Source organism: Manacus candei, unplaced genomic scaffold (genome assembly GCF_025592945.1).
Source record: "Manacus candei isolate 608988 ecotype Guabito, Panama unplaced genomic scaffold, ASM2559294v1 h1tg000013l, whole genome shotgun sequence".
Taxonomy (NCBI): domain Eukaryota; kingdom Metazoa; phylum Chordata; class Aves; order Passeriformes; family Pipridae; genus Manacus; species Manacus candei.
This window is the reverse complement of record NW_026138061.1, coordinates 2,061,484-2,175,552: the sequence shown is the minus strand read 5'-3', so window position 1 is coordinate 2,175,552 and position 114,069 is coordinate 2,061,484. Positions and strand designations below refer to the sequence as shown.

At 38.5% G+C, this 114,069-nt stretch overlaps 3 protein-coding genes across 5 annotated transcripts; 2 read left to right on the top strand and 1 right to left on the bottom strand.

The window, feature by feature from the left end:
• The first annotated feature begins 12,943 nt into the window (after positions 1-12,943).
• Positions 12,944-26,148, top strand: DSCC1 (DNA replication and sister chromatid cohesion 1). Of its 2 annotated transcripts, none has more exons than XM_051778493.1 (9): positions 12,944-13,396; positions 15,466-15,634; positions 16,180-16,314; positions 19,084-19,174; positions 19,977-20,115; positions 21,662-21,714; positions 22,892-23,046; positions 23,609-23,757; positions 24,190-26,148. In XM_051778493.1, the coding sequence occupies exons 1-9, from the start codon at positions 13,179-13,181 to the stop codon at positions 24,296-24,298; spliced, it is 1,218 nt and encodes a 405-aa protein (XP_051634453.1). In that variant the 5' UTR covers positions 12,944-13,178; the 3' UTR covers positions 24,299-26,148. The 2 variants fall into 2 exon arrangements, with proteins under 2 accessions (XP_051634453.1, XP_051634452.1); XM_051778492.1 differs by having other exon boundaries at positions 13,016-13,396; positions 22,889-23,046; positions 24,190-26,146.
• Positions 26,149-26,263: 115 nt separating this feature from the next.
• Positions 26,264-93,434, top strand: TAF2 (TATA-box binding protein associated factor 2). 2 transcript variants are annotated; one of them, XM_051778459.1, is made up of 26 exons: positions 26,264-27,041; positions 29,173-29,226; positions 30,030-30,190; positions 43,194-43,312; positions 44,663-44,804; positions 45,175-45,406; positions 45,724-45,908; positions 46,486-46,599; positions 47,801-47,900; positions 49,523-49,608; positions 54,255-54,390; positions 55,350-55,504; positions 57,681-57,795; positions 57,896-58,005; positions 58,724-58,789; positions 60,684-60,936; positions 64,371-64,511; positions 65,818-65,928; positions 67,486-67,679; positions 68,219-68,358; positions 73,988-74,057; positions 75,610-75,719; positions 78,096-78,325; positions 80,976-81,128; positions 81,543-81,648; positions 91,803-93,434. In XM_051778459.1, exons 1-26 carry the CDS (start codon positions 26,988-26,990, stop codon positions 92,066-92,068), a joined length of 3,603 nt encoding a protein of 1,200 aa, XP_051634419.1. In that variant the 5' UTR covers positions 26,264-26,987; the 3' UTR covers positions 92,069-93,434. The 2 variants fall into 2 exon arrangements, with proteins under 2 accessions (XP_051634419.1, XP_051634420.1); XM_051778460.1 differs by lacking the exon at positions 80,976-81,128 and having other exon boundaries at positions 26,267-27,041.
• Positions 40,664-43,186, bottom strand: LOC127467021 (uncharacterized). Its single transcript, XM_051778502.1, has 2 exons — positions 41,630-43,186; positions 40,664-41,590 (listed from the first exon to the last, which is right to left on the bottom strand). Exons 1-2 carry the CDS (start codon positions 42,051-42,053, stop codon positions 41,100-41,102), a joined length of 915 nt encoding a protein of 304 aa, XP_051634462.1. The 5' UTR covers positions 42,054-43,186; the 3' UTR covers positions 40,664-41,099.
• Positions 93,435-114,069: the final 20,635 nt, after the last annotated feature.

The following is a 114,069-nucleotide window of genomic DNA, read 5'->3' as shown; positions in this document are numbered from 1 at the left end:
GGCCAGGGAGAGAGAACACCTTAGGACTGTAAGCACTATACCTTGAGATTACTTTCTGTGAATTTGGAGGACATGCATTTAATCTGAATACTTGCAAACAGCCTCTAATTCCACTCATATTACAAATATACAAAGTACAGATTCACAGAACTGGAAGCAAAAAGGGAATTGAAACAACCATCTCATCTGACCTTATCTTTAGCACAATGAATGTACAGAGTAATTTTTACCAAGCACTTTATCACATGACTGAAAGAAAGACAATTTCTTGTGAATGTACATGGCAAACCATATCTGGGTAAGTCATTGTCTCTATCACCTGGGTTTGGCTAATTTCAGCCATTCACTGCCGCTAAAGGAGATACACTGTTCTTCCAGGCTCTGGCAGCACAATCTGCAATGCGTCTTATGCTAGTTTTCCCAGGTTTAGGACCCCTGCTTGCTGCAATTCAATTCACTAAATAGGCAGAAGCATACCAGAAAGTGGAGAATTTCTTCTGAGCCAGTGAACAGAGCTGTGCAGATGGTCATAGGGTGCAACAAGCACCAGAGCTGACACCAAGGTGGAGTAGACCTTGGCAGCTTGAAACATGAACAAAAGAGGTGGAAGAGGGAGAAGAAGCTGTCTTTGTGCAGTGACAAGGTATCATGACAGGGTGTTTGTGGAACTGCCTAAAATCTGTATCTTTCCTTGCAGTCTTGCAACTTGGAAAATGTAGGCCAGGGCAATTTCCTGTACTGAATTATTTAATGATTATAGACAACCATGTTGGCCTTTGCACACTGATATCCCATTTTTAATTTGTTCCATATGTTCTCAATGAAATTTCTTACAGTTATCCTGAGAGGAGGGAATGGGGTATCAGTCATTCCAAGCCTGGTGTCACACAAAAAAATGGTTAATTAACATAACCTTGAAGGATCATGTTTCAGTCAAGAGCCAGTAAAAAGCTACACAAAATAACTTGGTTAGATGTTTATATCTTGTTTTTAATGTACAGACTGCTAGAGGACATCGAGTCTAGCAAAAGATTAGGCTGTCTTGACCCTCCCTCCCAAGGGAGATTGGTCATGAAGACTAAGTGGCTTCTCTAAGAGGTGAGACAGCATGTGCAGACTTTGAAATCCTGACAGCAAGGAGGAAAGACATCCCTCTAAGGTAACCCCCAGGAAGTAGGTTAATTTCTTCTTTCAGATATAGGATCAATTTTAGAAGTTGGTGCCTATTTTAGATATGAATACGTCAGTTTTACCTTAGCATGGCTGAAGTTAAGTGAGATGAAGGTAGCTAGCCAACAGTTGGCATTCCTCAGCCAAAAACATGACAGATCTTTGAGCTGGAGTCCTGGGACACTTCAAAACTCATCCTCTGCAACTTCAAGAGAGTAACAAAAGCTACACAGGTCTGAAGAGTTGGCACCACAGGTATGAGGGGAAGCTCAAGTGTCTTCCAATGACTTTTGACGATGCTAGAAGCTCTCTGGCATGTAGTAAGGTATAAAGCACACTCGAACCACCAAGGACAAAATGCCATGTGGAACATCATGCATGAATAGGCACGTTGTACCAGAGTACTGAGTTTAGAAAACATGTTAGCAAATTGTACAAACTTTCTTATCTCATTTAGTAAATACCCAAGTGGTGAAACACTAGATGCTTACATTGAGAAATAAGAATATTGCTTTCACTACTTTAAAGACTATTGCATCTGTAGCCAACATTTTGACTCGATAAATTAACCTGAGATTTGCTAAATCAATTCTTTAGTCTCACAAATTTTCTGTGAGCTTACTTTAACACGAGACATCCATATGAAAGAATTACCAATATTCATGTGTATACTTCTCATTTCTCCTACAGCCTTGTTCTTAACTCCCATATAAGGTTGTTTGTCTTTTCCTTGCTGGGATGACTAGGGCTTTTTAAACAGGAAAAGGACACACATGCAAAAGATGGTGAAGCACTTCAGGGACAAAAGGCATTAGCAGGTGAGCTGTCCAATGGGTTAACAGCTTTGTTTTCCCTAACATCCTTTGTATAAGAGACAGCATTATGTAAACATCAAATTTTAAAATACCTGGTCCTCCTCTTTACTGAGGAAGACAAATACCAAATGGTTTTTGGCTCTTAAGTTGACCTTTCATTTAAGTAGCTCTTGCAACACTCATGGAAAATTAGTGTGGAGGGTTTTTTCTATATTCCCATGCTTACTTGCAAAGAGAACTCACTTGTCTTTGTGTTTCAATTGGCTGACTTCCTTAGCACTAGAGGCCTGGCAAGGGGAACCATAGGAACTACCAGGTATTGTCCAGTCTCCCCTCCTCTTTTCAGGCTATGGACAATAGCGTTTCCCATTCATGGCAATGCACAGATTACATTCATTTCTGCTCTTAAGTTTGAACAATTTAAGTTATCTGCTAGGAACTGCTCAGAAGAATCAGTGCTTGTGTGATTCAAAAGACTGAATGCATCTGGCCAAGCTAATTTTAGTCTTGTGATAAACCACAGGAAAAGTTAGTAAGTTTTCAAAAAAAAAAAGGCATGTTTTAAACTTCTCTTTTTCTGTTATAGCATCCAAGTTCCTGCAAAAGCCACCATGGTGAGATAACAGGAAGAATTTTTCACAGTCTGTCCAACTTTTCAGCAGACTCATATCTGTTTAGATTCTTACATTTCATGTGTCACTGGCCTGGTAGTTGTTATAATAGTGAGCTGAAGTGCAGAGAAAAAGGCATTTTGATCCTGAGATATGTAGAGACAATCTGAAAGGGGCTTTCTAAGCCTGTCCTTATGTAGCTTTTCCATTTTGCATTAAATGTTCAGACACTCACTAGGCCAGATAGAGATAGCGAGATTCCTGTGCAGACTGACAGCTAAAGCACAGCTAGGAGATGGGTACGTTTTAGTGCTTGCTCCTGTGAACAGATAAGTATTTTATAGAAACAAGCAGCTTCAATAAGATAAAAGATCAGAAATTCACATCAGATCAGTAACCCAAATAGTTCCAGTTGACATGCTCTGTTAAACCAGCATCTTGCACTACCCAATGCATGATGCCAAGTCCCCCTACTTAATTACACCTGGAATGTTTTCTAATTCCTCTTACTTCATATATTCATTTGTTTTGCAATAATTTCTAATTTTGAGCATCATAAAAATATTTATATGTCAAAAAGCACCTGTAAACCTGTCTGAAGCCTCAGACTTATATTTGAGCATTTTATGTGTATTTCTAGTAGTTCTTTTATTTGTTTGTTTTCTCTTTATTTCATCCTGCAATCAACCAATAGCAGTTATGAACTCATTCAGCCAAAGTTACTTCTACATCCTATGCTTTGTATGTTTAATCCTATATTGGTGTAGTATCCAGCTTCGTGCATGGACTGGGAGCTGTGAGTCAGCTGGGAAGCGTGAATAAGACCTGAAAAGGAACTGCTTTCTAAAACACTTCTCAAGTGTGAAGACAACATATTCTAGCTGTGGCAAAAGCCAGTTTCTTAAGCTGTTCCCCAGCCATATCTGTGTTAATGCACTCTGATGTCTGGTTGCAAGATCTAAAATGTTTGCTTAAACCACTGTGGCTTGAACTGATGGTTTGACACTGAGTTGTGATCAGCCCTGAACACTTAGGTTTGGGGTATTTTTCTCCTTTGGGAGGCAACACCTAAGAGCTGAGATTCAGTCTAAGATACCTCATTGTCTTACTTGTCCTTCGCTATCTATTCCTGCTTCTCAGCCCAAGTTTCTGTTGACTATTGCTCTTTCCACGCTGCCCACAATGGAGTGCACATTGCCTTAGGGGATCTGGCTCTTCCGATTCCTGGGGTGAGCACCGCAACCAGGGTTTGGGGTAGGTGGTGGGTGCAAAAACGCAGCGCGCATGAGTCTGGCGATGTGTGGTTCTGGTGGCAGGAACACATGCAGTTTGACAGATGCCAAACAGCTGCTTTTATGAGACACAGAATCATACTACTGACATAGACTGATGAGGCTTTTAACAAAAGAAAAATAGTCTTTGTCAAACAGTACGCTCCAAAGCAGAGGTTTCAGTCTCTCTCCTTAACCACGTCCCATCCTGTCGTTAGGGGAGGTTGTGCAGCGCACAGAGACATCCCACGGCTGAGAAACACCCGCTGCTCCTCCAGCTGACAGACCTGTCTGGAGCACATTGCCGTTGTGCCACCATTGCTGTGAGACATTGGAAACACTACAAACCAATGGCATCACTCAGCTCCACTGGGATAATCACCATGAGCAGCTACTCTGGCTCGCCCAGCTCTTGTCTGCTCATGTCTGCATAAAGAACTGCTCCCAGTAGATATGTGTTTAATTGCTCTGCCACCCTGTGGTCCTTTCAAGAATTTAAGTATGAAAATGCCTATTAGAAAATTGTTGTGAACTGACGCAAGAAAGCAAAAAACTGTTAAATTAAGCTAATGGTAATTTTATAAGGGAATAATCTTTACACAATACAGTTTTTGCACACAATTAATAACACAAATATACTTGACTCCATCATTATTTTCCCTCCACAATGAACACCAAAAATAACTACCCAATCTAGCAAAATGAAAAATTAAAGTCGGTAAAACACTGGATAATTCAATATTCTCTTCTACATTGAACTGTTTGTCTGGAACCCCCTGGGTTCCAAAAATATTTCTAGGTCTCTTAGAGTGCTGAAGTATGGAGATAAACTTGGTAGAACATGATTCAGAAGAACACATAATCAGAATCTGCATTGTGCTGAGATATAGCAAAATGATTGGCTATGACCAGTCCATTTATTGAACCAAAGAGAAGGTATTTTTAGTGCTATTGAGAACCAGAATTCTTCATGGAGAAAGAGTTCTGCTGCAGCTCTGCATCAGGGAAACTGGATGCTGAAGGAACTGCTGGAAGGAGGCACCAACAGACAGAACTGGGATGAAGCAGAAACATATCAAGGTTTTCTCATAAGAACAAATTTGGGTTTCTTGAAATAGAGAATCTGGTAACTGTTGGCAAGGGATGAACTGTAGTGGGAACACTGTTCTGCTCTCAACACCTCAGCAGAAAAAAAGCATCAGAAAATCAGTCTGTAGTTGTTGTGCCCAAGAAGAAAATTTCACAAAGGTGTATTTGCCCAGGGAAGAGGGTTGAAATGAGGATAAAAAGGTACAGGAAAGACCAGTAAAGAGAAAAGGATCAGAGACAAAAGCATCCCACTAAGAACAGAAGTAGGACTTGAGCTGAAGGAAACAGAGGGAAAGAAGCTGGAACAGCAGCAACAAAGCCAGGCTGAGGTAGGAGGCAGAAAGAATAAATTGTCTTTGTGATGTCTCTCAGAGCTTTTCCCCTCTGTATTACACTGGCTTCACAGTGAGACGCTGCCTGTCTCCACAGCAACTGTCAGAGAGACAAGACCTTCCCTCCCTCTCTGCAGACTCCTCTCTCTGCAGAGGAGCCCTCCAAATTGCCACTCTCCTATGACATCAATGCAAAAAACTCATCTGGAAGCATCTCAGAAGACCCACTTACTGCACATGGGGGATGCACATGACCACCATGGAGTAGGATCAGCTACATCTGTGTTTTTTCTATAACCCAATTGGGCAGACCCAAGCACCCACTCCTCCAGGAACAGAACTTGCATAGAATTTTTAATTAAAGCTTTCTAAGATTTTTCATTGCCTTTGATGTTTCTCTCATTCAAATTATTAAATTTGGGAGGAAAATTCATTTAGCTCACCAAAGAGAGGCCTTAAAGGCAGCATGTCCCCTTGTGCCTCACACAGCATCTCTTCTGAAGCAGTTCATGATGAGAGCAGCCTCATCACCCACTTACCGAACAATTTCCCAAGGAAAGGCAATTCTGTTAGGTAAGGTCCATGCCAAAACTGAAGACCCAATCTCCAACACTTAGATGGGAGAAGATGAGAGGACAAGGATCTCACCTAATTGTACAGGCAGTGAATTTGTTTTTCTGAGTCAAGAGTGATTGCAGATCTGAGAGGCCAAAACATCCAGTGAATGGAAATTTACTTCTGTTGTCCCATTTATAACTCACCACATGATGTCTAATTGTTCAGCATCTCAAGACATTGATAGCCCTTGTGATATACTCACTACTACTCATTGCTCACAGAGGTGTAAGAAAAAAATTCCAGTTACTCATTGACACAGTGATTATAATGGAAAAATGTTTGTCCTCATGACAAACTCTAGTATTTAGCAGCAGGAGAAAAAAATACAGATGGTTAGGATCTTCACAGTAAAATATCAAAAATATAATAGATGTGGAATCATTAATGCTTTAGGCATAGGCCCTAGTAATACCTGATGAAGGGGGTAGATGGAAATCTTCAGAACAAAATGTTTCCTGTGGAGATGCCTGCAGAGTTTTTTCCACTTTCGCGTCAGGTTGATAGTTTGGGGCTAAAAAGGGCATGGGACTAGAAGGGCTCCTAGTTATATTGGGGAGCAGGATGAGAAGGCTACAGTCTGCTCATCGTTTCAGCACCGGGAGGAAAGTTGAGAATGACAAAATCGAGATGAAGGGGCAATCCTTGGATAGTTACAACCTGGGATCTCATTCATCATGACTGAGAGTGCGACGAGAAGGCCCTACAAGCAGAAACAAGAGAAACAACTGGAATTTAACAGAATCAGATATTTGTTCTGCAGTTTATAGTTCATTCTAACAGTAGGTTTATTGGACAGAATTTTTATTATGTGTTCATTTGTATTGTTGGGTTTTTTTCCCTATGTAAGACTTCTGCTCTTTTTGTTACATAAGTTTTTCCTATATTGGCTCCTTCCCTTTGAGTTTTCACCCTGCTTTTTTCACTGTGATGGTCCTGCATCAATCTACTCCTTCACTGTATTCTCACAAATAGAATACTTGATGCATCTTCCTGTTTGTTTTGGGGGTTTTTTTTTATATTTTGCATAATGTGGCTATGGTTCTCATATTAATTTGACAAATCTATTTTTTTTTTAGATTCATACAGAATGTATAAGTATTTAGTTTGCTGGGATATATTTGTAATTCATATCCCTAGCAATGCCTCAAAAAATAATAATAATAATGTAACTAAAAAAACCTCAGTTTCTGAAGTTACTACTGTGCAGATTAATAGCTGATCGATAACTGAAATGATGTGATAACTTGTCAGACGACACATATTGATATTTAGGATGTCACTATTAATAAGATGTCCAGATTGAGCCTTGAAAATAGCCACAAAACACTCCACACAATATTTAAAAAACTACATTTAATTGCATTTATCTCATGTAACTCCTACATATTAATGGTAGCACTGTTTAAAATAATTTTAGCAGTCGGTGTTTTATGTGATTAAAGTTTAGAGCCCACAGTAAAATATTACTGTTAATTCTGCCAACTAACAAAATCAGTTGAGTCTGAATCACAGGTTTTGTTGTGGTAGAAGCACTCTGGAGATCTATCCAGAAAATGATGTACAGGGAGCAAAAGATTTTCATGATGTACTCATGCATGAAATAACATGACTGCCTGACATAGACACAGAATCTAAAAGGGACCATGTCACTGTAATTAATACATTCTTGAAAAAAATGTCCTGCTCTTTCATGACAAAGAGAAGAGACATCATAGCACCTTTCCACCCACTGCACCAGTGTTTACACTGTGAGGACATGCTGTTTAGCCACGAATGTCCTGTCTGACTAGCTGAGAATGGGAGAAGCCATAACTGCAGACTGGGTACCTGCTTGTTCAGCTTTACCCCACCTGTCATGAAATCAGTGTGGTATGACTGATCCTCTGGCTTTGTTTGCAATTACACCTGTGGTCCTTGCAGAGAAATAACATAACAATGTTATTTAGGTATCTAAACACTAGTTATTTCATAAGCATTGGGCATCTGGGTTCTTGCTTGTCACGACTGCGTACAGTGAAATTCTCAAAGTTATTTTTGAACTCTGTTGATTGTGTTTATGCTCTGGCTATTTTGGTGTATGCTTTCCAGCTTTGTGGTTGAGTGTTCTCCAGTATTTCCAGGCCAGCACCAATTTTAGGTTACTGAGGTAATCCAAGCTGTTGTATAGTTTACACAAATATTTAGGTTTTGTTACAGCTATTTATTTTCTCCTAATTTGAATATAATTGTTTTGCATACCCCTGTTGGCCTGTTAAGACTGACAAGACAGCCTTATTGGAGGTAGCAATGAGCTATCTGGTTATTCTACTAATTGGCTGAAATCCTCCATGTTTGAGTCTTGGACTCATAAGTTCCTGTTATGTGGTGCTTTTCTGGCTGATATCATCAAGTATGACAGTTTTACTGGTGTATGGAAATACAAGGCCTGGAACATAGAACATGCAAGCCACTGCTTTGCTATTTTGCCTTTTACTAAAAAAACCCCAAAAGTTAAAAAAAAAAGTATGTCTGACTTAATAACCAACTACAAGGAAGGCAGAAGAGTCTGTGCTTTGGTGACTTAGGGTGTCTGAATTTATTTAGGGTCCTTAGCTATGACTAAAACCTGAGCATTGTGATTATCAGAGACAAGCTCATCTAAACTTCATGAATTTGGCTAATTCTTTTGTGGATCACACTCATTTTGACTTTCATCACATCTCACAAGTTCCACAGTGTGTTCCATAGAAAGGTCTTCTCTCCTGTTATCCATTACTTTCTGTTCATTTCAGCACTATTCCTCAGTTCTTACATTTGAGACAGACTAGACAATCATTATTCAAGATAGCTGTGAACCATCGATTTATACAATGGCATAATGATATTTTCTGTTTTGTTTTCTTTTCTGTTTCTTGTTTTACTAGGAAGGAAATGCAACACATTCATTGTAGACAGTTATTCTCCCACTGTCTCACAGGAATCTGTGATGTGCTGAAACAGCATTCGGAGCTTTAACCTCAGTCACACCTACAGCTCCAGCAGTCACCTTCTGTATTGAAACACAAGGAGCACATCCAGCGGCACATCCATTGTCTAGGTATTCCTAGACAATGAGAAACAATCATTTAATGAGTGAAAATGTGACACACATGCTAATTTTAAATATTGCAGATGGCATTCCAGCTGAAAAAAGAAATGCTTGAACTAAGGTTTGTGAAGCTTTAATAAAAATGAGCCTCTCTTGTGGAATAATCTCCTAGAACTGTAACTGTGAATTGTGTAATTATCACCAGGCTGATAATGTGTTTGGGTATTCAACTTTGGCACTGTGCCAGTATTTCCAGTGCTGGCTTTATCATTGCTTTTATTTTCCCAGTTACTTCTGTTGTGCTTTGAAGGACATCTTTAAGTTTCTAGGGTGTACATCTTTGTCATTTAAATGCCCCATTTCATGTAGCCCATTTTTCTTGCTACATTTTACTGCAGTGCTCCCAAGCACTTGAATTGCAATGATACCTGGGAAGTCATCCTCCTAACACTCCTAGTGACCACAGCCTGACAGTGGTAACATGCAGTGTTACATGTTATGTTATCTCCTGGTTCATTGTTTTATGTTTTAGTTGTGGAGCTTTGGAGTTATTTGAACTTCCTTTCTTTGATTTGTCACAGCTGCCCTTCATTTATTTAGCTGTTCACATCCTTGATGTTTGAGTCCTGGGAAACATTATACAGGGCCAAGAACTTCAAAGGCAAGACTATAATAATCTTCAACAATCCTTTTTTTTGTTTCTCTAACTTCACTCAACATTAGTCAACTACATTCCACTAACACTAATTTCCATTAACATTTATCAATTGAAAAACTACACCAAATCTTATCTTGGTCAAGACTTGATTTCATTCCTGCCTCCCACCCCCAGCCCAGCTGAGGATCCAGGCTATTTAGTGGTTCAGTCTATTCTCCCTTGTACTGAGAGGTGCACACCTCTCAGCTGTACACTCACTGCAGCTTCTTAAAGCCTCAAATATGCACCTGGGCAGACTGACTGCAGCTGGTGATTAGTTAAGTTGGGATGGCTGAATTAACTGCTTTTTGAACTCTTGCTTCCATTCTCCTACAGGTGAGTTCCCCCCCTACTTGTACCATGATGTTACAGGCTCCTGAACCCTGAAAATTTCAGCCCACCAGAGCAGCTCAAAGTGAAAACAGAACTCATTTATGCTACAGCAACTCCAGAATAAATAAAAATCCCAAAGCATCAGTATAAAACAATTTCAGGATTCTACCAAACTTCCTTGACATAGCATGCACTTCCTTATAAATTGGCAGCAACATTGATGGTTCAGCATCTCTTCATTTTCTCTTCAATTCAAATTCATTAAATGATTCATCCATGTTTCATGAAACCATCTTCAAGTTCCTAGAGAAACCAGGTTTTGTCAGTTAGATCATTGCTCTAAAACATTTTCAGTGAAACCAGAAGCATATACCAGCAATAACAGTAGTTTCCTGAAAAATGAGACATATCTATAGATTTATGTTCATGTTTTTGCTGGTAAGCCAGTTGGCTTCTGCCTCTCAGAATGGATTAGAGCTTCATTCCTCTAAGTAGGGGCTTCAGTATATCATCCAGATGCTGATCTTCACCAAACTTCTAGGAAATTTACCTGCCAATTTGGCATGAACTTGAACAGCAACTTCCAGAGTGGTAAGCAAGGGACAGGCAAAGATGGCAGGCAGTACAAGCAGAACAAGCCTATACATTTCAGTTCCTAAGAAAATAATATAAAAAGCATCTTCAACCAGAACTACTAGAATAAACAAAACTGATTGGGAAAATTAATAACTATGACAAATGTTCCTGAGCACAGATAATGCCAACTCCTGGATAACATCCCGTGATTTAATTCCTACTGGGTTTCTGTTAAATAGTAGAACTCTTAAGTTACCATCTCCATTAACTCATGCCTTGGATGACGTTCCTTGACTATATCAGAATCTCCTTTTTTATTTTGCAGAATGAAAAGAGGAAAGGAGAAGCAGGCATGCAAGGTCATTGGAAAATGGCACAAATTAAGGTATCATTTAAACCAGCATAATTAAGCTGCTATTTAAATAGTTAGTAATTGAGTGAGCATTTACTTGATAAAAAGTGATTTTCTGGTTTACTTTAGAGGTGTGCAGGAAGAGATTTACATTTAAGCAAAACATAAATCTTGAATGAGGCTGTACACATATCAGTTTGTGCCTACACATTAGTAAAAACTAGCCAGTGTTGGAGCGCCTTTGGTTTCCTGTGTACACAATGACTGTATTTCCACTTTCTAATGACTGAAATAAAACATGAAAACATGATAGATAGCTGAGTCTTTGAACAAGCCCCGGCACATGTGACAGAGGTAACCGCCTAATAACTTCAAAATTTTCTCCAAGGCCAATTGCCTTGCTGGCACCACTCAGGCAAAGGATGTTCTGAAGGCAGAGGATGCCTGACTCAGTCATGTATAGTAACAGCTGGTCTCTGCCGATACAGAACCAAGCCAGCTCCATCCCACCGGCTCCTGCTTCTGGTTGCCATAGAAAAGAGGTACGCCCTCCTTGCCTTGGTCATTTGGTACAGGCTTATACCAAGCACAGAGGGACTCTGCAAGCAGATACACACAACTTAGGAGTGCAGAGTAACTATTTGTTAGCTAATGCACACAACAGACAGCTGAGACTAACACACTGCTAGGCTGAGTGTTAATATGCCCTGCAGCAAAAATCAGTGCGTGTTGGGGGAGCCAGTTCCTGACAAAGCAGGGAAGAGGCATCCTGTGCTGCTCCTTGCAGAAGACTGACTCCCAGTGCTGCTGAGCCGTTGTCTTCTGAGTCTCTGCTTTTGTTTTTTTATGGTTTAAGGACGTCAATAGACTTCCCCTTGAATCTCTGAGCTGCAGACTATTCCCATTGCAATAACCGTGCACGCCTGTGGTTTCCACTCATCTTTGTCATGGCTTTAGCCAAGCACTTCTTCATAGCTTCCTCCGGCAGAAGGAGCCCAGATCAGGCCACAGCTGAGCCCTGAGTCACAGGGAGACAAACCTCTCTGTGGAAGCCTTTTCCTAAAGGATCATGTGTGGATGAGAGCCTGCAGATACTTGCCCCCAGTCAGACTGTCCCCACATCTGTCAGGACAGAGCTGGAATTGGTGACGCTGATGGGTGGCAGCTGCCTCACCCAGTACCTTCCCACCTACAGCCAAGACCAATCAGTGTAGCTCAAGCACTGTCTCCCTCTCTCCACACTTGCTGTCATGCTCTGGTGTGGAGTTAAAACTTAGAGGGTGCCACAGGAACAGTTCAGGCATGGGGCAGAGTGGCTGGAAGCTTGCTGAGTGGAAAAGGGTCAACAGTCACTGAACATGAACCAGCTCAGGAGGCCGAGAAGGCCAGTGGCATCCTGGCTTGTACCAGAAATAGTGAGGTCAGCAGGACCAGGGCAGGGACGATCCCCTTGTACTTGGCACTGGTGAGGCCACACCTCAAATTCTGTGCCCAGTTCTGGGGTTCTCACTACAAGAAAGACATTGAGGGGCTGAAGCATGTCCAGAGAAGGGGAATAGAGTTGGTGAAGGGTCTGGAGCACAAGTCTGATGAGGAACAGCTGAGGGAGCTGGGGCTGTTTATTCTGAAGAAAAGGAGGCTGAGGGGAGACCTCATCACTCTTCAACTGCCTGAAAGGAGGCTGTAGCAAAGTGCGGGGTCTGTCTCTTCTCCCAAGTAACAAGTGACAGACAAGAGGAAATGGCCTTAAGTTGCACCAGGGTAGGTTTAGATTGGATATTGGGAAAAATGTCTTCACAAAAAGGGTGGACAAGCATTGGAACAGGCTACTCAGGGAAGTGGTCAAGTTGCCACCACTGCAGGTATTTTAAAGATGTGTAATGTGGCACTTAGGAACATGGTTTAGTGGGGGACTTGGCAGCGCTGGGTTAAGGGTTGGACTTCATGATCTTAGAGGTCTTTGCTGTATTTTGTGTTTTTATTTTATTTAGTGTACTTTGTAGATTATTTTTTTTCTTTGCATCTTATTGGCGTATCGAGAGACTTTATTGCAGCACGGTCTGGCTCCCGTGCAGCCGGACCGGAATCGGGGGGTTTGTCCCGGGTCAGAGCCGGTGGAGGAGGAGGAGAACGATTCCCCTCAGCGCCGCCCCGAGCCGCTCCCGCCCGCCCCGCCGGCCGCCAACCGCCAACCGCAGGATCAACGAGCGTGCGCGCGCCGCCGGCGCCCGCCTGCGCGGGGCGGGGATGGCGGGAATGACGGCCCTGGCGCGGCCCGGCCCGGCCGCCATGTCCGAGCGGAGCCGCGCCGAGGTGGACGCCACCCTGCAGACGGCCAAGCTGAACCCGGCGGAGCTGCTGCCGGCTGTGCACTGCCTCAGCTTCGGCCCACAGGCCAGCGCCGGCGAGTGCTGCCTGCTGCAGCTGGAGCCGGGGCTCTGCGCCGAGCTGGAGGCGGGGCGCAGGTACGGCGGGGCGGGGGGCGGTGCTTGGCTCGGGCCGCGGGGACACCCCTCAAGTGTGGTTTGGTCCGGACTTCTGCTCTTCTCATGCCGTTTGCGTAACTGTCCCTTAAATCTGTCTCAGTTGCAGTGGAAACTAAAGCTATTAACATCTACAAGACGTTTTGGTGGGGTTTTTTTGTTTTTTTTTTTGTTTTTTTTTTTTTTTAATGGTAAAATAGCTGCTGTGGAGCTTTCAAGCCAAAACTCAAGAGGCTGGAACAGGCTCCCCCGGGAAGTGGTCACGGCATCAAGTTCAAGAAAAATATGGACAACGCTCTCAGGCACATGGTGTGATTCTTGGGGCTGTCCTGTGCAGGGCCAGGAGTTGGACTTGATCCTTGTGGGTGCCATCCAACTCGGGATATTCTATGATTAGGCATCTGAATATAGGAGATGAAAAACTCGAGTTTTTAAAAAAGAGATTATGTCTCTAGAAGAATTCTGCTTGCTTTAAGATTTTCGTAGTGGAGGTCCCGAGGTCTGATGGATGGCACGGTGCCTGCAAGATAGACAAACTGGCAGGGAAGGATGTACAGTATTAACACAGGCATGTGGTAGGATGGTCATAGGACATCAAACTCTGGACCAAGAACAGATAATAGACAAGTTTTTTATACTGTTTTAAATTTCTTCCTTTGCTGCAATACCAGTGACATAAGAAAAATGTTTATAATGATACAATATGAGAACTCCCTCTAAAGAAGGTAGTTCTCTGAGATTAATGTTAGCAAGCCTATTACTATTTAGTGTAATATTAATAAAGTGTCATTGGTAAGATGCCTGAAATACACAGAGGATCCCTTGGGGCACAGCTGATCTTTGTTCAGGCATGCAAGCTTAGGGAAGCGAGAGGAGCAGTTTGATTAAATTGAATCTGAGCACTTAATTTAGTGTAGCCTGTGAGGAACTGAATGTTCCTCTCTTGTGGTCCTGCTTTGGTATTTTTACGTCCTCACGAAGAATCTCTACTTAATTGAGTACATGAGCTGAAGAGGGGGGTTTGCATTGTCTCTTTGTCCTGAAATGTTCTAGAAGATGATTTTCTTTCCTACTTGGAATTATTTGCAAGAAAATATATATGTTTTTGAGAGGAAATTATCTGAAGGGCACCGCACCATAGACAGTTTCTGTTTGCTTTCTTTTTTCACAATGGACCAGTTTCATAGAATCATAGAATCAGCTGGGTTGGAAGGGACCTCCAAGATCATCAAGTGCAACCCTTGATCCACTACCACTGTGGTTATTAGACCATGGCACTAAGTGCCACATCCGGTCTCATCTTAAAAACCTCCAGGGACGGAGAATCCACCACTTCCCTGGGCAGCGCATTCCGATGCCTGATTACCCTCTCTGTAAAGAATTTCTTCCTAATATCTGACCTAAACCTCCCCTGGCACAGCTTAAGACCATATTCTCTTGTCTTGGTGATAGTTGCCTGGGAGAAGAGACCAACCCCCACCTGGCTACAACCTCCTTTCAGGGAGTTGTAGAGAGTGATGAGGTCTCCCCTGAGCCTCCTCTTCTCCAGGCTGAACAACCCCAGCTCTCCCACCCTCTCCTCATAGGACTTGTGCTTGAGTCCCTTCACCAGCCTTGTTGCTCTTCTCTGGACCTGCTCCAGCACCTCAATATCAGTCCTCATTAAAGAACAACTCCGTTTGTAATCTAATTCCTAAGATTAGTGAACTAGTTTGGGCATTAAGCATCACTTAATCAGTGTTTTATGGGGGTTGTGTGAATAGGCATGTGGGGAGGTTTGACTGTGATCTGCATAAAAACGTGTAATGCTTGTCTTTTTGAGTTTTCTCACACTGAAATGAGAGGAAAAAACACAGTCAATTAGATTTACTTGACAGTTGCATCTTTATATTTTGGTGTACTGTGACTGCTGCCACCAACCAGAACTTCAGTTTATAACTTCTTTACAAATGTATAAATATGAAAAAATATCAGTCAAGTTTAATAGGTGTTCCTCCTGAAATAGAGTTAAAAATACATCTTTATTTTTGTGCTGTGTTTTTTTTTCCCAGCCTAGTAATCCGTGGTGAAAAGGATGAACAAGCAGTGTTGTGCAGCAAAGATAAAACTTACGACATGAAAATAGCAGATACCTCAAATATGCTGCTGTTTGTTCCTGGTTGCAAAACTCCAGAGCAGCTGAATGCAGATCTAGCATCTTGTAATATTATTCATTCACAAGTATGTCTTTCTGGGATTTTCTTTGTTTGCTTTAATTCTCTGTTTTCTTAATCTCTGTAATTTCTTGCCAAGATGCTTACGTGAAACTCAGCTGGGATTCACTTGCCTTAACACAGGCTTGTAATGCCATTTTAAATGCCTTGTGATATTGCTATAGCTGCAGGCTGACACTGCAGGAGGACGTGAGTCTCCTGTAGGTTCTTTGTATATTGAACAGCTCCAGGAGGATGTCTTTATAAATATGCTTTATACACAGGGGCATGATTTCCTGTGGTTTGCATGCAGAGATGAATTGTTACCTTTGTCTTATGCACTATGAACATACTTTTATCAATCACCAGTGGATTTTTATATTTCATTGCCTGTGGTAATTTTTTTTTATTGAAAACATTATAGTGATTGTTTTGTCTTCAAACTAATTACCCTATCAATAGATTCTTGTTTCCAGTAATTAGATTAACACTTTCTGCTGAAAATTTTTGGTAAGCAGCTTTGAATCCAGATGTATATTAAAGAGTTTTAAGAGTCTCTGTTTTTTCTTGTAGATTGCTGGTTTCTCCAATAACTACTGGGAATTAAGGAGATGTCGACCAAAACTGAAGAAACTAAGGAAGCTTTTAATGGAAGATCCATATGAAGGGCCTAACAGTCAGGAAGATCAGACTTCAACATTTTCAAAGGTAAATTTCAAAAGTAAATTGCTTTCTTGTAATTGTAGTGAGCAAATTCAGGTGAAGATACATTCTTAACTAGAAAAAGCTTTTCCTCACATGATTCACAGTGCAACTTTGAGTTAATTTTTTAAGCCTAAACAAGCTGGTAATTGTTAGCACTTCCACTGAGTACAGGTAAGCAGCCTTTTTATTAGTAAAAAGAGAAGAAAAGGAAGGACACAGAAAGAGACTGGGCATTTCCCTCTTCATATGGGAAGCTTCTTGGAAGACAGTCTTCAGTACCTGTTCTAAATTTCTTGAGAGTTATATGACTGCTAAAGTCATAATGCAGCCTTTCCTTCTGTGGCACATATATGGTATGTTATGTGTGAGATCAGAGCACACCCGTGTGCAAGTCACTTGCCAATCAGTAATTTATGATGACAAGGAGAAGCAGGGAGTTGAAGAGAATGACAGGGATGATATAAAGCAGAGAATGGGACTGATGCTACAAGAAGGGAAAACACAAATAAAATCCTGTTTTGCTGCCCTTTTTTGTTTCCAGGCAATTTAATTTAGGGTCTAAGGAGTAAAGGAGGAGACATCTGCACTGTGTGGCGTATGATCTCAGATAAAAGGCTGATAAAAGCTGTGGGGTTTTGTTAGTTTGGTTAGTTTTCCTTTTGACTTTAAAAACAGAAACGGTTGCTCCAAAGTATTTTATGCTGAGGCTTGATTGAGGCTGACCGAACAAGCCATCTGTGTGTGATTGGATGTGCAAATATAGATGTTACTTTTCTCCCTTGGAGAGAAAGGCTGCCTCTCTCTTCCTGGGTGATTAACAGACTGATTTCTGATCAATGGCATGATCTCGCCCCAAGAATTGCCTTTGCCACCTACTCTGATCTAGACATAGAGGGACATACAGCAAAATAGGGATGGCAGAGGTAGAAAGGCTTAAGTTGTCCAGAAATTATAAGCATTGACATAGGCTAGCAACACAACAAAATGTCATATGCAATAATATTTATTCATAATGTTAAATGAATGTTATAAAAACATGTCAATGTCTCCCAAACATTAGTGCCTACTTTGAGAACTGATCACCATTTATTTTGAAGGAGAATGTATTTCCTCTATGAGCTTGCTGGAGAACAACTAGATGTATCAGACACAAGAAGACAAATCTCACCTTGCCACTGATGGAACTCTAAATGAATCTGAAAGCTCTCCAGGGGAAAGGTCTTTCCTATGGGACTAATTGTCACTGGAATCCCAAACAATATGTGTGCAGTAAAGATTTCCACTGTGTTGTTTGCTTACACTTAATATTTTTCATGTAATGGCAACTAATAAGCCACTTTTAATCTGTTTGAAAACGAATTATTCTATTTTGGTGGCTTACTGTAAGCTTCTCATGGTTTTCAGGACTGTATCATACACAGAGAACCCCAGCAAAAGAGCCATTAGGAACTATGAGCCTGTTGCATAGTGATGTGATCAGCAAACTACAGGAAAACTTATAAATAATCTAGTACTGAATGTTACCGTGAAATGACAAGGCATACTCAGGTGATCACAGTCTGATAAGAATAAGAAACGTACTAAATACATTATCTGGAAATTCCTGGTGTGGACATGATGCAAGTCAGTCCATTCTATTTTATATTTGTGAGGATGATGGAGCTGATAAAAGCATCAGAGCTGAGAGCAGTGATATCTTCAAAAAAGCTGTTAGGAGTGCTAGCCAGACCCCAAAGCAGGGACAAATGCCAAGGACTTCTGTGCAAGGTATCTGAATGGCAGCATCTAACTTAAAAACACACATATTGACTTGGGGATGTTTTTGATCTCAATTGCTAGCAGTGTTTCTTTAAGTATTATATAATAAGGTTGTCCCTTGTTGACATACTGATGGGAGATTGGCCTGATGATATTTCGACAAACTGTCTAATAAGAATGTCATGGCAGGAAGAGGAGACCTTTTTATATTTATTAAATGCTTTTTTAATATGTGGATGTGCCAAACTTAGTGTAGGTTTGTTCTGTTTGTGTTCCCATAGTCCAATAGATCTCAAGTACTTAATACAATACTTTTCCTTATGATAGGAAATAAGCTGTAATCAACAGAATTTTAATATTAGAGTGGATTAAATAGGCTGTAAGGTGAATAAAGGAATTGATCAAGCCCTATTTCGGAAGGGTTGAAGTCTGGTATTTCCTCCATTTACTTCACTCTTCATGGTACCTTCTGTTCCTACCATGTCTTTACTACAGTATCCACAGCACCTTCCCATCTCACCTCATAACTGTTCTGCAAGGAGCTGTGTGTATTGTGGCTGGGTCTGTGCTTCGTGTCTGCTAATTGGATAGCAGACACCAAAAGTGATAAGTGATTTTTGTTTTGCCTTTTCTTTGAATCTCACAGATTAATATATGTGATTTTAGGAAAGCCAGAATAACATTGACTTTTCATTCTTGCTGGGATACTTTACTTACGATGTCTGCGTGTGCTAATTTGACATCCTGGGAATACAGGTGTATTACTTAGCCTGGCACAAAAACTTTCCTGTAGTTGGACTGACTTATATTCAATAACCCTTTGAGAAAATGTTGTAAGTTACAGTAAAAGTTTCAGAGAATGTGGTAAACCTTAGAAAATTCAGGGTCTGAGGAAAAACATCTATCTTAAGTCTTTCCTTCATTATAGCTTACAATGCATTTAGCATGCTTGCTGAAGCAAAGAAGGACTAAGGATAACCTGGTTTATTTCCTTCTTTTTTTCCCTTCTTGCAGTATACAACAGAAGATTTGTTAAGTCTGATTCAAGCAAGTGAAGAAGAAATACTCCATCAATTGCAGATTATAAATGCCTGCAAAATTGAAGGTAGTCATCTCTGAATAATATTATTGCTTATGAGGAAATAACCCTGCTACTGTCCCCAAAATATGTGTCTCCTTTTTCTAAGGCTCATTCCACATCCTTGTCTTTCAAGGTGCAAGTTACTTCAAAATTCTAAGATCTGCTTCCATAGTTCTATGTCCTCCACTGCTATGAAGCTGATCGAAAGAATAAAGCCGAGCAGGCACTGCCAGTCTGTCTCTTCCCAGGGTAATTCCTTCTTTGCTGCTACAAACACTGGCATCAGAGTATCCCACCCATTGCATGAATATTTTTTTGGCTGGTTGCCCTCTTCATGAATGAGTAGGTACTGCTTTTTGCAGTTCTAGAGGCAAAAATAGCTGATCCTTACCTAACTCCAGCCTTTTCCTAGTCCTTTCTTCCTCCCAGACTGGGTTTATCTCAGTGTCTTCCTACCATGTGAGGCAAAACTTGAGCAAGTGCCTCACCTTGGGACACGTCCTGCTCAGTCGTGTTCATGCCTGAACTAATTACTAGTTTCTCCAGGTCTGATTCAGCTTGGGATGGGATTTGTAGTGTCTGTGGCAGTTAATCTACATGAAGAGTTATGAATAATTGAGATGATTAAATGTCATTCTCCTTTACATTTGTTCTTATTATTTATTTCTGTTTCTCACTTTTAATCCCTAAAAAGACAGAATGCTGCTGCCGTACTTTGTAAAGGTGTGACCTAAATGTCCATACTCTGTAATGTATCTTAATGGGAATAGAATTAAGGTGTTAATGTTTTCCTTCTAACAGTGTTTTGTGATGTTCTGTTTGGCAGGATATTGGAGAATTCTAGAATTCAACTATGAAATGAAACTCTTGGATCATGTTACTCAGCTAATAGACTCAGAGTCCTGGTCTTTAAATAAGGTTCCTTTACATACCTGCCTGGAAGAACTTGGATCTCTAGAACCCAGGTAAGCAATTGTTTTTAGTACTTAAAATTGCCTACATTCATTATTAACTATTACTAATCACAATAATTATTAACTGTTTTTTATAATTATAGTCTTCCAAACCTAGATTCCAGTTACCGTGGTGTTAATGATACATTTTCTTTGCCTCTAAAAGTATACAAGAGCATTAGTAGTTTAGACAGATAGGTTAGTAAACTGATTCTAGTGTCTATTGGTAATATTTCCAATTCATTCAATAGTAGAAACATTACTACTGAATTGTAAATGATGGAAGTAGCATGTACTTAAGCTGTAAATGGCTGAGCATCTTGAAACACCTATTCTGAACTACAGCTAGCCAAAAATGTTTAGTTTACCTCTTGCATACTGTCTGAGATGCGGGTATGTTTTCTGATGTAATACTGATTTGAGAATATAAGAGTTGAAGTCATGAAGTAATTCAAGATTACCATTCAAACAAAGTCTTAAGTTTACAATATGTAGCATTTTCCATTCATTTGGCATTTGGCTCAAAAAGAGATCTTGCTTTTGTGTCTGCAGTTAGGCTATAATTTTATGCCAGAGTTCTAGAAAAATGCCAACTATTCAGTGAGGGGTAATTAACTGCCAAATTTTTGACTTGCATCCTAGAATCATTTAGGTTGGTAAAAGATATTAGGATCATTGAGTCCAACTGTTAACCCAGCACTGCCAAATCTACCCCTTAACCATATCCCTAAGTGCCACATCCTACACAGCTTTTAAATATGTCCAAGGATAGTGACTCCAGCACTTCACTGGGCAGCCAGTTCCAGTGCTTGACAACCCTTTCCATGAAGAAATTTTTCTTACATCCAATCTAAACCTCCCTTGATACAACCTGAGGCCTTTTCCTCTTGTCCTGTCACTTGTTACTTGGGAGAAGACACCGACCCCCACCTGGCTACAGCCTCCTGTCAGGGAGTTGTAGAGAGCGATAAGGTCTCCCCTGAACCTCCTATTTTCCAGGCTGAACAACCTCAGCTTCCTCATCTGCTCCTGCAAGACTTGTGTTCCAGACCCTTCCCCAGGCCCGTTGCCCTTCTCTGGACATGCTCCAACCCTTCAATGTCCTTCTTGTAGTGAGGAGCCCAGAACTGCACACAGGATTCATGGTGTGGCCTCACCAATGCTGAACACAGGGGGATGATGACTGCCCTGGTCCTGCTGACCACACTGTTTCTGATACAATTCTTTCTCATTGGAAAGAAGTAATATTGCAAGAGTCTCTTTTCCATATTCTCCTTATGCATTCTAGTCTTTGTGAGTTATAACTAGAAAGTGAAAGAGACCTTTGGGGTTGACAGGCTGAATTAACTCCCATCTGTTATTTCTGTCCCCTTTTGTTCGCTTTTACTTCTAAGTTTTTACCAGTTTCTTCATTTCACCCATGAAGAAGTCTCATCCTCTGTTCTCTCAGATTTCTTTTTTCCCCTATACCTGTTCCTCCATCATCTTCTTGGTAACTGTTTCTGTGACATCCTAATGAACAGCATTAAACTTGATTTCTGATTTTATTTTTTTCCAGAGAGATGATAGAACACATTCTTTTAAGCTATGGGAGGAAATACATTGATGATGGTAAGTTTGTGAAAGCTTGCGTGGTTTAACTTTGGATAAAGGAAATAGTTATTAAAGAGGAAATGCAGATTTTGTGAGGATGGCCCAAACAAATGAGTTTACTACAGTGCCAGTAAAAGGAGGGAGAAAATTGAGCTAAAAATCAGTAAAATTGTTAAAGGAAGTTTCATATGAAAAAGGACTATTAAACTGTACAAGATAATAGTGAAAAACTGGGAAATAACAGATGTACTGGAAGTGACTTATTAGGTGTCTACAAGCCTTAATTTTGTGACTAAAGACAGAACACTAGTAAAACTTAGATGGCATGTCTCTTTGAATACCCTAGGAGGTCTCAGATATTTAAGCAACTAATTGTGCTGTTGTGAATAGTCAATGGCATGAATTCAGCTTGCCTCAAGTAGAATTCTGCCTTTGGTCCCTTGAACTGCACCACAAGATCCGCTTATTGTATTGATTAAATTTCCACTGCCCATCTCACACACAGACATAATATTGCAGTGCCTTAATCTCAGTCTCAGTTCTTCCCCACAGTGGCTTTTGTCTCACCATTGGCTGAAGTAGGAGTTGCACTCAACCTTAAAGAACATAGGAAAGTAGTTGGAGTGCCAACAGACTGTCATCTTAATATATTTAAAAAGGTTGCACAAGTTGCATGAGGAACAAGTCTGAATGACAGGAGGTCTGTGTGACTGAAAAAATGGAAGGAAGTGTTTATACATGATTTTGTTCAGAGAATTATAGTTAAGTCAGTATGAGAGAAAATGAAGTCTCTTTATTCCCTTCATCATCTCAAAGAAGTGAAAATTTTGTTAATTGTTCAACCACAAACAGCAAATGCTTTAATAGAAGTCATTCAGAAATAGAAATGAAAGCTGTAGGAGAAACAGAGTACTGTGAAAGGGGAAAAGATGGAGGGCAAATACATTTATTGATATGAATTAATACTGGAGCTGGGACAGTGCTGCTCTATTCTGCATAATTTGTTCTCGAGAATGAGAAGATACCATCATTTATCCAAAGTAGTACCAAGTCAGATTACTTACCAAGAAAAAGAAAGAAGAGGATACTTGGTTTACAGCAGACTGTAGAACAGAATGGAAGTACAAGACTGTTTTCTGTTCTTTTATCAAAAAGTGGGAACACAAGATATAACCTGTTTTTTGTTTCTCAGCAGGGGAGGTTTACTTTGAAATGCATGAAGATAAAATATGTAGAGCTATAGCACAAATGCTTTTGCAAAATGCAGTTAAATTCAATCTGTCAGAGTTTCAAGAAGTCTGGCAACAAAGTGTCCCTGAAGGGATGACAACAAGGCTTGATCAGCTTAAGGTAAACACATAAAGAAGTACGATTCTTTCATGAGTAGGCTGTAACTGACTTGTGTCATACATAGATTTTATCCATTACTGGGTATTGATTGTGTTGTTTCTGTCAGCTTTTGAATTAAAGTACATTTTATGATATCCTCTATGAGCACCAGTAGTCTGGAATCATGATAATTCATGTTTCTGTAACTCCAGCATGTTTCACTGTTTGAAGAAAAGTTGCAGCTGTGCAGTTACTACTTGCACATGTAACTAGAACAGAGGCTGAAGCTGTTGTTGAGCAGACTGTAGTAACAGCCAGTAGCATAGGAAGCACTATGGGAATCCTTTTGCTCAAAGGAGACAGAGAAAGGCTGGAACTCAGTGAATTCCCCCTTCCTTCTTGTCATAAAGGAAATTATAAATATTGCCTGTAAAACAGCCCCTTTATGATATTTCTTCACTTTGCCTCTGGTAGTGCAGTTCTAGGAGGCTTTGGATGTGCAAAGAGCAACTTGTATGCAACATTGTCAGAAAGAAGGAAGTTTCTTTTGGCTTTACATTTTTTCTCTGATGCTGATCTACAGGGCTTGGCTCTTGTGGATAAAAGCTCAAGGCCAGAGACCATCTTTCTGCTAAAAGTAGAAGACTTACCTGAAGACAATCAGGAAAGATTCAACAGCTTATTCAGCATACGGGAAAAGTGGACAGAAGTGGATATTACCCCTTATATACAGTAAGGATATATTTCCTTTTATTAAAATATAACTAGCATTATATTCTTCCCTTTTTGCACTCCTGGCTTCTGATGAGCTATCATTGACTCAAATACTGAACTTTGCATTTAAATGAATACGAATTCTATATGAATAGAATACTCACCTCTGGGATTGGTAGCTCTATTTGTTGGGTTTAAATGTGTGTAAAAAGCTGATCCTACTGGATTTAAATGGGTGATAATGTGTACTTTTGCCTATTGCTTAAATGTCAAGCAAAGTTCTAAAATTTAGGTAATTTAAAGCATTATGTGACAGTTTCAGTAGTTCATTTTTCTTTTCTCCTAATATCCTAATCCAGGATAACTTGCTATGGTTACAAGTATTTCTTGGGTTCATTTTGTTTGAGAATACCTCTAATGCCAGTGTCATCTGCTTTATTTTCTCTATAGAGACTTGTGTGCAGAGAAGCAGACTGTTGGTGCTCTCCTGACAAAATATGCTCGCTCCTCAATGCTGAATGGTGTTAAAGTTTATAATTCCAGAAGACCCATCTCATAACAAGTATTGTTTTATGAGCTGAGGATACTGAACAGACTAACAGTGAACATTGCTTGTTGCTGCTTCCTGAGGAAAGGAGTTGCCAACCAATGTTATACAGTGTACTGGAGTTTAAGCAGCTGAGCTTCTTGAAGGAGTACTGTTCTCTGCTCAGCTAAGTAGAATGTGAGGGCACTCGTCTTCGTAGGAACTACAGTTCAGCTCACCTTCCTTTGCCCACCAGCTTTTTTTTCCTTTGTGTCTAGTTAAGCCAGGAGTCAAGCTACACTTTCATCTGTCTATCCAGAAGCTAAAATCTGACATAAATATTTAAAACCTTGATAATAATTCAGTCAATTGAATTGATTTAAACAGGAAAAGGGAATGTTTAGCCTTTTGCCTGTTAGTGACCATTTTTAAAGATTTCATTGAATGTTAGTGAATAGTGCAGACCTTGAGAAGCTCATGAAAAAATCATTCCTGATTGAGACTACACTAGTATTTATTTTGAAAAGTGGTTCTTTTTATGGTCACATCTGTGAATACCATTAGCACAAGCTCTTGACATTTTAACAATTGGCAGAATGGCTTTTTAAATATTACAAAAACCCCAAATTGTGCTGAAGTGTGAATATAAGAAAGAGCAGCTGGACATTATGTTATGAGCATCCTACAAGCTATCATTAAAACGTAGCTCAGGTAAAACTAGTGCTTTACAGAAGACTACCTGTGGTTTTAAAAGAGAACTTATAAAACTTTGTGCAATTATTTTTTATTTTTTTAAAAAAAATTGTTATGGCAAATACCTGCACAAAGAAATTGTGCCTTGAAAACTTACAGTGGAACATTATTCTGTATAGAGCAATGAAACAGGAGTTTTTTGATATTATCATGAAGTCACGTGCCTGAGATTGAAATTTTGTAATCATTAAAAAGGATTGTTTGTGTGTCAGTGAACTGGAGCTTAATGTTAGACAGTTTTCAGATTTATTATTTAAACTTAACAGTTGTAGGTTATTTGATACAAAAAGCATTTGCTGCATCAAACTCAGAAGTGAGGTATGAAAAACCTTGGAACTGCCAACATTCCAGCTGTAGGGTGAGTAGGGAGGGGAAAGAAACTGTAAATCAGATGTAACTCTTAGGATGGCTATGTGCATACATGGAATTTTGTTACAGATAAAATGCTGAATAAAAACTATTTCCTAAGCTCTGTTTATTGCTGCCCAGCGATACAAGGTCAGTTCCCTGTGCTCCTCAGTGCTGGTGCAGAGGTGTGGTGTTTGACTTACGATTGCTCCCTGCCGGCAAGAACCGCCTTGTTCCCTGTCTGGTTCCAACAGCTGTGGGCTTCCAAAAGCACCAGAAGGTTCCCTCTTGGAGATCAATAATATCAATGTAAAAGCCTCGAAAATTCTTTCCATTGCATCACAGAAGGTTCCGTAGTTGAAATACACGACACAACTGATAATTTTGTAGTCTGTGGTCCCAGTGTATATTTGTATAGAAACCCCGGCATCAATAGGGGTTGGTTTGTGAAACAAGTAAGAAATGAAATATTTAATGAAAAGTACCATATTACAACACATCACAGTGCTCCTGATTTGTTTTGTTGGACATTCAGCATGAAATGACGCTTTCAAAAACTCCATCAGCTTCTTTGATGCAAGCATTTACTTGAACATAAAACAGATGAACTGACAGAAAAAATCTTGAACTTATCTCGTGTCCTCCTGACACTAAAAGTAGAGACCCAGGCGGGCTGTGAATGAACGGCCGTTTTGTGGCGGTGTGCCGTGATTGCAGGCGCGTTCCCGAATTAAATCGGTTACATTCCCAAGCGGATGCCGATCCCTCCGATCCCGCCGATCCCGCGGCACCACCGCCCCTCCCCCCCTTCCCGCCGCACCGAGGCCCCGCCCCAGGGGGCGCGCGCGTGCGCGCCGCGGCCTCTGCGCGCCTGCGCACGGGGACACGGCCCGGCGCCTTACGCGGCTTTCGGATCATTTTGGGGGGTTATTTCCTTTTTTTTTTTTCTCTTTTCCTCTGGCCGTCATTGCTCTGCCCTTCTGTAAAAAGCAACACTCCAAAAGACTTTTCCAGCCTTAAAACAGTAAAGCTCCGTGAATCGGGCCGTGACCCCTGACCCGCCGAGGTCGGAGGTGACCGCCAAAATGGCGGCGGCTGTTGAGGGGCAGCGCGCGGCGGGGACGCGGCGGCCGCACTGCTGAGGGAGAGACCCGCGGGGCCGACCCTGCCCCGAGCCCGGCCCGGCCCCACCCGGCCCGCCCGACCTCTGCAGCGCTCCTCCTGCTCTCCGTGGGCGGCGCTGCCCCAGCCGGCGCTCCCGGGAGCGCGGACCCCGGTGCCATCCTAATTCCGTAGCTCCCGCCTCCACTGCCCGCCGAGCCGATCGGTTTCCGCAGTTCCTGCGGAGAGGAAGCGGCTCTGGACTGGTACGGGCCGCCCTGCAGCAGAGGGGCTGCGTGTGCACTGACAGAAGGTTATGTGCAGACACTGATTGCTGTTGGTGTAACGATGGTGCTCAGCCGAGCTGAAGATTCCTGACTGCTGGGGGTCACGGGTCCGCTGAGGAGATGAGTGATCAGATACGGCGTGACTCGGGGAAGAGTCGAAGGACCCATTGAACGAGGATGGTGTTGGTGCCAGTCTGACGGTCAGCAGTGTGTGTTGAGTGCTGCGGTTCAGAATGAATAGGAAGAAAGGAGACAAAGGATTTGAGAGCCCAAGACCATATAAATTATAAGTATCCATTTTTTTTTAAGTTGCTGTACTTGAAACCAGTGCACACTGAAACAGGCCGATCAGTAATGATTTACCTGAGAAGGTTGGAGCTATTGTTTGTGTTCTTGCATTCAGAAAATGTGTGTTGCAGGTTTATGTTTTACTGTGTAAATGGATTTACCCATGGAGTGAGTCTGTCAACCATGCAGTCTTATCTTTTGAAGATATTTACATTATACTCTTCAGACCTTGGAGATTTTCCACACAGTGTCAGTACTACAGATCATACTATCATGTTAAATTCTTACGGCTGTGTCAAATCCTTTTCACTTAAGGGCTTTTTTATGTATAAAAAATATTTGCCTTTGCAGCAAGCAGCTTTGTTAAGCAAATTGTCATTTTTACACATTCACTATTTTGGTTGTAACCAAGCTGCAAAGCAATTGTTGGTGGATTCCAGTTGATCTTTATATATTTCTCTCTATACCCCCTTGAATCCCTTATAAATGTGTAACACAAATGTATTTCTAAGTAGAATCATTATATACAATTATATCATCATCATCATCATCATGGCTGGGCTTTGCGAATGAAGATTTGGGAAGGGCTCTACCCACATTTGTTACAAGCACACTGGTGGCTAAAAAGGCCAATGCGAGATAGGCATGTCCAATTGCAAAAGGCACAGCAGAAAGACTCCTTAGGTGGTATATTCTGCAGGGTACGATTCTTTCTGCGTTGTCTTTTCTCCTCAAGAGTGATCCTGCGGGCGTTCTCAAAAGCATCAGCAGCGTTGAAGATAGTGTGTCTCCAGACCTCCCGACTGGAGGCCGGAGTGGACCAGTTATGTTGATCAATATGGCCAAGGCTGAGATGTTGTTTCAGGGAGTCCTTGTATCTTTTCTTCGGGGCTCCTCTCTTGCAGCAGCCAGTTCAGAGCAAGATCTTAGGGAGGCGGTGGTCCTTCATCCTGGAGATGTGCCCTGCCCAACGCAGCTGTGTTCTCAGCAACATGGCCTCAATACTTGTGACTGCTGCTTGTTCTAGAACAGATGTATTGGTCACAAAATCTGACCAGTGGATGTTTAGGATTGTGCGGAGGCAGCGTTGATGGAAGCGTTCTAGGAGACGCAGGTGGTGGCGGTAGATGACCCATGATTCGGAACCATATAAGAGAGTAGACAGCACTATGGCTCTGTAAACACTGATCTTTGTACTTTAATACAATTAAATATAGGTAATGTCTGAGTAGTCGTTTTTTAGGTGTTATTCTCTTGTAGGAATTTTTGTCATACTTGATCTCAACTGAAGCAATATCACTTTTTAAGGTACAGGGTACGTGAGTATGTGCATATAATGTATGGTATGTCATAAAAGTTGAATTATTGCGAGGTTGTATCTTGAGTCATGAATTACACTACTTTAATACCAGTCTTGATTAATATATAACCATTATTTTAAATAATAAGTTCTTATGGCATCATCATGGCTAGGCTTCACGAACAAAGATTTAGGAAGGCTCTATCCACGTTTGTTACAGGCACACTGGTGGCTAATGAGGCCAATGTGAGATAGACACATCTGATTGCAAAAGGCACAGCAGAAAGACTCCTTAGGTGGTATATTCAGCAAGACACGATTCTTATGGCATGTTTATTGTAAAAGCACATACTATATCTTTTAATGTATAATACCTGCTTACATAAATTGTGTGTGAGAGTCAACTCATCAGATAAATTTTTCACAGGTCTCTGATTGCAATGGCTACATACCATTCTTGATACTGTATATCACTGCAATGTTAGGCCTTGACACTATACCATTGGTACTGCTTTACTTTTACGTATAGATAAGTGATGTTCAAAACCCATGTTGCTATCTTCTGTAATCTTCCTAGTAATACTCATAATGGTATGATACTATGTTTGATTTTATTACAACTTTCTTGACCTTGTGTGCAACTTCTATTCATTATTTGGTTTAGACCATGTAAGCAATTTAGACAACCATTAATTCTTCTTATATATTTTATATGCAATATTTATCTACATATACTTATATCCTGTATAGCTCTGGGTTAAAGTATTACTTTAAATGCTGGCATTTATGCAAAACTTACTTATTTTAAATTTTTCTTTTCTTCCAGTACAACTCATCAGGTGGTTTGTATCAACAACATAAATTTTCAGAGAAAGTCTGTTGTAGTAAGTATTTCTTAATAAAATGTGAAAGTAGAAATTAAACATCTGGGTTTTATTCATGCTTTTAGAGGAAACAACTGCACACACAAGCTAATTATGTTGTTCAGACTCTTCATATGTTATATTTTCTAATGTGATGCCTCTCATAAGTCTGTCATTCCTTGACATGCATCAAATAAAATACCTTCTAATTGTGAACGCTTTAATCTCTGTACAAAAAAGGTGTCTAAATGAAGGCCACTGCATTGCAAGTAGTATTACAGAGCAATTTACAGTTCAAAATTGATGTTCATGCAGTGTTAGCTGATGTTAGAGATAGGTGTGTAGAGTTTTTTAGCCTATATGTGAGTTCATTGGGCCTTTGAAGAGACTGATGATTTCAGGCCTGAAGTCACGGAGGGTCTTTGTGAATTTAGACATCTGCTTAAATAGATTCTGCTTAGATTTTAGAAATTGTCTAGAGCTCAGATACCAAAACCTAAATCATAGTGATGATAAATATAGTGATGCTAACAACTTGAAATCTAGTCAATAGAGGCAGATTATCTCCGGTAAAAGAAACATGATTGTCAGTCATGTTCAGTTGTTTTGTTTTGTTTTGTTTTATTTCACATGTGGGAAAATTCACCTGTTAAATAGCGTGGAAGACAATCTACATGTCTAAAAGGGCAAACCAGTTTCCTTTTAAAATAAATATCTTTATACCGATGATCTTCTTTGAATTGTACTAATAAGAATTCTTTTATATCTCCCTATTTTATGAGTTGATAAAGATTTTACAGAAGGTTTGTTTTGTGTTTTCATAGGGTTATGTGGAACTGACAATATTTCCCACGGTTGCAAACCTGAACAGAATCAAACTGAACAGCAAACAGTGCCGGATTTACAGGGTGAGAGTCAACGATTTAGAAGCAGCTTTCATCTATAATGATCCAACGCTGGAGGTTTGTCACCATGAGTCAAAGCAGTAAGTGGTGTGTTTAAAACTCTGCAGATTTAGTGTTTTCTGTTGCTCTTAAGCATGACCTATTTTATTTTACTCTCAAGTTTTACCTGGTAATTTCCTAATGGTGACTTTTGATATGGTGACCTAATTTTGGGGAAGTATTCTGGCAATAATTTTTCTTCTTTAGAATTTCTTTCACTAACATACCTTTGTATTGTTTTGAAAAAGAATCAAACACTTTTTTAAAAAGTACTTTATGGGGAAAAAGTCATTGCATTTAAACTATTTGTTTGTGACAGACACTGTATTCCTTTATTCATCACTTATACAAGAGCTTCAATAATTCAGTTTGCAAATACAGTGTTCATTTACATGGGACACTGAGTTGGTTATCAGAGCCATGAAATTTTCTTTTGAGTCCTGACAGTGAACCACTCGAGTCTATTAATTCTGTAATTGTACTTGTTTTGTGACTTGATATTTTTGTTGTTGCTATTGCTTGGTATGTCAAAAATTCAGAATCCTCATTGCAGGGCTTCTAAATTGTTATGAAGTGCTAGAAGTAAAGCTTTTGGTCTTTCCTATGGAATCAAACTTCCATTGTTTCTTGTGGTAGATAAGAGTATAAGTCCTAGCACCTGAACTCACTTTGAAATTTGAAAGAAAAGTTTCAAATTTATTTACCAGCTGATATCGAAGAGCAAATTTAAAAACATGAATTGTCCCACAAGTTCTGGGGAACACATATGGGAAGGGACTTCAGTAAAAAATCTCATCTCTGTTTGATTTTTTTGTAAGAGGGGGTGGAATCCCTGCAGTCTCTCCAGGCAACCTGCTCCAGTATTGGTGACCCTCACAGTAAAACGCATTTTCCTGTTTTCTGATAGAATTTCATGTATTTTAACTTGTGTCCACTGACAGGACCAGAGGTAGTGGGCACAAACTGAAATACAGAAGGTTCCCTCTGAACATCAGAAAACACTTCTTCACTGTGAGGGTGACTGAGCACTACAACCCCAGAGAGATTGTGGGGGCTCCATCTTTGGAAATACTCACAAGTCATCTGGACATGCTTCTGAGCAACGGGCTGTTGGTGGCCCTGCTTGAGCTGAGGGACTGGACCAGAGAACTCCAGACATTCCAACCTCAGCCATTCTGTGATTCAGTAATAACTGGAATCCTGCATAACTTCTGGCAGATGTGAGAAAGAAGCATAATTTAAAATTATCAGAGTGAACAATCCATTATGTTAAGAAAGGGATCAGGAGAGATAATTCTATAATTTTGTGCAGAGTTTTTCTGTTCAAACTATTCAAACTTAATAGAAAATCTCTGTATTTCATACCTCCTGTGTTATTCATAGTTATGAAAGACAGAGGTCACCAAATATTCATAACAAAAAATTTGTATGCGTCTTTCTGTATCTCAGAAGTCAAAGGCAACATAGGTTACAAAGTATTAGGTGAAACATGCATTTTTCAATTGAAATACCTGGTCAAAATTGGGTAATTAAATATAGCATCTCTACTCTTAAGGCAGGATTGCAAACAGAAGTGCTAGAAATCTAAAAACTCTCAAGAATTAGGATCTCAAAAAAATCATCAGTGGATTTCCTCTGCCATTCATTACAAAGAACTGCTTCTAGAAACAGCAGTGGTTTGTAGTAGTTTTTAATCATCTGGTCAGCTCTTCCAAGTTCTCGTTTGTTACGGCAAGTTTAGTGATGATGGCCTTTGTGCCCTTGCAGCTGAACTAGGCTGCAGCAGTTATTTTGAACGGGACACAGATTAGACATGATGTTTTGCCTCTAATGTTACAGAGACAGTTACCTTTTGCATAGTTTTCCTCAGTAGTCTGTTGAATTAGTAAACATGGAGTTAAGAGGGTTCTTGGCAACCTGTTTATTTAAAATAATTTGTTTTCAATCTTTACTCTTTCCTGTTGTGTGTAGCAAGTATGAAATAAGTTCAAGTTTTGTATACAAGTATTTTCTCTTTTTTTTTGGATAATGGTTTTAGTTTTGTAGATGTTGTTTTCTAAAAGAATGCATAAAATCTTAAAAGTGTTAAAGTTGGATAAGAGCTGTAAGATCATCAAGTCCAACTGTCAACCCAGCACACCATCATGTTCACCATTAAACCATGTGCCATGTCCACATGTTTTTTTAACACTTCCAGGAATGATGACTCCACCACTTCCCTGGACAGTCTGTTCCAATGCTTTACAACCCTTTCTGTGAAGAAATTTTTTCCTAATATCTAATCTGGGGCATAAGTATGTAGAAGAGTTAATTTAATGTACCCTTTCCTACTTTTTTATCAAAGTTAAGATAATTTAAAGACTTCTTACTCCCTTATTTAGAATCAGAATTCCATTAAAAATGGAAAATTCTGTATGGAGTAAAGATTAGAAGACTTGCTACAGCATCTCTGACTTGAATGATTATGTTTGCTGATAGGAGATGAAAGTTAAGAGAAATGGTTTGTTGTTTATGTTGTGCAAATTTTGGCATGCAAAAAACAGTTTAAAAAGGGTTGAGAAATTGGAGATTAAAAGAGCTTTATCTATGCAATTGTGTCTGCCTCACCATGACATTCTTTGCTACTTCTTGGGTGAGATGTCGATCATCTGTGTGTTCTGAATTTAAATATTCATCTTGTTTTCAGTTCAAATAATACTTCCAGGTTTTATCATCTATTGCTGCAAAAATCATTGACACACAGTCTCTGTTGTTTCACATATTCAGTGTAGCAGGAGGTGAAACAATTTTTTTCAATCTTGTATATTGTCACTTTTGAATATCCTTTCCTAAAAAGGTAATTAAAAATCGCTAAAATTTGTAGGAAACGTTAGAAACTGTTAATTAGTGCGTTAGATATATTTTCAGCTTTAATGCCATTGCCAGTTTATCTGTCAGTCCCAAACCATAGTTTCAGGTAACAAGTGAATGAACTTTTAGAGGCTTATCTAGAAATAAAGTCAGACTTCGATCTTGTAATTTCTTTTGGGGGCTTCAGGACAATGTGGCTTTTTCATATCAGAATAGATGGATGAACTTGGGTAACGCAGTCACTTTCTCCCTGACTGAGCAAACACCTGAGTAGTGCTGTGAGGTATGAAACTATTCACACTGCTTTCCCATGTATACACAAGGTGGCAGAGAATCCCGTCTTTGCTTGTGCTTTTCAGGAAGAGTTTGAAGTCTTGCAAAGACTGAAAACAGTGTTGAAGAACATCTCTTCAGGTCATGTTTTAGGGCTGCTGTTGTTTAGTGTTACAGCTGTCTCTGTCCTACTTATCTTCTTTCTTCTCCTTGTAAATTGTTGCTTTCTTGATTCTGTTAATATAAAGGAAGTGGATTTGTTTTTTCTGGGCTATAAGATGTAGAAATCCCACAGTGTGTATTTTTAATACTGAGACAACTGCTTGTATCTCAGCCCTATTTATTTAAATCTGTTTTTTCTTAATCTTATGGGTGAGATTGTAAACTATTAAATAGGTGCAGCAAAAATTCAGAGTTTTGATGCAGTGGTTTGATCTGTGGTAAGCGAGGTTTGTGATGATCCTGCTGGTGCCTGGTTATGTGCTTCACGTGTTTGTGGCATAAACTAGGATGCCAGGCTGAGAAGCTATTGCGTTTTGTTGTTACTTCTGTGTAAAGGAAGCTATGTTTTTGCATAGCTAGCTAATGTGCACATAATGCTTTCCTGTTGCATTGCATGTTCATTTGCCTTTTTTGCAGCTGGAAGCCTGTAGTTTTTAAAGATTAAAAATATGAAGATGTTTTGATATTCTTGGTCTTCACTGTTGCTCTAGTTACAAGCAGCAGTAAGCTGTGAGAGAGTGCAGTGTGGTAGCCTTCAGGACATGTCTATCTTGCAATATTTGTTCTTCTGAGAAGTCAGTGATCAAGCCTTTAGCCTTTGCACAAAATAGAAAAATTTCCGTTTTTCATGGACTGAGCATGTGTTGCTTTGCTGCCGTAAGTAGCCTTCATTTCCACTGTTTGGATGCTTGTCTAATTGTAAATTTATGATAGACTTCGTTAGAAATAAATGAAGTGTCCTGGTTCCAGCCAGGACAGGGTTAATTTTTGCAGTAGCCAGGAGGGGTTGTGTCTAGGACCAGGAGGTTATTCTATACCACCTCACATCATTTTCCAGGGATGGGTGAAGGACTTCCTGCGGGGTCAGTGCGGTGTAGCAAGGGTATTGTCTGTTGTTGGGGGGGTTTCTGTGTGAATCGTTTGCCTCTTTCTTGTACCTTCTGTCCTTAGTATTGTTGCTTTTACTGTTTGTTTTCTTATCTTGCTATTTTCAGTATATTGCTCTTCCATTGAAGGGAGAGGGGGGAGTGATCCGTGTGGTTTGGAGTATTTCCGTGGGAACACTAAATAGGGGAATGCCATTCCTAAACATCAACAGCCTTATTTGGTCCCTAATGTTGGGCAGGTACCTAACCCTGTATATGTTTCCATATGTGCACTATGTGCCCATCATGGTGCTCTTTTTCAGAGCGGGAGAGGGATCAGGATTGCTCTGTTGATGTACTGTGTGATATCAGCTTATGACATGATAACATCAAGGGCAGTGAGGGTCATTTCGGATGTGTATGCAGTGTTGCTCTCCTACCCTCAGGTAGGAGAGCACCCTCAGGTGCTGCCTTTGGGAGTCCATTAATAACTGTAACCAGTCTGTGGGGAGAACAGGGGAGGAGGATTTTCCCCCAGCTTTTCACCCCCTTTTTCTCCTTCAGGCCTGTTACAACAGCTTTTGAGAATTTTGATTTCCTCTGGATATTAAGGACGTTAAGGAAAGCAGACCAACAGGCACTGTGGCCACTCAAACTGCAGCTGAGCCAGAGGAACAACCAATGCTGCTAGCAGTCACCCCTATACAGAAGAAGGAATCCAAGACAAAATCAGTTTGCTTAGTGAGGGATGAAGAGGAAGTAGGGCCCTCAGAACAGGAGGAAGAGGCAGGGCCAGAGATAATCATCTGATCCCTATTGCCAGATGAGCTGTGAGCTCTGAGAAACGATTTTAGCTGCCAGTTGGCTGACCCTCTGGGGACCTGGCTGGTCCAATGCTGGAATATCGCGGCCCACAATATGAAACTGGATGGTAGTGAAGCCAAGCAACTGAGATCCTTGTCCTGGGATGTGGGCATTGACAAGGAGATTGGGAAGAGGACAGAAACTCAGCCTCTGGAGGCGACTCCTGTCAAGCATGAGGGAAAGGCATTCTCTCAAGGAGGATCTAGTAGAGCACATCAGACCCACAAGAGTATAAGGCTTTAGTTGACACCAGCACACGATGCACTCTGATGCCATGAAGATATGTAGGGGCAGAATCCATCTCTACTTTTGGGGTGACAGGGGGATCCCAACAGCTGACTGTATTGGAAGCTGAAGTGAACCTGACTGGGAATGAATGACAAAAACACCACATTTGACTGGCCCAGAGGCCCTGTGCATCCTTGGCATAGATTACCTCAGGGCAGAGGAAATTAGAGAGCTGAATACCTTGCCTGGTCTCTAGAGGACCCTTCTACTGTGGGACTGTTGAGGGTCGAAGAACAACAGGTACTGATTGGTACCACAGTAGTGCACTGTCAACAGCACTGCACCAACCAGGACTCTGTGACCCCCATGCATGACATGATTTGTGAACTGGAGAGCCAGGGAGTGGTCAGCAAGACTCTCCCGCCCTTTAACAGTTGTATATGGCCAGTGTGTAAGCCCAGTGGAGAGTGGAGACTGACAGGAGACTATTGTGGCCTGAACAAAGTCACACCACCATGGAATGCTGCTGTGCTGGACATGCTGGAACTTCGGTATGAACTGGAGTCCAGGGCAGCAAAGTTGTGCCACCATCAATATTGCCAACGCATTCTCCATTCCTTTAGCAGCAGAGCACAGGCCACAGTTTGCCTTTACCTGGAGGGGAGTGCAGTACACCTGGAACCGACTGCCCCACTATTTGTCATGTACTGATTCAGGCTGCACTGGAAAAGCGTGAGGCTCCAGAACACTTGCAGTACTTTGATGACATCCTTGAATGGGGCAACACAGCAGAGAAGTTTTTGAGAAAGGGGAGAAGAGAATCCAGATCCTCCTAAAAGCTGGTTTTGCCACAAAACAAAGTAAGGTCAAGGGACCTGCCCAGGAAATTCAGATTTTAGGAGTAAAATGGCAAGATGGATGTTGTCAGGTTCTAATGGACATGGTTAACAAAGTGATATCTGTGTCCCTACTGACTGGTAAGAACGAAACACAGGCTTTCCTGGGTGCTGTGGGATTTTGGAGAATGCGTATTCCAGATTATGGTGAGGTTGTAAACCCTCTCTATCAAGTGACCTGGAAGAAGAATGATTTAAGTGGGGCCCTGAACAACAACAAGCTTTTGAACAAATTAAACAGGAGATTGTTCATGTAGTAGCCCTTGGGCCAGTCAGGACAGGACAGAAGAAGAACATGCTCTGCACTGCAGCCGGGGAGACTTGAGCATAACCGCCGGGGTTCTGGAGTTGGGGGTATGATGGATCTGAGACCTGTTACACCCCAACTGAAAAAGAAATCCTGGTAGCTTAGAAAGGGGTTCGAGCTGCTTCAGAAGCGACTGGCACTGAAGCACAGTTCCTCCTGGCACCTTGACTGCAAGTGCTGGGCTGGATGTTCAAAGGGAAAGTCCTTTCCACACATCATGCCGCTGGTGCTATGTGGAGTAAGATCGCTCTGGTCACACAGTGAGCTGGAATAGGAAATCTCAGTCTCCCCAGGATCTTGGAAGTCATCACAAACTGGCCTGGTCTGAAGGTGAAAAGTTTGGACTACTATCAGAGGAGGAGGAAAAGGTGGCACATGCTGAGGAGGCCCCACCATATAATCAGCTACCAGAAAATGAAAAGTGACATGCTCCTTACTCATGTTTCTTGCTGTATTGTAGCTCTACATCAAAAATGGAAAGCTGCCCTATGGAGTCCTACATGGTAGGTCACAGAAGCTATTGGGAGACAAGGCAGATCAAGTCAGATTGCAGAGCTGAAAGCTGTCCAGCTGGCTTTAGATATTGCTGAAAAAGCAAAATGGCCAGTGCTCTACCTCTACAGTGACCCATGGACGGTAGCAAATGCTCTGTGAGTGTGGCTGGACTGATGGAAAAAGGCCAATTGGCATTGCAGAGGGAAACCCATCTGGGCTGCTGAATTGTGGCAGGACATCGCTGCCCAGGTAGAGAAGTTGGCTGTAAAAGTACATCATGTAGGTGCACACGTACCCAAGAGTTGGGCTGCAGTCTGTAATGCTGAATTGGTTGTTCAGTGACATTGCCACTGTATGCCAGAACTACCATGGACAATGAGTATCTGCTCCACATACACCAGTCACGAGCTGCTGGTGCACCTTGCAACCAGCCGACGGCACACCAGCCCCCCTGCCCTGGAAGACATCTAGGACGGATAGAACCCACAGTCATGGACTATATGAGCTCAACAGACATCTTGGAGGGATGGCCATTGACTATGGAAATGATACCTGTGCTTGTGTATGTATACATATGTATGTGTGTGTATATACATATACACATGCATGTGTATAGTAGGCAGGTGTAGGATTTGGGGATGACATAGATGGTATAAAATAAGGGGTGGATAATGTCCTAGTTCTGGCCAGGACAGGGTTAAGTTTTGCAGTAGCTGTGAGGGGACATGGCCAGGACCTGGCCAGGACCTGGAGGTTGTTCTGTACCACCTCAGTCTTTTTCCAGGGATCAGGGAAGAGCTCACTTCTGCCTTGGGTAACAGGGCAGAGGGAGCAGTTGGGTATTTTCGGAGGTTTTCTGTGGGGTGAGCATTAATATGTGAATTGTTTGTCTCTTTCCCTGTACTCTCTGTTGTTTGTATTGTTGCTGTTACTGTTCTTGTCTTACTTCATTGCTGTTTCCAATAAATTGTTTTTATCTCAACCTGAGTTCTTTACTTTTTGTGCCTCCGGTTCTCCTCTCCAGCCCACCCTGGGGGAAGGGGAAGAGAAGGGGAAGTGATTGAGTGGTGCATGGTTTGGAGCGTTTCAGTAGGAACAGTAAATTGGGGAATACTGTTCCTAAACCATGATACAAAGGTGTAGAGAACTTTTGAAAAAAGAGAGGACAAAGTCCTTAAGCTTGGGCAGGAATGAAAATTAGGTTTTTCAGTGTGCTAAAGATTCAAATAATTGCCTTATTAATAAATTACATATATGTGTACAAATTATCTATTTAAAATATGCTGTATATAATATGTGCTATGTCATATACATACTCCAATACCAAGTGCTAATTCTATCTCGGAAGCAAAGTAAAATAGTAAATGAATTACAGGTAATGAAGAGTAATTAATTGCTTGTAGATCGAAGAACTTATTTTGCCAAGTTGATGTTAAGTACTGTAAGAAGACAGTGCTTTGTAGACTATGTATTTAGCACATATATTTGTAGCACTGGTGCAGCTAATAGTGAGAAAGGCTATGGAAAGTTGACATGGAGCTATTTGGAATCAGTTAGTAGCTTTAAAAAGTAAGCCTCTGCAGGATCTCTTCTTTATGAGCTGCATGCACTTGGGGTGTAATTAACAGTGTTTGGGGTGAATTCTGATAATAAGATGTATCTCTACCAGAAAGAAAACATGAATGCATATTTTTTTTCATTGTCAGTCTATGCTTAGCATCAGGACAATTTATCATTGTTCCTTGGGCTGTCACTTTTGGCTTGTGCTCTGTTTTTGTTTAAATGGCCATATCCAGTTTATGGAGAATAGTTCAGCCTATGAAAAAATTAATCTGTGGTACTAAACTTTTAATGGATTCTTTTACAATGAATCACCCATTTGAATTAGAACACTTCACAAAAATAGAAATATCGGAATAGACTGTTTTCCATAAAATGTTAAACTCTGTGGAGTCTACCTTTTTTGCTGTAAAATCATAACCTTTTCCTGTCTGTGAACTCACTGATGTTTGAAGTGTAGCCACAAGCTCATCACAATCCTCAAATCTGGAGAAAATTCTCACTGATGTATTGGAAAGGAATCCCCTATCAAAAATAGTCAATTTTCAGAACCAATTTAGATTAAAATTAAAAACTTTCAGACTTTACAGTCTAACAGAATGTTACTGTTGTTTGCTGTTGCTAGTTTTTTTAATTACTAATATAGTTCTTAGTCATGCTCATGTTCATGGCTAGGCTTCATCCAGTCTTTTTTTAAATAGAGTTTTTCTGATGGTATTTGTTTACCTTTCTAGGATGCCATTTGAAGAGAGTTTAAAACAACATTGGCTAGGGTATTTCTTTGACCCCTCAGTATGACAGGTCAGGGAGGTAAACCAGCTGAAAGCTGTCTGAAAAAAAGACTTTTTTTCCATTTGGCACTTTGAGCTGGATCCCTACAAAGTCAGGTGAACAGTAGTCTCCTTAGTGAGTGAGGGAGTAGGAATGAGTGACTGAGACTAGGAGACAGCACATCAGCTGAAGTTTAAGTGATTTTGAATTATTCTGGAGCCATAGCTGAAGTTATGGTATATTCCAGTATACAAATTCAAACTTTTGCATTTAAAACTTGTTGGTGTTAGATCCTATCTATAGGTACACTTTCAGCTGTGAAAAAGGAAAAAAACTGTATTAAAACTTGAGTGTTTAAAATTTGGGTGTTTCTATGCTCAAATGGTCCCATTTACTATTCATGTCTGATTTTCAGGAGCTTCCAAGCAAAGTAGACAAGTTTACTGCTCCTGACATTCTCAGTCCTGGTAGTGGTGCCAGGGAATTTGTGCACTATAATTGCCAAAGATGAAGAACTACATGAAAATATGTTCTCATATTTCCGTGTTCTAGCAAAGTTTTTTATACGTGGAAGACTAAGAATATTAAGCATGGTGTTTTACATATCTAGACTTAAAGAATGATGCTGGAATGGTTAATTACACTTCATTCTTCCAAATAAGGTACTGTAATTTGGGTTGTTTTCTCTGTGGGTGGTGAATAGAGAATGGTTAGATGAAAGCAAAATCCTGAAATGAGGTCATGTCTGCTTTGTGTGACTTCAGATTCCATGGAAGGTGGAGTCCCCAGCCAAAAGTTAATTTACTCCATTGTGGTATAGCAATCTTGCATCTGGGTCAGGGCAACCCCCAGTATCAATACAGGCTGGGGGATGAAGGGATTGCAAGCAGCCCTGTGGAGAAAGACTTTGGGGTGCTGGGATATAAGAGGCTCAACATGAGCCGTCAAGGTGTGCTCGCAGCCCAAAAAGGCAACCTTGTCCTGAGCTGCCTCACTTGCACATGGGCAGCAGGGTGAGGAGAGGTGATTCTGCTCCTCCCCTCGGCTCTGGTGAGACCCCACTCTGGTGAGTGCTGTATCCAACTCTGGGGTCCTCAGCACAGGAAGGACAGGGACCTGTTAGAGCAAGCCCAGAGGAGGGCTGTGGAGATGATCAGAGGGATGGAGCACCTATCTGTGGTGAAAGGCTGAGAGAGCTGGGGCTGTTCAACCTCAAGAAGACATGGCTCTGGGAAGATCTTACTGCAACCTTCCAGTACTTAAAGGGGGCTTATAAGAAGGACAGGGACAGACTTTTTGGTAGGGCCTGTTGTGATAGGACAAAGGGTAATGGTTTTAAACTAAAGAAGGGTAGATTTAGACTAGATATAAAGAACTCTTTTACTGTGAGCACCGTGAAACCTTGGAACTAGTTTCCCAGGGAGGTGGTAAATGCCCCATCCCTGGAAACACTGAAGGTGTAGTTGGACAGCACTCTGAGCAACTTCATGTAGTGCAAGATGTCTCTATCTATTGCAGGGGGGCTGAAATAAATGACCTTTAAAGGTCCCTTCCAACCCAAACTCTTCTGTGGTTCTGTGATTATATAGTGGCTTTATGCTTGGTTGTGTTTCTGCCTCTAGTGTTTGGGTTCATCAGTGGTACCCAAATTATGGGGAAAAGGTGATAAGTAATTCTTTTCATGTATAGAGTTGTGCAGGCTTTTGAAGAACTTCGTGTACTGGAGGATTAGAATTAAGAAAGATTTTGCTCCCATGTGTAGTGGGTTGGGTTTTGGTAGCAGGGAGGGGCTACAGGGGTGGCTTCTGTTAGAAGCTGCTAGGAGCTTCCCCTGTCCTGTGGAGCCAATGCCAGTGGGCTCTAGGATGGACTTCCTGCCACTGACCAAGGCCAACCCAATTAGAAGTAATAGTATCGCCTCTGTGATAATATGTTTAAGAACAGAAGGTTGTTGCACAGAAAAAATTCCAGCCAGGGAAGAGCAGAGTGAGAACATGGGAACAAGGCAGACACCAAGGTCAGTGCAGAAGGAGGGGCAGGAGGTGCTCCAGGCACCGGAGCTGAGGCCCTGCAGCCCGTGGTGCAGCCCATGGTGGAGCAGCGGTGCCCCTGCAGCCCATGGAGGACCATCGGAGTGCAGAGACCCACCTGCAGCCCATGGAGGAGCCCATGCTGGAGCAGGTGGATGCATGAAGGAGGCTGTAACCCTGTGGGAGGCCCAAGATGGGGCAGGGTCCTGCTGGGGAACTGCAGCCCGAGGAGGGGGAAGACAACGGTGGAGCAGGGTTTTCCTGGGTAGGACTTGTGGCCCCTGTGGGGGACCCACGTTGGTACAGCTCATTGGTGAAGGACTGCACTCCATGGAGGAGTGACCCACAGGACAGCAGTTTGGGAAGAACTGCTGCCCGAGGGATGGACTCACAACAGAGAGGTCCATCAAGGACTGTCTCCCGGGGGAGGGACCCCATGGGAGCAGGGGAAGGACTCCTCTCTCTGAGCAGCGGCAGTAACAACTGACCATAACCCCCATTCCCTGTCCCCTTGCACCACTGGGGGGGAGGAGGGAGAACATGGAAAAAGGGGGTGGGGGGAAGGTGTTTTTAAGACTGTTTTATTTCTCACTCTTTGGCTCTTATCCTATTAGTAATAAATTTAAGTACTCTCCCCACTTTGAGTCTGTTTTGCCCGCGAAGGTAATCAGTAAGTGACCTCTCCCAGCTGTTATCTCAGCTCATGAGTCCTTAGCTGGTTTTTTTTCTCTCCTCTGTCCAGTTGCAGAGGGGAGTGAGAGAATGACCTTAGTGAGTCTCTGGCATCTGGCCAGGGTCAACCTGCTACACCATGCTTTTATTTTTGAATGTGACTGGTCATCCTCTAGTATCTCAACTTAAGCGCATTAAATAATAAGATAACATCCTGCTCATAAGCATTTTAATAGCAGACATATGCATGTTCCTGCTCATTTCAGTAGAAAACAGTTAATCTAAGTCATAACTGAAGTAATGGTATGACTTTGGAATGAAATGAGCAGTTAATTAGCAGCTGATATATAGTAGCTAACCTGATTACAAAAATTTGGGTCTGCAATTTAAATAAATTATGGTAACACTATGTTTCTAGGGACTGAAAAGTATAACATGTATTTCTGTGTTTGTATATTAAGGCCAAAACTCTGACCTGTAGTATTTTATGTGATATTTACAAGTGCATAAAAAAACCCTCTTCCTATCCATCAAGCTAAGGGAGGAAAAATACCATTGCCGAGCTAAAATCTTACTACATTTAGAAAAGCAACATAAGAGCAAAACTGAATATGAAGAAGCAGATCTTCAAGACAGATCTTTAGAAAAAAGATGCAAATTTAACTCAACATTAAAAAAACCCAGAATTTTAAATTTCTAGCCCAATTAATGTAAATATTGCTCTTATTGGCAAGAAAAGAACACTGAGCATTTCTCACTTAATTTATTGGGCGTTATTGCTGCTTAAGTCTTTTTGATCATATATCACTTCTGCAAGAGCCACGTTTTAAGTTCTGGTTGTTGAAATCTAAGCTTTACTCCTTTTCTCTTCCACTCCTTTAAAAGCAAAACAAAACATGTGGTTGAAGATGGGCCTTGAAATTCAGTATAGAAACTGTATAACTGCCAAAATTAGTTTTTTGTGGTTCAGCACAACTGCAGTTTAAGAATTAACTGGGTATTTCTGACAGGAGGAATCTCAACTATTTTTCCAATGCCTATGCTGCTGCAGTCAGTGCTGTGGACCCAGATGCTGGAAATGGAGAACTCTGCATTAAGGTTCCCTCGGAGCTGTGGAAACATGTTGATGGTAAAGAGAGCGTACTGCAAGCTTAATTTAAGATGCCGTAGAGTTGTTGGCTACAAATTTGCATAGGAAGATAGTAGATTTAAATAAGTAGAGATAGTATTACATTATTTTATGAAATAATGGTTACTGTTTCCTTATCACCTGTATCTTTCCACTGGAAGTCTGAAAAAATACCTTTACACTTCTTGGTAATATGGAGAAATGGTAGCAAGGTTTCTTACCACTCTTTACAAGCATACTCTTGGGTGGTCATGACCCCAAAAGACTATTTGAGGAAGTGGGAATAATGGAGTATATTGGGTGCTAAATTTTAATTTTGAGGTTACTTACAACGTATATGATCCAACAGAGAAAATAATTTACAAGGATATAGCTATATCCATAATCATACAAAGCTATATCAATTTTATCCCATCTCACTTTGAAGAATGGTTATTTTAAAATTGATTTGGTAGTGGAAGTAGACTGCTTTATAAACTGGCATACTAGATCCTGGGGTAAGTAGCTGTTTGAATAAATTACCCTCCGGTGTTGATTATTTTCTTACATGGATCTTATTGGTTTCTTTATGATTTTCTTACATGGTTTAATCAGTTTTTCCCATGGATTTATGAGAACTGTGAGAGAATAATAACAACTGGATCATGAAGCTGACTCACACAGTGTTGTCAGATGCACCTTAATGGGAAAGACATTTTTGTTTCTTTTAATTTTTGTATAAGTTCCTGTTGCCTTACTTGCAAGACTAGAAAGGAAAATATTCAGGCATGTATAATTTCACTTTTCAAAGTTTGAATGCCAAAATATGGTGAGACCTGTGGGATAAATTTCAGTGTGTGCTTGAACTTCTTTTCTTGCAAGTCTATTCATAGGTAAAATTTCTGTGAAACTAAACCAAAGCAAAGACACTTAAGTTACAGGAAAAGCATTAACTATAATAAGAGGTTTTAAGCAACTGCACATGAAAATATTATGTCTTTTAAGAATGTGCCTGCTACATGCAGTTTTTGTAGAACATTATTTCAGCAATGTACGAAGAGATTATGCTTAGGGTACAATCAGTGTATAAATATACTTTACTACTGGGAAATTGGAAGATGAAATGTAGCTCCAATTGCAGCTTTTATTAATTAATAAAGATTCCTATAAATTCATATCCTGTAAGTTATGCTTAGGACGTCTCAGGTTTTAAGGTTTTGAGTTATACGTTTTAAATGGACCTGGAAGTCCATGAAAATGAAGTAAACAAGTAATCTTGAAAGACTAAGAGTCCAAAGCTGAATTATTATTCTGAAATAACTTTTATGTAAGTTGTATATATTTACTCCAATTTTGGTCTTTGTGCTGCAGAGTTAAAAGTCCTGAAGGTGCATATAAACTTTTCTCTGGACCAGCCGAAAGGAGGCCTTCATTTTGTGGTACCCAACATGGAGGGCAATATGGCAGAAAGAGGGGCTCATGTCTTTTCGTGTGGTTATCAGAATTCTACAAGGTAAGAAAACTGTCTTTGAATGTTACACTGTATTTCCTACTTAGTGTTGGAAATACAAATAATTTCTTTGAATTCTTTTAAGTTTGAAAAATTCTAGGACTTAAGTTGTACCTGAAAGGAGCTTACTGATGTGAAGTAGCATCTAATGACTAGTAATTAGGATGTCTTGTCTTTATAGCTCAGCAGGAGGTAATGGCAAAAAAACTTGTAAAGCTTTATAAAGTTAATATATTGTAGGAGTCAGTATGTCAACATTCATATATTCTTAAAGTATTTAGGAATATCATTTGGAACTTGAGAGAAAAATCACCTGTGAAAAAGAGTTAAGTATAATTATTAACCATTTTCACCCCAATTTTAATTTTCCTAGATTTTGGTTTCCTTGTGTTGATTCATATTCTGAGTTGTGTACCTGGAAGCTTGAGTATACTGTAGATGCTGCAATGGTGGCTGTTTCAAACGGAGATTTGGTGGAAACTGTGTACACCCATGATATGAGAAAGAAGACTTTTCATTACATGCTGACTATTCCAACTGCAGCTTCTAACATCTCCTTGGCAATAGGACCTTTTGAAATTCTTGTTGATCCATACATGCATGAGGTAATAATCTTCATCATAGAGGCCTGCTTTTTTATTTTTTTAAAAAAGAATTACTGACTTATGTTACAACTCGTATATATTGGTCAAATGTGGATATGTCTAGATCATCGTCCATTAGTACAGTTATATGATAAAGCTTGTCTAGTAATGCCTGTATTTAAATTTATCTCCAAAATAATGCCTTTGAATGAGCAATAATTCTGTTTCTGTCTGAATTTAGTTGGAGTTGGGTTTTCTCGCAGTTATGTAATATGCTTGATCTTTATGTATTTGAATATATTTGTAGGCCTTCTAACAAATTTTCCTGTGTTTTGTAGGTGACTCACTTTTGCTTACCACAACTTCTCCCGTTGCTCAAACATACCACGTCATACCTTCATGAGGTGTTTGAATTTTATGAGGAGATTCTTACCTGCCGCTATCCATACTCCTGTTTCAAGACTGTTTTCATAGATGAAGCTTATGTTGAAGTAGCTGCTTATGCATCCATGAGTATTTTCAGGTTAGTATTTGAGAAAATTACACCACAGACCTAGAAGCTCTAGATCTAACACTGTTGAGAAATATCTGTAAATCTAGTTATTTTTGTAACCTGAGTTTTGGACTCTCTAGTTTGAAAAGGCTCATTTTTGTTGGCATTATACACTTTTAACACCATTGCCATTTTTATCTGTTATAAAGATGATGGATTTGTATTTACTTTAAGAAAAAACTGTCAGTGATTTTCCTTCTGAATTAGAAATGCCATGCATGAAGTGCAATTTAATCTCAAATTAAGTTGCAGAAGTTTGATTGTGTTTTACTTTTCTTCAACTGGAATAGGGTATCAGGAATCCAAGAGAGTTTCACCAGTTACAATACTTAGCCTGTACACAAAGAGTTGTATATAAGTATACTGATCTTCTGTATAGCAGGAGATCTGCCTGATTTATAAGATTATTTAAAAAAAAGGTTTTATTGTCTCAGTGGAAAAACAGTGAATGAATTATTTTATTTATTTTGGCTTTTAAAGCAAGGTCTCTTGTGTTTCTTTGGAGCTGGTGCTCATGTTGTGTTATTTTCTTTTTATGGGGGTCCAGCACAAATCTCTTGCACAGTGCAATGATTATAGATGAAACTCCACTGACAAGGAGGTGCTTAGCACAGGCCCTGGCCCAGCAGTTCTTTGGATGTTTCATATCCAGAATGTCCTGGTAAGTATTTTACCATAGTATTCTCTAGAAAATGGGAAGAATCTAGAAAGCTAAAATTTTAATTTGCATATCGCGTTTTATCAGCTAAATAAGCGAAACACCAATTGTAGAAGAAAGGAAGAAAAAAGAAAAAATAATAAAACCAGCTCAATAAATGAAAATCCATTAGTATTTTTTGTTGTTGTTTGAAAGGAGAATGTGAGAGATAAAAGTTCCAAAGCCTGTAGAGATTGAATATGTCTTCCTGAATATTGTAGTGTGCTTTGGCACCTGGAAATTTTAGAGGGGAGACTCTTCTACATCATCAGTAAATTTCTGTCAGATATTCTGGATGAAGAAGTGTAGCCTGCATAGGAAGTACTTATAGAGCACAGAACTAATAAATTAAGAAGTTGTTCAGGGAGGGCAATGCAGAAATTAGTGTCAAACAGGAAAATTCCTGCTAAGGTGACTGTAACTTCATCGCTCAGAAAATCTCCCCAGCTGGCTCTTGCAGTTATGATGAATATTTATTTTAAATCCTTTTGCGTACACTTTATATACTGGGGACAATTAGCCCATTACTTTTTTTTCATTACAAAAGTATATGTCCCAGAGTATCCTTATTTTAAAAAAAGGAAATCAACATGTTCTTTAATTGGTGTTCATTCTATAATAATTTCTTTTGCTCTTCCTTATTCACTTCATTGTACCCTTTGTGTCATTCTTCTGTTTATGATTCTAGTTTCTGTTCCGTTATAGTTTTTGTCCCTATTTTTCTCTCTTAGAACATAACTCACAGAAGATGTGTTTAAATAGGTGTTCACCAAATTGTGAGATAGATATTTTGTTGGCTTGCTGTCCAAATCTTCTGCATTGAGATTTTTATCAAGAACTTAAGATCATATAGATTGGCAGTTGCTTTAGCTTTAGTGTCCATTTCCACCCATTTATTGTTATTATTTCGGCTAAAGTAGTTTGGGTTTATATTTTAATCTGGATTTCTGTGGTAGAAGTTCAGTTTTCACTGACTTTTCAGTTTCATTGGTCCCATCCAGGTGCCAAGATCCATAAATTGGTTCACAGCTCATCAGACTCCTATTGACTTAGAGAAGTTATATAACCTGTTGAAATTTGTGGCTATTTTTGAACTGGTCAAAAATACCATTCCCTACAAAATGTCTTCTAAAGTGATATAATTCATGGTTCTTTATTATTATAGGTCAGATGAATGGGTGCTAAAGGGAATCTCTGGTTACATTTATGGCCTTTGGATGAAAAAAACCTTTGGTGTTAATGAGTATCGCCACTGGATTAAACAGGTAACATCATAATAGTAGCATTTTCTATACCTTTTAGATATTTTGTGTCAAAGATACAGTATAAAACCGGAATATAAAATAGCTTTGCATTGCAATCTAAAGACATGTTTAGTAGTGACAAAACTTAGAGCTAAAATATTTTTACCACTTTCTGCAAGGAAAAACACCAAACATAGGAACCAAAATGCATTTTTCTGACTGCCATATGAATAATGAATAATAGTTTTCATTGTCTCTCTGTGCAATTAGTTTTCCTCTTTTTGTTTGGACTTTTGCACCAAAAAATAAAGGTCAAAAAAGGTGTTACTTTTTGAATACATAGAATATAGGATTCACATGGATATGTATTTGGTGGATTCATTATACTGTGATGGCCATCCATATAGCTCCGAAAGGCTCCAGTATTAGCTTGGATCAATAGAGGATCAGGTATCTTTTAATGTCATTGAAGTGCTAAATGAAATAATGAAACAGTAAAAAATCCCCGTCGAAGGGATTTCTTTTCCTGGAAATTTCTGTCTATAGCTTACATTTTTAAATGTAATACTCTGAGACAGATACTTTCTAGTGATAGCAGCAGTGACTCCTCATTCTTTGCCAGTAACATTTGTTCACAGGAAGATGTGTATCTTCTTCCTCTCCTTACATTCTCTCGCTCTCCCTATTCCATGAAATTAAATTCCTAACCCCATGGGCTCCGTTAAAACCCCTTACTAACACGGGGACCCAATACCATATCGTTATCTGCCTGATGTTCACTCAGCTCACCATTTGTGTGCTGTCTGTGCTAAAGGCGTGGGTGCCACAGAGAACAGCAGAACTGGGTGAAGATCTGTTGCAGAGTTCACTGCTGGGTTGTTCCCCATGGGTTGCTAAGGGCGTCCATATAGAAGTGAGAGGTGCTACTGTCACAGCCTCCGGTTCTGCCCTTCCTTCTTTGAATGTGTTACTAGTGTATGAAAGTGTGTAAGTTTATATGAATCAATAAATATCAATACATATCAACATTTGAAAATTCTTTAACTAACATTGGGTTGCAGACAGACATCAGTTTACACTGATTTGGTTCATGGTGATTGTTGAGTGACAGTGAGCCCATGCAAACATCTGGCCTTAAAGTGTGCTTGTTAACATGGGCACAGTATCACACAAATTCAGATTCATGTTCCTGTGCAGAGCTTGGGCCAGATGTATATATATATATTCATATTTTAAATATTTATTTAATTTTATTTATGTATATTATATACATACGTACATGTATGTATGTATGTGTGTGTGTGTGTAGTTGCTTTCTACTGCAAGGAAATGCTGATTACCCTTATTTCTTTTGGTCAGAGACAACTTATTTGTTGAATAATAATACTCTTTAGCTGTAATGTAGTTCAGTATTATTGTGGGTTGACCCACTGTCCAGACCCAAAACAAGTATTAACTGCTAATTTCTACTGTTTTATTTTTGTTTGTCATGCAAGGAACATCCCCAATTTTAAAATATTCTCTGTCTCTGTAAATATGGTTAATTAGGAGGTGTGGCTTGAACAATGATATTAAAAGCTTTCTTGTCTTCTTTAAATAATTGCTCTTGAAATATGCTTGCTTATGTATGTTGTTCTTCTTAGGAGTTAGATCAAATAGTGGCATACGAACTGAAGACTGGTGGAGTTTTACTGCATCCAATATTCGGAGGAGGAAAAGAGAAAGACAAGTATGTTTATTTAAGCTGAGAGTCATTGAAGGGTATGTTTTTATGGGGCCATTAATATATGCCTTGGGTGTGTTGTCTAGCACAAGGCCAAAGGCTGAAGATCTTGAGCTGCCCAAGGCATGTATTACCAGTCTCATAAAGTACATCTTGAGAATATTGTAATAAGTGTGGTTTTATTTGTCTTTCACTTTAAATCTCAAAGGGAATTAAGTATAATGAATGTTTTTAATGCTGTTACGAAACTGCTTTTTAGTAAGAGGATAAGAGAAGCATATGATGCCAAAATTTTGACCTGAGCTATTTCTGGAGTGGTTAGTAGTTTTCAGGCTTTTTACACTATCCTCAGCTTTTTCTTTCTTTACTCTGTTTTCTTAACCACTCTCAGATATCACCCTTTAATTTTATGCTGAGATTTCTTAATATATTTTGGGGGAAAAGTATTAGATAAGTGTACTGTAAAGAACTATTGGTTTCCAGTGGATTTGTATTTTCTCAATAACTGTAGCTTTGGTATTTTTAGTTTAAAATTATTCCCCTTACCTGTATTGTAATACTACTACCCACTGAGTAATTTGAACCACTGGAGGTAGAAAAATATTGCTAGATGTCAGATCAGTAAAGTTTATCTGTGTTTCAGTGACAAGCTTTTGCTGGATTTTACTTTTGTTACATAAATTGATGTAGTTATGACGCAGCCTCACAAGGAGTTGCTCTTTGTAAACTCACAAGCAGCATATGCAAAACTGTGAGGTTGAGCCTGTGCAGGTGGAGTGAGAGAATATGTGACTTTCTTGTCTTTACTGCAGCAGAAGCCCCTGTTTTGCGAATATACAAGCAAAAAGTATCTAACAGTGGTTCTCTTGCATTTGATTGTGTGTAAATCCAGATTTTGTTAATTTAGAATTAAAACTCTGGATTTAGAACTGAATGAATTATGAAAATCACCCATTTAAAATTTGAATGGTGGTTTGTTGTTTTTTTTTGAGACATGAAGAAAGTGTTTTCTGAAGTCAGAAATAGGACATGTTGGCTTGTTTCACAGCCAGGTGAACCCTCAGCAATGACCATGTTCTCTGGCTGTTGACAATGACAGATGCAGCTTGTATGTGCATGCCAAGCTGTTACTCGGTTTTGTTTGTCTGCTCATGATGGATTTTGATTTAGTTTACTGCCCTGTTCTTTCTTTTATGCAGACCAAGGACCTGCGTGCTTTTGTTACATGTACCTCTGAAAAGCATATTACAGTTAGCAACAGTCATTTTATGGCATGCTGTTGCTTATGGTGTCTTTTTTTAAAGAAAATTTGGGAAATGAGGTCTTGGCAGGCTTTTTAATTGGCAGCATTACAATTCAGCAGCATATTCACCTATACAGAGAAACTAAATTCATGGTAATCGGATCAAATGAAACTAGAGATAAGGGACACATGCTTAAAAAAGGGAAATTCACTAAAATCAAAGTCACTTCGTAACTGTTAATTTTATTAATTTCATCATATTTATTCTAGAATTGATCACAAATAATTGACAAAATCTTGTCCTGATACTCATAAATGTGCTTCCTCTATGTGATATATTATTGAACACTGTGTTTCTACAGTTATTTTACTACTTCACTGTATTTCAGCTTGTTAGTAATAACCACAACATCACTTACATATAAATTACAACTTGCTGTTTCTTGTAGATTGCAAAGTTCCCTTGTATGTAAATTAAATATATGTTCCTGACTCTATTAGATGATTTGTATTTAGGGGAAGTATTTTCATAATGATGTCTACAACATTTTTTCCCCAGCATATTCTATGCATTTCTTTGTTCTTGTTGTTATGATGCAGTTTTCTGCCAAACATATTTCCGGTACAGCAGTTCTAACTAATAATAATATGAAGAAAATTTGCATTAATTAATAATCTTTTTCAACTAAATTAGAAGCAGAATATGGTAATAAATCATCGAGGAGAAAAAAAACCCACCTTCTTTCAGACACGTGAATTAATTTCTATGCAAAACACAGGTCTTACAGGTTCTTCCTGTTTATGTCTGGTGTAACACAGACACTGCTCTCCAGAACCCTTGTTCTAAAAGACAAAATCCCAGACTTTGAGCAAGTGAAAGAAAGGAAACTGCAGGTTAACTGCTATATGGATGAAAGCTTCAGAACAAAGCTTTGTGTGCTATGTTTTCATTTTGTGTTCTCCTCTCTCAGACTTTGGTTCTATTCAATTTTGATTCTACTGGTATCACCCTACTATAAAAATTAAAAAGTTGAAGAAATTTATAAAGATATATTTCATATGGAAGAAGCTTACTAGCAGGTCTATATTGAATGCCAGGACTGTGTTTAAGAGCATGATCATTATAAATTTCCATGGAAGTGTTGGTTCAGTTTCCACTTTGACAAGGGTTCTAGGTCCATATTGCTAATTTTCTCATTTGCTGCCAATTTAATAAAAGTTTTAGAAGTATAATGGTTGAAGAAAAATATTATCTGAAGAAATATGCTAATATTGAATGAACTACAGAATATAACTGTCAAATGCAGAGTTTGTTTTGCAGTTAAATAGTGTAACCAGTACCAAAATCAATCAACACTTAGTAACTTTAAGAGGGCCAAGAATGTGGGTCCTGGCTTGGTTGTAATTTGCAAGAAGAGAATTTTACCAGAGTCAATCAACTGTATAATTTGAAGCTGGATAAATAGTTTTTATACTGAGACCAAATTATTATATAATGTCTGAACCACAACCTCAGTTTCCTCCTTGAATTTCAATTCTTTGATTGTTGCTAAACCTTCCCTACCTCAGAATAGAGAATTATCCAAAATAACAGGAGAATTGTGATAAGGAGAACTTGCTTATCAACCAGAAACAGCAAGGAGTAAACCTATGTACTTCTTTTTCATATAATTACTGTACCTAAGAAGGGCTTAGAGTAGGGCTTAGTACTTGCTTAGATTTAGAAATACTTTTCTTTTTGTATCTTCTTAAGATGTTTCAACAGATATTCATAAGCAAAGTAAAGGGAGTCTCCCAGTAAATAGAAAGATGGAAAAATTATTAAGGCTCTACAGCTGCCTTGGTTTTTGTCATCTCCTGAAATCTTAAGGGCTGCAGATAAGGAGCTAAGTGCTGGTCCTGTCCTGCTAGAATACTTGCTGCAATACATCTTTCAACTGCATGGAAAGATTGGTTGAAGTTAAAATGGTTTGTTTAATAGGTCTTTGAAAGTTTGGGAAAGCAGTCTCTTCCTGAGGTAGCTGGCATGAAAGATCCGGCTTATAGCACTTACCTTTGATCCTTACAATCTGTAAATCATTTCATTCTGTATTGCTGTGCCTTCTAAAGTCTTTGGACAATTCTGGTGTCTGGTTCATCTGGAAATGGTTTAGTTAGGTTATCTGTAAGTGAGAATCACAGGGGAAGAATCCAGTTTTGAGCCCAGAAATTTTAGGTTGCTGGCATCTCAATGTTGCAATGGCCAATTTCTAATTAACCACCAACCAGCATAAAATAAGTCTGGATTTCCACTTCTTAAGAAGTTGACCTGACATGGTGTGGGTACAGTTTCTTCTGATGTTTGTTATTCATTCATGGAAAACTCAAATGTTCTGTGAAAAAAAAAAAAAAGAAAAAACATAGCACAACAACATAGAGTTGCCACAGACTTGGTTCATCAATAAAATTAAGTCAGACTTTTAATTATTTGTACTTCTCAAGAGAAGTAGCCTACTTGAAAGGAGGCAAAAAAAGTCTTATTTTTCTCAAGCATTCTGTATTACAGCTACTTTTTTACTTTGAAACTGGACCACAAGTCAGAATACTTGTGTTCTGAAATGTAAAACTTAGTGGAGAAAATTAATTTCCATCAAAATTAAAGTCTTTTGGTGCTTTATTGCTGTATGGCCACTAAGACTATTGAGAAATTGGTTCTGTTTCTTAACGTTTCGGGGGGTTCACCATTTGTTTGTCTTCTGATATGGAATGAACTTAAACTATTTAAAATGTTTTGCTTATAGTCATAAAGGGAATATGTGAAGGAACACCACAGATAGTTCAAATTATGGAAACAGTGTGGTAGCTGTAATGTGATGCTCTGCCTAGTCTTTCTTGGCATATTATCTGATTTAGAAGATATCAAGTTTGCCAAAGTACTGAAAGATAAAGTTGCTAACTAAAATAAGGAGAAAGCAATTGCTTTGGCTCATCACATGACAGTCTGCTGTGAATTGTAAAACTCCTACTTTTCTTTAGTTGCAGCAGTTATTTATTTAAATCAAAAATATTTACTATATACAGTATAAGTCACTCTTAAAAGGGAAGTGGAGCAGGAAGAACATTGATTCATTAGTAATTTCCAAAAAAGTCCCAGATTCCTTGCTCAGTCTGTTAGTGCTACCAGTGTCTTTACAGCAGGTATTGTGTGCCATTAGTCTCCATCCAGTACTTGCTGGATTCCAGATACATAACACCCTTGTCACCTCTCTGTACAAATGAGTGGTCATTGTAAGCATACCATTATTTATAACTAAAGCTGCACAAGAGATCTTAAGTAATTGTTGGTACAACTCTAAGCTTTGTGCTAGGTACATTTTAAGTTTCATTCAATAAAATGGCAAATAGAGAGCTGTGTTTTTTTTTTTTTCAGCCCTGCGTCACATTTACATTTTTCTATCAAACACCCTCATACACTGTCCTGGGAGTATTACACTATGTTCCAGTGTAAAGCACATCTTGTTATGAGACTGATTGAGAACAGAATTAGCATGGAGTTCATGTTACAGGTAGGTATTTAAATGATTATGCGTAATGTAGAAAACTTTCTGTCTTTAATTGCATTTCTAATCATTAAATGGAGTTTAGAGAAGAACAAAACAGGTTGTCATAGGATTCCATTTGTAGTTTCAGTTTTAGGAGGACTGAACAAACATGAAGTGTAGGTCATTTGTGCTAGGATAAGGTTAGCTATTATTCTTATGCATATCTTATAATACTTTTTATATATTGCATATTCTCTTTAATCTTAGGGTATTTCATTGGTTTGGGTTGTTGTAATTGGTTGTTAAAACTGAGAGCCCTAACTGATGTTGCTGTGAGCTACTCTCATGAAATTATAAATAATAAAAGTAATGAGAATCCAACTTCTGCTCTCTCCACTGTATAAAACTGTCAGTGCTAGATGGAACATAGATGTTTAGATTAGAAGAAGCAGTTGAATAGAAGATTGTAGTTTTATTCTGAAATACTGAACTTCTGCAGAACTGTAGTTTCTCTTCTTTGCTAAATATCTTTTGTGAGGTGCCTTACAAAAGATAGAGTGCTACAAACAAACACCCAGTCAGGAGCTGAATGATATTTTCATATCAATTTCAGGTTTTGAGGAGGGGGTTCGGTTTTTTTGTTGGTTTGGGGTTTTTTTTAAGGAAAACATGTATGTTGTTGTGCTAGAGCTGTTTTAAGTAGTTATCAGGTTGAAAATGCAGCAGAGAACCTGATGAATGTTTTATTTCTGCAAAAGGAGATAATGATCTGTTTTACTGTAGATGATTTTTGAAAGTTTGTGGATTTTAATGGATTTTATGTGTGCATATATAAATGTAACTTTGAGAAAGTTATATTTGAGACTGCAAATCACAATTTCTGTTATGTTGGCCTTTAGTTGCAATTCAGCTGCAACTAAACATAAAAGCTTATTTTATGTATTGAAGTATTTAGGGAAACTAGTAACATTTTATCATTTTAGGTTTTCAACAAATTGTTGAGTCTGGCCAGCACTGCTTCATCTCAGAAGTTCCAGTCACACATGTGGAGTCAGATGTTGGTTTCCACATCTGGGTTTTTGAAATCTATCTCAAATGTCTCAGGCAAAGACATCCAACCTTTAATAAAGCAGTGGGTGTATCCTTTTTATTCTTGGTCTGGATTGTTAATATGGGGAATGAATTTGTTTTTTTAATTGGCACTATTAAAGGAATGTGGAGAAAGGTATGAAACAAGTACATTATTGTGTGAATTAGATGTATATGTGACTTCACAGCCTTTTCATAGTCTATGCTGGCTTTTTTGCATGTTCTTTACTAGAAGGGATTTCATTATTTTAAGTTTTACTTTGAAAGAAGCACAAGAACTCTGTGGGAATTTAAGGCCAAATTATACTAAAGGGATTCCAGAGGACACTGCCCATAGAAATATGCTGAAGTCTGACATGGAAAATGCTATAGTCTGGTGCATTTTAATATGTGATTTCCAGTAAATCCCCATGAAATAAGTAACCTAAAGCACAGACTGATAGTTTACAATGCACTTTAATAGCTTGGTAGCTGGTGTTAATATTACAGTTTCAGGTAAAATAAACCTCTGTGTGTTGACTCTTCAAATTTCAGTGATATTAGGCAAGAAATAGGGTGTCTTATTATGGATTGATATGAGAGAAAATTTGAATTTGCTCCATTTAACAGGTTTAATTGTTAGTTTTATTTATTGTGACTACAGGCTGGAATCATACGTGACTGCAGCAAAAACATACCTTACTGTTCTAACAGACAACAACAGTAGGTATTTATATTTATACATTATTTATCTGAGCTGACTTAATGTTCATGCATCTCAATATCTAACTAAAAAGCACTGTGTAATTAATATTTATAGAGTAATATGGGAAGTTAGCACTTTATTTGCATCAGAAGTATTCATGAAGTATAAATACACAATATTCTTATTTCCATATTTGAGGAAAATAAAATACATATATTCCCACTGCAGCTATACCTAAATGTCAGCATTACTGTCTGAGCAGGATGAATCTTAACTACATCTGTTCTGTAAGCAAGGAAGAATTGTAACTCTCAGATTTGGGGATTTTTCAGCTTCTATGGACTTTGGCCCCAAGTCTTATCCTGTTAACTGTACCTTGCATTTAATCCTATGATTACAACCTCCCTACTGTGCTTGAAACACTGTTACACCTGTGACAATAGATTGTCCACTCTGTAAGACCACAGCAGGTCTTTATGTTGTCTGGGAGGAGGTCTTATTAACTAGAGCTGTCTTATGCTCTTAACAAGGGCTGTGTTGATGCTGAGTTTAAACTTTATGCTGAAGAAACCACTAAAAATGCCTTAAACTCTACCTGATGTCAAAGTCTCGGAGCTTTATGAAGGCAGCCTCTGTGAACAAAACCAGTTGGATGTATCTGGGCAAATGGCCAGATTTTGGGAGAAAAGTTAATAACCTGTGTACAACAAGAAGCATCTTTGAATCTGGAAGCTCCTCCCCTAAGTGTCAGGATATGAAAGAACAGATTTTCCTTCCTTTCTTTTGTCTTATATTGTCAGAGACTTGTGAAAATGCTCATTGGACTGAAACACTTCTGTTTAGTTGTTTTAGTTTTACTATAAATGAAGTACAGTAATGGCTGTCATCAGACAACGAATGATGAAATTATTCACAGGAAGAGTTGGCCTCATAAATTATTTCCTGGGGAAAACATGCAGAGTAAGATTGTTACTTTTCATCATTCATGTTGTATACTCTCATGTATATGTGAACTCATGTACACATACACATGTGAATGCTCACATGATCCAGTGTGAAAAATTGGAATAAAATAATTGAGTTAAATGTAGTATGGGTGGAAAACAGAAACTGATGTCTACATTTTCCCTTTGGTTTCATTTAACTAAAATATATAGTAAAACAAACCATATTGAAATTACTGAAATCTTACTCGATTACTTTCTCTGATAGCATGTCGAGGACATTGGATGTGGTAGAGTCCAGTACAGTTTTTCATAATTAATTTTTTCTTACTGGTAGTTTTCATGGTACTTCAGTTTTTCTCCATAAGAGACAATACTGGACATTAAAGAACTGTTTAAAGAAAAAAAAAAAAACAAAGAAGCACCAAAACCTCAAAAATCTTGAAAAATTCATGATGAACGTGTTTTCATTTCCTGATTTTATTGGGATAGGAAATTCTATGAATAAAAAAGCATAAACCAAGTGTAAAGAATTGAGAATTATGTTTGTTTATAACTACTGCATTGTGCACTAGAATTCCGATACTGCTTATTAGGGATCAGAGTGGAGTGGTAAAATTTTATGGTAGCTTTGCATTTAATAGAAAACGGAATGTATTGGAATTGGAAATAAAACAAGACTATACATCTCCTGGGACTCAGAAATACGTGGTAAGGTCCATTTTCCATATTTTACCTACACGTACAAGTTTGATATATACATTAACAAGCATAATTTTAATGTTAATAACAAAATCTTGTGAACTTGAAGGGTCCACTCAAAGTGACAGTGCAAGAACTTGATGGCTCATTCAACCATACATTGCAGATTGAAGAAAACAGTCTTAAACATGATATACCTTGCCACTCTAAAAGCAGAAGGTAAGAACTAAAATACAAACTGCAAGTATTTTTAGTATGGGTATACGCAAACATACAGTGCATTTGATCCTAAATATATACTTTTTTTGAATTTTATGTTTATATTTTCTTAATCTTACTAAACAAGGTTTACCTGTAAGTGGAGAAAATAAAATGTCTTACTGTTTAAGGACAGCAAGAAATCTTACATTTTATATGCAGTTCTTAAGTAATTTTGTAAAAGTTTTATGAAGAGATTATTTATATAGAATGAGTTGAATGAAAACTAAATAATGAAATTATTCAATTGGGAATCACAAATTAGGGGGAAGACAAATGTAGGCCAGAGGAGTGCCTCAAGGGAAGATCCATGAAAGAAGCACTTGCATAGTTTTCTGTTAAGAGTGCCAGTGCTGTTCAGTAAAACTAATGGGCAGGAAAAGGAACATACTTCCCAAATAGATTCTCTCAGTTTTCTAATGCACTTTCATAGTTACTTTGAATTCTGCTTCTCAAAGTTCTACCTTTGTGTGTAATTGTAAAAATGATGGGAGTAAAAATTATAGAAATGGATGCACAGCTCAAATTTGTGAATACTTTTTGCTGGAGAGAGCACCATTTTTTGGTGTGGTGAAATACACAGAGTACTTTTGCTGGCTTATGCTCCATTTATAAACTTATATTTGCCAGTCTGGTAAGTAATACTTTTTTTTTTTTTTCTGTTTTCTATATTTAATAGAAATAAGAAGAAAAAGATTCCACTGATGAATGGAGAAGAGGTGGACATGGACCTTTCTGCTATGGAGTAAGTTGGCTTGTTGTAATTTCTCACTGTGAGTCTGAGCCATGTTCTCCTTGTCTAAAGCATGCTATTTTGAAGAACTGGATAATAATCTTGTACTTCATTATATGACTGGCAGATTTCAAGACTATACCACATTTCTTTTTCTTCTTTGAGACTTTTCTTCTGTAGCTGAGGAAATGCTGGCAAAGTGTTAAAATTGTTGGTTAACCACTATAATCTGTTTTTATAATAAATCTTGGGCATGGTAAGGTGATACAATAAATTACTTAATTCTTACACATTTCCAGTGATACCTTTCAGCTGACTCTACAGCTAAAATGTAAACAAAAATTTGCTCGAAACAAAGTAAGACCATTTTTTGTTGATGAGGACCATTTAACTGCCCTAAGACAGACAAGGTTCTGAAATCTGTGGTTAATTACAAAAGAATCCTTTCAGATTAAAAATAATGATGAAGTGCTTCATGCTGAAATTCACACTGGCATTAGTTTCAGTTCGAACTGTTAAGCTCTTTGGAAGCAAATTGTTACTCAATGTAAATACCCACCTTACCCTCCTTGAGTTGGAGCCAGTAGTGCCTGCAAAAATCAGGAAGGTTTTGGTACCTTGTTTTCTGTAACAAGGGAAGTAAATAATCTGCTCTTGAAAACCAGTGGTGTCTCTTTGAAGAAGGGAAGATTGCTTGGCACTTTAAAAGTGTTGGAGATTCTCATAAGTTTAACCTCATCTCATGTGATGAGAAAAAATTTTATAAGGTATATATACATTGAGCAAGTTATTACTATCATTTCTATATGACAGTTGACATATGGTATTGAAGAATAATAAACATGAATATTTGTGAGGATTTTTTATCAGTTATGTTCAGATCACTGTTGTGTTACAGTGAGCTGAGACTTTAATGATCTTAGAATGACCTTTGAACTGATATATGACTTACACTTTACCTGATAACCTTCTAATCTGTGATGCAGTCATTCTGTTGTCCAGTTTAGACTCCTCTGCTCCAAAAATATCATATACATTCTTTCTTATTCTTCTAAATCCCAAGTATACACTTTATCACTGTCTTTTCTTCTCTGGCTACTATCTTGATGGTAATTCTAGATATTCTAAGATGTATAAAGACATACACCTCATATTTGTAATGATGCTCTTTTCATCATTCCAAACTCTCTCCTAATTCTGTGTCAGTATTTTGCTGTTGTAACTTTTATGTGGAAAAACAAATAAGAGAATTTATTGCATTGTTTGTGCTTGTTGCTTCCAGAAATTCCTTCTGCAATTATGGTACTGTGTGAATACTAAAGCATAAAATGCTTTTCCAGATGGAATACAGCTGTGTCATTTTATCTGTAGGATAACCTTAATCCCATCTATTGATACTTTCACTTTTATCATCATTTGCATGGTTACCCTTGTCAGCTTTCAACATCATAGCATGTGTGTGGTTGTAAAGCACTTTCACATCTATTGATAAAAAAAAATTGGATATTTACCATCAGATTTCCTTTCTTGTTTTTTTTTGGTAGTCTTAACCTTTAGAAGGTGATAAGGTGCCTCTCACAGCATCTGAGAAAGTAGAATTAAATAAACTGAGATTATACAGTAGTTTACCATAAACACAGATCTGTAGGTTAAAAATACTAAAACACTGTGTTCACTTTGATGTATTACAGGTTTGGACAGATTGCCCTGGGAGGCTGTAGAATTGCCATCCTAGAAGCAGGCGATTGGACTAGGAGACTTTCAAAAGTCCCCTCTAACCTAGATTTTTTTATGGTTCTTTGCATCTAAATACTTTACAAATAACTCATAGCAAGTTAGAACATCTTTGAAATTTGTACAGTCTTGAAATTTTGTAAGCTATTAATATTTTTCATGTCTGTCTTAGTGCTGATTCCCCTTTGCTCTGGATAAGAATAGACCCCGATATGTCAGTACTGAGGAAGGTAGAATTTGAACAGTCTGATTTCATGTGGCAGTATCAGCTTCGATATGAGAGAGATGTGGTTGCACAAGAAGAAGCCATTCTGGCACTGGAAAAGTTCCCTACTCCAGCATCACGTCTTGCACTGACTGATATCCTAGAACAGGAACAGTGTTTCTACCGGGTGAGAATGATGGCCTGCTTCTGCCTTGCAAAGGTGAGGTTGTCTGGGTGTGGGAGTAAGGGAAGAAATCCACTAGATTTTGTAAATGTTTGAAAACGGGTCAAAACCCATCACAGTTCTTAAAATGGCTTGATATTTAGCCTCTTAAATGTATTCGCCAAGTATTTTTAACATGACCGATTTGAAAGGAAAGCTGTATTATTTTAGTCTGTAAATGGAGACTACATAAGGCTTTCATAATTGTCAAAATTGAGATGTCAGACATGAAAACCACAAGGGATTTTTCCAGATTTCATTAAGTGGCAGAAATAAAAGACTTTTGTTTAATTTTTTTTCAGAACCAAAGTATATTTTTATTATTTTACAGGGAAGTTCCTTGGCCAATTTGTTGAGAACTCTGAAGTGCTGAAATTCATCTTTGCTAATATGAATTCACATTGCTGCTCTATACCATTTCAAATTGAATAGAGTCACCAAACAAGCATCAAATTGGGCTAGAATTAAATATTAAAAGCTGAATAATTGCCTTGAAAAGGGAAGATCTTTTTTTGTTAGACACAAAATTAACATTAAGAATGAAAATTAGAAAGCTCCATAAAACAACTGGATGGAAAAACAGAAGAACAAGAGTTTCTGAAAAGGCATGTTGGTGACATACTTTTATGGATGTGAAGACATATATATTGACAATTTGTAGAGTTCAGATTATTGGCATCTTTCTGCTGTATACCTGTTGGGAATAATTCAGTACCTGTATAGAAATAAATTCTTAGGCCATATTTTAAAAATCAAAATCCAAGAAGTGTTTTTGACAAAGTATTTTAATATTATGAAGCGCTGATGTAAAACTGCCAGTCTTTGTGCTGGTATTGGTGCTGCCAGTATCTGACTTAAAATATGTGCTTTTTGTAATAAATTCTCTTGGAATATCTAAGAGTGTATATCCCACAGATAAATATTAAAAAACCCCAGTTGTTAAAACATTTAAATGCAATAGTTTTTTCTGTCTTTACTTTGAATTCTTAGGCAATTGGGCTGCAGATAATCATTACTGGTTTTGTTCAGTTGTATGGAAAATCTTAGGTCTATGCATAAGGTGATTGACTTACAGAAAAGAGGATTATAAGGCAAGCAGAAAGTATGGCTGTGACACTGAATCAAGGTGAAGGAACATGGCAGAACAGAGTTGTACATATGTTTATGTAAGTTACCTAGGAGGAAAAGTGTAATAGATTCTGTTACTGATTCCAACATCAGGGCGTTAGCAGGAATAGCTTCCTGTTGTCATTAACTGTGTTTATTTTCTCGGCTTTTAAATATTCAAGATTTGTATTCTTTATTGAAAAAACCCAAGTCCCTCATGTTTATTTGGTGGGAGGGTTCTTTTTTGTTGATTTGCAGTTTCTAACTGGATTGCAGTTACTGTTGTCAAATGTTCTTAGTCTATTCCTGTTGATACAGAGAAATGATTTGTGACAATACAATTATCAAACTGAATTTACTACACTTTCTCAATGTATATCATATTAAAGCAGCACTTCAGTCTCTCAGCCATAGAGTATCCAGGAGACACATTAAATCCTCATCCATAAAGAAATTAAGAGATGTGTGTACGTGCGCGCACACACACACACACACACACACACTGTGCAGAGTTCTTCACAACAAACATAACACATACAGAGAAAGGAGAAAATAATGTCACAATATTAATTCCTAGGAGTATGCAGGCTGATTTTCCAGTTTGAATCCATTTCAGTACTGGGGATATGCAATAAAGTTTTAAAAAGGAACACTACCATCACAAACTTTTCCCTCCCAAACATTGAGGAGATTCATAGCTGTGCATGACAGTTACATCTTAGTGCACTTTTTTGGGCTGTACTGAATTGAATGATGCAGAAATGGAGTGTACCTGCTGCCTTTTCAAGTAGAAATAATGCAAGACAGGAAGGCAGGCTACTTGCATTATTGTTCAGAGAATGTGCAGATATATTTAATTCAGTGTGTAATGGATCAGTAGAATAAGTAGAAAAATTGGATTCTGTCAGTAAAGAGAAATTCAAATGAGTCAGAACACATGATAAAACCAAAAAATACTGAAAAGATGATTATTTATGTATTATTGATTTAACTTGAAAATACAATTGTTCATCTGCAGTTTTTGCAAAATGAAATACTTAAAATAAGTTAATGTTTTAAAATATACACCCTGATATTAATGGAATTGTGAATATCTTGTAAACATAGTAAACTTAGATATTTTAGGGATTGGATTTTATCTGACACTGCTACATAAATTTCCTATTTGCAGTTTTAAGTTCTTCGTCATGGTTTCTAAGCAGTCTGGGATTAAGCTTCCTCTGCAGGAAGAGTAGTTGAAGTTTACAGAAAAAGCTATACCTGCATCTTTAATTTGAACACTTCAGTTACTGCAAATGGAACATCAAGTGTGACTGCAGTATTTTCCCTCTCTGACTTTCCTTTGAAGCCTGACTTAGTGGGAAAATGGTTTTCAGTAATAAAGCACCCATTTTACACAAGAGCAATGGTGAAACAGATTGGTGCCCATACTGAGATAGCCTCTTGCTTTTCTTTCACTTACTGTGTATGTAATAGCAGTTGAAACAAGCTAAATAATTTAGAAGAAAATGGTCAAATTCATTTATTTCTGTGTGAGAACAGATTTTTCCTTAGCTTTTGGTGGGTCTGAAACGATGGAAATTCCTGCCACATTGTAGGGTGCATTGATCCCATTTTTTTGTGTGCACACACATATCAAGCAGATTAACCATCAGCAGGCACAGGTGTTCTTGTCTGCAGGCTTTCAGTGCTCCATACAACAAATGTATGAAACTCAGGATGCTGGGAAAGCACAGAAAGCAGTTTTATCTTTGTGGTACCAAAGCAGACTACAGCAATAAATTGTTCTCAATGCACAGTCTTTATTAGTAAATTACAATTAAAGTTAGAGGGAACTGCCTTGCCTTTCACTTTAGGGGTGGTCTTTTATTCTTAGGGTGGCTGAGGCCTATTTTATAGTCTAGGCTGAGGTTACTGGCAGGGTAAATTGGGGAAGATGGTATTGCAAAATACTCTTCCATCACTGGCTTCCGTAGAGTCAGAAAACTTGGCTTAGCGAACACAGGATTTTCATCTAAAATATATGAAAGAGAAAATAATTAGGAACAGAAGTTTATCATGGAAAGATAATTAGTTACAGACATCTTCCAAGTGGAACAATTTTCATAAAATTTACATTTAATGTAGAGAGGATATATTGGGACTGACAGTGCAAACTTAGCTAATATAAGATAATACAATGATGAAAATAAGAATCTATTTAAAGGAGAGAATGTTCTTGGCAATTATCCTTTTTGATTATGGGAAATGTGTATTTTTCTACAGCCAAACTAAACTTACAGTGGTCATGTTAATATGATTTCCCTTCCCCCCTGCTTATTCAGATTGCAAATTCCATGGTAAGTACGTGGACAGGACCACCAGCCATGAAGTCACTCTTTACTCGAATGTTTTGTTGTAAGACTTGTCCAAACATTGTGAAGACCAACAATTTCATGAACTTTCAAAGCTACTTTCTGCAAAAGGTAAAATTTATTTTTCTCAATGAATGTTTTAAAAGAATTGTCAAAATAGGAAAATGTTCCTACAGTTGACAGTTACAGGAACTTGGATAGCACAATCCTGCTTTACCCCTTCATAAAAATCCAAAGTAACTAATTCTTTTTCATATGGCTTCTGTTTGTTCCATCTTAGCAAAAAAAACAATTTAAAAAAATTTAACAATTTTTTTCTGAGTAGCTCAAATTAAATTAACAGTTTCTTCAGAAGAATGGAGTGCATAAAATAATTATTTGCAATTATTTGTGAGCTCATTCTTAAATAGCATTGTAAGGAAACTACTAATTTTATCTTTTACGTGAATTCAACAACTACCTTTTTTCTTTAATGGCAGTTATAATCTCATAAATCTTAAATTGGTGGGCTTTTTAGTCCAAGACACTGCATAATCCTTCTTGCCCTCTTCTTTCTGTTGTCAACATCATGTATTGCTGCAGCTTATTTTGGTGTTAGACAGGTTTTTACTGGAACCTACAATTTTTGGTTGAACAGTGGATAACAAAATTAATTACAATTTTTTTTTCTTAGGATTCACTTTATAATTATTGTGCGATTGAGTTCTTATTTCATAGATTTCATATCACTGATTATAGAGAAAACTCAAATTTTGTTTTTCGACTCTGTCCAAAATTGGTTTATCCTTCTTCCCACATCTCTTTCTTGGACCTTCTCTTACATTTTTCTTTTTTTGTCACTGCTCATTCTTTACCACTATATCTTACACTCTTGTCCCTTTTTAATCTCATGTCCCAAGTTTGTAGATCTAGAGTAAGATTCCTAAATCTGTGTTGAGTGGAGCTTTTAGCTCATTCTAAAATAAATACCTGATCAGAGTAATACCTGTCTGGCTAATAATTCTTGAGACTTCACTAACCCTCTTGTTTCTATACGTCTCAGTGATACCGGAAGCTTAGACATTGTGTTCACGTGAAAACACCCAAATTCAGTGTCTGTTTCAGAATTAATTCCATCATCATTTTCTGTCTTTCATTGGTTTCATTGCCTTTTTAATAGTGTCTTGACTTGAGAGTCGGTTCTTGGATATACATTTTTCTTTTTGTGGCTAATTATTGAGCAATAACTACATAGTTTATTTGATATGAAAATTAGATAGCATGTGGTAAGTCTTTCAGAAGTTATTTAAGTACAACTTTTCAGAGATTTGCTCTTGTAAATTTGTTAATTGCTGATTTTCAGGATGTACTTTTTTTCAGGGTGTAACTGTCATTTCACTAATGTAAGAATGATGCTAGTATTAATTTCATTACACAGACTATGCCTGTTGCCATGGCCCTTCTGAGGGATGTTCACAATCTCTGTCCTAAGGAGGTTTTAATGTTTATTTTGGATTTGATCAAGTATAACGATAACAGGAAGAATAAGGTAAAGAATGTGTTTGTTTTAATCTATTACTTTTTTTTGCTGTTGTTGAAAAAAGTCTTAGTAAATGCACTGCATGATGTTTTATGCCACAACTGTATATATGTGGTTAGGAGAGTTGATGGAAAGGTGATCTGCTAAACTAAACAGTAAATGTTACAGAATGTTCTCTAGCTGATATTTCTATGAAGGCACTTTTTGGATGTTTCAAAGCTCTTTGTGCTTGTTGACTTTCTAAGGACCTGCCTGTTTCCATTTGCACACATACTTTTCTTGCTTTACTCTCTTTCGTTCAAAAGACCCATGTGTTTTGAGAAAATGTGCACGAGGCTAACACATAGCACTAATTTGTTGATGTTTTTTTCACGTTGAGAGGAGTACTTGAAAGAGCAAGGAAAGGAAATAATCTTTTTTTAACAATGTACAAGACTGTGGGATTCTGGGTTCTGAATGTCAACTCTAGCTCACAGAACTGGATTGTCTTCATCTAGTTAAATAACAGGTGAAACCTGTTCCATCACTAAACTGAAGCATCTGAGTTGGAAATGTTATCATCCAAAACTCCTTCTCACAGACCACTTCTGAAGGATGATTATATGACCTTTCATATCCTGAGATGATAAAAAATTCCATCTCCCTAGCTAGTGGAATTGGACAACTATTAGGAGCCTAGCATAATCTTCCCAATGACGTATCCAAATTTGAGTGGAACCAATCTGATGTGTCCTAAGCCTCACTTTTTCTTGTGTGTAGAAACACATACTGTAACAAAACATTTGTTGCTTATTACTGAAATAAGAGGATGATGGAGGGTGGAAAGGTAGAGTTAGACACATGGACACAAGCATCAGTAGTCACAGAAAGTGGTGAGTTGTGCTAACGTCTCTCCAGCATTAAAGAAGTGATCGGGCTGTACTGATGTTGCATTTGTTTAGAATAAAGTAACTAATATTCAAATACAGTACTTCTTTCTGCTTTTTATAAATTTTATTTTTACAGTTTTTGCTGCTTACTAACACAACCAACAGATGCAAAAGCCAGGATAATGGAAAGGGTCAAACTATGAGCCCACGTAAGAGGGGCGAATGAAGAAGCAAGATTTTCCCAGCTAAGCAACAGTGAGCTCATTAGTTCACTTCAGAATCTTACAGATTTGCTGGTTGGGTAAACTATATGATTTTCTGAGGTGCTAAGCACCTATTAAACTTTGTACTAAATACAGAAATAGACAGGTAGGTTTAGATGCTCACATTTGAAATAATGGCTTTTATTTTCCCTATATGGACGATTTTCAATTCCTGATCTTTCCATTTTTATAAAACAATGTATTAACATTAATATGCTTTTATTACGGCGTGAAGAATAATGATTGCTAGTATGTCTGCTTGCTCAATCACTCTCAAATGCATTTTCAGAACTAATTCATTCCTGTTTTGTTTTCTTGTGCGGTTTCTCACATGGGTTTTAAGATCTCGTTCTAGAACAGGGCTTAAGCATTTCTTAGGTTTGAAAGAATATATATTGTTATATTTGCACATGTTAAGTGTTGTTTTTATCTAGTTTTCAGACAACTACTACCGTGCTGAGCTCATTGATGCCCTAGCCAACTCTGTGACTCCTGCAGTCAGCGTGAACAATGAAGTTCGAACATTGGATAACTTAAATCCTGATGTACGACTTATTCTTGAGGAAATTACTCGTTTCCTAAATATGGAGAAGCTTCTTCCCAGTTACAGGCATACCATTACAGTCAGGTATGGTTTAATGATGCTACTTTTCTTGTGTTTTATAGACCCGTCTGTAGTTAGCTTTTGAGATTTTAGCTTGTATGTCTTAATTTTAAATGTCAAATTCCTTCCAGTTTTCAGAAGCCGATAGTGCAAGTTTGTCTTGATTGCTTTACTTTTCAACATTCTTTTCTGTCAGTGTAGCCTTTTAATAGCAGTCATAAGTTGATCATGCCTAGGCCTCTTTAAGAAGAGCATTTATGAAAGTTTTGCAAAGTGTAGCCATGTAACAATAACTGTAGAGCACACAACATCATCTGAGCTGTGTTTTCTCTAACTTAGTGCAGCTCTACTGAAGCTAAACAATGGATTTGACATGGTGGAGAATTTTATTTGTGTGAGATAATGAGAGCTGTGTGTTAATGCTGTGAAAGTAGTTGTAACATGTTAACAAGGTAACATAATTCTAGAAAAATTGCAGTACTTGATTTTGAGAAAGTAGATTCATTTTTCTGGGCCGGTATTCCATAAACCTGACGTAAATTTTCTCTTTCTGCCATGTCTAGCTGTTTAAAAGCTATCCGAGTGCTTCAGAAGAATGGTCACGTCCCAAGTGACCCTGCTCTCTTCAAGTCGTATGCAGAATACGGGCACTTCGTCGATGTCCGAATAGCAGCATTGGAGGCTGTTGTTGATTACACAAAAGGTACTTTCTTCCAAGTATTTTGACACTTTGTAACAATTCTCGAACAAATGTAATGGTTACCTCATTAATATCAGGTCTAAATGGTGTCCACCAGAAGACCTTGTGTGATGACAGGTATATCGATAAAAAGCTGAGATTTCTGTTAATGCTTTGTCCTAGCAAATACAAGTTTTATGAAGATGTGCTGAGCATTGTTTCTCAGTGTTTTGCAAATTGAATCAGATACCTAAGTTTTGAAATAATGAGTGGATGGCACAATGAGTCATGGTAAGAGGATTTGGTGATTTCTTCTTAAAACTTCATTTTCGGTGACTTTGACTCAATTGATTTCAGCCATAATGGCTAGTCAAAGTTCTTGGTTTTACTTTACCTTCTTGCTGATATTATTTTGCTTTTTTCATGCATCTTACGGTTATAAATTTTAGAAACTTAAATTATTATAGTGATTTTCTGGCTGATTCTGCTTTGCCATTCCTTATACATAGCTTATGTTTGTGAGATGTTTACATTATTTTAATATTGCCTTTACCTTGGTTGACTGCTGCAGGTCCATGAAACAAAACCCTGAGTAGTTTCTTAAATGCTCTTTGAAGTTGAAACCCAATCCTGACAGATTTTTTTAGAGGCAGTTAAAAATTATAGCTTCAATTATTTGCATTTCATAAAGTTAATTTAGTATTATACTGTCCTTTTCATTTATTTGGGTTAGTCTTTGTCTGTTCAGCAGATTTGTAACACTTCTTATGTTTGAAGGTTTATCCATGTCAAAGTGGCCAAATCCTTCAATTCTTCCTCTGAGAGCAGACTGGTGAATTTAGACTTCTAATTATTCTGTGTCAGATTTCATGGTTTTATTTTGTTTTCTGGGTAATGCAGAGTTGCCTTTGCTTGTTGCATGAATAATTGTTTTCTCCTTTTATTTAAGGACTCCATTACTTTGACATTCCTCCTGTCATTCTATCCAAAGACTTCTCAAATTAGATAGGCAATGGGAGGTTTTAAGGCGATTGGAATCTTTGAGTGAACACATGTGGTGGAATTCAGGAGTACACTTGGAGACTGAAACCAGGCTGTTGTACAGAAAATCTGATAACTTCAAGGGAGGTTGTGCACTGAGCATCTCTCTCAGGCTCTGTCTTGTAATCGAGACAGATTACAAGACAGATCCAATGCCTAGTGGATACCAGGCATTCTGTATCCATTACCCTCTGCACATACACCATTTGGTGACCCTGTGAGTGATACACAGCTAAAATTCAGAACTGTGCTGGTGCTATGCATCTCTCTCTCTGTTAGACTGCTTGCTTTATTCTTCACTTCATATAGTGTTAGTGGAAAGATTACTGGAGAACGAAAAGCTTACTCATCAGCTCTCTTCCTTTAGAGTAGTCTCCTCACTAATTCCTCCCACCCTTTGGAAAGACAAACTGATAGAAATAATGTTTTCTCATTAAATTCTTGACCTTTTTTGAATCGTGTTTATATTTAATAACTGGCTTGGGTAAGAAGTGTGCTACAAAGTAATACAGTACATCTTTAAAACAGCTGATCAAATGGGTGGTGTATAAGGAAGATAATAGGGTAAGATGTTTGAAATATTCTACAGAAAGCTAAAACTTTAATGGTAAAAAGGTAGTAGAAAGGTTACTTAAAGAAATCAGTGATTGAGCTGAACCAGCTCACTGTGGGAGCTGAAAGTGATAGACTAGAATACTTCTGTACCTAACTGCCTTGCCCCTTGCCAACAGCCTTTTCTCTGATGCAGAGATAGCAGATGCAGATATCTGTGTGCTATGAAGTCACTACAATTTACAACACAGCCTGCTATCTAGCTGGTCATCACTTGTCATTTCTCAAATACAACCTTCCAGCCCTGAACACAGTAGCCATAGAGAAGTTAGCAGTGCTTGTCTTGCAGAGCCCTAAACCTGGCTTTGGAGGGAGAAATGATTGGCCATCTATTGCCAAGAGATGTGATTCTTATTGTTCCAGGCTACCTGGTTTCCAGCTCATACTGAATGCAAACCAGCAGTTATCAAATGTCTGTTGCTTGTGCCAAAGCTTGCTTTTAACAGTTCTTGTAAAGGAAGATGACAAATTTTGTAATTTCCATAAAAAGGAAAGTCTGTATTTTCTGGGTGGAACTCTCAGTGTAGGAATAGCACTGCCTTTTTTAAGTTACTTAAAAAGAAATCATTTCTCCATGGAACTGAATAAGTTGTTTTCTTTGCTGTTAATAGTGAGGTTTTTTTGAGACATGGTAACTTTGTAAAACGCTTGAGGCAGCATATAAGGGCTTGGACAGTTGATCTAAACTGGCTTGAAGTGAACAGGGTTTATTAACTTTTTAAAATTAGCTTCTGAGAGTTATATGACTAATAGCAGTTATTTGTATAGAACAAAGCAATTGCATATTTAAGAGAGATAACAACAAACTATTCTAAATAAATATCCATTATCAAATCACATGAATGTTAAAGTTTAGCATCTCAGAGATGTTCTGCTGTAATTGAGAACTGATACACCATCTCTTGTAATTGAAAAAAAAAATTTCAAGAGGATTTTTATTTCAGAAAGCAATCCCTTGTTTTTGTGTCTACCAGAAGAGAAGTATGAAAACCTACATGTCTTTCTTTTCCCACAGTCTTCTTCTAGGCAGACTGTCAAGCTACAGACAGGATGGGTGGTCAGTGCAATGGGGAGGAAATCAGGTCATGGGCCACACTCAGAGGATGGTGATCAGTGGTTTTTACTGAGGCTGGCAGCCTGTGACAAGTGCCTCAGGGAACATCTTCAGAAATTATGTGGACAGCAACATTCAAAGCAGCTTCACTGAGTTTGTTGATGACACCAAAGTGGGTGGTGAAGAGGACATGTCAGAAGGGAGATACATCTTACAGAGAGACATGGACAGGCTGGAAGAGAGAGCAAGCAGGAACTGTATGAAGTTAACAAGTGCAAGGTCCTGCACCTGGGACAACATAACAAAAAGCCCAGAAGAGGCCAGGATCTTTGTGCCTGGGGAGCAGCATCGCCAAAAGGCACCTGGGGGTCCTGGTGGACAACAAGCTGACCATGAGTCAGCAGTGTGCTGCTGCAGCAAAGCAGATCCTGGGCTGCATCTGCAGGGGCAGTACTAGCAGAGACAGAGATGTGAACATCCCACTCCAATGTTCACTCTGTACTTGAGTAGTGTGTATAGTTGTGTCCCCCACAATTCAAGAGATGTGTACAGTCTGGGGACTGTCCATAGAAGGGCCATGAAGGTGGATCAGAGGGCTGGAGAACCTGCTCTGTGAAGGAAGACTGAAGGAGTTAGGTCTTTTCTTCCTGGATAAGGCTCAGGGGGACTTCATCACAATACTCCAGTACTTAAAGGGCAGCTACAAAGTGGATGGAGTGTCTCTCTCTCCTCCACGTGGAAAGGAGAAGGATTAACAAGTACAAGTTGCACCAAGAGGGGTTTCATCTTGATATAAGAAAAACTTTTTACATTGACAACAATCAGTCAGGGGCACAACCTCCCCTGGGATGTGGTGGAGTCCCAGTCACTGGAGGTTTTCAAGATGCAGTTGGCCAGAGTGCTAGATAATCTCATCTAGGCTCCCTTTCCCATGAAAGGTTTGAGCAGATGGTCTTTTGAGGTTTCTTCCAAACCAGGCCGGTGTATGGCTCTCCAGCCTAATAAGATTTTTTTCTTCCCAAGGTCAGGTTTAATTTGTCATTGCTCTCCAAATCGTTTCATAGTTCCTGTATAAATTTGAAGAGCAGGTTAAATGCATTAGCAGCAAAGTTTTGGAAGCCTAGCAGCCTTAGTTTACGCTGTAAGGCAAATAGCAGGGAAGACTGACTTTATTTCAAGTAGAAACAAGTTCAAAATACAGAAGAAGAAATTTTATTCTTTAATCACAGAAGTATGGTGTTTCCTGGTTTTGTTATCCAGTACTGTAAACCTAAAGGATTCATCTCCCAGACTTCTCATTTTCTGATCAAAAAACCATTCTAAAATCCCTTATGTTATCAGAGTAATTGCAATTTGCTAATGATTGTGACCTAGTGTTTGCCATGTTGCAATTCTTTGCTGCGTAGTAATACAATATTGTTTTTGTTACATGCAAAACAACTTTTGCATGCAGTGTTCTAGCTGCCTTCTGTCCCAAGCCAGGAAAAGCAGCTGTGCCTGGAGCTGCTTTTTTAAGGGATTAATCCCTTAAAATGCCTTCTAGACATAGCTTTTCAGATTTCTCTGATGTCTAAAGCAAATCTGAGGTTGTCGTTCTGGTCTGTATGGCTACGAATTTGCCCTGGCATCATCCAGAACTGTGTAGCCGTGCTCTAAAGGGTGCATGGTCTGAGCTAATACTTCCTGCCTCTTAACAGGGCTTATCGGTGCCCCACCAGTTTTGTTTTGGTTGGATTGCAGGAAGAGCAATGCTGACTTGTAAATGGCTTGCACAAGATTCTTCAGCCAGCTTCTAAGGAATATTACAATGGAGTTGCCTTCTCCCAGCCCAGGAAAAGATCTTATGTTCTAGTTGTCCAAAGCATTTTTAAAACTTGTAATAGAACAGTGCTGATTCTTATGTTATAAATAAATGCTTCTTGTGTTAAAAGCAACTTACCCTAGTGAAATAACAAGAGAATAATAGGTATGAGAATTGATTAGACTATAGAAGTTACATTTAAAAATTGTTGACTGAAAACTGACTGAAATCAGAGTGGAAAGTTGAACTGAGGTATTTAGAACTAAAAGTACAGTAGACTAGGGGAAGAAAGAAATACATTGTTAGGACCACAAAATGGAAAGCAACAGAAATGTTTTTGGACCTGTCTATACAGTAATGCACCCTCTTCATTGTTTTAAAGAAATGGGAAGAGAATACTGTTGTAAAAATCTTATAGTTATGCACCTGAGAAAAAGATATGAAAATTCTTTCATTTTTTTGTGTGATCAGTGGTGATGATATCCTACGTTGTTTCCTATTTTGCAATGTTACTCTGATAACCAAAGGAATTTTGTAATGTAACTTACACTTTAAACTAACAGGCTGACTTTGTTTCCAGTGGTGCCAAGCAGCAATTTTCTAGAAGCATCTGCTGATAGGTTTCAAAATCCATTTTAGTTGCAAGGTATACTGATTTAAAAAACTAATGAAGGCTAGTGAGGAGAGTATGATTGTAGTTCTGTATAAGCCTCTGTAGTATACCTCTTTCTATCCTGTTTAAAGAAAATAATCTTTCACAGATTTCTGTGTATGAGAATTGTATATTCCCTATTCTCTACAGAAAAAAAATTATACTTCTTATTGTTCAAAGGATATTTGAATGTGTTCATTTTAGGAAACACATAATGTCAAGATGATCCTTTACTCTGATCTTCCCAATCAGTGCTTATGCAAATAGTCAACTTGGTTGTTGTTGAACAATTAAGGCATGTAGGAATTTCATAAATGTTTCCATTTCAGTGTAGAGTAAACCCCTTTTTACTTTGAATTTGCACTATAATAAATGAAATTCTTTTGTTGCAATGATTCGAGCTGTTTGTGTGCTAACTCAGGAACTCATGATCGTCTTGATCAAAATCCTTCTAGTTTATATATATTTATAGGCATTTTATTTTGCTTTTCAGTTGATAGGAGCTATGAAGAATTACAGTGGCTGCTTACTATGGTTCAGAATGATCCTGTACCCTACATAAGGTTAGTGAGTTAATAAACAGCCAGTATTTTTACTAATGCTGAAACTACTAAATAAATTCTTGACCTGGAATCAGTAGAATAGATCAGGTGCTTAACTGCTTGAAACTTCTTCACAAAACTGTTTTTCCTTCTTGGTGTTCTACATTAATTGAAATGTGTTTTGATGTTTCAAGAGTTCGTATCTCAAAAATTAGTATACTCTGTTCTTACTCTGCATTATATTATTTTTGTCTTTTATGTACTACCCTGAAGGCAGAAGTCTGAACTTAGATGTTATTTCATCATCATAAATAAAGTGTATAAATCTGGTGTTGCATATGGCAAAAACGACTTTGTGATATATAGAAAGGACAGAGGTTGAGACATAGTGCGCAGAATATTTGGACAGCAAGGGGTGTAAAGCAATTGTTAGACTGTAGATGGGGTGAAAGGATCATGTGAAAATATGGTATAATTTCTGATATTGCCCGTTTCAACTTTGTTTTCACACAAGTGATTGGATATTTTAGCATGTTTGTTATAAACCTGTGAATGCCAAGGTTCGTAATTGTTTTTCCCCAACACTTTCTTCTTATGACCACCATTAAAATACTGAGTTTCAAAGATAAATATTACTTTTGCTATGTCTCTGCAGGTGATTTCTTACAAAGATCATAGCTGCAAGATTGTTCTCTGTTTTATTTCTGTCATTCTTGTTAATGAAAGTAAATACAGTTAGACTCACTAGAGGAGGTTTAGCTTCAGTCTAGGAGGGAGATTGAATTTAATTTGTATCCTTTTAAAGAAGAGTTTAAATTTTCAATTGAGTGCAATATGTTAGCCTCTTCTAAAAGAAAAAGGGAAAAAAAAGTATCTGCAAGGGTCTTCTTGTTCCAAATGTGTAAGACAGCAGGGGGAAAGCTGACTATGCAGAGAAAAATCATTAAAATAATAAGTAATGGAACAAAGAATTATTTGTTAAATGTTTTCAAGGCCAAATTTTAAAGAAAGAAAGTGAAGAAAAATGTATCTACTTTCAGCACAGTGTGTAAATATTGTAAGCAAACATGGTAAGTGAAGAATCTTTATACTCCGGTGTAACTTGAGAGGTGGCAGTGTTTCTTTCCAGGAAAATGTGCTACTCGCTGGTTTTGGTCCTGCCATTTTGCGTCAGTCATAAACATTTACAGGTTTTTAAAAATTCTTTGGTGTCAGTATGTAAGGAGTTTATTTGTCAGTACTGCTTATTCTTTGTAATTACCAAGTCAGTGTGCAAAAAAAGATCATTACTAAACAGAAGAACATAATGTATTCTACAATTGTTAACAGTTGTGTCTAATAACATCCTGCTGCTTTGCACCTTACTTTTTAAAGTTATATTGGTGATAGTAAGTCTATGTCAGTGCATATTGTGGACAGAAGGAAGAGCTGAATGCATAAAACACTGATTAAAAATTTGGAAGAAATCCTGTAGTTGAATAAGTTTGTAAGAATATTTCAAACTGAACAGACTTGGTATTCGTAGTGTATTTCTTTTGGCTTTAATAAAAATTGTTTTTTCTATTTCTTTCAGGCATAAGATCTTGGATATGCTGACTAAGAATCCACCTTTTACCAAGAACATGGAGTCCCCTTTATGTAATGAAGCTTTGGTGGATCAGCTTTGGAAGCTGATGAATTCAGGTTGGGGTTTTTTGGTTGTTTTGTTGTGTTGGGTTTTTATTGTAAGGTCTTTTGAAATAAGTGTTAAAGACATGCTTCAGAATATGCCAAGAGCTCTCTTAGTTTCAACAGTTAGAAAGTGAAAATTTAGTCTCAGAGGTTGAATATCATGTATGTACTTCCAGAACATTCTCATTGACACAGGGTACTAAACATTGTTTTTCGTTCTTTTGTCTCCTGATGTAGTGTGCTTGGATGTACTTTTGCACAGAATGATTCTTTTAACCAGATGTTCAAAGCAAATGTTTCCTGAAATAATGATGTCTGTGTTGCCTTTTTCTCTATAGTTTACTTTAGATTAGATGGTCTCTCTTTGTCTTCTTTTACTAAACTCTGAGAGAACATGAGAGGATAGCATTGGTATAGATAATTTAAATGAGATTTTTAGAAGTGCATTATAAACTAAGACTCGATTTCCTTGTATGATTAGGAAATATCCTAATGAGAGAAGGGCTTGCATCTTTACCGTTGACCTGTTTTTTGTTACTGAAGCAGTTCTATCCAGTGCTGACAAACTGCCCTTTAACAATTGGCACATTACTACATAGATTACATATAAACATTTATGTAACTCTTTTAGGTCCTTGAAGGCTTTCTGTTTTCTGTGTGTCATTATTCCTAGTGTTTAAAAGTTTACAGCTACGCTCCAGGGTTTGAAGTGGGGAGACTACTAGCAGTTCAGTTTCATAGGATTTGCCAAGTGTCAGGCACAGAAAATAAACAATTTTGATGTTCCCATCAGAAAGTTTGTTTATGCTTTTTCGTGAGAGAAGAGTGTGTGCAGTGTTACAACCATTACCTCTTTTTGCAAGTAACAAATAGGGTATACTTTCTTATTATGATTCCTGGGGCTTTAAGTGCTTCAATTTCTATACCTCAAGATGACGTAATGTTTCAATGTATTTTCTATTAGGGATAACTGAAGCATTCCAGGGTGCCTTGAAAAAAAAAACCTTGTTAATGTGTGACAAGTTAGTAGCCAGGTTTAAAACTGGAATCCTGAGTTGCTTTTATTTAACATAAGCACATGCAATAGAAAGCAGACTCTGATTGATATATGTAATCTTTTCTTTTTTTCTATGTTAATCTGCATTAAATGGATAATGCTCACAAGTTCCAAAGATTGCAAAGAAATTCAGCGACCAGTTGTATTTAAGTTTAGCTGTTCCACTGGAGAAGAAAAGAGATGCTGAATGGGAATTCTTCAAGTCATTTTAAATGTAGTGAAGAAACTGAGCAAATTATTTGTTGTTAAAATATTACAATAGTTTTTAAATTAATATTTGTGAGTGTGTCATTCTCTGGGAGTATTTTAATGTTATAAATGTCCAGATTAATATTCATACTGATCTCATGTGTAACTGAGAGTAACTGGTAATTTTAGCTGGTAAGGGTAAGCTAAGATTACTCAAAACACTATTTAGCCTCATAAAACTACTATTTACAGGGATAGATCTTATAATTTTATTTTGTGCTAAGTCTTACACAGCCATATTAATATGGCAGTTGACACATCTGTGTCTTGTTTACCAGATATAGCTCAATTCCTCCTGGGGAACAATATGTTCAATAAACTTGCAGTCACTCGAGAGCTGGGCTGAGTTAACACCAGAATCGCTGTATTTGCAGCGTTGCACCAGATGTTACATGTCTTTCTGTTGTGATTGGTGCCAAACGTGCTCTGACTGTTTGTGTATGATGATATAAAAGCAGTACACAGTTTGCAGTGAAAAATAATAAAAAAACCCAAAGCATTGCTTTGTGCAGTAAGAATACATGTCTCCAGTATAAATACAAATTAAAATACTGGGTATCCAGTGAAGTACTTGACATAGTAGTGATATCAAAAACGTGCTTCTGCATTTCTCTATCAGTGCAGTTTCCAGAGGGTATAGATCTTGGCCATGCTTATGGTTTCTACTATATTTCATGGAATACATGGGCAAATGCAACCAAATCCATTGATATGGAAAGCCAGTTTGGTTATGAAATGTTCTATTTAATTGTCCAATAGAAAAACTTGGGGTGCAACTTGAAAAATAAAAGTATATGGGTCTGGTTATTTTTCTTTTATTTTTCATTATGTTATTAAAGCACTTTCCCAGTCTTGTTCAACTAAACATGTCTAGCTTACAACCCAAGCAACTTAAAGCTTTCCTTTTGAACAGGATGTGGCAGGTGAGTTAGAGCCAAGAAGAAGCAGGAATAATGAAGGAAGTGTAACTTAAGCACAGAAAATGTTATACTTTGGTAGCCCCAGATCGCTTAAAGTGTTTTATCTGTGGGAAAGCAGAAGATTGTATCTCTGTATTAACAACAATCTCTTTTGGATTTTAGGAACTTCACATGACTGGAGATTACGATGTGGTGCTGTGGACCTCTATTTCACACTTTTTGGCCTCAGCAGACCTTCTTGTTTACCGTTACCAGAGCTTGGACTTGTTCTTAATCTGAAAGAAAAGAAGGCTGTACTTAATCCAACGATTATCCCTGAATCAGTTGCAAATAATCAGGAACCTGTGAATAGTACTAACAATCACGGACAGTCAGTAGGATTTCAGAACACCGTAAGCACAAACCACCTGCATATACTTCCCATTCAACTGCCTACAAGTCCTTGCTTTGGTTGCTGATTTGATTTTGTACTGTGTTCAAGCCTCTCATGCTTTACCTAAACTGCCTTTTTATATTATTGCTCTTTATTCTGTCCACTTGAAAAGCTGGCATATACCAGCTTTTTTGACATTTTTTAAATTTTTTGCATAGCATATGGAAGCTTTTTACTTGTTTTTTTTTCTAGTTTCATCACTTCTATTCTTTACAAAACTTTACTTTTTGTATATTGCTTATGAGACATGAAGTGCTTCACAGAAATGTTTGATGCTGTAATGAAAACCTTTTTTATTAGACCAGGAATATTTATTATAGGCAAGTTATGCAATTTTCCAAAACAAAACCTTTTATCAGTAAATTTGTTACATCTTAAAATACATAGATACACCTGTTTTTAAACAACTTTAAGAGATGTGAAAGTTGGAACTTTAATACATTGAATGCATTTGAATCTGACTGTTTAGTACTGTGCTCTGAAGGATTTGTAACAACTTCTGAAAAATGGCATACATTCAGCTTGATATCTTTCTGGATCTGGAGTCTTCAGTCCTAACACATAATACATTGTGCAGTTGCAGAATAGATTTTTATAAGCTATTAAGTTCATTCTTTCCTTAAGAATAACTGCCACTGCTGCAGGATGGAGTATTTTTGTTGGACATATTTAATTATGAGGGGAAAAAAATCAACAGACATGGAAATAATGAGTGATTTTTCTTAACAGTTTTAAGAAGTGCATTTGATTGAAACTGTTCAGGGATAGATCCTGAAAGAGAATGCGAACATGTGATTAGCAGGTTTGGAACTCTTTCCACCCATTTGAATGGGATGGTTTACTGATGGTTTATCAGTCCCATAGTTAATGTCTAAATAGTTCTTATTGAAAAGTATACTGAGAGTACTAATTAACAGCACCCCGCAGGCCCTTTCCAGCAGGGGGAGAAAATGCTGGTAGAGTCAGATATCATTAGAGCTCTCCTGCATATTTAGAGAGCATGGAGTAAGTCCTAATTTGCTGTACATAATCATTAGAATTAAATAGCAGGAGGTATTTTGTTAGCAGATTTTTAGGTTGCAGTTCAGTGACCACACAAGCTTTTTTTGGAGCCAGACTATCAAAAGATTTCCTCTTAACTCTTCTTTTTCTATACTGTTCTCTCCTTTGTGCTAGCATAGTAGTTGTTGCTGCATAGTGAGCTGGATCAGGGGAGGATCTCGTTGAGCAGTACCTTTTTATGAACATATATTTCAGGTTCCTGGTCTGGTTCATCACGTAGTTTAAAAATGCTTTTGGCACCCCAGGACAGAACCGTATGAGGAAGAGGCTGCTTCTTTTAGCAGCGGTACTGGCTTGGACTAGTGTAAACATATAGCTCCAGTATAAGCCTCAATTTACATTTCACCCATCATATCTTCTCCTGTGCCTCATCTCCGTTCTCCTACCCCTTACTTTAAGGTTACTATTTTCCCTGTTATTCCCCCAAAATTCAGGGAACTGATTTTCCTTGTAAAAACAAAAATCACAAACAAAACCTGCCTCTCAGACAAAGTTCATCCAAAAGTGTTTCACCATAGCAGTGTAATGGCCTAAATAATAGGGAATTTAAAAAGGAAATATGTATTTGAGGGGAAAAAAAGAATAAACAGGTGATAGAATTCATCAGATTAACTGGATTCTTTAAAGTAGACGTAATCTGAGAGCATAAACATGTTAAAATAAGTACTGATAGACTTGTGACACTGAATTTGCTGAGGATGGTAAAAGTTACCCACTTTATGAAATAGAATTTGAATTGTTCAGGGCAAGAGTTTGTGGGATTAGTGTGCCCTTTGTAGGATAGAGAAAGAGCAGTTCGGTGGAGGAGCGTATGCTCTTGAGAGTCTATGATATATATGCCTTTTATCTAGGTTGTAGTGAGCTTTTAATTATGTTTACTTCTGTGGATACTTTATTTTCCCTTCAATATTTTGTGTATTGGACTTGTTGGAATACCTGTTTTCATGACTATATGTATAACTTAGTAGACTCTCCTATTTTTATATTTTTTTGACCTTGATATTTTTTATAATCTAAGCAGTAATTACAAAATACTTTAGTTCTTTTTAATAATTATTGTAAATTAAAAAAAAACCAACGAAGCTATAAGTACACATTATGATTTGTACTCAATAAAGTAAGAGTTAGCTTTTATAACTAAGTAGAAGAAGATTTAGCTAAATCCCATGTGTAGATCAGAGGCTGTCATAGTTTTTCAACTGAGATTTGGCATAAGTAGAGTCCACGAGGCACAGATTTATAGAAAGGCTATTCAGAGGCAGCAAATGTTGTTGCAACCAACAGTACCATGATTGTGAGAAGCGACAGAAAAGATGCCAATGCTAGATATGCAGAGGGAGCAGGGATAGAAGTAAAGAGAAACTAGTTTGTAGAAGTGGTTGGCACAAATCCATACAGGGTTTTAGAAAATACTTTTTGCCAGTACTACAGGGAAAACTTTGTTCAAATCACCCACTTTACTCAGAAGATTTTTCTGCTATCAGGTCTCTTTCTCTGAAACATGGATCTTGCTACCTTCTAATTTTGGTCTTTTAATGCTGCTTCAGGAGGATGATCATCTTATTAAGGAAACAGCATCCAGCATTTCTGGTCATCAGCAGGGGGTGAAGAGGAAGGCTGATATGCCACTCGGGTCTCCATTGGAGCCAGGGCAAATACTAGAGAAGAATGAAGACAGTAAAGTCAAACTCAAAATCAGAGTAAGAAATGGAAATTCAACTTGCACAATATTGTAGGGTGTTCAGAATAACAGCAGTGGCATCTGCTGACTTCCCTTGAAGCTGTGTTCAAACAAAAGACATGCTGTGTATATGTGTACAGCAGCTGTTATGCTTACTTTGGCAAAATCATTTCTTATCAGATTCTTTATTGGCTGGCAAGAACTAAAGTTGACAGATAATGCTCTTGTTCACACAGCTTCACAGTAAATTAGAAAGAAGAAAAGTAACTGACCCTTTTTAATTTTATTGAGTTATTATTCCTTTGCAGTGGTAGATATCACTTCCTTTCCCTCTCACCCCCAGTTTACCTCAAAAATTAAATATTTTAAGTTCTGTTTAGTGATGTTTTTATGAGTTATTAGCATCTGCTTGTTTTTTTTCCTGGTATCTTAGTTCTCAAACTCTCAAGAGGAGGAAGAAATTGATATGGACACAGTTCATGACAGTCAAGCCTTTATTTACCATCATTTGAATATGCTGGAGAGACCATCCACACCAGGTACGAGTAACTTTATTGGCAAAATGATTTTATGATTTTTTAAGTATTTCAGTTGTGGAGTGTTTTTTGCTGCTGCTTATTTCCATACATATAGTGTTGATAAGTGTTAAATGTTATCAAAATTCCAGGAAATATATAAAGGGTGCATAAAATATTTCTTTACCTTCCAGCATATGTATAGATACATGTGTATAGATACATGTGTATTTTCACACATATCTAAGTAAGACAAGTATATACCATGCTTATAAAAGTGAAAAGCTAAGGAATGAATAAAAGAACACAAAGTTGAAGTAGAACCCCATATGCAATTAGGTAAAAGTTCTTTTGCCATATGTGTCATTTAAAATGTAATAATTTTGGAGATTAAAGAAAATAGCAGGACTCTTCAGGTAAAAAAAATATCAAATATTAATGATTTATGACTTAACATTAGCAGTTAAAAAACACAAGCCTGAAAGATACTTAAAAGGGCTTTTCAAATTGAAAATATGGCGTCTGTGAGCAACATGGTTTCATTTCAAGCACTTCCTTTCTTTTAGTACATCTTAGTATCTTTTTTCATAGAATACTTGACAAAATTATTATCAAAGCATTGTGTTTCTTAGAAACCTTAAGGCAGGCTGAACTTCACTGATGAACTTTCATCTTCTTTGCTGATCTGTCAGTAGCAAAGAAATTCAGTGGCCAGTCTCGTTTTCTCAAAATATTTTAACCACATTTCTGAAGTTTAGTTCCAAAATGTGCCAGTGGAACTAAGCTGAGGTAATGTCACAATGTACTAAGCATTCTGAGAGGTCTTCGTGCAGATCCAGAACAAGGTTTTATGGTTGCAATACTGCATTTTGTAAAAGTGAAGTTTTTGGCTTTAGAATTCAGCGTAATTACCCTCTTCCTTGTTTTTCTGTTTTTATCCAGTGACTGCCTAATGTAAAACAGAAGTAGACCTTAGCAGCAGGATCTGGGGTGTTGGTTCCATCCTGAGGGCCCTAGGTCCTGAGCTATGCTGACAGGTGACCTCATCTGCTTTCTCTGTGACCTGGCAATTTAGTGGCCCCATTTAAGAGAAGGGCTGGTGGATGCTTCTGCTCCAAGAATCCTACTGAGGCTGGTGCCTTAGTGCTTGCCAGCGGTATGGAAGCTGTAGGCTCATATTCTGTTAGAGCCTAGGACTTAACGTTTTTACTTCCTTGGCAGATGCTCCAGCCACTAACAGGCTTTGTTTGTTTCTTTGTAATTTTTATTTTTTTTAATACAGGTAACTGCTGGCACTGCTCAGCTAAGCAGTTAAGTTCGTGTGGGGACATTAAAACACACAGAGGTCTGGTTTCTGGATTCCAGATGGCCTCCAGTTAATGACATGTGCCTGTACAGCGAACTCCACCAGGATGGCTTTGCTGTTAGAGATGTAGAGTAGCAAAACTCACAACTTTTTGCCTTATTTCAACAGAGTAAAGGGGCAGGCTGCATATAGGTTGCTCTCATGAACTTAGAAGCCTATGTCTGCACAACCTTTACCTTGAACCTCAGAGCTCCTTTGAATTTTGTTCTCAGAGCTGTGGTCAACCATCACATTTTCTGTTACGGCAAAGAATGACGCATCCAGGGCAAGCAACTGCAAAGCTGATCCGCTGAGGATTAGTATTTATAACTCTTACATGATATTTTGCAACAATTTTTTTACTAGGTTTACACACTCTACGGAATATCAAGTCATAAACAAAACGCTGCCAAATGCTTCACAAATAGGACTTATGGGACCCTGTGTATGCCAGCTCTGTGCTCCAGGACTGTTGCAAATTAAGTTCGCACTAGGGGTCAGAAAGGGTAAAGTCTGACCAAGAGTCAGAGTAATGGCCAGTTGACTGCTGCTTTTGTAGACCTACAGCAGACACAAGCTACTTCGAGTTTCACTTGTGTGCTGAATGACCTTCTCACCTCTGCTGTTTAGACATTCAGCACACTGGAATACATTTTTCTTTCCTAGATAAAAAAATGAGACAAATGCCGGGTTTTGCAACAGAATTCATTTTAAATAATAAGCCTTTGAAAAGCATTATTTTGAAACACTTCAGATTATTTTTTCTTTTTTTTTTTTTGTTTGTACGGTTAGAAACAGTTCCACTTCACATAATCTTTGCTTCTAAAATTTCACCTGTTTCTTATTCATGCCATTTTTCTTAGAAGCAGAGATGTATGAATTTCAGACTGAGTAAATAAAGATAGTTCCATCTTTAGGAAATTATATACTTCTGAGGAGAAACAGATGGGGAAAAATAAAAGGATAAATAAATAATTTTTTTCATGCATAGGAGTTTTTTGTTTTACAAAGGAGTTGCAGAAAATATTTCCTGAGGGCCTTTGAGGTCTTGCAACAATGACGGAGGGTGGGTGCAATTCAGTGAGTGATTATTGTGAAACAGATTGACAACAGGTTCAGAAATGGTCTCAGTATCTTAGTAAATCTGTAAGATCTTGTATCTGCCTTAGTTCTGTGACTCGTACTTGGAAGGAGTGAGCTGTTAGTCCTTATGCAGTTTTCCTCCCACAGCTGTGGGTTATGTCCCCACATGTCACATGAAGTGTTAGGTCATCAGCCAAACACGGCCTGCAAACAGCAGCTGCCAGGAGGAAGTTCATGTTGGGTCTGAGTCCTGCTGTATCTGTGGTTTTTTGTTGGGTTGTTGTTTTGGTTTTTTTTTACTCCACACACCACCCCAAATGATAATTCTGATTTGTTCAAGTTGTTGTAACCCCTGTAAAGCCAGGACAATGTTGTTTTCCTTTAAAAATTTGTAGGAGTTTTTTATTGTATGCTTCTGCCTGTGGATATGAAAGGTTAGGATTGAGACAATAAAAGAAGTCTTGTAATACAACTATTGCTGGATTACAGGTTTCAGTGTTGTAATTACAGCACCTTTCCTGGTTCATATAGAAAATAAATGTTTCAAATCCTACTAAAGCATCCTGACCAGGATAATAGAACTGTGGACTCTGGTAGTTATAAGGGAATCTAAGCATTTTTTCAAGAAATTATTAAAACAAATGAAACATCAGTTGTGAACTGTCTGAAGAAGCTATTGTGCTGATTACTCATCTGCCCTAAGGACTAGAAACTTGGTAGCCTCCTTTGAGCCTCCAAAGCTGTGCAAGGTCATGTTTCTAATGTGAGAACAAATTTTATTTGCTACTAAATCATCAAGAATAGTAGGAATGCTCCCTACTCTTAAGATCAAAAGAATTTCAAGATCAGATTTTGTGTAAGCAGCAGATTTGAATCCTCAGATTGTAAGGTGACTCGTCATGTGTTGTTGACTTCAGTGAAATCAGATAAAGATACGCTTCTTTACTTCAGTATTTCACTAATCTGATAGTACAGTACGTCAGAAGTAACCTTTAAAAGGTTTTTGCTGTATCTGTCAGTGATTGTTGATTGGCCTGGTCTTTTCTGCTTTCAAAATAAATGCCTGGCTACGACTCTGCATGATCTGCCAGTGAAGTTACATATCATTATGGCTCATCACTGATAAACACTTAATTAGAATTTCCCAACTAGTTTTGATGGATTGAAAGTTGATAAAAAGCAGTATCCAGTTCTCTCTTGTCTTTATTTCTACAAAGGAAACAAAAGAAAATACAGCAATGTTCTCTTTGTGCATTGGCAGTCCTTTTTCTGATCATATTCAGAGGCAGTGGGCTTCAAGGACACATCCTGAGCATTCAAACTCAGATCAAACAAATTCTTTGGCCATTCTGTTAATACTTTTGTAGTTTTCCAGGATAATCAAATTGGAAATTTCCACTGCTGACCTTGTAGGTTGCTCTGTTTACTATGTAGATGTACATGAAACTTTGGAGGTCTAGGCCACACACACACATGTTGATTGGATTGTGGTTTTGTTTATCACAGTTACTGTCTACACTTTCAGGAAATTATGATTTATCTGGATTGACTTTTTTCTGGAACAGTTTGAAACTGGACATACTGCACATGCTGCAGTAAAATGTAGAGGTAAAACTACTGTAGTTATTATATTTAAAGAGTACATATCCAACAGCAGATCTGAGCCTTAGGTGCAAGTCACCACATTTTGAATGTGGATGCAGCAGTAAATAGAAATGCAGTAGTAAATAGAAATCCAGTCTGAACTGTTAAGAAGCCCTATCCTGCAGCTCTGCAGTTCCCCGAGTTAGCTGTAAGCACAGCAGTACATCAGAGTTCAGCCATTAGTGGTTCTCTGCCAAAAAGGGCTGTGGAAACATCAGCACACAGACAAATATATAAATGAACAGTTCTTGGATATGAGGGCACTATTGAAATGATGAATTTTTGCTTTACTATCTAAGGAGGTAAATGTTGTTACAACTGTTCTGTTAGAATACCTTTTAATAACACATAATATTAATATAGTATCTGTTTGATAGTAGCCATTACACATATGTCGACTTTATTACCCAAGATATAACTGTTTCAAAAATGGTAAGTCATAGGCTTTGAGGTTCTGTAGATAATTTTGCTTCACTGAAACAGTGTGTGTTAATTGTACACTTCACAACGAAGGGTGTTTTCCAGTGCTTTATCCTGAAGTAAAGAAAGCAGCTTTAATAGAAACAAAAGCACTGCAGATAGTGACAGCGTAAGTGAGAATTGCATCAGTGTGTGGCTGCAGTGTGTCAACTACATGATTTAATAAAAACATAATATTGTAGCTGTGACTATCTCTGAGAAAACAACGGATCACTCTGAAACCCAGAAGATGGACAAGGATAGCAAATTTTCAAGTGAACTACCTGAAACTGTTGGAGGCATAAAGTATTCTGAACTGGCTTGCTGATTTAAATGTTCTTTTTTTCTAAAATAGAGATTTCATTAGAATTTCTACAATATTAATGTAAATGTAGTAAAAAAGCTGTTATTTTAATGTAAGCACAAGGCAATATAGTTGTTAAATGAAAGTCAAATGAAGAAATTAATAAAATTATTACCAATTAAAAGTATATTTTAGTTAAATCACCAGCTTGCCTATTCAGTACTTTAGGTATACCTTTGGTATAGGTATAAGGAATTGCCCATCTGGTTATAGATCCCACTAAAAAATGAAATCAAATGAAACTGTAAATTGGAACTAGTTAAAATGTTTATGTTGGAGCCAAACTATGTGATTTGCTTAGCACATCCTCAGAGAACTTCTGGGTGGTTTTATTTTTTTTAACTAGACCCTTACTTCTTACCCTCAAAATTTAAATTTTCTCCCATGGACCTTAAAAGAGCACTCTCCTAGAAAGAAAATGGATATTTTTTTCAGAGATATATAATTTGAAAATTCGGCTTCTTTAGACAAATTACAAGACACTTGCATTCTGGAAACTTGAAATCATTTATGCTTGGTAACTTTTTATTTCTGCTTTGTTGATGGCTCAACAGATGCATAAACACAGCATGAAATTAAAAAACAGTGTGTCTCGGATGTTTCCAGGGTAACACTAAAAAGAAAAAAAAATAAGGAAAACCAGGATAATTTTGAAACAGTTTTTATGATTTTTTTCCATTCTTTAAGTGTTCCCTCTTTGGAGAAAATGCTAACCAGAGCTGCAGTTCAACTGCTAGGCAAAGGGAGTGCATTATCCTTCTCATTGGTAAGCTTTCTTTGAGTCCTGGGAGAGACACATAAGTGCTTGTGTGCTTGTGCTGATGTCCCTTTCTTCCCAGAGCTGGTTGGTGTCAAGTTCTGGAGCACCAGCCTGTTCTCAGCCAAAACACTGGACCTGTGGGCTCAGCCTTTGCTGTGATTTGTGAACTTGGTTTCTCCCTCTCTGACATTCGAATAAATCAGGGCGCAAATGGGGTCGTTTCAAACAAGGTCATTTTAATTTGTAAAAGTCTTGTATAAACCAGCTGTTTGACATTGATTGTCCATGGAAAGAAACAGAGGCTCTAAGTATGTGGTGTCCTCCCCTCTTTACACAAAATCAGAAACATAGGAGAGACTGTATGAAAGATCTTATGAAAGCTTGCTAGCATGTTAAAATCTCAAGTTACATATTCTCAAATTGTAAAGGTTCAATAACAAAATAAGATTAAATAGGTAAAACACTACCCAACAACATAGTTCAATGTTAATGCACTCATAAGTCTTAAAAAGAGAAGAAACTTACTTAAATAATTGAACAGGATGCTATAATTATCTAACAGCAATTTGTGTTATGACAGAAAATGTGACTTTAAAACTTATCAGGATCTAAATCCCTTTTATTCTAAAACTAATATAAGAGATCTATGTTTTCATATTTTACTCTCTCTCATAACATCCACAGCATTTGTACTGTCCCTGTGACAAACTGTACACAAGTTTCTGATCTTTCTCCCATCAGATTGTAATTCTGTCTAATTTTAAACACCTACCCAGCTAGCTGGAACACCACAAAGCCAGTAATTACAATGGAATCTCCACATCCTAAACAGAAGGAGATCCAAGTGGATAGACACATGTATGTGCATTTTCTTCCAAGGAATGCTACTAACCACTTCAAAAGTGAGCTCCTGGGCTCACCCTCCACTTATTTTGTGTTTCTGTGATTTGAGAAACTCAGGTTCCACTCCCTCTGCCAGGAAGTGAGTTCCCTGAAGGAAGAGGGAGTGCTCTCTGCCTCCTTGCAGCAGTCCTGCTACTCCTGTTGATATAAGGATAATGATATTGCCCTGTAAAGCAACTTCTTTTTAGCCTTGCTTTCCTTAACTATGCTTGGCATGTTCCTGGCATGGGCTTTAAGTAGATACTAATTAAAAGGAAGAAAACAAAGTATTCTGCAGTTTTAACTGAATTTTATGGATACAAATCTGTAACATTTTCTATAGAGCTTTTGTAAGTCTATCCATTTTAACACACAACCAAGTTTGATAGTTTGTGCTCAATCTTTTGGAGTCATCATCCAGGATCAATATATTTGATTCCTGGTTTCAAAGCACTCTTTAACAGTAGGGGGAAATTTTCCAGATAGCTGTTATTCTTGCATTTAGAAAAACCCAACAGATTAGAGTCATCATTGACCTCTGTGAAGAAATTGTATGTGTACTCAGTGTTGGCTGAGTATTAGATTTATGTGTACTCAGTGCTGTCTGGTAGAATTAGATTTTTGTAATGACATTCTTTAATTTCTTACTGACTTCTGTGCCATATTACCAATATTGACTGTCTCCTTAAGTGTCAGTAACCCTTGAGTTGCAGTTGGATCCCATTTCTCCCCTTCTTGAAGATCTTCCTCCCTCTCTAAGTGGTCACCATCACCTCTTCAGTCCTGTTGGCTTGAACTACAGTTGAATTTGCTCCATAGCTTACTCCAGTCAATGGTGTTTAACTGCTTTAACTAATATATTTTTTTAATATATAAAAATAAGTCACCTGAAATAAGTAACAAGTTGATAATACTGACTGTTGCCTTAGCAGAGCTGGTAGTTCAGTAAACTGCAGGAAACTTGCACAAGTTGCAGGTCATGCAACAGAGTCAGGAGGGTCTGTTTGATTGCATCTTCTATCTTCCTCCATATTCACTAGTGCTTGACACTTCTGCTACATCATCCCTGCAGACTTAAACCACTGTCTCTATACCAGTGCTATTGGGTTAAACTTTTTAAAGCTTAGAGGCTTAGCTTTGAAGTTGTTACAGATGTAGTGTCTAGACTTAAAGGTTTAGTTTCCATATAAGAATAACTCCACAATTTGGAACTAATGTAGCTGGGAAGTTTGAAGAGTTTGTGTAATGTGGGGGGGGGTTTTCTTTTCTTTTAAGTTGACTTGGTTTTGCCTTGTATATTTTAATTTATCTTGTCCCTGTGGCTTGACAACATGTGAGAATGTTTTCTGTATTTTGGATAATCTTTTGTACATTTTCTGTGGATGAACACTGACCAATGTTTTTCAGGCTCTTTGCCATGACCTTTATTTCTGCCTCACTGGGAGCTCTGCTTGTGTCACTGTCACAGTTCACCTTTAACTACTGTAGCCTATTTTAATGGTGTCAAATACTGCCTGCTTTGGTTTTCTGAGGTACAGCCTCCACCCTTTCCTTTTCTAGTGGCTTGAGTCAGATATGCTCCTTTTTCCACCATTTTGAGTTCTGTTTAATGGCTGGCTTTGCGTCCTTGCAGCTGAGAAATAAAGTTCTCTTGACTAGAAGTTGTACGCTTTACATGAATGAGCTCAGGTTACAGGGATAGGTTTAGATACAGGCAGGAATACCTTAAAAGAAAAAATATACTTGGAAATAGTTACACTGTGAAGCAGTTTGGTATCTTTTGTCATCAAATACCATATACTTGCCTGCTGTCTGCATTGTCAAAAAAGGCTGCAGATAACAATGTAAAAAAATGGTCGAAACTGTGAAGTCAGCAAGTAGAAGTTGGAATTGGTGTGTATCTCTTCTATCTGCCATAACATACATAACCATGAATCTTTGCATTGATGACATGAGCTTACTGCGGCATAGTTCTTTTTAAATAAGAAATAAAGCTTTTTTAAATACTTGCATATTAGAGATTTTAAGTTTATAGGAAACTGTTGTACTCTAGACTAGCCTCCTTCATAACCTCAGCAGAATTTTATTTTGCACCATATTCACGTCTTGTGGTTAAGATCAAACATATTTCTAGAAAGACATAATTGTGCTGTTTAAGACTTCAAGCAATAGAGATGTCACCGTGTCCCATAGTAAGTCGCTGATCATCCTCACTGTAAAAATGTTTTGTGTTTCTATTCTGACTTCTAAACACTTCATACAAATGTAGAGTTTGTTTTTCCCAGACATATTTAAAAACAAACAAACAAAAACTAGAACAGCTGTACCATCTAGAAACTTTCCTATAGATGTGCTTGATTAAATCAGTTCTTAATCTTTTGGGTAAGGCTAAAAAGAAATTGTTTTCAATACTTGTTTGTCATACAAGGGAGCTGGCTCTTCAGACTTGCAGGAATCATTACCATAGACTAATCATTCTTGCCTTTAGAAGTACAAAACTAATCAGCCAAACAAAAAGATGTGCTGGAAAAGAAACATGTTTTCAAATATACAGGAAAAGATAATTGCAAACATAATTCATTTTATTTATTGGGGATATTTTCATCAAAAACTGGAGGGGGGGGAATCCCCAAATATTTAAACTAACTGTGAAGAAAATAAATTTTAAATAAAACTTAGGGAAGTAGCTGCCTTCAAAAATCTGATACTGCTTTTCTACATTTACATAGTTGTTAAAGCACATTTTTGCACTGTGAGTGATTTGATTCAATTTCTGCCTAAAGGAATCTGAGCCTTCCTACCTTCCAGGCACTTCTGCTCTTTAACAGTTATCCTTAGATTAATGCCCTTTAATCCCTACTATTGAAGCTATTGCAGTCTATGTGAAATACTGAAATGTTAAATGAGTCAAAGAGAGAATGAGAAAGTCATTCCTGGATTGAGATGTCATAGATCATATTTTCCTTCCCCAGATTCAGATACAAGGCTTGCTCAATATATAAGTAGTTCTAGTGTATTTGTTAAAGATGTATTGACAAAGGTGATGTAATTGTCTTTATTGGGATTTGGTTTTGTTTAAGAAAAAAACTTTGTAACAACTTTCAAATAGACTAAGTTGGTTGTAAGGTGCAGTTTTTAGAAAAAGCAGTTTAATTCTTCTGTTCACAGTCAAAAGTTTGTATGTCCTTGCAGGGAGCATTAGCTCCTGACTGAAAAGGGTTCACATCCCAAAACCACACTTTTATGTATGCCAGCCTTGCACTTTATGCTAGAATTTTTACAAACAGTTATATTTGCAGGGTGTAGTGGCCTTCCTACTGTGTTCAAAAATTAATTTCAGGAAGTTTGTATAACTTGGAGTTTCTTAGCTCTTCACAGTTCCTAATTGTCTGGGATACTTTTATGCTGTTGAGGAAGGAAGGACTATCTCTGTAAAAATTGTCAGTAGTATAGGAACCTTAATGACATGTTGAGAGCCTTCCCTGAAAAAACCAAAAAGTTAATGGTACAAGTATCATAACAGGTTCTGTGTTAGCATGTTTAAATGATAATGTAGGCTTTGTCTAATATTTCAGAATTTCTTATCTTTGGAAAAAATGCAAGTTAAACATTTACTAATCCCACTATATCTATTGCTTTAGGTAAAGAACAATCTTCGGGAGAGATAAACATGCACCCTGTCTCAGCAGCTCCGCTCTCCGTGTTTAGTAAAGAATCAAACTCCTCAAAACACAGCGATCACCACCACCATCACCACCATGAGCACAAGAAAAAGAAGAAGAAACACAAGCATAAGCATAAGCATAAACATAAACATGATACTAAAGAAAAGGAGAAGGATCCTTTTGCTTTCTCTAACAGTCCAGCCAGTGCACGATCAATCCGTTCCCCATCACTTTCAGACTGATATCAATGGCTTCTCTGGAGTTCAGCTTGCAATATTCTCGGAGTGCTTAGAAGGATGTATATAACTATAGCTTCTATCTTTTTTTATGGAACTAAGAATAAGTGAATTGCCTTAGCAATTCAGAACCTCTGCCACCTTTGAAGCCTTCTATTTGCATATGTGGTTGTTGAAATCTAATTCAAAAAATATGGTTTATGATTCTGATTCATTTTGTATTTCACTGTTCTCCACACCTCCCACTCTTTTTTCCATTTTAAACAAAGAAAATGGCTCTTTATGTAAGGACCCCATGTCCACTGGCAACCCCCTGCACATCACGCTGACCATGTGTATTGCCAGAATCAATTATGGTTTAATCCTTTGAAGAATGTTAGAGGCCGAGTGTGTTTTAAGCCAGAGCCAATTGCCAGGCCTTTGGTGACAGGCTGTTTCCAGAGCAGTATTGTATGATCTCCTCAGAAGACAGGGATTTTCTGTAGTCTTCAGCTGAGCTGTTTCTTGCTTTAACCATTGCAAAGTAATGTCAGACTTTTAAAAGTACAGTATATATAACATTTGCATTTTTCAGATACTAAAACTCTTGAAAAATTCCAAGCTGCTTTTAAGCTGATGGTATTTATTATGGACATGAGCCTTTGAATATGATGAAGTTCTGCAATTGTTTTTGGAATTTTAGCAAAATGCATAATGCATGTTTTGTCCTGTAATCAGGCTTTTAAAATCCAATAAAGTTTGCGAATTATTTTGACAGAGGCAGAATTTTTTCTTCAAGCTTGACATTGGAATATGCTTTTGAAAGATGGTTTTGCTAAAATTTAAAAATAATTTTAAAAAGCTTAAATATTAAAATACTGAAAAATACATATTTCTTCCTGCTGGGGTGGTTTGCTTGAAAGCATTCTATATGGTCAGCTCATGAATCCACTGGAGAAGTACATCAGTAGATTAAACTAGGTCTGGGATTTGAAATGATGGATACATTTAAATTTCTTTAACTGTGTTTTATGCAGTGTACTATTTACACCTAGGAAATGTTTTATTTAAAAACTTAATTTTTTAGATGTTTTAATAATAGAGAAAAATAATCTCTGCCACTTTTAATCTGTTTCCTTTATATGTATGTAGAGGCAGTGTTTTATTTCCACGCACTGGTTGACTTCTGTTGCCCAGAGCTCACATAGCTTTCTATAAGATGATTGTATTTGGGTTAATTTTTTATTTTTTGTTTTTAAATTTTCCCAAATTTCCATGAGAGACTGATTCTTCTTCTTAGAGCAGGGAGTGAAAATTTAAGAGAGACTCAAGAGGATTTTTTTTAAACCATATTTTGTTTCATGAAAGTTAATAAATACTTTTCTATTCTATACCTGCTGTTGAATCCTGTAGTTTTTGTAATAACAAGTTATCTGTAGAATAGGAACATGATAGGCTCAGGTATTTTGTAATATGCATATACTTATTTTATTATTCAGACACCACATCCCTTTAATAGTGCACGGATAGTTGTGCTAATCATTGCACTTGGACACATGTTAAGGGACGTGCCTGGATTCAGACGTGATGCTCGCAGCCTCTCCCCATCTGCTGCTGTGCCACGTCCGGGGAAGCCCACCTTGGTTTTGTTTCCTCTTAGCAACCACTGCAAACTTAGGTGAGCTAAAGCTGCAAGCGGAAGCCTAAGCATGGGTAGAATGAGGGAGGTACTGAGCCTGTTGTGGGTAGACTAACCATGTGTGCAGCTCAGCTTAGCACCCCTCATGAGGCAGCGAGCGGTCATGTGAGCACCGTGAACTGTGAATCGCAGGCAGAGTCTGGGAGGCTGCAGTAATAGCTCGATGGAAATACTTGGAGGTGTTTTTCCCTTGGCTAAGGAGTGTGATGTAACAGTGCCAAGGGTGTTTGTGGGAGACCTGGGCTAATAAGCAATGAAAGCTGGCATTGTTTGGGAGAGTGAAGGCAGATGCATTTATGTTTTAAAAATGAGGTCATGGATAATTTAGGCTGGTGTAGTTTCTACTTTTGGAGATGTGGATTTACACTCTTAGGCTGAGGGAGAACGCATTGTTCAGTGATAGAGGCACGGAACTGAGGCAGAGCTGTAACACGTGAGAATCAAGAGATTGTCAAGGAACTCTGCCATCGTATATTTTGCTGTATGACTTTAAGTGAACTATTGAATATATGCTAAGGAAATATGGCAAAGATACTGCCAATAGAAAATTGGAACTAGGGGGGGAAATCTAAAAAGGCTTTTTCCAGTGCAGTTTCTGAGGTTATGTCATGTTCCTGGTTCAAAATATCCATTAATGTGTTTGATGGAATACAAAGTTTGAGGTCTGCAGGTGGTGCAACGTGGACAGGCAATGTTCACAAACTGATATATGTGCTCAGAAGTTAGAATAATTCAGCAGATTGCACAAGTGATTCAAAAGCAGCAAACTGAAATTCAGTAGGAATAAACGTGAAATACTGAACTCCAGGGAAAATGAAGTGCCTGAAAGCAAACCATTCCCCCCATATTGTAAGAGCTGCAGTGAGAAAAAAAGGCATCTGGTTGCAGAGAGGTGAGCAGTTTGATACTATTGCAAAAGTAAAACTCACTTAAGGATTAAGAGGAATTTTTTATGTAAGATGTGAAAGTAATTATTATATCAAGTGCCAGTGATTGGGGGCAACATACTTTAAGAAATAGGTGGGCAAATGGAAACAAGATATAACATTGCATATAAGAAAATAAATAAAGGGATCTGGGTATTCCTGGTCTAGAATAAAAGAAGTCTGAGGAAGGAACTCGCCCTTCTCATACCTAAAATATTGCTACAACGAAAAATGTTTATCAGTTGTTCTTGATATTTCCTGTGGGAAGGGAGGGATTAGCTTTATTCACAAGAAAAAATATTTTTGTTGAATGTTGAGATGAAAAACGTTCTAACAGCCACCTAATGATGATGTGAAAACTCATTTCTTGTAGGCTTTTAAGCAGCAGATTGTCTGGAGGGGATGTTTATGGGATGCTTCACCCTGCCACAGTGCAGGGTGGTTTCTTTGATCTTCCGTTTTTGTCAGTGAAGTTTCTGCGGTGACTCCCTGGACGTGCTCGGCACTTGTGGAAGGTTTTGGAAGCAGAGCTCTTTGCCTGCCAAAGATCTCACCGATTGTGGTTTAGCCTGGGCTTCTCTTTTGCTGAAAAATTGATGAATATTTCAAAGTTATAATCTGACACTGATTCAAGTTAAAACTTGGTATTCAGACAGTGAATTAAGCTCTTTATCCTCTTCACCTTCATTGCCTGTAACCTGTGCAGTTGCTTTTGGTCTGGGTTGTGATTTTTGGTTAAAACTTCTGCTTTATAGTGCACTCAAAACACAAGGAAAAGTATTGTATTTAAGTGGGGTATTATCCAAATACTGGAAGAATGTGCATTACACACACAAAGTAGAAATTAATGTTGTTGAAAATGTGCAAAGCAGTCAAAGTCTGGAGAATTTATTTTAGTATCTCAGCTTTTAACCTGAATTCCTCCATTTTGTTCAATATAAACATTGTAATACATGTAAGTGTAGGGCAAATATGTAATATTAAAATATCTATATGCATTTTTAATGCAGACTTTTCATTTATCTTGGAGCTTTTTCTTTATTTCTCAGTGTAATTACAGAATAAAATGTCCACAAATTAACTACTGGATGTCTTAGATTTGTAGGCATGCTCAAGTATCTAATGAGGATATAGCTTCTCTCCTTAGGTGTCCTAATAAGCACATGTTTCAGCTTTGGTCAGTCACTACCAGGCCCTGTCCCAGTGCTGTGGAGGGAGGGACAGCAGGATGCAACTTCATTGAGTTCTTGGGTGAGCTCGTAACATCTTTCTGTCATAAACTGTGCTGTCCCCTAAAGCACTCCAGCTGGCATTAGGACTTGTATCAATGATAACAAGGTGTCTTACACTGTTTAGCTTTTGGGGATATAAAAGCTGTTTAGTTTTAGTTGATTTCATATTCATAGAAATATGATAATTATTGTAAATTGTAATATATTTTTACTAATTATTTTCAGTTCCTTACGACAGTTTATTCACAGAAACTTAAGAACCCAGTTTTTAATGGAGCATCAGTATTACACAGAGGCCTTTAAAATACACAAGGTAAGTAGAAGTGTTTTAGATGAGATTTAATTACTTTTGTGTGTTTACATTTTTATATAGGCATTAAAATATATATTCTTAAAATACATGTGTACTTCCTGATTTCATAATCTTAAATGGCAATAATATGTGAGTATTTGCATATGATTTAAGTCATGGCAGCTAATATTTAAAGTCTGCATTATTCCAGAGTCACCTGATACCATAAATATAGTTTTTCTAAACACATTTCCAAGGTTTTCTTTTATTATTATTATTCTTTTTGTCCTGATAAATCTACAATGTTAGTAATCTTTGTTGATGTAGATGAGTCAGGATTTAATTTGAAAGACTCTTCTATTTTATTGAAAAATACTTTAGCTGTTATGGTGCTTAGGATGTGGTCACTATCATAAAGTAACAGAAAACTGAAAGCATATTTAGCTGGATTTTCTTGATTTCTGAGTGAAAGTGAATTGGTATGAATATGCTTTGGGCTGATCTAGCAGCTTGTTCCTGCTGCAGCAAGCAGCTGTTTTTCCCCCAGCAGCTCCTGACCCCATAGTCCCTTGTAGGATTGTTTTGCTAACTGGGGTCTTCTGTGGCCCAGTACAACTCTCTAATCTGTGAATAAAATTGGGGTAATTCTTGCAGCATTAGGGATCTGAAACTTTTGGGGAGAGGCTGAGTAGGCAGCGAGGCTGATGCCTGGCTTGTGGAGCCAAGGTTGGAGTGGGAAGAGGGAGGGAGGGAGGCATGAGTGGGAACAAAACCCTCTTTGGCAACAGCAACCAGTTCATTTGGCTCTGCTGCTCCTTCTGACTTTGCTCTGAGAAAACAATACAATAGGGAGAATTCAAGTTTTCATGTCTGCGCCTCTTTGGGAGTCTTAATTTTGTTGTGAATTGGTTGAGTGATTGTTTTGAATTAGATTCATTTTGGAAATTTTGGAAGGCTGGAGCGAGATGAACTTACATGACTGGCAGTTATTTTTCCTTTTCTGTTTTAAAAGAAAAATGGTCTCAACCATAAAGGACAAAAGAAACTCACTTTAAAAATTACTCCAAATGTCATTTCAGGTCAAATAGAGTTTTATGAATTATTTTTAGTCTTTTTTAATTTATTACTGTTATTCTATTTTGTTGTATATTTTACTTTTATCCACAGAATTCAATTTCACAAGGGTGTTAATATGAAGTATTTAATTCTGAAAATGCACTTTTCCTTTTCTAAATGTTCCTGTATTTTATAAATAAATCATATTGTAAAGTGTAAGTAACTGATAAAACTTCTAAATTAAAATATTCCCTAAAAAGAAGGAAAGAGTTTGAAAGCACATAACGAATCAAAACACGTTTCCAGACCTGATTGATCCTCCCCCTCTTCAAAACCATCCTTCTGGGGCAAAAAAAAGCCTCTTCTGGAAGTTACCTGTTCCTCACCTTTGCAGGAAAAGGAGGGATGATGAGACTGGCTCAGAATTCAAAAGCTATTTGAATTTGTGTCAGTAACCCTCTGTTTGTCGTGGGAGCTGGAACCCTTGTGCCAGGCCCTGGGGTGCCTGCCTGGGTGTGGCTTCCCCGCGGGACCCAAGAGGACACTTTCTGAGAGCACAGAAAGGGACCACGGTTCCCCTTCAGCACCCAGCTACAGCATATGTGGAGGCAGTCATGGACCTGTTTTATCTTACACTTCTGGCTTTGCTGATCTTCTTGTAATTTATTTTGCTAAATCTTTCAAGTTTTTAATGCCTTAAACTTTGGCACTATAGAGAAGTCTTTGGTCTTTTCATGGCTCATCTCCCATACAGGAGTTGAACTGAAGCGTAAGGGGAAGAAGGTTCCTTAGACGTTTTGTAACTATTTGAGTACAACTTTTCGTGTTGATATGGCAGTCAATGGAAGTTAATAACAATGCATTATTGTTTTGCTGGTTTTAGTCACTTAATTCCTGATTTTTCTGTACAGTGAAAAACTACAGATAGGGAGGAAGGAAGAGAAAGGACTGGGATGGTCTCTCACCTCAGGTAAGGGAGACTTGGAGAGATTAAAGGTCTCACATCAGCTCTGCCACTCAGCTTCCTAAAGCAGTCTCTGCTGCTTTTAGTTATTATGGAGCTGCCTCTGTCTTAACTTGTTTTCCTCTACTATTCCTTTACCTTCAAGTCTTCTTCCAGTTTATAGATGTAATAGACATCAAAGAGACATCCAAGCTTCAAGAAAGACAAATCACTCAAAGACATCCACTAAAGCAGAGGGTTTAAGCTGCTTACAAGCAGGTTGATACCCCACTTGGGGTTTGAGGCTCTTGTCATGGTCTTTCGTGGTCTGTTCCCATCTCTGTGGCCAGCAGGCTACTACACCTTATTTCTCCTCTCTGAGAACCAGATACAGATGCTGTCCCTTATGGACATTTTACAGTTCCAGAGTCTGTGCAAGCGTCTTTCTTGTGTTTGGAGCAGTATGTATAAAAATGTTTCTGCATCTCAAATGTCATTTTACAGTGTTGGAATTCATATGTTTGTTATTGAGTACTTGACTACTTTCAAAATACTGAACACTTTCTGTTGCTTTTCTTTTGAGAGTCAGATTTTTACAAAGAGACATTTGTTTTTATAGCACTGAAAATCTTCCAGGTGCTCAATAAAACACTCAGCACTTACAAACTAGGGCAAGACGCAGAGGAGGAGAGAGAACAAAGCCTTTTTGTACATCTCTTCTTGGAAGAGAAATGCAATTACGCTATAGAAAAACTGATAAAGGACTTCAAGGAATTGCTTATTGACTACTGCTATGATGAAGAGATCTGAAAACCTCAGAGTAAAACAGTGTGGAAAGGGCAGCTGAAAACAGTGCTCTCTTTTCAATAAAAGTTCTACAATTTAATTGGAGACAAATGCATTTATATAATGAAAACAAGACAGTTGTAATGTGTATAACATACAACAGCTGCTTAATTTGTGGCCATTGTCCTTGAGTGCTGTATTCCTCAATTGAGAACGTAGCAAGAACTCCATTTCTTTTCCAGAGTCAAGCACTGTATTGTGACTGAATACCTGTCATCTAGCTGAAACTACCAGCTTGGGGGTTCGCTTGTGATTTTCCTTTAATGATTTATATTATTAGAAATAGAGAAAGCTTCTAAATGTATGGTTTACAGTTGTTTTCCTGAAATCAAATATACTTTAAACCTGATTTACCTGTTCTATAATAATGTATATGATGTGTACTTGGGCTGCACAGAAACACAGTCAGGGATTGGCCTTTGAGCTCTATTTTGATCAATATGGTTGTGGTTTTGAGTTGAACCAACGACTTGTACCTTTCCCTAGAGTCTGAGCCAATTTGGGGCAGTCAGTGTCACCATTTGAAGCAGATATTACAAGGCCATTGAGCTTCCTTCCAGCTTCCTCAGTTTGAGTGCCAGCTTTTCTCATTCATCTGCCTTTCTTGTACTTAAATATGATGGAGACTTCACCCAAGGATGATGGGAGGATTCAGTCTGAGCAGATTTTCAGGCTGGGATGATCCTGCTCCACATAGTGAGCTCCTGAAGCAACTCCTGACAGTTACCTGTCTGCTACAGAAAAAGAGGGAAGCTGTAAATCTTAGGGTGTTTTTTGGTAACTCACATTTAAAGTAAAGCTGAATTAGTATAAGGCATCCATAATACTATCCCTGTTAAAGGAAGCTCTGGGTGCTGAGTTTTTGTATGTCTAATACTTAATATTCTTGGGGCTTTGACAGTCATTGGAGGGTCATGACTATCCCAGTTTTTTGGATCCTGGTATAATTAAGAATTTTTTTAGTTTCTTTTTGCATCTGCAGCATTCCTCTCTGTAAAGACAGCATGTCTCTCTTCTTTCAAATCACTGCTCAGGTCCTCTATTTGCATACAAATTACTTCTCTGCCCTTTAAGGGGGGCAGGATAAAGTAGACAAGAAGCATTTAAGCTCACCCGAGCTGCAGTCATAACTGCCAGGGCTTTTTCTCCAGCCTGCATTCTGCATTGTGACTCATCTGTTCATCGACCATGTGTGCTGTTTAAATGAGCTGTTCTGGACATTTCATGTGGCTGCATGTGCTGCACCAGCACCTTGCCAAGCAGAGGAAGGGGGACAGTCTGGAAGGTGAACCGTGTGTATCTCTCATGAGCTGAATACACTTCACAGACAAGGGCCACCTCCCCCCCCATCAGCTCTCAGGCCCCTCTTCTCCCTGGCTCCATCCCACTGCTTTTGTGTCTCCCCTTTTCCTTTGCTCCATTTTCTTTTTGTTTACTGTATTTTTACATTTCCACAGCCTCAGACAGGAGCTGTTCAGGGTGTCAAGGTTTCAACCCTCACTGGGATGAAGAGCAGATGGAAGTACTTTTATGCACAGGACATCAGTACCTGCCACCAAATAGTCTTTCATGCCCTTGAGACAATTACAGAGATGGTTAAAACGGCATATGCATGTGTGCAGGTGAGGGCACTCTGGTAATTAGCCACTGTCTAAACCCAAAACTTGTTGTTTTACTTTTTCAGAGGCTTTGACTGCTCTAGTGATGTATACAACCTGGGTGGATAGCATTCTGTCCTTGGCACAGCTCTGGGGTGGTGGAGCGCACTGGGGAGAGGGAGCAGCACCACTGCCTGGCACATCTCTGCTTTCTGGACTGAGGGTTATGCTGGTGCTCCAGCAGCAATCACAGACTTGTTTGATCAAAATGAAGGCAGCAATTTACCTCCAAGTGCTGCTCATGTCCAGCACCGTGTTTACAGGCCAGCCTGTGAACAGGCAGCCGAGCAGCATTTTCAGCCCAGAGGAAAATAGGTAGTTTTGTTTAGGAGTGGGTATATTTTCTTTTTAGAAGGCTAGTCTTCTGTTAAACATCTTAAGCATGTGAAGCTGAGCTAATCATTTACTATGTCCCTTCCATTCAGAGACTGTAGATTTTTTTATTAAAAAATTTGTTCTGAATGATTGTAGGATTTCTATATAAATTGACTTTATATGGCACTGTCTGTGTCCCTCTGAGTTAATAATGCTAAAACTAAGGTTTGATTCTGAAATACAGCAAAATCTTAGTAAAGCATAGGGAAATGAGAGGCCCCATTGTGGGCTAATGACCTCTGTGAAGGAATGAACATGTCAGCACTGTAAAAGGAGATACACTTAAGAGCTTTTTACAATGGATGCTTGTATATGATACACATCAGTATACTGTGAAGTGGCTTGTTATGATAAGACTATAATATAGAACTTTTCTGTTGAATGGTTCTCTCTTCCTACTTCTTGGGAAATATTTGTTCAAATAAATATGTGGGTTAGTGAGGCAACAGATAGTTATTTGTCTCTCAAGTGTGAGTAATGTAACATGAACAAGCATTAATGACCTAACTCCTTAGTTCAACAGGAGATCCTTATTTTTCTTACACGCTAGCTTATTTCTTAATATTTTGGAATCCATTGCTCAGTGTGTGTTGTGTGTTCCCAGGGGAGCTGAGTGCAAGTTACAAGCTTTGGATTAACTCTCAGTTTTGCTCAACTTTATCATCTCTTGCACTCTCTCTGGGGCTTCTTCAGCTCAGTGGCTGGCAACTATGAGTATCTGCTCCCTGAATCATCCACTAACATCTGCCTGAAATAATGAAAGACTCACAGTTTTCAGTGGACATGACAGGTAGAACTGGCCAAACCATTCACGTGATTTAGAAGTCCTTGCCCAATCTCCAGAAGAGACTCCAGCATGGCAAAATCAAAGCCCTGTGAATTTCTGTGAGATTTATCACTTTGATACACAGCTGAAGCAGTTCACATAATCACACAGTGTTAGCAGAAGGGAATGGGCACTCTGGTTTCAGCCATTCCAGAGTGAAGTCTGGTGGTTTAGACTGACCCTGAAGGTGAATCAAATGTGAAATAAAAACTTAAGCTAACCCAGGGGGTGAGGGAGCTCAGCGAATGGGTGAAGAACTGGAAAAAGAAACCAGTGACAGAGCATAAAGTCAAAGGAAGATCTGAGGGGCAACAGCAACAGGGAAGAAAAGCTGGGCATCAAGGGACAATGGGCAAAGATGACTAGACAAAGTAATCTAGAACCACAGTCTGGGTTGTGGGGTTGTAACCAGAGGTTCAGGAGTCTCAGTGCTCTTGGGAAACAGGTTTCATATCCATTTGCTTAAAATACATGTTTTATTTCTCTCTAGGTATCAGTTACCAAAAAGATGGCAGTCTACAACAGCTGCATTTGCCAGTCTCTTACCTCATGCAAACCTGATGTGTTCCAGTGCTGCTGTTGAACCATGAAAGAGGCAGCATATCATCAGCACACTAGGAATTGCTCTTCTTCAAATTCAGTCTTTTGAAATAAAATTAAAAAAACAAACAAACAAACAAACAAACCAAAAATATTCTCTTTGGAGAATACGAATAAGGTCCATTTGAGTGGACATAAGACCATCTGGGCAACCTTATGCAGTGCCTTGGCATTTAAGCATGATGAGACGATCTCAGAGCAGTGTCTTGACTGGGGAGTGGGACTGCAGGAGAAATGAGGTCATGCTCAGGTCAGCTCAATCTTGTTCTGGAGAGTGAATCCTCTTTCTGTGTCTCCATAGAGAGAATTATTATGAGATGCTGCCAGGTCATTTCAGCTATAATTTTCAGAAAAGGTAATTTTTTAGAGTCTCTGTTCAGCACTCAGCTTGAAATGCTCAGCTCTGATTAGAACTACTGAGACTTGATGGCTTCATCTGGACATAACAGGGGTCTGTGCTGCACACATCCAGTACAGCCAGTCTCTGGCAGTGCCTATTACAGACTGTGGTGGTAGTGCTATATAATGCTATGAATTCTTGAAGCTGGGATTCTTGAAGTCTTAAGGCAGGCTCTTAAAATTAGTGGAAATAGTTTGTTAATGTCCCTGTGTCTCATCTGCAAATGGCAATAATGCTGCCTTTGCCTCAAAGGAGTGTTGTCAAAATATTTTAGAAGCATCTTGGACACCACTGCAAGGACATTTCTTGATCATCTTGTCCAGAGGTAAGCTTTGAATGGTGCCTCATAATAAAGAAGTCAGGAATTTGTATGCAGTGACTGTGCTGAGCCGCTGTGTTGCTATTGATATCAGTGGCAGCACCTGGAAGATTCAGCTGGTCCTGCAGCCCTAATGTGCAGCTCTGCAAACAGCAATGGTGTGGTCTGTGCCCCTTTCTTCTTAGCAGCATTTAGCATTGCAAAATGGATGTGTCTGAGAATAAGCTGCCTTGACATTTCTGATCTGGAATGGCTCCCTGCCTTGGTTTGCAGTGTGGTGTTGGTGTGGGGAAGCAGATGGAGCAACGGTGCTGTCAGAACATCTGGCTTGTTGAGGTGGTTGATGTTGTTTGAAACATGAGTCTACAGCATCAGGACCTGTGCAGAAAGCACCTGAATAAACAGGACACACACAGTCCAGAGCAACAGAGATTAAACAGTGTCTTGCCAGAGGACAGACTGAGTGGCAATGGGAATCTATCCTAGTTTGAGTGATTTGGAGTACGTTTTGGGTGATATATTTTGCACTTAGATGATGATGCTGATACCCTAAGAGCATGCTAAAGCTGATTGTTGCAGAGATATGAATATACTAAAAGATGAAGGAGAATTGTTGGCCTATATTTGGTGTCCTCTGTGACATAGAATTGGTTGCTGTCTTATCAGGTTCTCAGTAGTATAGAAGCACAAAACCAGCTGGGAGCTCTTCTGCATTAGGCAAGAGGTTGTCCCTCAGCCATACTTCAGGTTCCCTTCAGCCTTGTGCTGTGTGTTGAACACCACGTGGCTTCTCAGGACTGATCCCTATTTGTATTTGACAAGCGACCTTGGAGCTGGGATAAAATACAATTCAAGTCAGTGGCTACTTGCCATCCCTTGTTATATCTGCCTGCTTTAAGGTCATTGAAAAACATTAGATGGACTTCTGGTGAATATAATTGGTTTTCTCTTTGGAGAGCATTCCAAATTTAGCACATCCTCTCCGAAGCCTTAGCAAAGCACTTTCCTGGAGCTGCATCAAACCCCAGCGCTCAGTGTTTAAAGCTCAGTGTTAGTGCCTATTAGAGATGATGTTGTAACAGTTAGAAGCTCCTGTCACACTTTGAGTGATGGTTTTGTTTTCTTGAAATCTCTCTGAGCATCTTGGAGATGTCAAATTTTGGAATCAAACACTGACTTTAATGCAGAAATGTTCCCCATGGGCCCTGATGTTTTATCCAAAAATCCCAACCTTTGTATACAATTGTTGCTGTTGATCTCCAGTCTAGGAGTTTGTTTCAAATTCCCCCCCAAGTTTGGTGTCATCAAAAAAGCTCACATCTTTTTGCAGCTAATCAGAAAGAAGGGTATTAGGAGATCATCTGACTTTGCAGACACTGAAGGAACCCTCCATTAGTGGCTCTTGATCTGAAGATTTTTAAAGTGATTTTGTATATTATATTCCTTTTCCTGGAGGGACGCTGAATCCCTCTCTTGACAAAATGAGACATCCCTTTTCTGCTTCTCTCCATTCTGCACAGTTCATGCTCTCCAGGGATGGGAGGAGTTCCTTCAATGAAATACAAACAAAGAAATCAAGATTCAGTTGCTACATAGAGAATAGCAATTAGCATTTTCATTGTTTAAAACTCTTTACATGCCTTAACCCTCTTATTCTTGTTTTCCAGGTGAGGAAATTGATTTAGTTCAAAATTCCCCAGAAAGCCCTGGGTAATCCTGTCACTGAAACACAGAATTTCTTTGTGTAATGGAAAGAGTATGAGTTCGGGAGCCAGCAAGTGCCAGCTCCTGGACTGTTTCCTCAAACAATCATAGTGGATATGGATTCATTCAGGGAACTTCTTGGTTTTGTCATGAAGTGTGAACTTAGCCATCACATTGTTGCACCTCCATCTCAGAAGTATTTTGATGGAAGTGAATTTTTTATGTAAAGTTCATATCCAAATTGCTTTGTGGCACCACGTGGAGGGTGAGATTTAGTATCAGGTAAAGGAAGGAATCCCTGCTCTGAATGAACGGCCCAGCTGTGTGTTACTGTTGGGCCTGTTGCTAATATTATTTCTGATGAGGCATGTTTGCTTACTTTCACCATGACTATCCGGAAATCCCATGGCAAGGAACGTCAGAACATTTGCCAAATCACTACTTCACCCATCAAGCTGATTGTTTTGTGTTATTCAGTCTGGTTCACATTAAGGGTTTGCTCCGTCACTGCCTTTGCTCTTTTGGGCTATATTGATTGCTTGTGGTGGGTTTTATGACAAACGGCCCTTTTTCAGGGATTACTCTCCCCTTCTCTCCCTGAGCCTGTGGCATGTTAGTAAATAAAGAACTAATCTTTTCTACTTCAGACACAGTCTGTCTAAGGCAGTTCATCCAAAGGAATCAAAAGCAAATACTGTCCACTGGTTGATTATTATGTCTTTTGCAAAACAAACAAGAAAGAAACAGCTTACCTATAAAATAGAAGTAATAAAACTGAAAGAGGCTTAATTTCTTCTCCTGACAGGTATCTTATTTTTCCATAAGTCAAAACCTCTGCAAGAATGAGAAGTCCTGCAGCTGAGGGAGGCTGGTGCTGCCTGAGAGCCAACTGGCTGCGTGCAGGGAAAGTTTGGCAGCCTGAGGGTCTGGCTGGCTGGGGGTGCACATGGCTGAGCCCCCCCACGCCAGCAAAACTGGGGGGCTGAAGTCTCTCCAGGGGGTTCCTCCAGAGCACAAGAGGAGATTTAACTGATAAAGATAGGCCTGAAAGGCTGTCTCAGATCTGCTGTCTGCAGTCCCCATGAAACTCTGCAATGGACAGAGGGGGCCTTTCACAGCCTGAGTTTGGAAGCCTGGCATAATCCCCAGCCTCTGATTTAACAATTTCATCTGACGTCCAACCTTAGATGAATGGCAAAAGCATAAGCAATCAGAGAGAGTAGATTTGCTTTGCAAGGGAGAGGCAACACTCTTGGAACCCTCTGGAAGTTATATTATTGCTCTTATTTATTTGCTCAGTTCCACATTGATCCTGCTGGTTTTACCTATTGGTAAATAATGAGCTGAATTAATAGAGGGGTGATACTGCTAGAAAATACATACTCCAATAATTAGTTCTAAAAATGTATTACTTATTTTATTTCTGCTATGCATTTGTTGCATTTATACCTAAATTTGCTTTTTGTTGTGCTTCAAGGGTTCCTGAGTGTCTTGCAGGTAGCTTGAAAAGGAAACAAGATGGGGTTGTGCTCTGTAAAAACTTTAAAAAGGAGGAAGGCACCTTGAAAAGTTGTCTTTTAAAGTATATGTTTACTTAATTTTACTTTTGAAATTTGTATTGGTTCCCTGGAAGGTGGGGGAGGACTGACAGTTCAAACAGCAAAATTCTACTTCAGTAGTAATTATATATTTTCTGAAGGTGCTACATTGTAAAAGGTAAAATGTGTTTTTTTCAGCAAGACATTTATATGCTAAAACTTCTGTGGAAATTATTGTCAGTGAGGCAAGAAGAAAAAGTGGAAGAAGAACAGGTGCTGTCACCTGTTAATCTGGGCCACCTGTTAATCTAGGTGTGTTCTATGAAATGCCTCTCTCTGAGGTAGTGGATTTACAGTGGGGTGATAACAAGAGGCACAGCAAGCTAAGCCTGGAGGTGTTTTCATCTTTTGAGCCAAAAGGGATGATAAGACTCGCAGCAGTACTGAGAAAAATGGACCTGGAGGGATGGACTTAGAGATGAACCAGAGAAATCTAACCTGAACTTAGGCTGTGATGAAGAGCTTTTTAGAGTTTTCTAAGTCAGCTCAACAGCTTTTCATTAATGTAGTCTGACATATATGCTTATTTCAATACTGTGATCCCTAACAGCAGACTTCAAACAGAAACAAAAAACTCAGCAGAACACAACTTGGCAAGGTGCTGTGATGTCTGAGTTGTATATGCTCTTTTGGCTACACAGAAGAGGTTACAACAACTTAAACTGGAAATGCTCAAAGCCCTAATGAAAGGTTTCATGTTTGAAACGTGGAGAAAGATTATGCTCTGAGCACATGCCAGAAAACAAGAGGGAGGAACTGACACCATGTTAGCTGAATTTGAGCTTTTCTTTGCTGGGAAAAAGGCCTGAGAAAAAAAGTGCATCTCTGTAACAGGAAATTGTATTGCTTAGACCATCTACAGGGACTTCTGGCTGTGCTGTGCCATTCCCTGGCATGCATGTCATGGAAGTGGCTGAGAGCTGTCAAGAAATACAATGCTAAGAGATGGCATATATAAAAATAGAGATGTTCAGCTCTCACCTGCCCCAGGCCTCTTCCTTGGCATCCCCTTGCAAGCACATTGCCTCTCTCTGTTCCAGTCTCACAGGCTCCTGCTCTGTGCATATGGACTACCAAAAAAACCAAACCAAACCAAAATAAAACCCCCAAAAAAACCCAAAACACCTAAACCAAAACAAAAAAAACCCCAAACAACCCTGAAAAAATGGCTTTTAAACTCTTTGTTTAGTAAAAGGTGCCTAAGCAAGTGATCATCAGCTTAAATTCACTGTATAGGTCCTTGTCTCTGCTGGGATGTTTTGGAATCCTGTTGAAAACAAATTGACAGAAGTAGCATTGACAGTAAGAGATCCTGCAAGAACTAAAGCAAAACCTCAGGACATGCAAATAAATATCCATTTCTTGGTATTCCTATACACTTACTTGCTGCTGCTTGTGAGCAGCATGGTGCAGATAAGAAATCTGATCTCATTCCTTACTCTTCTCAGGGGTGGGAAGAGATGCAGTGCCATTGACTTGCCTCCTTCATTTAGGCTGCCATTCTGTACTATTTCACCTCATCATCCAGCTAATTAAATATGCAAACACTTATTATAAATTATAGCCTATAAGTGGGAAAATTCAGTTGCAGATAAGTCTCCAAATTTGCTGCTGTAAATCTTGATGCACTGGCTCATTGACACGTGGTTAAAACACAGCCATAAATCTCTCTGTGAGACATGTGGTGGGGAAGGAAATCCAGGAGTTTTTCATCACAGCAGTTACAAGGAAAAGGCTCAGAGCTCTTGGCTGCTGCTAACCCAATCCCATTGGTGTCCAAAGTAATTAACGGATTCCTGTTTTTGTACCAAGGCTGGAAAGTGATAAAAAGAAACAATCAAGTTGCTTTAACCTTGATTCCTGTTACTGAGAAGTTCAAACACCCACAAAAGCCTTCAGATGTTTTTCACTTGAGTTCAAGTCAAACATTGCAAAGTTTGCAGTTCCCACCCCCCACTTTTGATCTGGAGTATGATGTAATCAAACTGTTTGCATCTTTACCTTAAAAGTAGGCGTATATCTAATGTACCAGCTTTGAAATATCTTTAGGTGCTGCTAAAAATCTGTCCAGGTGCAAAAATTGCCAGTGTTTTCAGAAAATCTGCACTAAAATATTTTCTTATATTTTTTGTATTGTAAAATACAGACAAAAAGGAGAATGTGGATGGAGATATACAGTGGGAAGAATATATGGAGCTGTCTCTGTCTCTCCCCTTATTTGGATATGATTCTACAATTAGTTAATACAGGACTCCTGAAAGTGGTGGTCCTGTCCTCCATCCACTCCATTTCTGGGAATTCCTGAGCATCGGCCCAGAGGCTCACCTTGATCTGAGTCAGCTTGCTAAACATCCAGAAATCCAACCAAAAGCAGGGGGGAAAGAGCAGTCTGTGCCTTTTGGGGACCTACATTAAATCCCCTGGCAGCCAAGTGAGAGCCATAAGTGGTACACTGAGGGGCAGCAGTACCAGCTGGGGGCTGCCAGCCTCCAGACCTGCTGGTCTGTGGGCTGTGGGTTAGACCCTGCTCTTGGGAACCAGTGGGGACCAAACCCCATGAGAGCTTAAGCACTTGGTGCCCAGCACTTGGTGCCCAGCACTCAGCAGTATTTAGCAAAGGGCAATTCTGTCTTGTAAAGGACAACGGCACAAACCTGTGAGCTGGAGGCAGCTGTGACGCAGTGGATTTTGTGAGCAGGTTTGGAATAGAAAGCCAGCAGGTTTGGGCACTACAAGTGGGAGGCTGTTCCCTGCATGCAGTGAGGGGACACAGCTATATGAAAGGAGGCATTAATCAGGAACACGGCTGCAGCACCGGTTCAAAAAAGCAGTTTGGTGCTCGCTTACGTCCTTTTCATTCCATCAAAGCCCGAGCACTTCATTGAATGAAGGCATATGGGACCAATAAAGCAGATTTAAGGAGATGGAGTCCAGGTGGCAAAAAGGTATAATGGGAAGTGACTTATGGGAAAATGTTGCATTCAAAACTCTTCTGTTGGTTTAGGTGACCCTGTAAATCCAGACCCTGCTTTTAGTCAATGGGACTACTCATGAGAGCTAAATTGCTTATGTTGCAGGATTGAGCCTACTGAAAGGAAGACTTTTCAAGGAGGTTCAAATAAATGTTCTAACTCATGCTTATAGTGTTCTTGTTTTTTAGCATGAGCCCAGTTGTGAACACAGGCAGCCAATTTGCTGTAATTTGTATATTTAGTTGGCATGTGTTTACAGAGGGGAGATCTGGATTTATTTTAAAGAAGTACTTTGCCCCTGGTTTCTGTGTCCTTACCTTAATCCTTCTCCACAAAAGACGCTCAAACAAAACCCCCCATACCCTCCCTCCCCCACTTAACGGAAAACTTGAAAGCAAACCCTTCACAATGTACCTTTTATACGCACATAGGTACCTTGCAGTGAAATAAGAAACAGCAGAAGAGCTGTGCAATAACCATGACAGAGTGTGCAAGGAAAAAACAAGCCTTCAGTAAAATACTGCTTCGTTAGATCTTAATAACAGAAAAAAGTCCCTTAGAAATAAATCCTCAACATGATTCTCCTATGAAAGAGAATCCTTCCACGTTGAAACCAAATGTTCAAAAGCTCTGTGCTTTGTTGTATTAATGCCCATAATTTATTCTTCTTAGAAAATATCCCTCGCGGGCTGTTAGAACACGCAGTGTGGTACATCATAATAAAAACAACTTAGAAAGCAAAAACGTTAGAATGAAAACAAAGCTCTGAAAGCTTTAGTGAATAAAGCCATGCTGGGGGGTCTGGAAAAAGGACACAGATGTTGTGAGGAATCAAAAACAGAAGATAACTTGCAAGCAGGAATATAAACCAAGCTTTGCGAACAAACTGGAGTCATTTTAGAAATCATAAATAGTTGCCTGTAAAATTCATTTATGTAGACCAAAAACCTTCACTGCACAGCCTTTCCTCTCTGCAGCATCCAATGCTGAACAAGCCAGTTTGCTATTAGGTTTTTTCCCAGGATCAAGTACATTTCAGTGCAGGAGCAGCTGTCACTGTGATCAATACCTTCTCAGTCTAGCACTCATAAGGGTGCTAATATATGTTGCAGTTGGGCTTGTAGCTTCCTCTCACAATGGATTTTTCTTAGGCTTCACACAAAATGAAAGGATGAGTTGTTCAATCACTTGAAGTATTTTTTATACCCCAACTGGAGATGACAAGAAATAAGAATTATTATTATTATTATTTTCTTCTAAAAAATTTGACCAATTTCCCCGAACTCAAAAAGATCGAGATGTTCATATACTTTGGAGATTCAGCTTTGTTTTCAGGAAGATGAAAATCCAAGCACTATAGTAATGGTGGCCAATGCTCTGATCTTGAATTACAAACACTGCACAAACAAGTCAAGTAATGCCATGGCTGTTGGACCAACAGATGCTTGCTAGCACAGCAGCTAGCAAGTGGGTAGTCGAAATTCCTCATCATGCTTCAAAAGCTGGTCTTGGTGTATCACCTGCAAATCCATGGGTGTGTCCAAACAGTGTCCTGTAGTAGGACCCCTTGGAAGTCATCAGTCCTTCCTCTGTAAGCCTTTTCTGGAGTTTCTTGACTTCTCCCTTCTGTTGGCTGTATTTGTAGCTGTGTTTGTTGGCTGCTCGCCTATGGATCAGTGTTAGCATCTGTTGTGTTGCTCTTTGGTGAAAAAGGCACCATTGCTCTTGGTGAAAAGTTTTGTGGGGAGTGTGTAATTATCATATTTATTTAACCTTCATAACCCTTATTCCTAGTGGAATATCTCATGTCAGGCCTTTATAGTCAGGTTTCAACACTGGATTTTCTGTAGCAGATCAGAGCAGCCTTGAAACTTGTTGTGTTCCCTTCTTTAGGGATTTTATCAACTTGTTCCCTAGTTACAATTTGTGAGTTACTGTTTCATTTATGAAAGCTGAACATCTTGTTCAGGATGTAGAATTTGACATAGCTTGTATATATTGTACAAGACTAGGAACTTCAAAATTAGGTGGATCTGTATCTGTGTTAAAGAGATATAGGGAATAGGGATAGGGAATAGAGATTGGCTTTGGGCAAGAAAACCAGTAGAAGAGAAGGATAGGAGATGTAGAAAGCAATGCTTTGGTGATAAGGAAAGTAGGTAAAGGAGCCATGGTGTCAGCCCTCAAGCCAAGAGCAGGATCTTGTTTGATGCTGGTAATGCTCTGTTCTCCCCGTGGCTTTTCTGGCGTTATCCAGGACTTGGAGTGCTCTGCATGAAGGCCAAAGCGATAAAGCTTCAATCTGTCTCAGCTAGTTCGTGCTCTCACCGGGGAAACCTTCAGCCCATGCAGAGCCTTTTCATGTTGGTCAGGGACAACTAAGCCTTAGTTTGTGATCTTTATGATTCTTCACATATCCACACTTTGTCTCCCCACACACATTTACCCCCAACTACTATTTATGGCCATTTCTCTTCCATCCCAAGCTCCCATGGCAGATACCCTCAGGGAGGTGGATCCTGCTGGTGCAGTTGGTAAAGCTGTGCTATTTTATACCTGGTCATAGCCTGGAATAGTGTGGTCAACAGAGCTCAGGAGAGAAAGATTAATCTTTTGATAGATGATCTTTAGAAGCTCTGGGTCTGATGACTTTTCAAAGTGAAGATACATTTTTGCACAAACTGAGAATAAAAGGTATCATAACATCTCCACTGGTGGGAAAAGTCTAGTGGAAATAAAACAACATTTCATGACACAAAAAATGCTGTTGAACAGAAGTGGTAAACCTCTGGACTTCGAGCAAAGCTGTTATGCAGCTGCAATGCTGTAAATGAAGGGTTAAGAACAAGAAAATATGCCATGGCAAAGTCAGAGATACAAGACCACATAATCCATTCAGATTGCAGAAGGAGTAACTCCAGCCATGCCTCGAAGGTTGCTGGACAAAGTATACTTTTTCCATTAGCTCAGCTCGTGCAATTATGCTTGTACAGAATTACATATTTCAACGCAGTTCTGGCCACAGAAGCTATTTCTTCATGCTCAGACCTGTTTGCAGGAGGTGAAACTAAGCCGGGTCATTGGAACAGCAGAGAAACTCCTAATGAAATAAAACCCCATGAGGCTGTACTTTGCAGGGGGTGGATGGCTGGATTAGGCAGCATATTAAGTAATCCCCCAGGATATTTTTCAACTGTAATTCACACTCAATGATCAAATATGGAACAGATTAACAGGAGGAGGAGTTGTATATTTCTCGTAAGTCACAATCTTCTTTTATTCATGACTATCTGAAGTGCAGTTTTCTTGAAGCACTGTTTTTCATGGTTGGTTTTAGTGCTGTACTACTCATGGCATATTTAACTGCCAGTATAATTCTCTGATTAATTTCTTTGCATCAATGTTGTTTAAAAATGAGTGCAGAAAGTGTAGGGATTAGAAGTAGTTATGTTCAGAAAGTCTTTATTTCTAGCAGGCTGGGACATCTATAAACACAGCTTTTAAAAATATGATTTTAATGTCCAGCCCTGCCCTGATCTGAGCAACTTGTGTCTTGTTGTTGCCTGAAGCCAAGTCCAGAAAGCAGATCCATCACCTCTGATCACAACTCACTGAGGATGTGCTGCAGGGAGAGGCTGTTTCATATTTTCACAAGGGCATGTAGTGAGGAATAGCTTCAAACTGAAAGGGGGCAGGTGTAGATTAGATATTAGGAAGAAATTCTTTACTGTGAGGGTGGTGAGGCACTTGGAACAGGTTGCCCAGAGAAGCTGTAGATGCCCCATTCTTGGAAGTGTTCAAGGCCAGTTTGGATTGGGCCCTGAGCAACCTGGTTTAGTGGAAGGTTCCCTGCCAGTTGGTAGTGGGGTTGGAACTAGACGAGTTTTAAAGTCACTTCCAACCCAAACTGTTCTATGATTGCGTGAAAATACACTGATGCCCACAGCCTGTAAAAGAGTGGTGGTGGCACTGCACAGATCACCTTTTAGGGGTCTTAACTAAATCTTTATACATATACATTTAAAAACTCTCTGTTTATGGGTAGAAATCCATTCCTAAAGCCCTTCAGGTCAGGCACTGGCTTTCACTGGCATCACTGTGTGCTCCTCTGAATGTATCCTGCCCCTGGCCATTGCCCCTGCTTGAACCGTGCTAGTTGTTGTGCATTAATTCTGACGAAGCATTATCTAAAGCAATACCCACTGATCCCCATGACATCCTGGGACAGTGGCGTCTGTTTTGCTAAACAGCCTGAGTTTGTTTATACAGAATGAGAGTTGCCCAAGATTTATTTTAACTGAGTATGACTCAAAAGAAGTCAGGAGCTGTATGACCAAGAATAATGTGGTGTTAAACTGATGTAAAGATCAACCAAAATATTTTCAGATTGCAATTAATATATTGGGAAATGATAAATCCTGCTAGTTCCTGCAAACCATGCTGAAATGAGACTGAGTAGGGAAGCTCATGTTTTTCTCCAAATACAGGTATATTTTTACTCTGTAAACGTGGAGAAATCATTTAGTTTGTAAATGTAAACTTGTCTTTATTTGGCAGAGCACTTATAACAAAGAGTTTAAAC

Bases quoted from the DNA above. Each gene is read 5' to 3' on its own strand.
- DSCC1 (XM_051778492.1), top strand. From the start codon at position 13,179: ATGGCGGGAATGACGGCCCTGGCGCGGCCCGGCCCGGCCGCCATGTCC. The intron at 16,315-19,083 runs GTAAATTTCAAA...CCCTTCTTGCAG, and splicing joins AGACTTCAACATTTTCAAAG to TATACAACAGAAGATTTGTT. The intron at 23,758-24,189 runs GTAAGGATATAT...TTTTCTCTATAG, and splicing joins GATATTACCCCTTATATACA to AGACTTGTGTGCAGAGAAGC.
- TAF2 (XM_051778459.1), top strand. From the start codon at position 26,988: ATGAATAGGAAGAAAGGAGACAAAGGATTTGAGAGCCCAAGACCATAT. The intron at 30,191-43,193 runs GTAAGTGGTGTG...TATTTCTGACAG, and splicing joins TGTCACCATGAGTCAAAGCA to GAGGAATCTCAACTATTTTT. The intron at 60,937-64,370 runs GTGAGGTTGTCT...CTGCTTATTCAG, and splicing joins CCTGCTTCTGCCTTGCAAAG to ATTGCAAATTCCATGGTAAG.
- LOC127467021 (XM_051778502.1), bottom strand. From the start codon at position 42,053: ATGTTCTCCCTCCTCCCCCCCAGTGGTGCAAGGGGACAGGGAATGGGG. The intron at 41,591-41,629 runs GTGGGTCTCTGC...CATGGGCTGCAG, and splicing joins GGCTCCTCCATGGGCTGCAG to GGGCACCGCTGCTCCACCAT.